General features: G+C 44.9%; 2 protein-coding genes across 2 annotated transcripts in view; both read left to right on the top strand.

Moving 5' to 3' along the window:
• The first annotated feature begins 39,546 nt into the window (after window positions 1-39,546).
• On the top strand, window positions 39,547-110,896 carry LOC106605741 (glutamate receptor ionotropic, NMDA 2D). The gene is given in 16 exon segments (XM_045717749.1): window positions 39,547-39,843; window positions 44,562-44,768; window positions 54,592-54,858; window positions 58,721-59,049; window positions 62,039-62,153; window positions 71,510-71,715; window positions 72,518-72,683; window positions 76,544-76,697; window positions 79,820-79,945; window positions 81,696-81,925; window positions 82,511-82,671; window positions 83,983-84,052; window positions 84,294-84,411; window positions 107,034-107,269; window positions 107,671-109,166; window positions 109,168-110,896. Coding segments are annotated over 16 exon segments (5,895 nt in total). The 5' UTR covers window positions 39,547-39,558.
• Window positions 110,897-133,851: 22,955 nt separating this feature from the next.
• Window positions 133,852-144,179, top strand: part of LOC106593604 (protein kinase C alpha type) — a 94,498-nt gene continuing 84,170 nt past the window's right edge. The window contains exons 1-8 of the mRNA XM_045718792.1: window positions 133,852-134,229; window positions 135,313-135,553; window positions 139,614-139,645; window positions 140,033-140,112; window positions 141,600-141,711; window positions 142,115-142,243; window positions 143,607-143,763; window positions 144,056-144,179. The exon at window positions 144,056-144,179 is cut by the window's right edge and continues 72 nt beyond it. Of these exons, the coding sequence (XP_045574748.1) occupies window positions 135,318-135,553; window positions 139,614-139,645; window positions 140,033-140,112; window positions 141,600-141,711; window positions 142,115-142,243; window positions 143,607-143,763; window positions 144,056-144,179 (870 nt within the window). The 5' untranslated portion in view covers window positions 133,852-134,229; window positions 135,313-135,317. The remainder of the gene's footprint in view (window positions 134,230-135,312; window positions 135,554-139,613; window positions 139,646-140,032; window positions 140,113-141,599; window positions 141,712-142,114; window positions 142,244-143,606; window positions 143,764-144,055) is intronic.

The raw sequence follows: 144,179 nt of genomic DNA, 5'->3' as shown, positions 1-144,179 counted from the left end.
ACCTGAGCTCAATTTCAAGTTTCATAGCAAATGGTCTGAAAACGTATGTAAATAAGGTTTGTCATTTTTAATACATTTGCTAAAAAAATAGCTGAGGATTTGTTTTATTTAATCCATTTTAGAATAAGGATGTAATGTAACAAAATGAAGAAAAAATCTAGGGGTCTGAATACTTTCCGAAGGCACTGTATGTTGACACTGCCATGTTGATCTGAGCCTTGCTGTTGAAAAACCACTACAGTGTCCGACTTTTGGCTGTCGCCGATGCACTTCTCCGACTTCACTCGTTGACTTTTGTCTACAGTCGGCCTCGTTAGCCTTACTATTCGAACACACCCAATGAGATGAGCGTGATGCAAGACTGCTCTCACACAGTCACACAGAGTGTCTGTGCATGTGCACAGGTTTCTTCCTGCTGCGACATCTTTGTAGCTACAGGACCAAAACAGCGGAGAAGTTTAGCCTTGCCCTATAACGCGCCTGGTTGTTGTGGAAATTACAATAACAGGGAGGTTAGCATTTTTGGGGGGGTTATAATGTTTATGCCTCTGTAACTTTCTCCCTCATCATTATTTAAGAGTAATTCAGGCCTATCCATAATCATGGTAGCATCCACATGAATGTAGAAGTGTTAGAAACATATTCTATTCTTATTTACAATAAAAGTGACTCCAAAATTGACACAATACATTATTTCTCATAAATTTCTATTGGGCACCAAAAAAAATAATCTGAAACACAACCAAAACAAACCACAAATGCATCCAACAAGTTTGTACAGTTACAAGCCTGATGTAATCATTGAATGCTAGGAATATGGGACCAAATACTAAACTTTTGACTACTTTAATACACATAAGTTAATTTGTCCCAAGACTTTTGGTCCCCTAAAATGGGAGGACTATGTACAAAACGGTTCACCCGATATGGATGAAAATACCCTCTAATTAAATCTGACAGTCTGCACTTTAACCTCATAGTCATTGTTTCATTTCAAATCCAAATTGACGGCGTACAGAGCCAAAACAACAAAAAATATGTCACTTTTTTGGAGCCCAATGTAAATAATATAACAAAGAAATATATGAAATATATGTTTTTATAAAACTTAAACTAAATAAAAACTAGTAAATCAGATCTGAAAACTAACTGAAACGAAACAAAAATTAATATAAATACAAACTCATATAAACACACAAAACTATAATAACCTTTGTGTGTGTGTGTGTGTGTGTGTGTGTGTGTGTGTGGAGAGGAGTGAGCCGGATAGGATCCATATTAAAATGAGAAGGCAGTTTTAGATAATTAAACAGTGGGCAGGATGCCAGCAGCATCATACCACCTCTTAAATGTCATGTGCCGGGGTCACAGGTCAGGAAAGTGTCCACTCAGAGGAGGTAAATGATGGACCCGTCCTAGCCCACTCTCTAGTTTTTACCATGTTTTGAAGCTATACCGTGTTTGTTTACAATTACATTGTTCACAAACAGTGGAGTAAAACAAGCTTATATTTTGGGTCCTGGTGTGGTTACAGTTAAACTAAGCTCATGAGGCATTTCCAAGTAATATTCTTTAAGAATCGATAGCTATATATCATTAATTTACAAGTCCCAAAACAGATATAGCAATTGCAGATTGCTCCTTTAAGTTTGGCTTGGGTTAGCATTTGTGTTAACAGGTTAAGTTCAGGGTGAAAGTTACAGTGAGATCATGATTCGCGTTTGAAAAGTGCATTTGTGTTTTGAAAGCACAGCACCCCCTTCGTCCTCTCTACCATGGCCAGATAGATAGTGTTGACCCTCCTCCTCCTCTTCCCTTCCCCATTTCGCCCCACCACCCCACTGGACTCCTCTGATCTAACGTTCAGTCCAATCATCAGAAAACCTGAAGGATTTGGGTCACACCTCCACCTAGCTTGGAGAAAACACGGAAAGTAATAGTCAGGGATTTTAGACTTAAACTTTCTCCTCCATCAAGGATTTATTTTTCTCACACAGTCTCACAGCAGCACAACAGCTGTCAGAAGTCATTGCAATACATAAAGAGCTACATGGTTATTTAGCCTGCAACAAGGTGTATGTATGTCTCTGTGTGTCTGTCTATGAATAAAGCGGGGAGAGAGGCTCCTGTGGGTTGTGATGGGAGGGAGGTTTAGGCAGGGTAATCTGGTGTAGGGGAGGATCACAGACTGATGGGATGGGGAGACACTGAGTCATTGATTAGACCTGCTTTCTTATTGATATCACCAGAGGACTGCTGTCAGGGGTGTAGTGGCAGGAGGGAGGGAGACAGGGAGGGAGGGGGAGTGTGTGTGTGGTTGTATGTGTGTGTCTTTGTGTGCATACTCGAGTGAGTGTGCGTATTACTCTGTGTGTGTGTGTGTGTGTGTTTGTGTGAGTAGGGGGATGTGAATTCCCCAGTGAGCTGGATGAAACAGAGCGCTCACTTCTCCTTATGGAATCCTGATCCCCCGTTGTCAGGCAGTATTCCCTCAGGAGACACATTCTCCAGCGAGACATCGTTAGGCGCTCTGGATGGCGTTGCAGACCGCGCCAGCCACTGCAGAAGGAACAAGACTATTAGACTCAAACTCAACATGAGGGCTGTGATTTGGTCCAAGCAGAGACAGAACAGTCTTGATTGGTTCAAGCAGAGACAGAACAGTCTTGATTGGTCCAAGCAGAGACAGAACAGTCTTGATTGGTCCAAGCAGAGACAGAACAGTCTTGATTAGTCCAAGCAGAGACAGAAGAGTCTTGATTGGTCCAAGCAGAGACAGAACAGTCTTGATTGGTCCAAGCAGAGACAGAACGGTCTTGATTGGTCCAAGCAGAGACAGAACGGTCTTGATTGGTCCAAGCAGAGACAGAACAGTCTTGATTGGTCCAAGCAGAGACAGAACAGTCTTGATTGGTTCAAGCAGAGACAGAACAGTCTTGATTGGTCCAAGCAGAGACAGAACAGTCTTGATTGGTTCAAGCAGAGACAGAACAGTCTTGATTGGTCCAAGCAGAGACAGAACAGTCTCGATTGGTCCAAGCAGAGACAGAACAGTTTTGATTGGTTCCCAGGACACAGGTAGGGATAACGGAATCTTAAACACACACACACACACACGTTTGCAGGCATGCACTCAAACACAACGTGCGCAGATGCAACATAGGCACTTCACACACGCGCGTACACACACACACACACACACACACACACACATACACTCCCTCTCTCTCTCTCCCTCTCTCGCTCTCTCATTATCAAGTCCTGAGATTCTCTCGTTTCCTCATAATAAAGAATTATTCATTTGCAGGTTTTACATATTCATGAGCTAAGATGATATAAAGTGCATTTCATTACATTGTTGTTCTTCTGTTCCCAGATAAATAATACATGGGCTTTTAAATTGTTCAATGTTCTTTAATGTCATTATTAATCTGAACATGTTTCAGGCTTTCATCCACAAAGTAGTGTGTGTTTTACAGAGAAAGAGATCAACATCTAGACTGTTGGCTATTCTATTCCTGTTTGAGCCAATGTCTACTTCAGCCAGTGAGTGAGAGAGAGAGAGTGTGTGTGTGTGTGTGTGTGTGTGTGTGTGTGTGTGTGTGTGTGTGTGTGTGTGTGTGTGTGTGTGAAGATGTTCCCGAGGGTGTGAGTTCTACACATTCATCAGGGTTCTCCAGGGGGATAAAAGTTGAGCCTCACAACGGCCAGAAAAAAAACAACTAATTTATTCAAGAAGAGCAATGGAGGGGATTTGCACACAGTAACACGAGGACTGGATGGCCACTGAAATGGATTAGAGTTCCTTTCAGCACAGCAGGTCATTGGGAGCTACGGCACTATAGCACAGAGGAGCAGGATATTTCCTCTTTCACATTCCACAGAGGGAAATGAAATTGCCTCTTCTCTCTGCCGTGTGTGTGTGTGTGTGTGTGTGTGTGTGTGTGTGTGTGTGTGTGTGTGTGTGTGTGTGTGTGTGTGAAGTCAGCGTCGGTTGGAGATAGGTTTGAATATGCTTCCCACACGTTCTCCTTAGCCCTCTGTCTAACTATGCCAAGACCCCATGGCCCTATCATCCTCTCTCTTTCTTCTCTCTCTCTCTCTCTCTCTTCCTCCCTTGCTCACATTCATATTCCTCATGCCATGACCCCACGGTCCTCTCTAGATCACCCATTCACAGCCCTTCTTTTCTCCCTTCCTCTGTACCTTCCTCTTCTCTCCCTCTCTCAATCACTTCCTGCCTCCTCTATCCTCCCTCCCTCTTTCTCTCTCCCCCTCCCACCCACCCTCTTTCTCTCTCCCCCTCCATGCCAATCCCCATGGTCCTCTCTAGATCACTCATTGCCCTCCTTTCTCCCTTCCTCTTCTCTCCCTCTCTCAGCCCCCCTCACCCTATTTCCCTCTCTCTCTCCCCCCTCCCTCCATGCCAAGTCCCAATGGTCTTCTCTAGATTACTCACTCACTCCCTCCTTTTTCTCTCTTTCTCTATAACCCTTCCACTTTCTCTCTCTCTCTCTCTCTCTCTCTCTCTGTGCCAGGGCCCCATGCCTTCAGTTAATGCCAGACAGGCTAGTCAGGCTCAGAGAATCATCCGGAGGGCTTGTGTCTTTAACACCACTCCACTGAGGACCAACTATCCATTTCCCTCTCTCCAACATCTCTGTCTCTCTGTCTTTCTCTCACTGTAAAGAAACCTATTCCGGAAGACCCTCCTGACATTGCAAGGACCCAGTCAAGCACACAAATCTGAAATGATGAACCATCTCTCTCTCACTACAGCTATGTAATTAACTGACTTTTAAATGATTGTTTTCCGAAGAAAAAGAAACTGGTTATATCAAAATCTAATCAAATCTGGTTGATGTGTGTGTGTGTGTGTGTGTGTGTGTGTGTGTGTGTAGCCTGGTGTTTGATTATTAGCTCAGAGCTAAACAGATGCGTAAACAGAGATGGGGGGAACCCAGTCACATCAGATTAGGACAGACACCAAAGATCTACCCCACAACACACACACACACACACACACACACACACACACACACACACACACACACACACACACACACACACACACACACACACACACACACACACTCATTTTTGCAAGGCAAAATAATGTACAGTATGTGTATTGTGCACATGCAAACATAATCCTGTCACAAATACACACCCACACAACCCTGCATAGGAACACATATGGTACTTCTCCAGATTAACATTCATATTGTACTTATAGCCTATACTGTACAATACACAAAAGGCAATACTACACATGCTGCCACAAATAATAAATGGTAGAATGCATACCATCACATGCCTCATAACCCTATATTACCATATAAACATCTCAGAGGGCATGAGAGAGAGAGAGAGAGAGAGAGAGAGAGAGAGAGAGAGAGAGAGAGAGAGAGAGAGAGTGAGAGAGAGAGAGAGGTTCATAAGATAACAGGAGGAATGTGACAAGTTCTCTGGTTGAGGAGGTTCATAAGATAGCAGGAGGAATGTGACAAGTTCTCTGGTTGAGGAGGTTCATAAGATAACAGGAGGAATGTGACAAGTTCTCTGGTTGAGGAGGTTCATAAGATAACAGGAGGAATGTGACAAGTTCTCTGGTTGAGGAGGTTCATAAGATAACAGGAGGAATGTGACAAGTTCTCTGGTTGAGGAGGTTCATAAGATAACAGGAGGAATGTGACAAGTTCTCTGGTTGAGGAGGTTCATAAGATAACAGGAGGAATGTGACAAGTTCTCTGGTTGAGGAGGTTCATAAGATAACAGGAGGAATGTGACAAGTTCTCTGGTTGAGGAGGTTCATAAGATAACAGGAGGAATGTGACAAGTTATCTGGATGAGGAGGTTCATAAGATAACAGGAGGAATGTGACAAGTTCTCTGGTTGAGGAGGTTCACCTGTACTGTATGAGAGAAACCAGGGGCTGATATGTATCTGGCCTATTATTAATACCACTATAGTAGCACTGTCTCGCAACACACCACTGAGCCTGATATGGATCCTTATCCCACATCATATACCTCAGAAACAATGGGTCCTCGCTGTCTATCCGTCTCTGCCATCTGGGGAACAATGACTGCACAGATCTAGGATCAGCTTGCCATAAACTTATCGTAACATTTAACCATTAGGGAAGGAAATGTACGACAGACCATATACCAGTGTATAGGGGTGACTTTATCATCCTGTTAATGACTGGGATGTGAGCTGCCTGTAGGCACAGATCTAGGATTAGTTTACCATTCCAAATCCTAACCATATGGCACTAGGGAGGGTAAATGCAACTGAGCTTAGATCAGTGTCTAGGGGTGACTTTCTCCTACAGTCCTGGCTGGGATTGGTACAGGAGAGAAAAATTACTTCCACTAGTTGCCCTAAGGTCTGCTGTGTGTCCACCGCTAACGGTTACACACACACACAAACACACACACACAGATATTGATGAATGTTAAATGAGATAGAACAGAGACATCTACATGTCCATCAAACCTTCACATTGACACATTTCCACTAATACAGTAATGTCCCTTGGGGAGTTGGTTTCCTGTGTGTGTGTGTGTGTGTGTGTGTGTGTGTGTGTGTGTGTGTGTGTGTGTGTGTGTGAGATCTCACGTTCTCACTTCAGTATTCAACGTTTATCCGGGGGGGATAAACGTCACATTTTAACAGTTAAGTTTACGCATTAATTATGGCTGATTAACACTAGAACCACTCAAACAGTCATTTGGACTCCTCTTGAATTTAAAAAAAGTATTACTCTTCTGTTTTTTAAAGTCCTGCCCCTCCGTCCTTGACTTTTCCTAAATAAGTCTATATAACACTGTTGTTATTAGGATCTTATTAATGTCACAAACAGAACTGGAGATATAACCAGTTTTAGGAGTGCATGTCATTTTTTTGAATGGTTTCCCCCCCCATTGCCCCTCCTTCTCCCGACAGTAGGGCATGCTCCCCTCCTTCTCCCGACAGTAGGGCCTGCTCCCCTCCTTCTCCCGACAGTAGGGCCTGCTCCCCTCCTTCTCCCGACAGTAGGGCCTGCTCCCCTCCTTCTCCCGACAGTAGGGCCTGCTCCCTTACAGTGGAAGGTGCCGTGCCCAATTGATAATCACCCAGATAATTGCTTTGAAACTGAGCCTAAACTATACTGGCCATTCTATTGTATTGATCTACTCTAATTATAATCTCAAAATGGTATGTACCCTATTTCAGTCCACCGAATCCAAGCAGTCTTATCAGTCTTCTCTGACCTAGTACACAGTGAGAGCGTGCGTAATTTACTATGGTAAGAAGACCAAAACGAATCGATGCACACGCTACGTTAGCGTTGCTACAAAATCTGAGTGGAAATGACTCAGATGGTGTGGAAAAAATGAATCTACTGATTCTGAGCCTCAGCCTGAAACTACATCCCTGAGGCCTAAGTGCAAAAAAGCCAGATCTGTGCGCAGTGAGCAGGTGCCCGTGCAGCCACCAAATGAAACAATGAGAGAGGAGAGAGGAAGGGAAGGCAACATCTGGATAAAACAAGCCGGTGACAATGCTACGGGCCGATTATAAGCACAAAATGTCATCACTGAGAGAGCGGGTCCTACATCTCTAGCAGAAACAACATCACACTCAGCAGCTTTTGTTGTTTATGTGACATGGACCTGCTCCAGTTGATGCCATTGTGTGAAGACACTCACCATGTAAGCACGAGCTGACAATAATCTATATTTTTGACTGCTGACATATCAACACATATTCATTATAATGCCACTATTGCTTTTGTGCTGATCGTCACTATTTATCCAGCACACTTTGTGCTTATGATGTTTAGGCTACTGTTGTTTTCATCATTTGACCGTGCGTCTTGCTGACCGTGCGTCTTGCTGGTTGGGGTATATATAGATTTTTTGTCGTTCTAAAAAGAAGCCATTACCGCATTCTGTTTCCTAGTTGTCATAACAAAGGCACTCCACAGATAACATTTATTGAACACTTGAATTTTTGTGTTTTCAGTGTTTGATTTTTTTTAACAAATAGCCTACAGTAACATAAACGAATGAAAATGCAATTGTGTTAGTTGAAATATATACTTTTTTGTATTCTAATGTAACCTTAATAAACACAACCAAATGATTATTTTTGCGATAGCATATATGAAATTCATTAATTACACTGTTGTTGCTGTCAGAATGACTGCTCATCAGCTCAAAGGGGCGGGTCCCTCGAGGACCAGCTGTTCCAGAGTTAAGGTAAGGGTTAACGTTTGTGATAGGGTTAAAACTGAAAAAATAAAAACAAGTGCATAGAACTGGGATTGAACCCGCAATCCTCGAAGCCAGAGCACACGGTTTAAGCCCATCCTCTATCCCCATCCACAACACCCTAGCAAGTTGCTAGCTAGATTCTAGTAGGCGCTCACGTTGCTCCTAGTGGACGGTGTTGAATGGACAACGTCCGGGCTGGGGTACCCAGTAGAAAGACCAGTCTGGTCGATGTCCGGGCTGGGGTACCCAGTAGAAAGACCAGTCTGGTTGGTGTCCGGGCTGGGGTACCCAGTAGAAAGACCAGTCTGGTCGGTGTCCGGGCTGGGGTACCCAGTAGAAAGACCAGTCTGGTCGGTGTCCGGGCTGGGGTACCCAGTAGAAAGACCAGTCTGGTTGGTGTCCGGGCTGGGGTACCCAGTAGAAAGACCAGTCTGGTCGGTGTCCGGGCTGGGGTACCCAGTAGAAAGACCAGTCTGGTCGGTGTCCGGGCTGGGGTACCCAGTAGAAAGACCAGTCTGGTCGATGTCCGGGCTGGGGTACCCAGTAGAAAGACCAGTCTGGTCGATGTCCGGGCTGGGGTACCCAGTAGAAAGACCAGTCTGGTTGGTGTCCGGGCACCCAGTAGAAAGACCAGTCTGGTTGGTGTCCGGGCTGGGGTACCCAGTAGAAAGACCAGTCTGGTTGGTGTCCGGGCACCCAGTAGAAAGACCAGTCTGGTCGGTGTCCGGGCTGGGGTACCCAGTAGAAAGACCAGTCTGGTTGGTGTCCGGGCTGGGGTACCCAGTAGAAAGACCAGTCTGGTTGGTGTCCGGGCTGGGGTACCCAGTAGAAAGACCAGTCTGGTCGGTGTCCGGGCTGGGGTACCCAGTAGAAAGACCAGTCTGGTCGGTGTCCGGGCTGGGGTACCCAGTAGAAAGACCAGTCTGGTCGGGTGTCCGGGCTGGGGTACCCAGTAGAAAGACCAGTCTGGTCGATGTCCGGGCTGGGGTACCCAGTAGAAAGACCAGTCTGGTCGATGTCCGGGCTGGGGTACCCAGTAGAAAGACCAGTCTGGTTGGTGTCCGGGCACCCAGTAGAAAGACCAGTCTGGTCGGTGTCCGGGCTGGGGTACCCAGTAGAAAGACCAGTCTGGTCGGTGTCCGGGCTGGGGTACCCAGTAGAAAGACCAGTCTGGTCGGTGTCCGGGCTGGGGTACCCAGTAGAAAGACCAGTCTGGTCGGTCTCCGGGCTGGGGTACCCAGTAGAAAGACCAGTCTGGTCGGTGTCCGGGCTGGGGTACCCAGTAGAAAGACCAGTCTGGTCGGTGTCCGGGCTGGGGTATCCAGTAGAAAGACCAGTCTGGTCGTTGTCCGGGCTGGGGTATCCAGTAGAAAGACCAGTCTGGTCGGTGTCCGGGCTGGGGTATCCAGTAGAAAGACCAGTCTGGTCGGTGTCCGGGCTGGGGTATCCAGTAGAAAGACCAGTCTGGTCGGTGTCCGGGCTGGGGTATCCAGTAGAAAGACCAGTCTGGTCGGTGTCCGGGCTGGGGTATAAAACCCTCACAAACTTTTACAGATGCACAATTGAGAGCATCCTGTCGAGCTCTATCACCGCCTGGTACGGCAACGGCAACTGCACCGCCCACAACCACAGGGGTCTCCAGAGGGTGGTGCGGTCTGCACAATGCATCACTGGGGGCAAACTACTTGCCCTCCAGGACACCTACAGCACCCGATGTCACAAGAAGGCCAAAAAGATCATCAAGGACAACAACCACCAAAGCCACTGCCTGTTCACCCCGCTACCATCCAGAAGGTGAGGTCAGTACAGGTGCATCAAAGCTGGGACCGAGAGACTAAAAAACAGCTTCTATCTCAAGGACATCAGACTGTTAAACAGCCATCACTAACACAGAGAGGCTGCTGCCTACATACAGACTTGAAATCATTGGCTACTCTAACAAATGGATCACTAGTCACTTTATTAATGCCACTTTAATAATGATGTTTACATATCTTGCATTACTCATCCCATATGTATATACTGTATTTTATAATATCTATTGCATCTTGCCGATGCCGCTCGGTCATTGCTCATCCATATATTTATATGTACATATTCTTATTGCATCCCTTTACTTAGATTTGTGTGTATTAGGTAGTTCTTGTGGAATTGTTTGATTACTTATTAATATTGCTGCACTGTCGGAACTAGAAGCACAAGAATTTCGCTACACTCACAATAACATCTGCTAACCATGTGTATGTGACCAATACAATTTGATTTGATTTTAGACTAGATGTAACATAGTGAACGAAAATCCGGGACACTCAAATTAGTACAGCATATGCTTCGTTTGGCATGGTTACAGTACATAAAATGGAAGATTACAAAATGCAAAAACAAAAGGAGGGTGGTTGGTCAGGGTGGATGGGTCTAGCAAGCCAAATGTTGTGTTTTACTCTCACCACAGACAACTTTAGCATTTTAGCTAATTAACAACTTTGCAACTAATTACTACTTTTTCACTACTTTGCAACTACTTAGCATGTTAGTTAACCCTTCCTCTAACCTTAACTCCTAACCCCTAATCCCTAGCCAAGCTAATGTTAGCCACTTAGCTAACGTTAACATTAGCGTTAGCCACCTACGTAGCTAACATATCCTATGAATTGTAATTCATAACATATCATTCATTATGGTTGATGGACATACCAAACAAAACATGTCATACTAATTTGAGTGATTTTTGTTGACCTGTCTTTCATCCACAGGAGGTTGGCGGAACCTTAATTGGGGAGGACGGGCTTGTGGAAATGGCTGAAGGTGAATAGGTGGGGCGGCATGGTAGCCTAGTGGGACTAGTAACCGAAAGGTTGCAAATTGAAATTCCCGAGCTGACAAGGTACAAATCTGTCGTTCTGCCCCTGAACAGGCTGTTAACCCACTGTTCCTAGGCCGTCATTGAAAATAAGAATTTGTTCCTAACTGACTTGCCTTGTTGAATAAAGGTATAAAAATTAACAACATTAAACAAAAGGTTACCATGTGTTTGATTCCATTATTACTAGCCTCAGCAGCCTCCACTGTTTCCATCTACCCCTGAGTCCAGGGTGCAAACTGATTCACTATGCTATCCTATCGTCTCACACGTAGACAATGCACATTCGTCCAAATTACAAGGCAAGATTGCATACGATCATACACAGTAAGCACACATGCCCCCCTCTCTCTCAAACACCACACATTCATGTCAGGTCTTTCCAGCCACTCACATGTGCTCCGCAGACAGTGGCGAGGTGCGCCTCCGTTTTGCTTGGAGAAGCAGAAAGCGATAGGAGCCAGGAGAATGGCAGGACTGGAGGGGAGGAGAGAGGGGGGAGAAATGCGGTTGGAGGGGGTGCATGGAGGGTTGAGTGGTTCTAGTAAATATTTATATTGCATTATGATAGCCAAAGCGTGAGAGTGAAAGAGAGAGAGCGAGGCAGAGAGAGGGAGAGTTATAGAGCGACCACCCCTTTATTCATATTATTCCACACCGCTAAGTTTAGCATTCAACACGTGTCGCCAGTGATGGAAAGAGAGGGTGAGGGAGGGATAGAGAGAGAGGTTGATGGTTGCTAGGTGACCGGGCGCATATACTGAATTTTAACAAAAGAACAGGGAAAGGGGGAGAGAGGGAGGAGAGAGGGAGGGAGAGAGGTAGAGAGAGATCGAAAAATTGAATACATGTAGAATATATATTTAGATATATATTTTCAGGGGGGAAAACACGCAAACGGATACCTCAAAAGGGAAGGATGTGAAAAGAATGGAGGGACGAAGGGAGCGAGGGGGGAAAGGCTCATGAAAAACAGTAAGTGCATGTATTTTTATGAATTCGAGGTGCGGAGGTATTTTGTTCGTTTTTTTCTGTCTCCTAGTTAGATTCACTGTGGTTAGGGGAGCGAAAGCCTGCTACGCGTCATTGAGACGGGGATAGGGGGTGCGGGTGTCGGCATCTGTAGAGCCGCTCATGATGGAAAGATGGATGGAGGTGGAAACGGCCGGCGCGCGGAGCTTTGACCCCTCTGTCATTGCTGCGCGTGAACACTCACGAGCTCTTATACCCCTCAACGCATAGGCAATCTTGCATATTCGTAGGTTATATAGATACCATATGAAAAACCTCCACATTCGGACACACGCACACACACACACACACTTGTTCAGCAGTTTTCTGGTACTTGCATGAATGCCTGCGGATTTATCAATTGATGTTGTCATATCTATTGATGTTCATTTTGCAGGGTATGCTTGGGCTACTGTGTGTGTTTGTGTGTTTGCATCTCTCACTCTCTCTGTGTGTGTGTGTGTGTGTGTGTGTGTGTTTGCATCTCTCTCTCTGTGTGTGTGTGTGTGTGTGTGTGTGTGTGTGTGTGTGTGTGTGTGTGTGTGTGTGTGTGTGTGTGTGTGCCCACCGTCTTGATCTTAGCTACAGCTTTCAGTAAGATTGTCGATCAATCTTCACTCGATCTATTTATATCTCTGCACGGCACGCTAGGATGGGGAATTCGTTAAGACCACTGCATGCCGAGGTATAGTAGTGGTACAACTACTGTCATTCTCCTTATTTTCACCAATGTATTTGCACTCAAACACTGTTACTTGACTAAATTACTAACGGCAGTGGAAATATTATGTTATTTTAGCTGAGAGTGCGAGCTCAGTTGTTGTCTTGGTAGATTTCTAAATTTACATCCTAGTGTTTCTATCCTTTTTGGTCCATAAATAACTTTTGTTCCTAGCATGACTTTATTAGTGGACTATAGCTAAGGTAAACAGAAATGAAGGCCCAAATGTAAGGCCAGAACTGGAAACTAGAGCCTGAGCTCTGTAGCCAGAGTGGAGAGAGAGTATCTGACCTGTATGAGAGATGGTGTTGCATATCACAGATGTGCTGCAGTGTTTCTGGTTGCCATATCAAACTCAAACTCATTGGGATGCGCTGTTCAAGTGTTGCATTATGTTGATGGAAAACAGCGTTTTCACTATAGGCCTACATTCACATGTGTGTATTTGTAGTAGTCTAGATGTTGGTTCTGATAAGAGCAGTTTCCACTTGTTTAGATCGTCAAGCTGGTATCCATTCCCATGGACTATGTTATCATTATTCCTTTATGTTATGTTTGTGCAACTTAAACTTGGCGTACATGCTCATCTGCATAACACACACACACACACACACACACACACACACACACACACACACACACACACACACACACACACACACACACACACAGAGGAAAGAGCCCAATCCCCCCCCTCCACACACACAACCATGCACAGACACACTGCAGCAGCAGAGGAATGCATGTGTTGTGGTAAAGCGTTGCCTTCAGTGTCAATACATCCCCCTCTCTACCGATCTGTCATACTGTCGCCCACAGAGAGCGCTACTGTACCAGCTGTGAACATGGGAACAGGGGGAGGAGGAGAGAGGGAGAGAGAATTGGAGAAGAGAGGTGAAGTGAGGAGAGAGAGAGACAGAAGGTGTAAATAAAGGTGGAGGTGAAGATGGGAAAAGACAGCAGAGAGAGGGAGAGGGGAAGAGAAGGTAGAGGAGGCGAGTCAGAGGGAGAGGGGAAGAGAAGGTAGAGAAGGTAGAGGAGGAGAGTCAGAGGGAGAGGGGAAGAGAAGGTAGAGGACGAGAGTCAGAGGGAGAGGGGAAGAGAAGGTAGAGGAGGAGAGTCAGAGGGAGAGGGGAAGGGAAGGTAGAGGACGAGAGTGAGAGGGAGAGGGGAAGAGAAGGTAGAGGAGGAGAGTCAGAGGGAGAGGGGAAGAGAAGGTAGAGGAGGAGAGTCAGAGGGAGAGGGGAAGAGAAGGTAGAGGAGGAGAGTCAGAGGGAGAGGGGAAGAGAAGGTAGAGGAGGAGAGTCAGAGGGAGAGGGGAAGAGAAGGTAGAGGAGGAGAGTCAGAGGGAGAGGGGAAGAGAAGGTAGAGGAGGAGAGTGAGAGGGAGAGGGGAAGAGAAGGTAGAGGAGGAGAGTCAGAGGGAGAGGGGAAGAGAAGGTAGAGGAGGAGAGTCAGAGGGAGAGGGGAAGAGAAGGTAGAGGAGGAGAGTGAGAGGGAGAGGGGAAGAGAAGGTAGAGGAGGAGAGTGAGAGGGAGAGGGGAAGAGAAGGTAGAGGACGAGAGTCAGAGGGGGAGGGGAAGGGAAGGTAGAGGACGAGAGTCAGAGGGAGAGGGGAAGAGAAGGTAGAGGAGGAGAGTCAGAGGGAGAGGGGAAGAGAAGGTAGAGGAGGAGAGTCAGAGGGAGAGGGGAAGAGAAGGTAGAGAAGGTAGAGGAGGAGAGTGAGAGGGAGAGGGGAAGAGAAGGTAGAGGAGAGTCAGAGGGGGAGGGGTCAGCTGGAATTGAATATCCTAGAGGGGACATAGTTGGAGGGGGCGAGAGGAGAGATGAGAGGAATCGAGTCAACGTTTGTCTGCTTTTTTCTCCCTCTCCGCTCTTCATCAATTTCACCTCATTGATTCTCCTACTTCTTCACAGAACACCTTAAAGCTCTTCTCTATCCTTCCCTTTGCGTCTCTCTTTTCTCCCTCCAATCCCTTCCATTTCTTCTTCCTCACCCCAGCAACCTGTCTCCCTCCTCTAATCCCACATCACACCTTCCCCTCTTTCTCCTTTCCTTTCATCCATCCCTTTTATACAATATTAAAGAGACTAACCCAAATCCCACCCACCCAAACCACCCAACATTCCACTCCCTGTTCTTTTTAATACCATTAATTAAGGTAAAGCTCGTTAACATAGAACATCAGTTAGTCTTTAACGAGATCAGAGACTGGTGTTTTGGAGCAATTGCAGTACTCGCCTCTCCCCATGCTCTCTTGTGGATTGGCTTGGCCGCTATTGATAAACAGCATGCTAATTGACATTAGCCCACAGTGGTAGGTCTGGGCCAGGGATAGCACACAGGGAGAAGGAGGCTATACTGTACTCTACTGTATTGTACTGTACTGTAGTACACGGCTGGGCTGGCTGCACGGTTCATACACACTAACAGATACATGCAAGGACAAACAAGGAGCCAGGATGGATGGACACCACATACACAATACAGACAGACAGACAGACAGACAGACAGACAGACAGACAGACAGACAGACAGACAGACAGACAGACAGACAGACAGACAGACAGACAGATCTTCAGGTGCAGTCAGACAGACAGACAAACAGACACAAACACACACAGATACTGTACATATGGACATACAGACATCAATGTACGAGAGAGAAGGACACACGGAACAAACACACTCACACAGTCCACACTTATGTTGGGGATACAAGGGGCCACTAGCTAGCACACAGCTGCACAAGGCTAAACAGAGATGCACGCACGCACGCACGCACGCACGCACACACACACACACACACACACACACACACACACACACACACACACACACACAGGACCCAGCAGGTGTGTTTTGGTGTTGAGAGTTGGCCTCAAGCATGGCTGCACATGACTGCATGTTTTGTGCAGTGCAGCATTTTGCAGCAGTGTGGTGTGGTCCCTCATGATGATGGATGGGGCAGGAAATGACAGCATAAGTGGTTATTAAAAAGAGGAAATGGAGGCATTTCTAAAAGCGATGTTACACTGTGTCTGCAGCCCGTGCCGTGTGTCACCCTCCACTGTGTCATTGCTCCAGCTCAGACACACTCCCAGGGCCAGGATCTGTGGCCACTTTCACTAACCCCTCACTACTGGCGCCGTGCCTCGGGGCTTGACAATGGAAATGCACTGGACTGAGTGGCAGCAATCTTTGTGATCAACCCCATATTCAGATTCAGTGAAGCTAGAACCAGGGGCCAGCGGGAATATTCACTGTCATTTATCAGTCTTGTGGAAAGATTTGCTCAGTATTTGAACCAGTTGTAAAGTTTGTAACCCAGATTGAAAGGGGGATAAAACACCAACAAACAAAGGAAAAAATGATATTTTCATCATTCCATCTTCCTTTACTCTTACCCTGATGACCTCATCCTTCTCAGAACCTCTTGGTTCTAACGACCCTGTTTAATTCTCTCTGTCACAAACAAATGCTTAATAAACCAAATCCATACATACTATAGTGTTATTATCCCCAGAACAGAGCACCTTTTCCAGAATGAATGAAAGACAAAAGGAAGAAGAAAAGGCAGAGTAAAGAAGGAGAAGAAAAGGCAGAGTAAAGAAGGAGAAGAAAAAGCAGAGTAAAGACAGTGGGAAGGATGATGGCTGAAGGCAAAGTGTTGATCAGGACACTGTCATGTTATTAGCTTTGTGTTTCCTCTGGTCCCCTCCCTATCAAAGGGACTGTGGCAAACTTTGTCAAGGTGGAAACAACATTTAAATCTACCCCCCCCCCCCAAAGACAGTTAATGACACTATGTCCTCCTGCTTCTAACGTCACACAATCACACACTGATGAGAGTGTACAGTAGCAGTAGCTAACTCTCATCACATTGATGGGGTGTGAGAAATGCACAGCAGGACGGTCCAGTCAAGTCCAAGACAGTTCCTTCAGCAACCAGCAGACCTGGAGCCCCTGAGAACACAGAGGAGGGTGGATCTCACCTCAGCTCTATCTCCTGCTGGCTGCTCTGACATACTCCACTGGACCTCATGAAGGCCAGTCATCACCTCTTGGACGTTGGCTGTGAGAAATAGACGTATGTGTATGTGCGTTTGTATGTGTTATCCTGTAGGGCTGGGAATTACCAGGGACCTCACGATACAATATTATCACGATACTTATTGTCAAAACAATACGATATATCGTCCAAAAATAATATCCCTACATGTAAGTATCAATGTTTTCCCTCATCACTATTAGTCAGTGTGAGAGTGTCCTTTTGTTGAAGGCAGGTCATCATCACTTGGACTTTCGGCGTGAGAAATACACGTGTATGTGTGTTAGTCTGTGTGTGTGAGAGTGTGTACATACGCTGAAGGAGTGACTGGATCAAGAGATTCATCACTTGTGTGTGTGTGTTAGTCAGTGTGTGTGAATCTTTGTGGAAGGTGGTCATCACTTTTGGGTGTTAGAAATGATACACAACAGCAACATGACTGAACAGGGGAAAAGCCATTCTCACCATCAGCTCTCAGCTCTGTACATGTATCATCAGAGCCTGAAAAGCAGAGAGAAAGATGGAGAATTTCACAGCTGTCTTCCCGTGTAACAAACTTCACAGGTTCATCAGCCTCCACCTCTAGTGTTCAGATCGTAGATTTTACAGTGTGAAAAACACAATGGGGTTCTGACGTTCCTCTCTCAGCTCCTACATCTCAGATTTAATCAGTCCCCCCAAACTGTCTCTGTCTCTCACTTCCTCCAGGTCTTCTCCCGTTGGTGGGGCTCTGCCTGCTTATTTAAATGTTTTTATTTTACCTTTATTTGAACAAGGAGTCATGCATACACATCAATACACATCACTATACACATCAATACACATCACTATACACATCAATATTCACACCAATACACATCACTATATGCTATACACATCACTATACACATCAATATTCATATCAATACATGAGAGGCAAAACAAAATCATAGAAAACAAACACATTCTTCAGTAAAAATGTCCTCAATCAGCTTTTTGACTTGACCTAGAGGCACAAATTCATCCAACTTCAGAGACCCTTAAAGTTGCAAAAGAACTAAAAGCAGATTTAACTAACTCAGTGGAGATTGACATGATCTCCAGAGTTAGCCATCCCTGAGAGGTGCGTTTGTCACGACTTCCGCCGAAGTCGGTCCCTCTCCTTGTTCGGGCGGCGTTCGGAGGTCGACGTCATCGGCCTTCTAGCCATCGCCGATCCACTTTTCATTTTCCATTTGTTTTGTCTTTGTTTTACACACCTGGTTTCAATTCCCCAATTACATGTTCATTATTTAACCCTCTGTTTTCCCCATGGTTTTTGTGCGTGATTGTTTTATGTATGTTCGGTCCGTTATCGTGGGCTCGGTATTACGACATGTTATTGGAATATTTGAGTAAAGTTACTTGTGTTTCTCGTCTCTGCTGTCCTGCGCCTGACTCCTCTGCACCAGCTACACCCAGACCACTACAGCGTTTCCCCAGCCAAGGTGTTCTGCAGCCGTTTGTAGGCAGTCAGGGGTGTTTCCGGCACCCCCAGTAGTGAGCGGAGGCAGAGCCAGATATGGTGTGAACGCAGCCCTAGTCTCGTCGCGAACCAGGCTTCCCTAAAACGGGAGGCGTGACAACAATGTGATTTTGGAAGTATGGCGACGCGAGACTAACGCAGCCCCAACCTGATCCACACGTTATTATGCAGCGTTAGATTCTCTGTATCCCCAGCTGTAGAGGGAATAGGCATCCTACCTTACACACAGTACAGGCCACTCCTGAGGAGTGACACCTCTATTACAGTGCATTGCGCCGTGCAGTTCCAAAGCAGATACATGTACACCCTGTCCTGTTTATAATGCTGTGTGTTCTCTCCACAAATGCATGGCAGTTCCAAGACAAAATATATCAACAAGAGAGTCAACTGTATAGTGTTCTAGAATCAAATGAGGATGCCAGATAGTACTCGTATCATTCAACGTGATGATGTTGTCTGCATGTCATACAGTATACGTATGGATGCCAATTACCAACCACAAGGGATGTTAGGTCACCCGTGTTACAAGTCACTATTCAACGTCCGTCCATGTCCGAGGACGTTGGGAGAAGACGTAGGAAACCAGCCGCTAGGGGCAACAGTGAAGCAGGTTTGGGATTTGCTAGGGCGTTGTGGACAGGGATGGTGGCTGGATGAAAGCATCTGTCTCTGATTCGAATCCAGCGACAGAAAGTTGTTTTTACATTTTTGTTTCGAACCTATCCCAAACCTTAAACCTTAACTTAACCATTTGGAGTTAATGCCTCACCTTAAGATTTCAGAGTTAATGCCTGAACTTAACCTTACACACTTTGAAATTTGACGTTTGCAACAACTTCGAAATTTGACGTTTAATAAACATGGATGAAAGTCTAATTCTGACGGGAGACTGTGAGAGCTGGTTGATTACATCTACAACCTAGCAGTGTTCCTTTCCACTGTTCCAAACTGCAAAATAAAGTTCTGAAACAGTTCGAAACCCTCAAAAAGTACCGGTTTATATAGTCCCTTTCTCTTCCCTTTTAAACCTCTGAAATTCATTTTCTTTTCATCAGCTCGTCATTCGATTACTTAACCAATCAGTGCGGATAGGGCAGCTTGCTATGGGGCAGGCAAACTATAGTTGTTTTAGCCTAGACACTATCGACTGCCTACGCTATCGGCTGCCTAGGCTATAGTATACATGCACGATGGACAGACAAGTGTGCGAGATGCGACAAAAATTTTGCAGGTGGGGAGAGAGCGAGAAAGGGCGGACCAGAGCTAGCTAGCTAACTAGCTAACAAGTGTGTGTGTGCAGAGCAGCAGCAGAATAAAAATCACGTGTTACCTCTTCGTAGTTAATAAATCCAATGTGGAAAGTGAAAACTATAGTATCCGTAACTAGCATTGAAAAAAATCTATTCTCTAATAAAAAAATCTCTCCCTAATTTTTGAATCAGTAGGCTACAGTAGCCTATGTTTCGGAGGGGAAGGGGCAGGTTACCTACACACATTGGTAAAGGTTTTTAGCTGGCAGGCACTTACTGGAACACGTTTCTGAGTGACAGTGTGAGGGCTTTGCATAGGAGCCTTGTTGCGTTTTTTTGTGGGACTGAAAAAAATGCCCCGAACGTAAAAGAACAGTACAGATCACTTTCGTTCGCAGTTCTGATTATTTTCCTCTAAAAATGTCTTTATTTTCTGGTTTTCAGTTCTGTTCCCTGAACCGTTTTGAACCCCTGCAAACCAGTAATATACATTTCTGTGATTATCAACACCAGCTATGTATCAACATGTTGTGTTAGGTGGAATTGCATTCAATTTAGGAGCTGATTTAGTTTTTTGTCATTTAAATCCTCTCCCGCAGGCATGCTCTATTTCCTGTGAGTTGCATTTGTGTGTGTGTTTGTGTGTGTGTGTGTGCAAGTTTGTGTTTGTGTGTGTGTACGGTAATGTCTGCCTGTTAGAAATGTGTCAAATTAGAAGGGTTGATGTTTCTCTGTTCCAGTTCATTTAACAATGATCAATAAATGTGTGTTTGTTTGGGGGGAGGTGGGTGTGTGTGTATGCTTCCTTAACATATAGTAAATCAGTGTGTCCTTGTTATTTCTAAGGACAGATAACAGTGTGACTCTGTGTTACATAGTGTGTTTAACATCAGACGTTCCTTTACCATTAGCTGGTTGTGATGTTGAGTGTTTTAGCTCAGGGATGTCAGACCCCATTCCTCAGGGGCTTTACAGCATCTGCCGCTGCTTCTGCTTTTCATTCCAGCCTTTTAATTAGTGGCTGATGTCGACCTGGCTAGGAGAGTGAACTGTCTAGCCAATCAATGCCTTTAATTGATGATGTAAGTGCTAGTGAGAAAAGGGAAGCAGCAGAAACGGTGGCCCCTGAGGTTGACCCCCGGTATAGTTGCTCTGGATCACAGTGTTTCTAGACCTCATACGAACCTGGAACTGACAAGCTAGGCTCGGTTTCCCTCTACGACAGCTGAAATGACAATTAGCATTTGAGAACAGACTAAATTGGTGTCAGCTGACCATTCGAGGGAGCTGTCAGTAACGGTTGAGAAACGCTGGTGTAATAAATCCACTATAACCACTAATAGTGATGTGAAGGTCTGTGCCTCAAGCTTCCCCTCCTCTGTCTGCAGGGTTCCTGTCCATCCTCTCTCTCAATTCAATTCAAGGGGCTTTATTGGCATGGGAAACATGTGTTTACATTGCCAAATCATGTGAAAAAGATAATAAACAAAAGTGAAATAAACAATAAAAATGAGCAGTTAACATTATACTCAGAGAAGTTCCAAAGGAATAGAGACATTTCAAATGTCATATTATGTCTATATACAGTGTTGTAACGAAGTGCAAATAGTTAAAGTACCAAAGGGAAAATGAATATTATTTACATATTTATTTACAATGGTGTTTGTTCTTCACTGGTTACCCTTTTCTTGTGTCAACAGGTCACAAATATTTCTGCTGTGATGGCACTCTCTCTCTCTCTCTCTCAATATTTAATTGATCTATCACAGTAACAGACTATGATGCAGATGTCTACAGTCATTAAATGGGGATTTTGGAGATGGTGGAATTGTTGATAAGTTTATTTTTCCATAATAATTTATTAACAGAAATCTCTTAAATTTCCATTTTACTTCCTCTCTAGTTCTAAAGTGTCGTAACTCTGTTCCACTTTATTCCCCCTCAATTTAACTCCTGGATCTCTGATCAATGGAAGGATCAATGGAAGGTGTCTATTCACATAAATAGTGAGCAGAGTTCTAGAGGGCCATTCAAGCTCACTGGTGATGAAGGCTAAATGAAGCCAAAACACATTTGTTTTACTGATGAGAGAAACACCTTTGTATCGGCCTTCTATTGTCCTCCAAAGATAACCAGAATGTCTTTCTTATATCCAGTTCATTCTTCATTTCATGCCCAGTGGGTGGGCTGCCAGGTGCAGTAAACACAGTATGCTAGACATTTGTTGCGCTGGATGGACATTTATAGATATTATGTAAAGAATACACATTAAGTTTCACGCATTTGGTTCTATTGTAGTGAATAGGCAGTGTTGGGTATTGAATGTGTCCCTGCAACAAACGCCAGCCCTCCCTTCCCAGTCCCTCCAGCTCAGCTCAGAACCTGAAGCATTGGAGGGGGTCAGGGAGGGAAAATGACTTCCTTTAAAACACACGTAGTAAGATAATCCAGCAGGTCGTATGTTATAAGGACATCTTGACAGAGGGATTTCAACCAAAAAACGCTATATATGTAAATCCAGTAAATGATGTGGCATTATAGTCAACTTGGGAAGGAATGGATGGTGGGGAGAGTGGAGGGACGGGCTGTGTGCATTGCAGTGGTAGTCAGTCTCGTGCCTCTCTACTGTATTGTATGTCTGAGCTCTGGAGAATAATATATACTACTGTACTCTACCAGCCTCCCTTACAGCCGGCAGTGATAGTGACCCTGGTATTGGCAGAGTGTACCCCCACTTTTACAGTCATCTTTACATGTCCTGGTGGAATACAATGTTGTTTGTCACAGCATATTGTTGTATATTGAAAGTGATTTACATTTGTATCCATATACAAACAGTGTTATTATCCAGGAAGTGGCAGAGAGAACAAGGGAGCGAGAGAGAGATAGAGAGCAGCAACGTACTAGGCTTCTTATACAGCCCATTATAATAAACCTCATATCCAGATGGTAGTAGGAGGTAAAGCCATACTTATTATAAAAATACAGCAAATAATACATCATGGAATGATAGAAATCCCCAGTTTGTCTAGTACACTGGTTCTTATTGAAATAATACAGCGTATTGTATTGTGTATTGTGTTGTATTGTGTGGAAGTGTGAGCTGCAGGATCCCCTGGGACTGTTCTTTCTACATGAAGGTGGTTGACCTTACTCTTATTTATGACTGAACTCTCTGGGGGCTTGTAAAGCATTTGTAGCTGGCTGATGTTTTGTGAATGGTGTGATGATGATATGTGTGTGCGTGTGTGTGTGTGTGTGTGTGTGTGTGCATGTGTGTGTGTGTGTGCATGTGTGTATTGCAGCATATAGATGTGCTTATTGAGTGTATTTTGGTGAGTGTTAATATGAATCACATGAGAATATGCAGGAGTTTATTTCTGAGACGTGGGTGCGTGTGTGCATGTGCGCATGTGCACGTGCTTGTGCGTGTATGCGTGCGAGTGGGTGACTACGTGTGTGTACTGTGAAGGCTGCTGAGTCCTAGGTATTAAATGAAAGGCAGTAGTACAATGTCAGAGTGAGATTACACATTGAGCCGTATGATAACACAGTGTGTCTCTGATCACAGGTGACTGGGTGAGCTCAGACACACACACACACACACACACACACACACACACACACACACACACACACACACACACACACACACACACACACACACACACACACACACACACACACACACACGCGCGCACACGCACACACAGAGAGAGAGAGAGAACCTGCATAAAGAGTAGACAGATGCCACAGAGAGGCTTTTTAATTTAGATGAGTGGAATCAATCAATATATATGAAGCCTTTTTTACATCAGCAGTTGTCCCAAAGAGCTTTACAGATACCCAGCCTAAAACCCCAAAGTGCTTTACAGATACCCAGCCTAAAACCCCAAAGAGCTTTACAGATACCCAGCCTAAAACCCCAAAGAGCTTTACAGATACCCAGCCTAAACCCCAAAGAGCTTTACAGATACCCAGCCTAACACCCCAAAGAGCTTTACAGATACCCAGCCTAAAACCCCAAAGAGCTTTACAGATTCCCAGCCTAAAACCCCAAAGAGCTTTACAGATACCCAGCCTAAAACCCCAAAGAGCTTTACAGATACCCAGCCTAAAACCTCAGAGCTTTACAGATACCCAGCCTAAAACCTGAAAGAGCTTTACAGATACCCAGCCTAAAACCCCAAAGAGCAAGCAATGTGGAAGCAGAAGCACATTGGCTTCGTGTGTGGTGTGTGTGGTGTGTGTGGTGTGCGTACACCCATGTGTGTGTATCTTTGTGTGTCCTTTAGTGTAGTTACATGTATACTATAAAAAAGAAGCATAGGTTTACCATCTACTGTAAAGTACCAGTCAAAAGTTTGGATACACCTAATCATTAAAATAATAGTGAAGAATAACAGTGACGATGTCAAAACCATGAAATAACATACATTTATTTTGTATCTTTATTTAACTAGGCAAGTCAGTTAAGAACAAATTCTTATTTTCAATGACAGCCTAGGAACAGGAACTGACTTGTTCAGGGGCAGAACAACAGATTTTTAACTTGTCAGCTCGGGGATTCGATCTTGCAACCTTTCAGTTACTAGTCCAACTTTCTAACCACTAGGCTACCTGCCACCGTGTGTGTGTGTGTGTGTGTGTGTGTGTGTGTGTGTGTGTGTGCGTGTGCGTGTGCGTGTGCGTGTGCGTGTGCGTGCGTGTGATGTGACAATCTCTTATTAAATCATGTAGTAACCAAAAAAGTGTTAAACAAATCAAAATATAGTTTATACAAGAGATTCTTCAAAGTAGCCACCCTTTGCCTTGATGACAGCTTTGCACACTCTTGGCATTCTCTCAACCAGCTTCATGATGTAGTCACCTGGAATTAATTTCAATTAGCAGGTGTGCCTTGTTAAGGGTTAATTTGTGGAATTTCTTCTTAATGCGTTTGAGCCAATCAGTTGTGTTGTGACAAGGTAGGGGTGGTATACAGAAGATAGCCCTATTTGGTAAAAGCCAAAGTCCATATTATGGCAAGAACAGCTCAAATAAGCAAAGAGAATTGCCAGTCCATCATTACTTTGAGACATGAAGGTCCATTATCAGAATGTAGGTTCATTAACATTTCTGCACAGTTTTGATTTGGTTTTAGTCATTTGAAAGTATATTGAGGTGACCCCACCCCCCAGGAAAGAAATATCACCCGTGGGTCATATTGGACCCCGTATGTTTGACACCCCTGGGTTAGACAGCACTACCGTATATTTCCTAGATTCATTGATGTTAAAGTTATGACATAGGCCTCATTGATGTTAAAGATATGACATAGGCCTGTGTATGTGGAAATGCAAGGTTCAGAAATGTTGATGTAATGCCTTCAGAAAAGTATTCAGACCCCTTGACTTTTTCCACATTTTGATATACGTTACAGCCTTATTCTAAAATTGATTGAATAAAAAAGAATCCATAGCAATCTACACACAATACCCCATAATGACAAAGCTAAAACAGGTTGTTAGAAATTAAAAATCAGAAATACCTTATTTACATAAATATTCAGACCCTTTGCTATGAGACTCTAAATTGAGCTCAGGTGCATCCTGTTTCAATTGATCATCCTTGAGATGTTTCTACAACTTGATTGGAGGCCACCTGTGGTAAATTCAATTGATTGGACTTGATTTGGAAAGGCTCACACCTGTCTATATAAGATCCCACAGTTGACAGTGCATGTCAGAGCAAAAACCAAACCAAAGGAATTGTCCGTAGAGCTCCGAGATAGGATTGTGTCGAGGCACAGATCTGGGGAAGGGTACCAAACAATGTCTGCAGCATTGAAGGTTCCCAAGAACACAGTGGCCATCATTCTTAAATGGAAGAAGTTTGGAACCAAGACCCTTCCTAGAGCTGGCCGCCTGGCCAAATTGAGCAAACAAGGGAGAAGGGCCTTGGTCAGGGAGGTGACCAAGAACCGGATGGTCGTCTGCCAGAGCTCTAGAGTTCCTGTGTAGAGATGTGAGAACTTTCCAGAAGGGACAACCATCTCTGCAGCACTCCATCAATCAGTTCTTTATGGTAGAGTGGCCAGACGGAAGCCACTCCTCAGTAAAAGGCACATCACAGCCCGCTTGGAGTTTGCCAAAAGGAACCTAAAAACTCTCAGACCATGAGAAACTTGATTCCCTGGTCTGATGAAACCAAGATTGAACAATTTGGCCTGAATTCCACACGTCACATCTGGAGGAAACCTGGCACAATCCCTACGGTGAAGCATGGTGGTGGCAGCATCATGTTTGGATGTTTTTCAGCGGCAGGGACTGGGAGACTAGTCAGGATCGAGGCAAAGATGAACAGAGCAAAGTACAGAGAGATCCTTGATGAAAACCTGCTCCAGAGCGCTCAGGACCTCAGACTGGGGCGAAGGTTCACCTTCCAACAGGACAACTACCCTAAGCTCACAGCCAAGACAACGCAGGAGTGGCTTCGGGTCAAGTCAACCCAATCCAACCTGACAGAGCTTGAGAGGATCTGCAAAGAATGGGAGAAACTCCCCAAATACAGGTGTGCCAAGCTTGTAGCGTCATAACCAAGAAGACTCGAGGCTGTAATCGCTGCCAAAGGTGCTTCAACAAAGTACTGAGTAAAGGGTCTGAATACTTATGTAAACGTGTTATTTCCGTTTTTTTCTCAAAACCTGTTTTTGCTTCGTCATTATGGGGTATTGTGTGTTGATTGATGAGGGGGAAAAACGGTTTAATCAATTTTAGAAAAACAAAATGTGGAAAAAGTCAAAGGGTCTGAATACTTTCTGAATGCCCTGTATACTCAGACTACTGAAAAGATCAAAGTTAAGATATGTTGAATTGGGACAGTGTTCTTTTGTTCTCCAGGGTTGAAGGTTACAGCATGTTGAAAACCTGAGGCTGAGGAATAGCCACTAGAAACAGGTGCTCGTATAAACATATACAGTGCCGGGAAAAGTATTTGACCCCTTTCTGATTTTCTCTATTTTTTGATATTTTTGATGCTGAATGTTATCACATCTTCAATTACAAGCAAAATGGATACTTGCTCATTTTTTACATTCAGATAGCTAGGTTCATTAGCCACGTTTTATATTGTTGGATGTGTTATATTGTTTCATTAACAAAGTTATGCAACACCCAATTCCCCTGTGTGAAAAAGTTATACTCAATAAACATATACAGTATTTTTGCTTGTTAAAGGTTCTGAAATGCTGGTGTGAGCGAGACAAGTGTGGAGAGATAAACTATGGAGGGGTGGAGCTACGATATTAAGTTTTATCAGTGAAATGGTGAAACAGCTTAAAACCTATATTATATTATTCATCTGTTTGTTGTCAGATTAAGATCCATACACCCCAATCTAAAGTGTTTCACATAAACAAGTACCATCACATTGATGTGACTGTCTTAATCTGGTATTTAGCCCACGTTTAATTTACAAATGTAGTGTATTGTATTTCCCTGAGAGGGCCTGGTGTCAGCGCAGGTTGATGGATGGCTACGTCGTTTGTCACTTGAATAGCTTGTGATGGCCATGGGGTCTGTGGCACAGCACAGAGCCGAGCAACACAGCTCTTTACCATAACTGTTTACAGCCGTGCAGTAAAAACAACACTACGGTGTACAGTAGTTCTCCACCAGGAGTACAGACTGATCAGGGTGGACATTATGTATAATGTGAAAGCAGCCTCTTGCTGGTACTGCTCTTACATGACAGAGATAGATAGGAGAGTGAGTGTGTGTGTGTGTGTGTGTGTGTGTGTGTGTGTGTGTGTGTGTGTGTGTGTGTGTGTGTGTGAGTGAGGAGTGAGTGAGTGAGTGAGTGAGTGAGTGAGTGAGTGAGTGAGTGAGTGAGTGAGGAGAGAGAGAGAGAGAGAGAGAGAGAGAGAGAGAGGATCTGTTCCATCAGAGAGGACACACTCCAGTGACTGTGATTGAAGTATGGGCCAATTAATATGAGGAGCATTGAGCTGCAGCTGTACTTTACTGTTCACTCCACTGCTGCTGCTGGACGTGGTTATTACCCCACATGACACTATCGTCTACCGGGATTACTGTAGACTATACAGTGCATTCAGAAAGTATTCACATCCCTTGATTTTTCCCACATTTTATTGTGTTATAAAAGTGGGATTAAAATGGATTTAATTGTGCTTTTTGGCCAACGATCTACACAAAATACTCGAGTGTCAAAGAGGAAGAAAAATTCTAACATTTTGTAAAAAATGCACGAGAAATAAAACACTAATATATCTTGAATAGATAAGTATTCACCCCTGTGTTTAGCTGTATTCTGTTTCTTTTTATCCTAAAAAGTCCCTAGTCCTTGCCGATGACAAGCATACTCATAACATGATGCTGCCACCACCATGCTTGAAAATATGAAGAGTGATACACAGTGATGTGTTGTGTTGGATTTTCCCTGAACATAACACTTTGTATTCTGGACAAAAAGTTCATTTCTTGCCACATTTTTTTGCAGTATTACTTACGTGCCTTGTTCCAAACATATGCATGTTTTGGAATATTATTTTTCTGTACAGGCTTCCTTCTTTTCACTCTTCCATTTAGGTTAGTATTGTGGAGTAACTACAATCTTGTTGATCCATCATTCTCATATCACAACCGTTAAACTCTGTAAATGTTTAAAACCAGCATTGGCCTCCTGGTGAAATCCCAGAGTAGTTTCCTTCCTCTCCGGCAACTGAGTTAGGAAGGACAATTTGTAGTGACTGGGTGTATTGATACACCATCCAAAGCCTAGTAAATAACTTCAACATGCTCAAAGGGATATTCAGCATCTGCTTTTTATTTTATTTTATACATCTACCAATCGGTTCAAAAACCTGCCTGGTCTTTGTGGTTGAATCTGTGCTCGATTGAGGGACCTTACAGATAATTGTATGTGTGCGGTATCGAGATGGGGTGGTCATTCAAAAATCATGTTAACTACTATTATTGAACGAGTGAGTCCATGCAACTTATTATGTGATTTGTTAAGCACATTGTTACTCCTGAACTTATTTAGGCTTGCCATAACAAATGGGTTGAATACTTAGTGACTCAAGACATTTCAGCTTTTAATTGTTCATTCATTTCGAAAGTGTTCGACAAACAAAATTCCCCTTTGACATTATGGTGCATTGTGTGTAGATCAGTGACACAAAATCTAAATTTAAATTCAGGCAGTAACACAACAAAATGTGAAACAATTAAAGGGGTGTGAATACTTTATGAAGGCACTTTACTACACCTAGACTGCACATACAGGGGAACATACAATTATTGGCACCGTTGATAAAAATGACAAAAAAACACTGTAGAAAACAAATAATACAAATACTGAGCTATATTATATGTTCAAACAACTTGTGTAAGTTATATTATATTAATGCAATTGCTCAGAGAAATAGATTTTTTTTGAACAAGTAAAACAAATTATCTAAAAAGATAGGGGTCAAAAATAAAATTCACCTGTGTTTTCAATTTTTATGTGTGCTTGGGGTTATTGTCTTGCTGGAAGATTCACTTGCGGCCAAGTTTCAGCCTCCTGGCAGAGGCAATCAGGGTTTTTGGCTAAAATGGCCTGGTACTGTGTAAAGTTCATGATGTTGGACCAGTGGAAGCAAAATAGCCCCATAACATCAAAGATCCACCAACATAGTTTACAGCAGGTATGGGGTTATTTTCTTTCAATTCCCACCACTGGTGTGCTTGGCCAAAGAGCTCTATTTTCATGTCATCTGACCATAGCTCCTTTTCCATTCCAAGTGCCAATGCCGTTAAGCAAACTCCAGGCGTTTACATTTGTTGGATGACATGAAAATAGAGCTCTTTAGCCATGCACAGTTTGACGACACAACGGTGGTAGGCCTGATCACAGACGGCGATGAGACAGCCTATAGGGAGGAGGTCAGAGACATGGCACTGTGGTGTCTATTTTGTTGTGTGTGGACAACAACTTCTCCCTCAGTGTCAGCAAGATAAAGGAGCTTATCGTGGACTACAGGAAACGCCCCCATTCACATCGACAGGGCTGTAGTGGAGCAGGTCTAGAGCTTCAAGTTCCTCGGTGTCCACATCTGTCACAATCTTCTTCGTCAGATGATAAAGAAAAATCATTGTCGGACCAAAACGCAGCGGGGTTATGTGCACTCATCTTGTTTTATTGAATTGGCAAAGAAGGAAAAACCAAAATAAACACAAAACACAATGACGAATGACAGGCCGGTAACGCATTAAGGCTATACCTAGCACAATCTCCCACAAACTACCAACACAAACACATACCTATATATAGGACTCTCAATCAGAGGCAACTAGGAAACACCTGCCTCCAATTGAGAGTCCAACACCCAATGACCTAAACAAAGAAATACTAATACTAGAATGCACATAGAAATACAAAACATAACATAGCCCAAAACCCGGAAATAATAAATCAAACACCCTTCTAAACAACCAACCACCCCGAACCACATAAAACAAATACCCCCTGCCACGTCCTGACCAAACTACAATACAAATAACCCCTATTACTGGTCAGGACGTGACAACATCGCTAAGGATCTATCATTGTCCACACACACCAAAATAGTTGTGAAGAGGGCACGACAATGCCTCTTCCCCTCAGGAGGCTGAAAAGATTTGGCATTGGCCCTCAGATCCTCAGAAAGTTCTACAGCTGCACCATTGAGAGCATCCTGACTGGCTGCATCATCGCTTGGTATGGCAACTGCTTGGCATCTGACCTCAAGGCGCTACAGAGGGTAGTGCTTACAGCCCAGTACATCACTGGGGCCGAGCTCTCTGCCATCCAGGACCTCTATATCAGGCGGTGTCAGCGGAAGGCCCTAAAAATTGTCAAATACTCCAGCCACCCAAGTCATAGACTGTTCTCGCACGGCAAGCGGTACCGATGCACCTGGAACCAACAGGACCCTGAACAGCTTCTACCCCCAAGCCATAAGACTAAATAGTTAGTTAAATAGTTAAACAAATAGCTTCCCAGACTAGCTGCATTTACCCTTTTTGCATAAATGTTTTTGACTCATCACATACACTGCTGCTACTGGTTATTATCTATCCTGTTGCCTAGTCACTTTATTCCTAGTTATATTTACTTTTCTATTATCTCTCTATTTTCTTTCTCTCTGCATTGTTGGGAAGGGCCCGTAAGTAAACATTTCACTGTTAGTCTACACCTGTTGTTTACCAAGCAAGTGACAAATAACATTTGATTTGATTTGGGTTTGGCATCGAAGGACTGCATACCTACTGTAAAATATGGTGGTGTATATCTGATGTTATGGGGCTACTTTGCTTCCACTGCTCCTGGGGCCCTTGTTAAGGTCAACGGCATCATGAACTTTACCCAGTACCAGGACATTTTAACCAAAAACCTGATTGCCTCTGCCAGGCACACATCAAAGTCCATAAAGAAATGGTTAATTGACCACAAAATCAACATTTTGCAGTGGCCATCTCAGTCTCCGAACTTGAACAAACCTGTGGTTTGAATTGAAGAGGGCAGTCCATGAGCGCAGACAAATTATATCAATGATCTGGAAATATTCTGTATAGAGGAATGTAGTGATGGGGGACAGTAACATATCGCAATATTATTTTTGGGTTATATTATCTTGTTATTTCCCTCCAAGTATCGATTTATTTTTTGAGTTAGCTAGTGCTAGTCGGCTCTTTTTGATAGTGAGCCAACATGTTTTAAGTACTTTTATTTCCCTGACTGATCAAAACTCATTTTCTCATGCTCTCTCTTATCTCTCTGCAGCAGACATAGAGTGAGCAATATGTTTGTAACATCAAATCGCAATAGAATCGCAGTATCAAATCACAATACAGAATTGTGAGAATTGTATCGGCACCTAAGAAATGATAATATTGTATGGTGAGGTCCCTGGTACCTGCCAGCCCTAGAGGAATAGTCTAAGATCCCTCCCAGTGGGATCTCCAATCTCATAAAACATTTTAGAAAAAGGCTCAGTGCCGTTATCCTCACAAGGTGAGGTATAGAACAGTATTGAAAACAGGGGTGCCAATCATTTTGAGCCGTATCTTTTTGAGAAAGAAAAGTATTTATTTTTAAACAAAATCTCTTTCTTTAACATTTGTACTAGTATAAATAATATCATTTTCTCATTTTTTTGCGTACAATAAAGCTCAGTATTTGTATTATTGGGGCGGCAGGTAGCCTAGTGGTTAGAGCATTGGGCCAGTAACCGAAAGGTTGCTAGATCAAATCCCTGAGCTGATAAGGTAAAAATCTGTTGTTCTGCCCCCAAACAAAGCAGTTAACCCACTGTTCCTAGGCTGTCATTGTAAATAAGAATTTGATTTTAACTGACTTGCCTAGATAAATAAATAATTTATTTTATACAGTGTTTTTTGTCATCTTTATCAAGGGTGCCAATAATTTTGGACCTGACAGTATGTCAATGCGTTTTCGCAAATACAACCAAAAATCCTTGGATGTTGATATGTCAGTATGGAAATATGACAACATGTAAAATTGATAGAACACTGATTCACATTGTGTTTTTGCCTCGTGGGACAGTACAACTAATATTATACTTCAGTCCCCTAATCCTCTGGAGTGCAATATTATATTACCCTACTCTGCATGACACTCAGAGGACAAAATATTATGCTACATTACTGCTATATTAATCTATAGGAAATAGTGTTATTATTAATGATGACACAGAGGGAACTTAAAGTAATCAGCATTCCTCCTCCTACAGCTCTGTGGAACAGGTCATGATACTCTGTATGACAGAGTGATGGCAATACTACATATACTGTACTTCACTGCAGCACACAGGGTTCCAGTGGGATATTTCTACTATGCAGCATCACAGTATCTACTGTAGCTATGCTGTGGGATTTGAGCTACGCTATATAGAGACATGGAATTCTACAGCATTACTGCAGTCCTTTTGGAAAACAAAACACTATTACGAGAGACTACTGTACTTACTGGTGGAGGTTTTCTCATCAAAACCTCTACAGTGATGACAGGCATTTAATCAATTAAAAGTGTTTTGTTAGATTGTAGTCCATTGATTCTTAAATGTCTGGGTTCTTGGGGAAATTCAACCTCTGAAGATCTTGACTGGTCCTTGTGATGAGGAATACACATTCTAAATATTCTAGGCAATGAATGAATGAATAAATGAAGGAATGAAGAATGAATGAATGAATGAATGAATGAATGAATGTATGAATGGCTCAACAGCAGTTAGGATATTACTGTTCATGACAGTGAATGGAATGGAATAGAATTCTACTAGCGCTTTGTGGACTACAATAGTAGTTCATCACTCCAACCAGCCTCCAACAAGCCCATTCACTAACACACTACCAGATCTGATGGTTCTCCAACCAGCCTCCAACAAGCCCATTCACTAACACACTACCAGATCTGATGGTTCTCCAACCAGCCTCCAACAAGCCCATTCACTAACACACTACCAGATCTGATGGTTCTCCAACCAGCCTCCAACAAGCCCATTCACTAACACACTACCAGATCTGATGGTTCTCCAACCAGCCTCCAACAAGCCCATTCACTAACACACTACCAGATCTGATGGTTCTCCAACCAGCCTCCAACAAGCCCATTCACTAACACACTACCAGATCTGATGGTTCTCCAACCAGGCTCCAACAAGCCCATTCACTAACACACTACCAGATATGATGCAGCATTCTGCTGGCATGTTGCCTGCCGCCATCCCAGTTCAGTGTGAAAGCGGTTGGAGAGGTGTGAATGCCAGGAATTCACCTCCAGCAGTTTACCCATTGTGGACTGTACTGTGATATAGGAGAAGACAGGAAATTAGTTTAGCCATTGTAAACTGTACTGTGGTATAAGAGAAGACAGGAAATGACTTAACCCATTGTAAACTGTGCTGTAGTCTAGGAGAAGACAGGAAATTAGTTTACCCATTGGAAACTGTACTGTGGTATAAGAGAAGACAGGAAATGAGTTTACCCATTGTAAACTGTACTGTAGCCTAGGAGAAGACAGGAAATTAGTTTAGCCATTGTAAACTGTACTGTGGTATAAGAGAAGACAGGAAATTAGTTAACCCATTGTAAACTGTACTGTAGTCTAGGAGAAGACAGGAAATTAGTTTACCCATTATAAACTGTACTGTAGTCTAGGAGAAGACAGGAAATTAGTTTACCCATTATAAACTGTACTGTAGTCTAGGAGAAGACAGGAACGGATTTTTCCCATTGTAAACTGTACTATGCTGGTAGTCTAGGAGAAGACATGGAATCTGGGGTGTATTTCTCTGAATTGAGCTCGCTACTTTACAGATAATCAAATAACACATTTAATTTATACAGAGATTTACAGTGATTAACAGAAACCTGGTCCTAAATTCCCAAACTACAAGCATTGGCGCCAGATAGACGGTACACTACTGCTACTCTGTGAAATATTGACCAAACTTACAGTGAAGCAGACTTAGACTACACAGTAGTGTATCTTTCTATCAGTACACTACAACAACCTAATCAACATATAGAGTAGTACATTGAGTACCCTCTACAAGCAAGGACACTAGGTGCACTAGAGGAATAGTGTAGGCTATAGGAATAGCAGCAGAGCAGAGCATAAACACCTTAGTGGAATGAATTATGATGACAGGCCTAACAGTAATGGCTAAAGGCTCAGCACTGTAGAATATGTCTTGGCCAAGTAGTGATATGTGATCTACAGTATACCCACTTCTCTCCTTCTGCGTCTCTCTCTCTCTCTCCCTCTGTCTCCCTCTCTCCATCTCTCTTCCCATCCCTATCCCTCTCTCTGTCACACACACAGCACGGTTCCTCTCTTTTTCTATTACCCTCTCCCTCTCTCTCTGACTAGGACAGTCTCTCTCCCTCTCTCTCTGACTAGGACAGTCTCTCTCCCTCTCTCTCTGACTAGGACAGTCTCTCTCCCTCTCTCTCTGACTAGGACAGTCTCTCTCCCTCTCTCTCTGACTAGGACAGTCTCTCTCCCTCTTTCTCTGACTAGGACAGTCTCTCTCCATGTCTCTCTCCCTCCATCTTCCTCCCTCTCTCTTCATTAGTGCTGAGCAATTTGTGCTTTTTGAGGTTGGTTCGGTTTCGGTTCGATTATTAAGAAATAATCACGGTTTTCGATTTCGGTTTTGATAATTTTTTAAAACATGAAATGTATTATGAAATAATGACGTTACAATGATTTTAGAGCTTTTTAATGGAAATCCCAAAGCCCAAAATAGTAAACATTAAATTGCCAAAACATTGAAAATATTCCATTGTCTCTGTCAGGTCCACATAACGTAGACATCAATAGAAAAATAGGTGTACATTCCTCTCTCATGCGGTCTATGTGGACTGTGTGTACCACAGGAGGCTGGTGGTACATTAATTGGGGAGAACGGGCTTGTGGTATTGACTGGAGCGGAATAGGTGGAATGGTATCATATATATCAAACACATGGTTTGCAGCCTCCTGTGGTGTGTATCTAACCTAACGTAGCAGGTGTTAAAGTGTACCAGAGATCTATATACAATGACGAGATGCTCATGTCTATGCCCTAACAATGGGAGTCGTTGTCCCAAAAGTGGGAAGGCAGACGACAAGCTTAGGACCAAAATAAGGCCATAGAAAGGCATAGGGCTTATTTTGGACAGCTTTTGGAGAGAGTAAAACCTCTCAGTCCGCCTCTTCCTCTCTGATCCGTCTCTGAGCCGTAAAAAACTGGCTCAATGGATTATGGTCATTGAGGTTAATTACCACGTTTCTGGCTGAACTAGATTGAATATTTGCTTAATGAAAACTACAACTCCCTTCAGCCCAGCGTCCCACATAGTTCTTGACTTGATTTCTCAGATTTCTCTCGTGAATTATTAGATTTCTATCTACAGTGATTGAACTGATGTCAGTCAATTAGTTGTTTAATAACCCCCCACCAAAAAAAGAAATGACGGTTAGTCGTTCACAACCACTCTTTCATTCTCTCTCATCTCTCATCTCTCATCTCTCATCTCATCTCATCTCTCATCTCTCTCATCTCTCATCTCATCTCTCTCATCTCATCTCTCTCATCTTTCATCTCATCTCTCATCTCATCTCTCTCATCTCATCTCATCTCTCATCTCATCTCTCATCTCATCTCTCTCATCTCATCTCTCATCTCATCTCTCTCATCTCTCATCTCTCATCTAATCTCATATCTCTCATCTCATCTCTCTCATCTCTCATCTCATCTCTCTCTCTCATCTCATCTCTCTCATCTCTCATCTCATCGCTCATCTCATCTCTCATCTCATCTCTCATCTCTCTCATCTCATCTCTCATCTCATCTCTCTCATCTCTCATCTCATCTCTCTCATCTCATCTTTCATCTCTCATCTCATCTCTCTCATCTCTCATCTCTCATCTCTCATCTCATCTCTCATCTCTCTCATCTCATCTCTCATCTCATCTCTCTCATCTCTCATCTCATCTCTCTCATCTCATCTTTCATCTCTCATCTCATCTCTCTCATCTCTCATCTCATCTCTCTCATCTCTCATCTCATCTCGCTCATCTCTCTCATCTCTCATCTCTCATCTCTCTCATCTCATCTCTCATCTCATCTCTCTCATCTCATCTCTCTCATCTCTCATCTCATCTCTCTCATCTGGTCATGGCTCACATCAACACCATTATCCCAGAAACCCTACACCCACTCCAATTTGCGTACCGCCCTAACAGATCCACAGATGATACAATCTCTATTGCACTCCACACTGCCCTTTCCCACCTGGACAAAAGGAACACCTATGTGAGAATACTATTCATTGACTACAGCTCAGCATTCACCACTATAGTGCCCTCAAAGCTCATCACTAAGCTAAGGACCCTGGGACTAAACACCTGCCTCTGCAACTGGATCCTGGACTTCCTGACGAGCCGCCCCCAGGTGGTAAGAGTAGGTAACAACACATTTGCCACACTGCTCCTCAACACAGGGGCCCCTCAGGGGTGCGGGCTCAGTCCCCTGCTGTACTCCCTGTTCACTCATGACTAAACGGCCAGGCATGACTCCAACACCATCATTAAGTTTACCGATGACACAACAGTGGTAGGCCTGAACACCGACAACGATGAGACACCCTATATGGAGGAGGTCAGAGACCTGGCCGTGTGGTGCCAGGACAACAACCTCTCCCTCAACGTGATCAAGACAAAGGAGATGATTGTGGACTACAGGAAAAGGAGGACCAAGCACGCCTCCATTCTCATCGACGGGGCTGTAGAGGAGCAGGTTGAGAGCTTCAAGTTCCTTGGTGTCTACATCACCAACAAACTAACATGGTCCAAGCACACCAAGACAGTAGTGAAGAGGGCACGACAAAACCTATTCCCCCTCAGGAGACTGAAAAGATTTGGCATGGGTCCTCAGATCCTCAAAAAGTTCTACAGCTGCACCATCGAGAGCATCCTGACTGGTTGCATCACTGCCTGGTATGGCAACTGCTCGGCCTCCGACCGCAAGGCACTACAGAGGGTAGTGCATACGGCCCAGTACAGCACTGGGGCCAAGCTGCCTGCCATCCAGGACCTCTAGGCGTTGTTAGAAGAAGGCCCTAAAAACTGTCAAAGACTCCAGCCAACCAGGTCTTAGACTGTTCTCTCTGCTACAGCACGGCAAGAGGTACCGGAGCGCCAAGTCTAGGTCCAGAGGCTTCTAAACAGCTTCTACCCGCAAGCCATAAGACTTCTGAAAATGTAATAAAATGGCTACCCAGACTATTTGCATTGCCCCCCCTTTCTTTTACACTGCTGCATCTCTCTGTTATTATCTATGCATAGTCACTACATGTACATATTACCTCGACTAACCGGTGCCCCCGCACATTGACTCTGTACCGGTACCCCCTGTATATAGTCTCACTATTGTTATTTTTCTGCTGCTCTTTAACTAATTGTTACATTTATTTCTTATTCTTTTTAAACTGCGTTGTTGGTAAGGGGCTTGTAAGTAAGCATTTCACTGTATTGTTGTATTCGGCGATGTGACTAATCACATTTGATTTGATTTGATCTCTCTCTTACACACACATGTGCTTGCACACCATGTATACACACACACACACACACACACACACACACACACACACACACACACACACACACACACACACACACACACACACACACACACACACACACACACACACACACACCCTGTCAGTCAAGACCTCAGATTTGACAGTGTGCTTGTTTAGGCCAAACACGTATACACATCATGGTAATCAATATTTCTCTCTTTCCTGCTCTCCCCCATATTTTATCCCTCCGCTCCTCTCCCCCCTTCATTCCCTCTTTAGTCCCCTGTTTCCTCTCCTCTACCCGTCCTCCTCTCACTCACCCCAGTTCCCTCTATTTACCTTCTATCAACAGACGGCATTTCTACCCGTCTCTCTCTCTCTCTTTCTTTCTCTGTCTGTCTTTCATTCCTCCAGTCCCTTCCTCTTCTCCTCTTTTTTTCACCTTCCCTATTTGTTCCAAAGGACTCGTCAGGGTCAAAGAACAGGCAGACTGTGAAACGGAGGGAGAGAAAGGGAGGGGATGGAGGGAGCGAAAGAGAGGGGATGGAGGGAGAGAAAGGGAGGGGATGGAGGGAGAGAAAGGGATGGGATGGAGGGAGAGAAAGGGAGGATATGGAGAGAGAAAGGGAGAAAGGGAGAATATCATGTCAGCAAGCCCTGTTAATCAAAGAAATTGTGTTAGCACCTGAATTCATGAAAAACTGAGTGAGAGAGAGAGAAAGAGAGCGAGAGAGAGAGAGGAGGTGATGGGGTGAGAGAGAGAAGTGAGGGGGAGGTTGAAGCAGAGAGGGGAAGGGAGGGAGGTTGGCACAGAAAGTAAATTGAAAATTATTTGCTATCTCTCATGCAATCATTATCTTCTTGCGTGATTGTTTGTGTATATCATTGTGTGTAGACTGCATTAACCCCTATAGCTCTCTCTGTGTGTGTGTGTGTGTGTGTGTGTGTGTGTGTGTGTGTGTGTGTGTGTGTGTGTGTGTGTGTGTGTGTGTGTGTGTGTGTGTGTGTGTGTGTGTGTGCGTGTGTGTGTGCGTATGTGTGTGTGCGCATGCGCGCGTGTGTGTGTGTGCGTGTTTTGCAGTGATCTTAATTGTTGTTATCATTCATGCAGTACAATAACCACCTCCACCCCTATCTTTGTCTCTGTCTGCTATTTACACTCTCCCTCCCTCCCTCCCTCCCTCCCTCCCTCCCTCCCTCCCTCCCTCCCTTCCTCCTTTCTATTTCCCTTCTTGCTCATATTGTTTCTTCTCAGCCTGTAGCCTAAATAGCACCTATTTCATCTTCCCTCTCCCTCTGCCCCCACCCTCCATCTTTTCCTCATCTTTCTCTCTCCATTGTTTGTTCCCCTTCTCTATACCGTATTGCTGTTCCAGTATTGCTCCAGCAAAAGCTAACTTATATTACCCCATGATTGGATTCAGAATCCATTACACTCTCTCTCTCCTCCTCTCCCTCTCGTTCTCCCTCCCCCGTCTTTCTCCATCCCTCTCGGTCTCTTTGCTTTGCACCCTCTGTGTAGGCCATTCCTGATGTGAACAAACTTACAATTCTGGGAGAATGTTGCAAGAACATCTTAGTCTTCTAAACTCCTCTCTTTCTTTCTCTCTCTCTTTCTCGCTCTTGTTCTGTCTCTCTCGTTCTCTCTCTGTCTCTCTGTCTCTCTCGTTCTCTCTCTCTGTCTCTTTCTCTCTCATAGGCACCCTCTCTCAGTGCGCTTTACAGCTTTGCCCCCCCCCTCCGCCCCCTCCCCCTCCACGGTTGGTTGATCTATTGCAATGGTCGCCATACCCACCCTCTCTCTCCTATTGGCCCTGGCGGAGTGGGCAGGACCGGTCACGCCCTCCCCACACCTCTTGCTCCGCCCCCGGGAGCGGGAGAGAGACCCGGGGACTATAATGAACTTCAACATCGCTGTGATCCACGCGGGGGCCAGCGTGCAGGTAGAGGCGGCGGCCGGGCCCGGGGGAAGGGTGCTCTACCCTGGGTTTGGCCGGGCACACAGCTCCCTGGGGGAGAGCGTGATCACCCAGTGGGGCTCTGCTAACGTCATCTGGCTCCAGGTGAGACAAGACTGTGCTGTTCTGGGGGTAATAGTAGTAATGGGGATAATGGATCCATTCATTACAGCCTGAACCTTAACCTGACGCTAATGGGTTGGGCCAAATATAAGTACCATGTATTATGATTATTATAAGGGGAAAATGTAGGGGTGGTGTGGTGGTGGTGGGGGGGTCCAGGGAACACAGTGAGGGTGGAATAGGAAGGAAGACAGTGAGGGATTCAAGGGTCAGAGCTGGCTTGTTTAGGGTTTAGAGTCATCATAGTAATGGAATAATGGATTACATTCATCTAGGGCCCAATCCTTATCTGAGACACATGTTATATAGCCAACTCTATGTCATACTGTCAGTACTATAGATCTAGGACTATAGGAGCCACAGTGCTAACCTGTATTAAGGTGAAGAGACGTCATGCTGTTGCTGTTGTGTCTAAATAAGAGTAACTGAAAGTGTTTCCTTAATTCACCTGCTCTTCTACCATTGCATGAACTCTATCTAACTGATAGCCTTGTCATTAAACTCTATGTAACCGATAGCCTTGTCATTAAACTCTATGTAACCGATAGCCTTGTCATTAAACTCTATGTAACCGATAGCCTTGTCATTAAACTCTATGTAACCGATAGCCTTGTCATTAAACTCTATGTAACCGATAGCCTTGTCATTAAACTCTATCTAACCGATAGCCTTGTCATTAAACTCTATGTAACTGATAGCCTTGTCATTAAACGCTATGTAACCGATAGCCTTGTCATTAAACTCTATGTAACCGATAGCCTTGTCATTAAACTTTATCTAACCGATAGCCTTGTCATTAAACTTTATCTAACCGATAGCCTTGTCATTAAACTCTATCTAACCGATAGCCTTTTCATTAAACTCTATGTAACCGATAGCCTTGTCATTAAACTCTATCTAACCGATAGCCTTGTCATTAAACTTTATCTAACCGATAGCCTTGTCATTAAACTCTATGTAACCGATAGCCTTGTCATTAAACTCTATGTAACCGATAGCCTTGTCATTAAACTCTATGTAACCGATAGCCTTGTCATTAAACTCTATGTAACCAATAGCCTTGTCATTAAACTCTATCTAACCGATAGCCTTGTCATTAAACTCAATCTAACCGATAGCCTTGTCATTAAACTCTATATAACCGATAGCCTTGTCATTAAACTCTATGTAACCGATAGCCTTGTCATTAAACTCTATATAACCGATAGCCTTGTCATTAAACTCTATGTAACTGGTAGCCTTGTCATTAAACTCTATGTAACCGATAGCCTTGTCATTAAACTCTATGTAACCGATAGCCTTGTCATTAAACTCTATCTAACCGATAGCCTTGTCATTAAACTCTATGTAACCGATAGCCTTGTCATTAAACTCTATCTAACCGATAGCCTTGTCATTAAACTCTATGTAACCGATAGCCTTGTCATTAAACTCTATGTAACCGATAGCCTTGTCATTAAACTCTGTGTAACCGATAGCCTTGTCATTAAACTCTATGTAACCGGTAGCCTTGTCATTAAACTCAATGTAACCGGTAGCCTTGTCATTACTTCACCCCAGGTAAGAGAGGGACACTTCAGGCCTCAGACCCTGTCTGTCTGTTTCCCTGCTTCCTGTGTCTTATCCTTCTACTCTTTGTGTGTGTTTTTGTGATTTCACACACTGGCGGTGTCTGAATACCCAGACTTGCATCCTAAATAGCAGGCCGTTTGAGTATGTGAAAAAAGCCTTGTCATTAAACTCTATATAACCGATAGCCTTGTCATTAAACTCAATGTAACCGATAGCCTTGTCATTAAACTCTATGTAACCGATAGCCTTGTCATTAAACTCTATCTAACTGATAGCCTTGTCATTAAACTCTATCTAACTGATAGCCTTGTCATTAAACTCTATTTAACCGATAGCCTTGTCATTAAACTCTATGTAACCGATAGCCTTGTCATTAAACTCTATGTAACCGATAGCCTTGTCATTAAACTCTATGTAACCGATAGCCTTGTCATTAAACTCTATCTAACCGATAGCCTTTTCATTAAACTCTATGTAACCGATAGCCTTGTCATTAAACTCTATCTAACCGATAGCCTTGTCATTAAACTCTATGTAACCGATAGCCTTGTCATTAAACTCTATGTAACCGATAGCCTTGTCATTAAACTCTATCTAACTGATAGCCTTGTCATTAAACTCTATCTAACTGATAGCCTTGTCATTAAACTCTGTGTAACCGATAGCCTTGTCATTAAACTCTATGTAACCGGTAGCCTTGTCATTACTTCACCCCAGGTAAGAGAGGGACACTTCAGGCCTCAGACCCTGTCTGTCTGTTTCCCTGCTTCCTGTGTCTTATCCTTCTACTCTTTGTGTGTGTTTTTGTGATTTCACACACTGGCGGTGTCTGAATACCCAGACTTGCATCCTAAATAGCAGGCCGTTTGAGTATGTGAAAAAAGCCTTGTCATTAAACTCTATATAACCGATAGCCTTGTCATTAAACTCAATGTAACCGATAGCCTTGTCATTAAACTCTATGTAACCGATAGCCTTGTCATTAAACTCTATCTAACCGATAGCCTTGCCATTAAACTCTATCTAACTGATAGCCTTGTCATTAAACTCAATGTAACCGATAGCCTTGTCATTAAACTCTATGTAACCGATAGCCTTGTCATTAAACTCAATGTAACCGATAGCCTTGTCATTAAACTCTATGTAACCGATAGCCTTGTCATTAAACTCTATCTAACCGATAGCCTTGCCATTAAACTCTATCTAACTGATAGCCTTGTCATTAAACTCTATGTAACTGGTAGCCTTGTCATTAAACTCTATGTAACCGATAGCCTTGTCATTAAACTCTATGTAACCGGTAGCCTTGTCATTACTTCACCCCAGGTAAGAGAGGGACACTTCAGGCCTCAGACCCTGTCTGTCTGTTTCCCTGCTTCCTGTGTCTTATCCTTCTACTCTTTGTGTGTGTTTTTGTGATTTCACACACGGGTGGTGTCTGAATACCCAGACTTGCATCCTAAATAGCAGGCCGTTTGAGTATGTGAAGAAATTCAGTTTAATAGTGTGCGACATTTCGAATATCGAGTATACTTTAAATGCCCGGATGTCATACTCATTTCACCTTTAACAGCTGATCAATTAGAAATGGGGATGTGCAACAGAAATCAACATATAGCGGGAAACAGCTCAATCAAGTATTTGAAAATAAAACGTTTAATAGTATGCAACATTTGAAAATTGAGTATGGTTTAAATGCCAGGATGTTATACTCATTTCGGCTCTTCATCTACTAGAATTCTCTGCACACTTTTCCAACAATGCACTGGAAGAGGAGGGCTGCGATTAATAGGCCCTAGTTCTCTTCAAGTAGCCAAACAACCACACTAGGCTACTTCATTGGGAAGATGCCCGAAGCTTCTGCGGTGGTGTTTAAATGTAAGATAAGTCATTTTTGTTCTCCTTAAAATGATCACGAGCATTGCATCAAGTCTTTTTTTCCCCCCTTTTTTTCCCCAAAGTGCATTTCTGTTTTCTCATTGAAAAGTGTTTCTTGTTCTCTTGGCCTTCGTAAGAGCTTTTAACTACTAAACCATCTTTTGATTTGTGAATGTGTAGGCACCAGGGACTTGGGATGTGGCTGCGTTATTGATGCCATATTAATCAGGCCTTTTGATTTGAACATATGGATTGTTTTAGTGTTGTAGGCTAGTCTACCTATTTAATGATTTAATTAATGGATCAGGCCTTCATCTCGTTCTCAATGATCAGTACTTTAGTTTATTATGTTGCTGTCCAGCAGTTCTGAATTTGCATGCACCCGATTGTCCACATTTTTATGTGCAATAGGCCTTTGATTTGAACATTTTAAACGTTTGGGTGCACTACTAGGCTGTTTGATTTCATTATTATATGCTACAACACTTTGGTTTCACTAATAACTATGTTGAAACGGAACCAAATCTGTTTCTGTCTTCAGTCCTTTTTAAACAGGATAGATGAGCTATATGGTCCACTACGGTGTAGGTCTAATGTGATAGTCTTCCTATAACCAGCCTGAGTAGGCCTATAACTCCATTCCAATTCAGAGTTTAGAGAAATGAATCGAATTGGAAATGAACTATTATCAGGCTGGTTAATGTAATGCATGTCTGTTGAATTTGGAAAAAATCCACCCACACTCTACCCCGCCCCACCTACTCAGCCAATCAGGAGCCGCTACTGAGTTCCAGCTGTGGCATACCGCATACTTTTTACTAAACGGTACATGCAAAATAGAATGCAACGGTGAGTGAATAGCATGGAGTTTAAGTATGTAGTACGCTAGTATGGGTATAATCAACACCGCCAATGTGTTCACCATACATTGTAACGTAACCTTACTCATCATGGCTCCGTGTCCAGATGAATGACAGTAGTCCATCTGTACACCTGTCTGTCTCTGTTTTCTGTTCTATCACTCTCTTTCATTTCTCTCTCGTTGATAGTAGTGGTAAGACACTGTACTGTCCCTTACTGTTGTTTATCTGCTTTCTCACAAAAAGTTTCACAAAGTCTTTCTCTAAATATGTATTGTTGTTACCATGTGTTCATGTGTCCTCTGTAGGTGAATGCCTGTAGTCCTCAGATCATGTTGTAGTCCGTGTGTAATGCAAGCTGACCTACCCCTGTCATGACTTCCTCTTCAGGTGAATGACAGTAGTCCTAAGACTCTGCTGTCCCAGCTGTGTGACCTGCTGGCAGCGAGGCCCCTACAGGGCCTGGTCTACGAGGAGGAGAGGCCACCACCCACCGCCTGGGGACCCCTGGCCCCCATGTTAGAGTTTGTCTCTGCCCAGACTGGACTACCCATAGTGGCTGTAGGAGGAGGAGCAGGGCTGGGGAGGATGCAACAGGTATGGATGTGGGGGAGGGATGAGAGAGAGAGAGAGAGAGAGAGAGAGAGAGAGAGAGAGAGAGATAGAGAGAGACCCATCATGACTGTAGGATGGTGAGCAGGGGTGGGGAGGAAGCTACAAGTATAGACGTGAGAAGAGAATGTGTGTTTGTGTGTGCGAGCCTGCGTGAACTTTTGAGGATTGAGGTCAGTCATTCACTGTTTCAGCCCAGTCAGAGCATTGTAGACAGCAAGAAGTGGGTGGTACAGAAATAGAGGGAGTCAAGGGTAGGAAGTGAGAGAAACTGTTGGGGGTAGAGAGAAAAGGGGGAGAGAGAGTGAGGTTTGAGAGAAAAGGGGGGAGCGAGATGATGGTACTGAGAGAGAGAGAGAGATTCAGGGTAAGAGAGAGAAAGAGAGAGTGAGAGATCCAGGGTTAGAGAGAGAGAGAGAGAGATGCAGGGTTAGAGAGAGAGAGAGAGAGATGCAGGGTTAGAGAGAGAGAGATCCAGGGTTAGAGAGAGAGAGAGAGAGAGAGAGATGCAGGGTTAGAGAGAGAGATTCAGGGTTAGAGAGAGAGATTCAGGTTTAGAGAGAGAGATTCAGGGTTAGAGAGAGAGAGATTCAGGGTTAGAAAGAGAGATTCAGGGTTATAGAGAGAGATTCAGGGTTATAGAGAGAGATCCAGGGTTATAGAGAGAGATCCAGGGTTATAGAGAGAGATCCAGGGTTTGAGCAAGAGATCCAGGGTAAGAGAGAGAGATTCAGGGTTAGAGAGAAAAAGAGATTCAGGTTTATAGAGAGAGATTCAGGGTTAGAAAGAGAGATTCAGAGTTAGAGAGAGAGATTCAGGGTTACAGAAAGAGATTCAGGGTTAGAGAAAGAGATTCAGAGTTAGAGAGAGTAAGAGATTCAGGGTTATAGAGAGAGATTCAGGGTTAGAAAGAGAGATTCAGGGTTAGAGAGAGAGATTCAGGGTTAGAGAGAGTAAGAGATTCAGGGTTATAGAGAGAGATTCAGGGTTAGAAAGAGAGATTCAGGGTTAGAGAGAGAGAGATTCAGGGTTATAGAGAGATTCAGGGTTAGAAAGAGAGATTCAGGTTTAGAAAGAGATTCAGGATTAGAGATGAAAAGATTCAGGGTTATAGAGAGAGATCAAGGGTTATATATAGAGAGAGAGATCAAGGGTTATAGAGAGAGAGAGAGATTCAGGGTTATAGAGAGAGATCAAGGGTTATAGAGAGAGAGAGAGAGAGATTCAGGGTTATAGAGAGAGATTCAGGGTTGTAGAGAGAGATTCAGGGTTACAGAAAGAGATTCAGGGTTATAGAGAGAGATTCAGGGTTATATAGAGAGATTCAGGGTTAGAAAGAGAGATTCAGGGTTTGAAAGAGAGATTCAGGGTTAGAGAGAAAGAGATTCAGGGTTAGAGAGAGAAAGATTCAGGGTTAGAAAGAGAGATTCACGGTTGTAGAGAGCGATTTAGGGTTAGAGAGAGAAAGATATTCAGGGTTAGAGAGAAAGATTCAGGGTTAGAAAGAGAGATTCATGCTTCTACACCTGCATTGCTTGCTGTTTGGGGTTTTAGGCTGGGTTTCTGTGCAGCACTTTGAGATATCAGCTGATGTAAGAAGGGCTATATAAATACATTTGATTTGAATTTGATTTGATTCAGGGTTGTAGAGAGAGAATCAGGGTTAGAGAGAGAGATTCAGGGTTAGAGAGAGAGATGCAGGGTTAGAGAGAGAGATTCAGGGTTTGAGAGAGATCCAGGGTAAGAGAGAGAGATTCGGGGTTAGATAAAGAAAGAGATTCAGGGTTATAGAGAGAGATTCAGGGTTTGAGAGAGAGATTCAGGGTTATAGAGAGAGATTCAGGGTTTGAGAGAGAGATTCAAGGTTGTGAAAGAGAGATCCAGGGTTAGAGAGAGATTCAGGGTTAGAGTGAGAAAGATTCAGGGTTAGAGAGTCAGATTCGGGGTTGTAGAGAGAGATTCAGGGTAGAAAGAGAGATTCAGGGTTATAGAGAGAGATTCAGGGTTAGAGAGAGAAAGAGATTCAGGGTTAGAGAGAGAGAGATTCAGGGTTATAGAGAGAGATTCAGGGTTGTAGAGAGAGATTCAGGGTTAGAGAGAGAAAGAGATTCAGGGTTAGAGAGAGAGATTCAGGGTTGTAGAGAGAGATCAAGGGTTATATATAGAGAGAGAGATCAAGGGTTATAGAGAGAGAGAGATTCAGGGTTATAGAGAGAGATCAAGGGTTATAGAGAGAGAGAGAGAGATTCAGGGTTATAGAGAGAGATTCAGGGTTGTAGAGAGAGATTCAGGGTTACAGAAAGAGATTCAGGGTTATAGAGAGAGATTCAGGGTTATATAGAGAGATTCAGGGTTAGAAAGAGAGATTCAGGGTTTGAAAGAGAGATTCAGGGTTAGAGAGAAAGAGATTCAGGGTTAGAGAGAGAAAGATTCAGGGTTAGAAAGAGAGATTCACGGTTGTAGAGAGCGATTTAGGGTTAGAGAGAGAAAGATATTCAGGGTTAGAGAGAAAGATTCAGGGTTAGAAAGAGAGATTCATGCTTCTACACCTGCATTGCTTGCTGTTTGGGGTTTTAGGCTGGGTTTCTGTGCAGCACTTTGAGATATCAGCTGATGTAAGAAGGGCTATATAAATACATTTGATTTGAATTTGATTTGATTCAGGGTTGTAGAGAGAGAATCAGGGTTAGAGAGAGAGATTCAGGGTTAGAGAGAGAGATGCAGGGTTAGAGAGAGAGATTCAGGGTTTGAGAGAGATCCAGGGTAAGAGAGAGAGATTCGGGGTTAGATAAAGAAAGAGATTCAGGGTTATAGAGAGAGATTCAGGGTTTGAGAGAGAGATTCAGGGTTATAGAGAGAGATTCAGGGTTTGAGAGAGAGATTCAAGGTTGTGAAAGAGAGATCCAGGGTTAGAGAGAGATTCAGGGTTAGAGTGAGAAAGATTCAGGGTTAGAGAGTCAGATTCGGGGTTGTAGAGAGAGATTCAGGGTAGAAAGAGAGATTCAGGGTTATAGAGAGAGATTCAGGGTTAGAGAGAGAAAGAGATTCAGGGTTAGAGAGAGAGAGATTCAGGGTTATAGAGAGAGATTCAGGGTTGTAGAGAGAGATTCAGGGTTAGAGAGAGAAAGAGATTCAGGGTTAGAGAGAGAGATTCAGGGTTGTAGAGAGAGATTCAGGGTTAGAAAGAGAGATTCAGGGTTATAGAGAGAGATTCTGGGTTATAGAGAGATTCAGGGTTAGAAAGAGAGATTCAGGTTTAGAAAGAGATTCAGGATTAGAGATAAAAAGATTCAGGGTTATAGAGAGAGATCAAGGGTTATATAGAGAGAGAGAGATTCAGGGTTATAGAGAGAGATCAAGGGTTATAGAGAGAGAGAGAGAGAGAGATTCAGGGTTATAGAGAGAGATTCAGGGTTAGAGAGAAAGATGCAGGGTTAGAGAGAGAAAGATTCAGGGTTAGAAAGAGAGATTCACGGTTGTAGAGAGCGATTTAGGGTTAGAGAGAGAAAGATATTCAGGGTTAGAGAGAAAGATTCAGGGTTAGAAAGAGAGATTCACGGTTGTAGAGAGAGATTTAGGGTTAGAGAGAGAAAGATATTCAGGGTTAGAGAGAAAGATTCAGGGTTAGAAAGAGAGATTCATGCTTCTACACCTGCATTGCTTGCTGTTTGGGGTTTTAGGCTGGGTTTCTGTGCAGCACTTTGAGATATCAGCTGATGTAAGAAGGGCTATATAAATACATTTGATTTGAATTTGATTTGATTCAGGGTTGTAGAGAGAGATTCAGGGTTAGAGAGAGAGATTCAGGGTTAGAGAGAGAGATGCAGGGTTAGAGAGAGAGATTCAGGGTTTGAGAGAGATCCAGGGTAAGAGAGAGAGATTCAGGGTTAGATAAAGAAAGAGATTCAGGGTTATAGAGAGAGATGCAGGGTTAGAGAGAGAGATTCAGGGTTATAGAGAGAGATTCAGGGTTGGAGAGAGAGATTCAGGGTTAGATAAAGAAAGAGATTCAGGGTTATAGAGAGAGATTCAGGGTTTGAGAGAGAGATTCAAGGTTGTGAAAGAGAGATCCAGGGTTGGAGAGAGATTCAGGGTTAGAGAGAGAAAGATTCAGGGTTAGAGAGTGAGATTCGGGGTTGTAGAGAGAGATTCAGGGTAGAAAGAGAGATTCAGGGTTATAGAGAGAGATTCAGGGTTAGAGAGAGAAAGAGATTCAGGGTTAGAGAGAGAGATTCAGGGTTGTAGAGAGAGATTCAGGGTTAGAAAGAGAGATTCAGGGTTGTAGAGAGAGATTCAGGGTTAGAAAGAGAGATTCAGGGTTAGAGAGAGAAAGAGATTCAGGGTTGTATTGAGAGATTCAGGGTTAGAGAGAGAAAGAGATTCAGGGTTAGAGTGAGAAAGATTCAGGGTTAGAGAGAGAGATTCAGGGTTGTAGAGAGAGATTCAGGGTTAGAGAGAGATATCCAGGGTTAGAAAGAGAGATTCAGAGTTAGCGAGAGAAAGATTCAGGGTTAGAAAGAGAGATTCAGGGTTGTAGAGAGAGATTCAGGGTTAGAGAGAGAAAGAGATTCAGAGTTAGAGAGAGAAAGATTCAGGGTTAGAAAGAGAGATTCAGGGTTGTAGAGAGAGATTCAGGGTTAGAGAGAGAGAGAGTGATAGAATCAGGGTTAGAGTGAGAAATCTCTGGTAGGATTAAGTGGATGATCCTGCCACCTGGTCTCACTCAGCAAGCTTCACAGACCTTATACCCGTGTCCCCCATCTCTCTCTCTCTCTCTCTCTCTCTCTCTCTCTCTCTCTCTCTCTCTCTCTCTCTCTCTCTCTCTCTCTCTCTTTCTCTCTCTCCCCTCCATCTCTATCTCCCCTCCATCTCTCTCTCCCCTCCATCTCACTCTCCCCTCCATCACTCTCTCCCCTCCATCTCTCTCTCCCTCATAACTCTCTACCCACATATTTATCTCCCCTCCATCTCTCTCTCCCCTCCATCTCTCTCTCCCCATCTCTTTCTCCCCACCATCTCTTTCTCCCCTCCATCTTTCTCTCCCCTCCATCTCTCTCTCCCTCCATCTCTCTCTCCCCCATCTCTCTCTCCCCTCCATCTCTCTCTCCCCCATCTCTCTCTCCCCTCCATCTCTCATTTAGACTGGTTAGAACTGGATGGATGGGGAGGTTAAATAATCAATTTCAATTCAGTCAATTCATGAAGTACTTGAACAATATTCCAGAACTGTATTTCAATTTATCTCTTGAAGTGACTGAGAATTGACCATAATCCTGGGATGGATACGGGGATGAGGAATGCTCAGAATCCTGATTGGTAGCTGCTGGAGGACGGACGGGGGTCTGGGCTAGGATAGGGATTAGGTATGGGTGTGGGGGATGGGTTGGGGAATAGGGGTTGGGTTGGTGTTGGAGTATACACTCTCAGAAAAAAAGGTGCTATCTAGAACCTATAAGGGGTTTTCAGCAGTCCCCATTGGAGAACACTTTGAAGAACCCTTTTGGTTCCAGGTAGAACCCTTTTGAGTTCAATGTAGAACCCTTTCCTCAGAGGGAACCCAAAAGAGTTCTACCTGGAACCAAAAATATTTCTACCTGGAACCAAAAAGGGTTATTCTATGGGGTCAGCCAAAGAACCCTTTCTTCTAAGAGTTGGGTATGGATATAGGGGTTGGGGTTAGGTTGAGGTATAGGGTTGGTGTTTGTGTTGAGGTATACGGTTGGTGTTGGGGTATTGGGGTATATGGTTGGTGTTGGGGTATAGGGGTTGAGGTATAGGGTTGGTGTAGTGATATAGGGTTGGTGTTTGGATATAGGGTTGTTGTTTTTTTACCTTTGTTTAACAAGGCAAGTCAGTTAAGAACAAATTCTTATTTTCAATGACGGCCTAGGAACAGTGAGTTAACTGCCTTGTTTAGGGGCAGAACGACAGATGTGTACCTTGTCAGCTCGGGGATTCAAACTTGCAACCTTTCGGTTACTAGCCCAACGCTCTAACCAGTAGGCTACCCTGCTGCCCCAGCTGGGGTATAGCGGTTGGGGTATAGGGGTATAATTGTTGGGGTATAGGGTTGGTGTTGGGGTATAGTGGTTGGGGTATAGGGGTTGGGGTATAGTGGTTGGTGTTGGGGTAAGGGGTTGGGGTATAGGTTTGGTGTATATACCAAAAATATTTCTACCTGGAACCAAAAAGGGTTATTCTATGGGGTCAGCCGAAGAACCCTTTCTTCTAAGAGTTGGGTATGGATATAGGGGTTGGGGTTAGGTTGATGTATAGGGTTGGTGTTTGTGTTGAGGTATACGGTTGGTGTTGGGGTATTGGGGTATAGGGTTGGGGTTGGGGTATAGGGGTTGGGGTAATTGGGTTGGTGTTGGGGTATAGGGGTTGTCGTAATTGGGTTGGGGTATAGTGGTTGGGGTATAGAGTTGGGGTAAAGGTTTGGTGTTGGGGTATAGTGGTTTGGGTATAGGGTTGGTGTTGGGGTATAGTGGTTGGGGTATCAGGTTGGTGTTGGGGTATAGTGGTTGGGGTATAGGGTTGGTGTTGGGGTATAGGGGTTGGGGTATAGTGGTTGGAGTATAGGGTTGGTGTTGGGGTATAGTGGTTGGGGTATAGTGTTTGGGGTATAGTGGTTGATGTTGGGGTATAGTGGTTGGGGTATAGGGTTGGTGTTGGGGTATAGTGGTTTGGGTATAGCGTTGGTGTTGGGTATAGGGATTGGGGTATAGGGTTGTTGTTGGGGTATAGTGGTTGAGGTATAGGGGTTTGGGTATAGTGGTTGGGGTATAGGGGTTGGGGTATAAGGTTGGGGTATAGGGTTGGTGTTGGGGTATAGTGGTTGGGGTATAGGGGTTGGGGTATAGGGTTGATGTTGGGGTATAAGTGTTGGGGTAAGGGGTTGGGGTATAGGTTTGGTGTATAGGGGTTGGGGTATAGGGGTTGGGGTATAGGGTTGGGGTATATGGGTTGGGGTATAGGGGTTGATGTTGGAGTATAGGGGTTGGGGTAATTGGGTTGGTGTTGGGGTATAGGGGTTGTCGTAATTGGGTTGGTGTTGGGGTATAGTGGTTGGGGTATAGGGGTTGGGGTATAGGTTTGGTGTTGGTGTTGGGGTATAGTGGTTGGGGTATAGGGTTGGTGTTGGGGTATAGTGGTTGAGGTATAGGGTTGGTGTTGGGGTACAGTGGTTGGGGTATAGGGTTGGTGTTGGGGTATAGTGGTTGGGGTATAGGGCTGGTGTTGGGGTATAGTGGTTTGGGTATAGGGTTGGTGTTGGGGTATAGTGGTTGGGGTTTCGGGTTGGTGTTGGGGTATAGTGGTTTAGGTGTAGGGTTGGTGTTGGGGTATAGGGGTTGGGGTATAGTGGTTGGAGTATAGGATTGGTGTTGGGGTATAGTGGTTGGGGTATAGTGTTTGGGGTATAGTGGTTGATGTTGGGGTATAGTGGTTGGTGTATAGGTTTGATATTGGGGTGTAAGTTTGGGGTATAGGGGTTGGGGTATAGTGTTGGTGTTGGGGTATAGTGGTTGGGGTATAGGGGTTTGGATAAAGTAGTTGGGGTATAAGGTTGGGGTATAGTGGTTGGGGTATAGAGTTGATGTTGGGGTATAAGGGTTGGGGTATAGGGGTTGAGGTATAGGGGTTTGGGCATAGGGGTTGGGGTATAAGGTTGGAGTATAGTGGTTGGGGTATAGGATTGATGTTGGGGTATAGGGGTTGGGGTATAGGAGTTGGGGTATAAGGTTGGGGTATAGTGGTTGGGGTATAGAGTTGATGTTGGGGTATAAGGGTTGGGGTGTAGGGGTTGGGGTATAGAGTTGATGTTGGGGTATAAGGGTTGGGGTGTAGGGGTTGGGGTATAGGGGTTGGTGTTGGGGACAGTGTGCTATAAGAAGCGGAGTCAGACATCCTGAGACACTGCTGTGTTTTATCTGTAAATGGCACCAAACTGGGCTGTTACTACAGCTGTCCTTCTGATGTGTCAACACTCTAAGTGTGTGTGTGTGTGGATGGGGAGAGAGAGAGAGAGAGAGAGAGAGAGAGAGAGAGAACATATAGTACAACCCATATTCATGTTGATTTATTTTTCCCTTTTGTACTTTAACTATTTGCACTGTACTGTATATAACCATAATATGGCATACGAAATGTCATTATTCCTCTGAAACTTCTGTGAGTGTAATGTTAACTGTTCATTTTATAACGTTTTTTTCACTTTTGTTTATTATCTTTTTCACTTGATTTGGCAATGTAAACATATGTTTCCCATGCCAATAAAGCTTTTTGAATTGAGAGAAAGAGAGAAAGAGAGAGAGGGAGAGAGAGAGAGAGAGAGAGATTATTTACAGTGTATGTGTGTAAATTAAAACGTTTCAGACATGCATCCTGCCTAGTAGCTAGAAAAAACAACACCAATACATTTGTTTTTACAAATAACTGTTTTACTCCTGAGGAATGCATTCAAACCTCTTTGATGAGCTTCCTTTGAAGACCAACACACACACACACACACACACACACACGCACACACACACACACACACACACACACACACACACACACACACACACACACACACACACACACACACACACACACACACACACACACACACACACACACACACACACTCATCTAAATGTAATCCAAATCTGTGGAAAAGACTAGTTCCAGCGGTCATTGGAGACTTCACTCAACAATCATCTTCTGTGTTTTAGCCTGCTGTAACACTACCACTGCAGCCGTCCCATGAAAACTTCAACCCCCAGTATGCCTCCTCACCCTGAACACACAGGATAGTCATGGGAGTTGTAGTTTTTTGTAGAGATGGGCTGCTCTCTTTAACTGCTCTCTAAACTCCGGATAGAAGTTGCCCATAGGAATACAGTGCATTCGGAAAGTATTCAGACCCCTTGAGGTTTTCCACATTTTGACACGTTAAAATTGATTAAATAGTTTTTTTTCCCTCATCGATCTACACACAATACCACATAATGACAAAGCAATTTCGACTCTCATAGCAAAGGGTCTGAATACTTATGTAAATACGTTATTTCTGTTTTAATTTTTTTATAAATGTGTAAAATTCTAAAAACCTGTTTTTGTTTTGTCATTATGGGGTATTGTGTGTAGATTGATGAGGTGCATTTTTTATTTCATCCATTTTAGAAAAAAGCTGTAATGTAACAAAATGTGGAAAATGTCAAGGGGTCTGAATATTTGAGAAGGCAGTGTAGATCTAGGATCAGCTTACTGTCTCTAAATCCTTAAAGACATCATCCCCTGCTAGATCTGGATTGATGAATGTTTAGAATTCTTCAAAAATAGTTAGTGGGTTAGGGATTGCGATAATATTGCTTGTTAACATATTTGCTATTCATATATTAATTGGGATCAATTTACCAGTGAGGCTTATTCTAAACACCTTTGGGCTGCATTCTGGCTCTGGGCAGAGTTTACCCATAGACACATATCTACACTGTGGGATCATTTTACCCAGCCCAAATCCTAACCATAATCCTAACCAAATCAGCACCCCAGAAAACCCCTTCATCCCCAATGCTGGGTTGTGTTCAGAAGGTGTAAAACGGGAGAAAACGTTGTGTAACGGAGGTATTACAGGGGTCCCGTTCAGTGATAAAAAAACACCAGCAATGTGTTGAACTGTTTTGAAGTGGAGAAGGTGCTCTACTGAACGTGACCCTGACCTCCTGGAGGAAAGCTGATGTTGTGCTTCCTGTTTGGCAGCATTCTGTCCCGTGTGCCTGCCTATGTCTATAGAACTTTAAGGTGTGCTCCCCTACTGCAGGAGTCAGGCTCCATCTTCCTCCAGTTCAGCTCAGCCACCAGCCTCCAGCTGGAGGTCATCTTCAAAATACTAGAGGAGTACGACTGGACCACCTTCTCAGTGGTGTCCACCCGTCACCATGGCTACCAGGACTTCCTGTCGGTGGTGGACGGCCTGACGGACGGCTCGTTCATCGGCTGGGAGAAGAAGAGCGTGGTCATGCTGAACGTGACGGACGACCCGGGAGGGGCGCGCACACGCAGGCTGCTCAAGGAGAACGAGGCGCAGGTGAGACAGAGGGGAGGGAGGGGGAGGGAGGTGGAGAAAGGGGGAGGAAGTGTTACTGAGTGGCCATGAGACTCCATGTGGCGGGTTGGCCGGGTTCCTCCTTCTTCCTCTCTCCCTCTGTCCCTGTGGCTCTCTCTCCTCTCTCTCCTCTATCCCTCTGTTCTTCTCATCACTCCCTCCCTTCATGACTAGCGTGTGCCCTTTCTTTCTCTCTCCCTTCGCTCCTTCATTCTATTTTCCTTTCTCTTCAAAACTGTCTCTCAAGCTGAATCCGTCCCTCCCTCCTTCATTCTCCCTCTCTCCGCAGCATGTCTCTTTGCCTGTAGACGTACTGAACTGCTCTCTGTTGGGTTGGTTCAGTCTGGGTCTCAATGTCTCAAATGTCTCAGCATGGCCACTGCAGCTCTGTCTCCGTGTGTGTGTGTGTGTGTGTGTGTGTGTGTGTGTGTGTGTGTGTGTGTGTGTGTGTGTGTGTGTGTGCGTGTGTGTATTGGATTCCTTAGGCTCCTCTCGGCTGGTGTCACTGTTAATATAACATAGTGCCCGCAGCGGGCTGCCTATGCGCAATGCATTAACCCTAACCCTCCCTTTTTCTCTGCTTCTCTCTCTCCCCTCCCTTATTGCTCTCTCTCATCCCTCCTCTGCCTTCCCCTCTCGCTTCACCCACTCTCTCTCATTTTCTCACTCTCTTTCTCCTCTCTTTATCGCTCTCCCTGTGATAATCAGTGCTTGTGTCTGTCTGCTCAGTGACAGTGTGTGTTTGCATTAAAGACTCTATCTGCTTTTGTCCCACTTTTTTCCTTTTCTCTCTCAATGTGTATTCAACAGTGTGTGGGGCTAACGCAGGTGCACAGGGTCCATTTCCACTTAAATAGCTCTCTCTTTCTCCCCCTCTCTTTCAGCTTCTGCCTCTGCTTATTTGTCTTTATATCCATTTCACTCTCTCTCTTCCTCTCCATTTCTCTCTCTCGCTCTCTCTTTCTTTCCCTCTCTCTCTATCTCCCTCTCTCTCTTTACCTCTCCCTCCTCTCCAATTCACTGGAGGTTTATTGGCATCCGGGCTGGATTGTTTTGCCAAGCCATTACAGTTCAAAATTCAATGAAGGCACAATTCTCAAAATTCTCAATTCTCTGTCTCCTCCACTCCCTTCCTCCCTGCCTCTCTCGAAAACTCTTTTTCCTTCCTCTGTCCTTATCTATTCTACCCTATACTAAACCCCCTCCCCCTTCTCCCATTCTGCTTGTCCCCCTCTCCCCTTTTTCTCCCTGTATCTGTCAGCATTTCACTTAACCCTGTTTCCCCTATCTCACCCCCTTAAAACCTTCTCCACCCTGTTTCTCCCTTCCTCAGCAATTGTGGCATTGTTGGAGTGATCTACTGTGCTCTCTTCCTCCCTCTCTCCATCCATCCCTCCCTATCTCTCTCTCTTTCTCTCCTTCTCTCTCTCTCCCTACACCCCTGCTGTTACTATATCTCTTATCTCCCCAGGCCCTGATTTTATCAAAATATGTCTGCCTCCCCCATCCCCCATCCCTTCCCTCTCTCCCCTATCCCCATCACGTCTCTCGCTCCTCCCCCATTTTCTCCCACGAGTGACTAATCTGCTTGATACTTCCCTTCTCAATACTGTACTCCATTCTCTCTCTTTCTGTCCCTCCCGCTCTCCCTCTCTCTCCCTCTCTCCCCCATCGCCCAAGAATCTGCTGCTTTTAATAACATATGTCAGCGTTTAATCTCTCCCATTTTCCCTCAGGTGTGTTTGCTCTTTAGACCCCCTCCCTTCTCTCATTCTCTCCATCCCCCACTGTCATATTGTCTCCCCCCTTCGTCATGCTCAAACTCATTAACATATATGTGTCATCTCCCACTGTCTGTCATTAGTACGCTCATAAACACAGCAGTAACATCAGCTCTTACTTCTCTCCTTACTCTTCCTGTCTTCTCCCCCTCCTCCTTACTCCTCCTGTCTTCTCCCCTTCTTCCTGTCTTCCCCATCCTCCTTACCCCTCCTGTCTTCCCCCTCCTCCTTACTCCTCCTGTCTTCCCCCTCCTCCTTACTCCTCCTGTCTTCCCCCTCCTCCTTACTCCTCCTGTCTTCCCCCTCCTCCTTACTCCTCCTGCCTTCTCTCCCTCCTCCTTACTCCTCCTGTCTTCTCCCCCTCCTCCTTACTCCTCCTGTCTTCTCCCCCTCCTCCTTACTCCTCCTGTCTTCTGCCCCTCCTCCTTACTCCTCCTGTCTTCCCCCTCCTCCTTACTCCTCGTCTTCCCCCTCCTCCTTACTCCTCCTGACTTCTCCCCCCCTTACTCCTCCTGTCTTCCCACTCCTCCTTACTCCTCCTGTCTTCCCCCTCCTCCTTACTCCTCCTGACTTCTCCCCCCTCCTTACTCCTCCTGTCTTCCCCCTCCTCCTTACTCCTCCTGTCTTCCCCCTCCTCCTTACACCTCTGGTCTTCCCCCTCCTCCTTACTCCTCCTGTCTTCCCCCTCCTCCTTACTCCTCCTGACTTCTCCCCCCTCCTTTACTCCTCCTGTCTTCCCCCTCCCCCTTACTCCTCCTGCCTTCTCTCCCTCCTGTCCTCCTTCAGCTTCTATCCTTTAACCTTCACCTCACTAGTTAGTATAGCTTTGTCTTTCCCCTATAGGAGAGTCTTGTTGCTCTCTCTCTCTCTGCCTCCCTCCATATCCCATGGCCATAATCTCACTACATAACCTGTATATCTCTCCTCTCCTCTTCCCCTCCTCTAGTAACCTCTGTCTCTCTATCTCTCCCTCCCCTTCCCCCTATCTGTCTCCCTTGACCCTTGGCCTTTACGTATATCACTATTGTCTATGTCGGTCTCCCCCTCCTCCCCTGTATTCCCCTCCACCAGGTATGTCTGCTGTACTGCCCCTCTCCCACTCTCTCTCCCTGTCTCCCCTTATCTCACTATGTACCATGTATCTCCCCTCTCCTCCTCCCCTGTATTCCCCTCCACCAGGTATGTCTGCTGTACTGCCCCTCTCCCACTCTCTCTCCCTGTCTCCCCTTATCTCACTATGTACCATGTATCTCCCCTCTCCTCCTCCCCTGTATTCCCCTCCACCAGGTATGTCTGCTGTACTGCCCCTCTCCCACTCTCTCTCCCTGTCTCCCCTTATCTCACTATGTACCATGTATCTCCCCTCTCCTCCTCCCCTGTATTCCCCTCCACCAGGTATGTCTGCTGTACTGCCCCTCTCCCACTCTCTCTCCCTGTCTCCCCTTATCTCACTATGTACCATGTATCTCCCCTCTCCTCCTCCCCTGTATTCCCCTCCACCAGGTATGTCTGCTGTACTGCCCCCCTCCCACTCTCTCTCCCTGTCTCCCCTTATCTCACTATGTACCATGTATCTCCCCTCTCCTCCTCCCCTGTATTCCCCTCCACCAGGTATGTCTGCTGTACTGCCCCCTCCCACTCTCTCTCCCTGTCTCCCCTTATCTCACTATGTACCATGTATCTCCCCTCTCCTCCTCCCCTGTATTCCCCTCCACCAGGTATGTCTGCTGTACTGCCCCCCTCCCACTCTCTCTCCCTGTCTCCCCTTATCTCACTATGTACCATGTATCTCCCCTCTCCTCCTCCCCTGTATTCCCCTCCACCAGGTATGTCTGCTGTACTGCCCCCCTCCCACTCTCTCTCCCTGTCTCCCCTTATCTCACTATGTACCATGTATCTCCCCTCTCCTCCTCCCCTGTATTCCCCTCCACCAGGTATGTCTGCTGTACTGCCCCTCTCCCACTCTCTCTCTAGCCTTTTGTCTCTCTCTCTCCCTGTCTCCTCTTATCTCACTATGTACCCATCTATCTCCTCTCCTCCTCCCCTGTATTCCCCTCCACCAGGTACGTCTGCTCTACTGTTCCCAGGAGGAGGCTGAGCTGGTGTTTAAAGCAGCCTGGGCCGCAGGTCAGGCTGGACCCTCTCACATGTGGTTCGCTGTAGGGCCAGCCCTGTCCGGCCTTGGCATGGAGGGTCTCCCCAGGGCCCTGTTCGCCGTGCGTCCGCAGGGCTGGAAGGACAAGCCCCGCATGAGGATCGCCCGGGGCGTGTCCATACTGACCCACGGGGCGGTGGCACTGCGCCGTGACTATGGGGCCTCTGGAGGGCCAAACTTTGTCACCAACTGCATGACGGAATCCAATCAAACACACAGGGTGCGGGGGAGGATGAGGTGAGGGGGAGGAGGGATGGATGTAGAGGGGAAAAGAGGGAGCATGGGAGGTGGTTGGGGTGAGGGTAAAGAGGACAAGCCCTGCATAGGGGAGCAAGTAGCCTAGTGGTTAAGAACATTGGGTCGGTAACCAAAAGCTCGCTGGTTTAAATCCCTGAGCCAACTAGGTGAAAAATCTGTGCCCTTGAACAAGGCACTTAAACCTAATTGCTCCTGTAAATCACTCTGAATAAGAGTGTCTGCTAAATGACATAGATTTTTTAAAGAGGATTAGGTATGCAAATAGAAGATATAGCCAAATGGTTCCAAAAGGAGAAGATAAAGAACAGGAAAAGCAACCGATGACAGATAGCACCTTACGTACTGCTGCCTGCTGTTCACTGGCTGGAACTGCATCCTACTAGGATTCTCTCTGATGATCTATTTTCATATGAGCTAAATACACTGGGATGACATGATGATGCAACGGTCATAAAAACTGCCTTGTCTTATTAACAAAATAAGTTGAGATTGCGCAAGGCCCCCAGGGATACAGGTGTGTCACTTCAAAGATCCACACTGACCACTCTGATGTTTGGTAATGTCTGACAAATTGTGGTCTGGCAGTAATATTTGCTTAATATCTGCAGACCTTTACATGGCCCAGCAGGGGTGTCATGTACCCCAAAAATTGGAGGGGGCACAAAGTACTAACGGATGGCTGGGGGGTGGTCCGGAGGGGGGCTAGGCCCATCGTCCTGAAGTTGGAGAATTTAGAATTTTTCAAATACCTGAAAAAGTTTTTTCCTGCAATCCAGAGCCAAAGTTCTATGTAATCTCTCTCTCTCTCTCTCTCTCTCTCTCTATATATATATATATATATATATATAATATATAACATACAGTTGAAGTCGGAAGTTTCATACAGTTAGGTTGGAGTCATTAAAACTCGTTTTTCAACCATTCCACAAATTTCTTGTTAACAAACAATAGTTTTGGCAAGTCGATAAGGACATCTACTTTGTGCATGACACAAGTAATTTTTCCAACATTTGTTTACAGACATATTATTTCCCTTATAATTCACTGTATCACAATTCCAGTGGGTCAGAAGTTTACATACGCTAAGTTGACTGTGCCTTTAAACAGCTTGGGAAATTCCAGAAAATGATGTCATGGCTTTAGAAGCTTCTGATAGGCTAATTTACATAATTTGAGTCAATTGGAGGTGTACCTGTGGATGTATTTCAAGGCCTACCTTCAAACTCAGTGCCTCTTTGCTTGACATCATGGGAAAATCAAAAGAAATCAGCCAAGACCTCAGAAAAAAAATTGTAGACTCCACAAGTCTGGTTCATCCTTGGGAGCAATTTCCAAATGCCTGAAGGTACCACGTTCATCTGTACAAACAATAGTACGCAAGTTTAAACACCATGGGACCACGCAGCCGTTATACCACTCAGGAAGGAGACGCGTTATGTCTCCTAGAGATGAACGTACTGTGGTGTGAAAAGTGCAAATCAATCCCAGAACAACAGCATAGGACCTTGTGAAGATGCTGGAGGAAACAGGTATAAAAGTATCTATATCCACAGTAAAACGAGTCCTATATCGACATAACCTGAAAGGCCGTTCAGCATGGAAGAAGCCACTGCTCAAAAGCCAGACTACGGTTTGCATCTGCACATGGGGACAAAGATCATCATTTTTGGAGAAATGTCCTCTGGTCTGATGAAACAAAAATAGAACTGTTTGGCCATAATGACCATTGTTATGTTTGGAGGAAAAGGGGGAGGCTTGCAAGCCGCAGAACACCATCCCAACCGTGAAGCACAGGGGTGGCAGCATCATGTTGTGGGGGTGCTTTGCTGCAGGAGGGGCTGGTGCACTTCACAAAATATATGGCATCATGAGGTAGGAAAATTATGTGGATATATTGAAGCAACATCTCAAGACATCGGTCAGGAAGTTAAAGCTTGGTCGCAAATGGGTCTTCCAAATGGACAATGACGCCAATCATACTTCCAAAGTTGTGGCAAAATGGCTTAAGGACAACAAAGTCAAGGTATTGGAGTGGCCATCACAAACCCTGACCTCAATCCTATAGAAAATTTGTGGGCAGAACTGAAAAAGAGTGTGTGAGCAAGGAGGCCTACAAACCTGACTCAGTTACACCAGCTCTGTCAGGAGGAATGGGCCAAAATTCACCCAACTGTGGGAAACTTGTGGAAGGCTACCCGAAATGTTTGACCCAAGTTAAACAATTTAAATGCAATGCTGCCAAATACTAATTGAGCGTATGTAAACTTCTGGCCCACTGGGAATGTGATGAAAGAAATAAAAGCTGAAATAAATCATTCTCTCTACTATTATTCTGACATTTCACATTCTTAAAATAAAGTGGTAATCCTAACTGACCTAAAACAGGGAATTTTTACTAGGATTAAATGTCAGGAATTGTGAAAAAGTTTAAATGTATTTGGCTTAGGTGTATGTAAACTTCTGACTTCAACTGTATATATTTATGCATACAGTATCTAAGCATACCTCTTGAGCTGTCTGTATCCTCCTGAATGGTGTTTTAAAAAAAAACCTAAATATGCTTATATGCATCTTTGCTTAAATCGAAAGGAATGTGAGGGTTATTCAGTACATTTAGTAATTGCTTGCTTTTGTAAAGTCTATCAACCTTGCCAGCTGGCGTGCCAGCTAAGATAGTTAGATAAGCTATCTTAACTTGATGAACAGCCTGAAATGGCTTATTGGGAGCTAGTTATGAGATTGGGAGCCAATCTGGGCTAGCTAAAGCCAATTTCATAAAATGTCTAGGTGGCTAGTAGAAGTACAGAGAAAAAAACATAAAAAAATGTAACTTTCATATTTTATTTAATATGAGAAATCTGAGGGGGCAGTTCATCTGTGGCCCAGAAGTCTCACTCACTGCACCGTCTGACTCTCTTTCTCCCTCTCTCCCTCCCCCCTCACCCCGCCCCCTGTCTCCCAATGTCAGGTATTTCAACAACATCACGTTGGGTGGCAGAGACTACTCTTTCGACAGTGACGGTTACCTGGCCAACCCCGTCCTAGAAGTCATCTCCTATACACCTGGCAAAGGCTGGGAGGATGTAAGTACCTTACATCACATCCTGTTGTTGTGACGGACAGGCATCACTTCCTGTTGTTGTGCTGTGACTGGCATGGCTCCATTTAGGGCCATTTGGTTGCAGATTTGCAGATATTATCTTTTCAATTTCCTGTTGTTTTGATGTCCAGGTGATTAGTACAATGGAAAATCATTTAGAGTGTCTTGAACTGGCCAAACCTTGTCAACAAGCATAATATGAACTTAACAGCAAGCAAGGGCAGGTCACAGAGGTTTGTGTTCATGTAAAGTTCACTGTGGTTATCCGTGCCTGAGGAGGGGAAGAGACTGACCACTGACCGTTTGGCCTCTTTCTTTCTTCCTGCTGCGTGTGTTGACTTTCTCTTGTCTCCTTGAGTTTTAGCATCTCCTCGCTGACGTTCAATATAGCCAAAACGCAAGCGCATACGCACACACACACACACACACACACACACACACACACACACACACACACACACACACACACACACACACACACACACTATCCATGGTTGTTATTTTCTTCTAGTTTCAGTTTTCACTACTTCTTTTGTCTGAACTTCTCCCTTTATTCTCAAACAATGACATCCGATTTCTCCATAAGCACTGTACAATCTCCATACATTAGTTGGCAGTCAGTCTCCCTTTATATCTGTTTGTGTCCTCTGGTATGCTGCAGTGTGCTTGGATGATGGTCTTTGGTTGGTAAAAACTTCAAACGCAGGCTTTACAGTAGGAGCTGCTCTGTTCTGGTTGTTGGGTCATTGGGTCGTTGTTTATTCTCATTTAAATGGCAGCAGATTCCAGCTCCTGGAGTCTGTCTGTCTGTCTGTCTGTCTGTCTGTCTGTCTGTCTGTCTGTCTGTCTGTCTGTCTGTCTGTCTGTCTGTCTGTCTGTCTGTCTGTCTGTCTGTCGCTGCTTGCCTCAGTGCCTGCTAATAGACAAGTATGTTCAGTTGGTAATTAGTGTGAGTGTGTAGCACACCTCAACCTGTATTAGAGGTGTTAGCCATAACAGGATTCCATAGATACATCTAGCCTCACCCTATATTAGAGGTGTTAGCCATGACAGGTTTCCATAGGTACATCTAGCCTCAACCTGTATTAGAGGTGTTAGCCATGACAGGTTTCCATAGGTACATCTAGCCTCAACCTGTATTAGAGGTGTTAGCCATGACAGGATTCCATAGGTACATCTAGCCTCAACCTGTATTAGAGGTGTTAGCCATAACAGGATTCCATAGGTACATCTAGCCTCAACCTGTATTAGAGGTGTTAGCCATGACAGGTTTCCATAGGTACATCTAGCCTCAACCTGTATTAGAGGTGTTAGCCATGACAGGTTTCCATAGGTACATCTAGCCTCAACCTGTATTAGAGGTGTTAGCCATAACAGGTTTCCATAGATACATCTAGCCTCAACCTGTATTAGAGGTGTTAGCCTTGACAGGATTCCATAGGTACATCTAGCCTCAACCTGTATTAGAGGTGTTAGCCATGACAGGTTTCCATAGGTACATCTAGCCTCAACCTGTATTAGAGGTGTTAGCCATGACAGGTTTCCATAGGTACATCTAGCCTCAACCTGTATTAGAGGTGTTAGCCATGACAGGATTCCATAGGTACATCTAGCCTCAACCTATATTAGAGGTGTTAGCCATAACAGGATTCCATAGGTACATCTAGCCTCAACCTGTATTAGAGGTGTTAGCCTTGACAGCTTTCCATAGGTACATCTAGCCTCAACCTGTATTAGAGGTGTTAGCCATGACAGGTTTCCATAGGTACATCTAGCCTCAACCTGTATTAGAGGTGTTAGCCATGACAGGATTCCATAGGTACATCTAGCCTCAACCTGTATTAGAGGTGTTAGCCATAACAGGTTTCCATAGGTACATCTAGCCTCAACCTGTATTAGAGGTGTTAGCCATGACAGGTTTCCATAGCTACATCTAGCCTCAACCTGTATTAGAGGTGTTAGCCATGACAGGTTTCCATAGGTACATCTAGCCTCAACCTGTATTAGAGGTGTTAGCCATGACAGGTTTCCATAGGTACATCTAGCCGCAACCTGTATTAGAGGTGTTAGCCATAACAGGTTTCCATAGATACATCTAGCCTCAACCTGTATTAGAGGTGTTAGCCTTGACAGGAGTCCATAGATACATCTAGCCTCAACCTGTATTAGAGGTGTTAGCCATGACAGGATTCCATAGGTACATCTAGCCTCAAATCAAAGTTTATTTGTCACGTGCGCCAAATACAACAGGTGTAGACCTTACAGTGAAATTATTACTTACAGGCTCTAACCAATAGTGCAAAAAAGGTATTAAGTGAACAATAGGTAAGTAAAAAAAATAAAAACAACAGGAGAAAGACAGTGAAAAACAGTAGCGAGGCTATATACAGTAGCGAGGCTATAAAAGTAGGGAGGCTACTTACAGACACCGGTTAGTCAGGCTGATTGAGGTAGTATGTACATGTAGGTATGGTTAAAGTGGCTATGCATATATGATGAACAGAGAGTAGCAGTAGCGTAAAGAGGGGTTGGCGGGTGATGGGTGGCGGGACACAATGCAGATAGCCCGGTTAGCAAATGTGCGGGAGCACTGGTTGGTCGGCCCAATTGAGGTAGTATGTACATATGTACATGTATGTATAGTTAAAGTGACTGTGCATATATGATAAACAGAGAGTAGCAGCAACGTAAAAGAGGGGTGGGGGGGTGGGGGGGGCACACAATGCAAATAGTCCGGGGAGCCATTTGATTACCTGTTCAGGAGTTTTATGGCTTGGGGGTAAAAACTGTTTGGAAGCCTTTTTGTCCTAGACTTGGCACTCCGGTACCGCTTGCCATGCAGTAGTAGAGAGAACAGTCTATGACTGGGGTGGCTGGGGTCTTTGACAATTTTTAGGGCCTTCCTCTGACACCGCCTGGTGTAGAGGTCCTGGATGGCAGGCAGCTTAGCCCCAGTGATGTATTGGGCTGTACGCACAACCCTCTCTAGTGCCTTGCGGTCGCAGGCCGAGCAATTGCCGTAACAGGCAGTGATGCAACCAGTCAGGATGCTCTCGATGTTGCAGCTGTAGAACCTTTTGAGGATCTGAGGACCCATACCAAATCTTTTTAGTTTCCTGAGGGGGAATAGGCTTTGTCGTGCCCTCTTCACGACTGTCTTAGTGTGTTTGGACCATTCTAGTTTGTTGGTGATGTGGACACCAAGGAACTTGCAGCTCTCAACCTGCTCCACTACAGCCCCGTCGATGAGAATGGGGGCGTACTCCGTCCTCCTTTTCCTGTAGTCCACAATCATCTCCTTAGTCTTGGTTACGCTGGGGGATAGGTTGTTATTCTGGCACCACCCGGCCAGGTCTCTGACCTCCTCCCTATCGGCTGTCTCATCGTTGTCGGTGATCAGGCCTACCATTGTTGTGTCGTCTGCAAACTTAATGATGGTGTTGGAGTCATGCCTGGCCATGCAGTCGTGGGTGAACAGGGAGTACAGGAGGGGACTGAGCACGCACCCCTGGGGGGCTCCAGTGTTGAGGATCAGCGTGGCAGATGTGTTGCTACCTACCCGTCAGGAAGTCCAGGATCCAGTTGCAGAGGGAGGTGTTTAGTCCCAGGATCCTTAGCTTAGTGATGAGCTTTGAGGGTACTATGGTGTTGAATGCTGAGCTGTAGTCAATGAATAGCATTCTCACATAAGTGTTCCTTTTGTTCAGGTGGGAAAGGGCAGTGTGGAGTGCAATAGAGATTGCATCATCTGTTGATCTGTTTGGGCGGTATGCAAATTGGAGTGGGTCTAGGATTTCTTGGATAAGGGTGTTGATGTGAGCCATTACCAGCCTTTCAAAGCACTTCATGGCTATGGACGGGAGTGCTACGGGTCTGAAGTCATTTAAGCAGGTTGCCTTTGTGTTCTTGGGCACAGGGACTATGGTGGTCTGCTTGAAACATGTTGGTATTACAGACTCAATCAGGGACATGTTGAAAATGTCAGTGAAGACACCTGCCAGTTGGTCAGCACATGCCCGGAGCACACGTCCTGGTAATCCGTCTGTCCCCGCAGCCTTGTGTATGTTGACCTGTTTAAAGGTCTTACTCACGTCGGCTACGGAGAGCGTGATCACACAGTCGTCCGGAACAGCTGATGCTCTCATGCATGCCTCAGTGTTGCTTGCCTCGAAGCGAGCATAGAAGTGATTTAGCTCGTCTGGTAGGCTAGTGTCACTGGGCAGCTCTCGGCTGTGCTTCCCTTTGTAGTCTGTAATAGTTTGCAAGCCCTGCCACATAGGACGAGCGTCGGAGCCGGTGTAGTATGATTCAATCTTAGCCCTATATTGACGCTTTGCCTGTTTAATGGTTCGTCGCAGGGCATAGCAGGATTTCTTGTAAGCCTCCGGGTTAGAGTCCCGCACCTTGAAAGCGGCAGCTCTGCCCTTTAGCTCAGTGCGAATGTTGCCTGTAATCCATGGCTTCTGGTTGGGGTATGTACGTACAGTCACTGTGGGGACGACGTCCTCGATGCACTTATTGATAAAGCCAGTGACTGATGTGGTGTACTCCTCAATGCCATCAGAAGAATCCTGGAACATGTTCCAGTCTGTGATAGCAACCTACCTATATTAGAGGTGTTAGCCATGGCAGGATTCCATAGGTACGTTTAGCCTCAACCTATATTAGAGGTGTTAGCCTTGACAGGATTCCATAGGTACATCTAGCCTCAACCTATATTAGAGGTGTTAGCCTTGACAGGATTCCATAGGTACGTTTAGCCTCAACCTATATTAGAGGTGTTAGCCATGACAGGATTCCATAGGTACATCTAGCCTCAACCTATATTAGAGGTGTTAGCCATGACAGGATTCCATAGGTACGTTTAGCCTCAACCTATATTAGAGGTGTTAGCCATGACAGGATTCCATAGGTACATCTAGCCTCAACCTATATTAGAGGTGTTAGCCATGACAGGATTCCATAGGTACGTTTAGCCTCAACCTATATTAGAGGTGTTAGCCATGACAGGATTCCATAGATACATCTAGCTTCCTGCTGCTCAGCAGACAGGAGCTAAATAACAATGTAGTCTACATGTAATGATGCAAACCTACAGTACATCTGTCCTACAGCCTCTCTGTTCTCCTTCCTGGTTGGTTGGTTGGATGGTTGATTGGTTGGTTGGTAGGTTGGGCTGGTTTAAAGGGCAGACAACAGCGTGTTGAGCCGTGGCCTGTGTGTGGTGTTAGAAGGAAAACACCTGAGCAGGACGTGAGAGAACATAAAAGACAACTAGCCTGACATGACACTTACTGCTTTGCCTCATTAGCATCTGCCTCCTGGAGCTAGCGTAGCTGCGCTGTGCTCTGGGGTGTGTGTGTGTGTGTGTGTGTGCGCCTGCGTAGCCCACTACATCGCTCCTGACATGTCATGCATATTTTATAAAGCTGTGTTTTGTTCAGAAACCCATAATACCAGCCCCTGTCACCTGTTGGAGATGTGCTGTTTGCCTTTTTCTGTTTAATACTGCAGGGTTTTACCGCTGTCACTATCAGTGTAGATGGAGACGCTCAGAATGCTCTTTGTTAAACACACACACCTCCTTCCATCCATCCCACACATCTACATTCCACCACACACACACACACACACACACACACACACACACACACACACACACACACACACACACACACACACACACACACACACACACACACACACACACACACACACACACACACACACACACACACACACACACACACACACACACACACACACACACACAGACACACACACACACACACACACACACACACACACACACACACACACACACACACACACACACACACACACACACACACACACACACACACACACACACACACAGACAAACAGACACACACACACAGACACACACACACGCACACGCACAGTGGTGGATCTCAGCCTCCTGCTGATTGTAACAGTCCACCAGAGTCCAGGTTCAGCGTGTTGTAACATGCTGACTTCTGCCATTTCCTTTGAAACCCTTTCAATTAGGAGCTCTGCACTGCCCCTCAGTCTTAGAGCAAACCCAGGATAAGACACACACATACACACACACAGACACACACACATACATACACACACACAGACAGACCCACATACAGACCCACACACACACACACACACACATTTTCCTATGTTCCTACATACTGTATACATATACACTTATAGTACGCACACACACACACCACACACACACACACCACACACACACACACACCCACACATACACACACCACGCACATATACACACACCACACATACACACATATACACGCATATATTCCTACATACATACACACTTTAAGGATGCACACACACGCATGCACACACACGTACATACACACACAAAGCGGATAAGACACCTCTATATGCCTATTCTGCACATCCACGCTGTTGGCTCTCACTGAATATTTAATGTTCTCTTTACAATAACTGCACCATTACCTAGAACCCGGGAGGGGAGCGCCCAGCTCCGGCTTAGAACACAGAAACACTGCAGAACACTGCTAAACATTACCCAGCACTAACACTGCTCTCCTGTCCTCTGTGGGAGCAACACTGCTAAACATTACCCAGCACTAACACTGCTCTCCTGTCCTCTGTGGGAGCAACACTGCTAAACATTACCCAGCACTAACACTGCTCTCCTGTCCTCTGTGGGAGCAACACTGCTAAACATTACCCAGCACTAACACTGCTCTCCTGTCCTCTGTGGGAGCAACACTGCTAAACATTACCCAGCACTAACACTGCTCTCCTGTCCTCTGTGGGAGCAACACTGCTAAACATTACCCAGCACTAACACTGCTCTCCTGTCCTCTGTGGGAGCAACACTGCTAAACATTACCCAGCACTAACACTGCTCTCCTGTCCTCTGTGGGAGCAACACTGCTAAACATTACCCAGCACTAACACTGCTCTCCTGTCCTCTGTGGGAGCAACACTGCTAGGCTAGCACAGAAGCATTCACTATGGTACTGAACGTTGTTTAACATTATCAACAAACAAAAAAGCGCTGACACAGCTTGTTTCTACTAAAGAAACACTGCACAAGGGGTTTTGAACGTTGCTGAACATCGTTGAGCTCTTTTTTCCTTCAGAATCGTATTTTATTTTAGACAGGATCTTTGGTTTGAATGTTTTCTTTATGTACACCTTCACAGAACAGTTTTTCTTGGGAGCGTATAGGTTTTGTGGACGTTTAATTGTTTTCTCCTATTGAACTCAACCTTAATCTTTATATATCTGTACTGCAGCTGATCTAGTGGCTGGTTTATGTAGTTAAAGTTATTCAGTCAGAACATCAGCTTGGTACGCTATATTCAATCCCAGGCTACAGTACTCCTTTTCCAGATCACTGGACTCAATAGTGGCAAGACAAAGACTTTAGATCTGTTGAAAGACCTCCGTCTGAAGGGAACACTGTTGTTCAGTTCTAGTGTGAAGTCTTCTTTATGTGTCTCTCATTGCTTAAATTTAAATAACTCTTTATGGCTCTTTCTGTGTGGATTACCGCTATTCCAATACCCCTGGTTTGGCTGCTGTGTGTGTGTGTGTGTGTGTGTGTGTGTGTGTGTGTGTGTGTGTGTGTGTGTGTGTGTGTGTGTGTGTGTGTGTGTGTGTGTGTGTGTGTGTGTGTGTGTGTGTGTGTGGTTGAGAGAATCCTGGGTCTGAATGTTCTCTTCCTGTCTGTTGACTGGCTGTTGACTGGCTGTTTCGTCTGAGGGGGATGTGGTTGAAACGCTGTCAGATCTGTTGTTTCTCTACTCACTGGTTCACATACAGTACTGTACAATATAATAAACTGGATGGCACACTCAGTGGCGATTTTAGCATGTAAATGTTGGTGGGGGGAAAAATGTAATGTGGAATGTATGCCAGTAAAGCCACTACACAACACAACACTAAACAATACATGAATTGCCCTATAATGGTGACAATCGGTGCCCACAAACTGTTAGGGCCTACATAAAGCTGTTCCAACAGCAGAGTCCAAACACCTTACCACTGCTACACCTGGCTTTCAGCGGAGCCTTGTCTGGCAGCAAAACAGTTCATTCAGCCTCATTTACTGCCTTTTAAAAAAACATAGCTGATATGGCTGACTTGCTTAAACAAATGTGGTTTCTACTGACAATTGAGATGTACAGTACAAGCTATGGCATAAGGGGATGACAAGCGGATAAGAGGCAATGCGTAATTTCGGTTATGACATTAAAGAGAAAGCTAGGATAGACATAGTCAATATAACTATTTGTTCAGCACTTTTGAAATGTACAGCATCAGAATTCAGAACATGGGCCGTTCTTACAGCGTTCTCCCTGTACACCAAGTCAGAACCGTAGGATAACTCTTACAATATTCAATGATTATATTTCTCAAAAACAAGTTATAGGCTAAATATACACCACCAAGTCAGAACAGTAGGTGAAATTAATAGGTGAAAATAGACCAAATTATTAGGGTGAGGCACATGGGCTACTAACAGCTTACTACACAACATACACTTAGTATTACTTTCTTAGCTACAGTATACATATCTCCCTGGCATATTACATAATTTATGCAGCAGCATACAAGACATTTTTGGACTCACCTTGTTGTGCTGTGCTCACTTGAACAGGAAGGTGGCCCCGCGGCCTTTCGTGGGCAAATTTTGTCATCAAACTTTGTCATCAAAGTCTGTCATTCTCTGGATGCTTTCAAAACAACTGGGAACTGGAAGAAAGGATTTGCCAGTAGATTGTCGACGTGATTCATGATGATGACTGCTAGCTAAGATTTTGAAAGTATGATGTTGACATGATCAGTCCAATCAAAGCTACGGTAGATATAATGTGATTTGACGTCATTTTATCTGTGGCCAATGACCTTGAGCCTTCTTGGATGGACACTTCTAATGTAACTCTATGGCAGCACCCAAGGGGCTAAAATTTTCTAGCTCTAGACTTGGTGGTGACGTAGTGTTCCCATGAGTGACGGAACACTGAGCCAATAACGGCGCAATGCTCCGTATTTTCTGCTGTCCCGCCCCACCACCACAGAAAGCACTGAGCTAGGCTGAAACACCTGCATTTTGGAGCTGCCTTACTCATGAAAACAAAAAAGAGACCATGTTTGTATGTGGCTTTATTAACTCATTGATATATTATTTTTAAATTGTTTGCAAACTGATATGTGACACGTATTAATGCCAAAATAACATGCAAACAGGAAAGCTGTGACTGATGTGACAGGGGTTGGTTGATGGGAGTGTGTTTGTGTGTGTCCTGTCTAACCCACTCCCTTCTCTTTTCCCAGGTAGGGATCTGGGAGAACGGTAAGTTGGATTTGGTTTATCCAGCGTGGTCGCGTTACGGTCCGTTCCTCCAACCGCCTGATGGCGCCCAGCACCTGCGCGTGGTCACTCTGGAGGAACGTCCGTTTGTCATCGTGGAGCTGGCTGACGCCGCCTCCAACACCTGCATCAGAGACTCTGTACCCTGCCGACGACCCCTCAACGCCAGGTCAGAAGGCAGGGGTGACGGGTCAAATCAGACAATTATGTTCCTGTCCAATACACAATAAAATACATTCCTTACCCCGGGACACTTCATCAGGGGACTGTCCAGGGTCTTGGAGGACACAGTAAAATACGGGTCATCCCCATGTGACACACATACAGTACAGTGGCAACAAGACCCCCTTGGAGCCAAACACATCAGCAAAATGTAACTGTCGTTTTTCACAGATCGACCTTCATAGTATCATGTGTCTCCAGTGTAATGATCACGTGGTGTCAACAAATGACATAATCACTTTCATGGTGTATTGAACACAAACAAATCACGTATTAACCCTCCACTCTCCACATAACCTCTCATCCTTCTCGATCGTGTAGTGGTGAGTGTGAGCCCAGATGGTATATAGGGTTATATGTGATTCAGTTGAAGATATATGGGGGTTGAATTGGACACGAACACAATAGAGCTGCAATAGAGGTCCACGCCTCACGGTTCACCACCTCTAGGAAGGATGAGAACAATTATCATGTGGCAGGACAATTTGACTCTCACTTAAAGGCATAATCCATAACTGTGATTTCCTGTATGGAGTGTGGCCCTGACTGAGGAAGAGAGACATTCTTTGTCTTAAATATAACAACATCTTTTAAATGTTATATATTTTCTCTCTCTCTCACTTTCTTTCATTCACTCACTCCGTCCTCTTTCTCTTTCTCTTTCTCTTTCTCTTTCTTTTCTCTCTCTCTCTCTCTCTCTCTCTCTTTCCTCTCCTGCACCTTGTATCCCTCTTCCTTCCTCCCTCCAGTATTCCTGTCCAGGATCCCCCAAAGAAACAGTGCTGTAAGGGCTTCTGCATCGACATCCTCAAACGATTGGCCAAGATCGTGGGTTTCACCTATGACCTCTATCTGGTGACCAATGGAAAGCACGGGAAGAAGATTGATGGAGTGTGGAACGGCATGATTGGAGAGGTCAGTAAAACGTGAATGATTGATTAGACATTGATTAGACATTGGTAGGCTACAGTACGTAGTTCTTCTTGACCATAATAGTTGTTGGGAAAAGGTCAAAGCTACTTTCCACAGCAGCTGTCGCCAGAGAGGAGAGGAGCAGTGAGACTTGGCACACTGCCTGCTGCCATTACAAATAACATTTGATTGATTGGATGGCTGATGATTGATGGATTAGTGTGAGGTCACGTGACTGTTCCTCTGGTTCAGAGGTCATGATTTATGGAAGTTAAGGACCTCGTAAGGTGTTTTTTCTCCTTGGTTGGAAGGTCAGGCTTGCTGTTTCTGTGTGTTTCACTGTTGTACGACTATAGCGCTGCATGAGAATGTACGTGTATGTAGCACTGCGCATGTGTTTGTGTTTTTCCTCAGTGTGTCTGTGTAGGTTGCTGTAGCTTAACTTAGTGTGTGTGTGTGTATGTTCAAGCGTTCCCTGGCCTATGCTGCTGCCTCCGGGGCAACCAGTTAAACGCTGGGTGTCACATCAGTCACAGGCAGAGTTATGGGCCCTTAACCACAGCCAGCACTCACAGACATACATTGTTTATTACACACACACACACACACACACACACACACACACACACACACACACACACACACACACACACACACACACACACAGAGAGAGAAGCACACATGCACACACACATACATACTGTACATACACACAGGCACGCACTTACTCACACTTACATTTTATTCATTTTGCAGGCACTCTTATCCAGAGTGACTTAGTGACACACAGAACACAGAACACACAGAAGCACGGATGCACGCACGCAACATTGACAAGCATGTGCACACATGAACACACACAGACATACAAACAATGTTTTTTCTCTTTCGCCCTTTGTCTTCCTCATAGACACAGCCTGACACATGGTCACATGGTCACAGTCACAGACACCCCCTGGGTATTACAGCTCTTTTTCTGGCAGGCCCTCTGAGAGCTAAACAGGGGGCTGTTGTTTCGGGAAAGTGTCCTGCACACACACGCATAGTGAACACACACGCACACACACACGCACACACACACACACACACACACACACACACACACACACACACACACACACACACACACACACACACACACACACACACACACACACACACACACACACATACGTGAACACACACACACACATACCAGCACACACACACACACACACACACACACACACACACACACACACACACACACACACACACACACACACACACACACACACACACACACACACACACACACACACATACGTGAACACACACACACACATACCAGCACACACACACACACACACATACATACATACATACACACACACACACACACACACACACAGGCACATACACACACACACACTGTGAGCGAGTGGAACAGGGGGGAGATTTTTGGTGGAAGTGTCCCGCTGCACCTCCTCAGGTCCCACGGGAACGCTGGTACAGCCTGGTTGTCATGGCAGCAAAAACAATCTCACTCCCTACTTTACTTCTTTATCTGTCATCTTTATGACTTGAACCAGGACCAATGGTGTCTATCCACCTATATTCACATGCAAATGGTGAAGTGCGTTTTACTTTCTCAGGCTAATTTCTGTCTTTTGATCAGATGTTTCAAAGCCTGCCGTTCTTTGATCAGGTAGCAAATCCAGAGACTTGACTGTGTGTGTTGCGTTGCTGCTCGCTCCCCCTTTTCTGCTGATTTACTCTGAAATGAGGAGGTGCCGTGTTTAATGCAGATTAACATTTCACTTATTCAATCAGCCGACACAGCAATTTTCGATTTAGATGGGGGGGGCTAACTCACTTTGTGTGATGAAGAGATGTGTAGGAGGAGACACGTGGCGCTGGTGTTTAAACTGTGTTGTAGCCCATTCAGCAGACTACATAAGGTGCTAACCCATATCTAGGGTCTGACAGGTTATAGGTCAGGGATCATCAACTATATTCAGCCTCGGACCGATTTGTTCTTGAGCGGATGGTCGGGGGGCCGTAACAGAATTACAAATAATTTGTTGACTTGGGGGACCAAATAAAACCACCCGCGGGCCAAATTCAGGCCACGGGCCGCCAGTTGGGGAACCCTGTTATAGGTGTATGGACGAGGCGAAGGAGGATAGGGGTTGTTTTTAGACCTGTGTTATAATCTGTCTGTAGCCTCTATCTCTGCCTGTAGTTTCTCCTATAATAATGTGTAATGAGGCAGTGTACCCCCTCAATCTCTCTGAATGTAGTTTATCCTATAATAATGTATTATACGGCCAGTGTACTCCTCTATCTCTCTGTCTGTAGTTTCTCCTATAATAATGTGTTATGTGGCAGTGTACCCCTCTATCTCTCTGACTGTAGTTTATCCTATAATAATGTGTTGTGAGGCCAGTGTACCCCTCTATCTCTCTGAATGTAGTTTATCCTATAATACTGTGTTATGAGGCCAGTGTACCCCTCTATCTCTCTGACTGTAGTTTATCCTATAATAATGTGTTGTGAGGCCAGTGTACCCCTCTATCTCTCTGACTGTAGTTTCTCCTATAATAATGTGTTATGTGGCAGTGTACCCCTCTATCTCTCTGACTGTAGTTTCTCCTATAATAATGTGTTATGTGGCAGTGTACCCCTCAATCTCTCTGACTGTAGTTTATCCTATAATAATGTGTTGTGAGGCCAGTGTACCCCTCTATCTCTCTGAATGTAGTTTATCCTATAATAATGTGTTATGAGGTAGTGTACCCCTCTATCTCTCTGAATGTAGTTTATCCTATAATAATGTGTTATGAGGCCAGTGTACCTCTCTATCTCTCTGACTGTAGTTTCTCCTATAATAATGTATTATGAGGCCAGTGTACCCTCTATCTCTCTGAATGTAGTTTCTCCTATAATAATGTGTTGTGAGGCCAGTGTACCCCCCTATCTCTCTGAATGTAGTTTCTCCTATAATAATGTGTTATGAGGTCAGTGTACCCCTCTATCTCTCTGACTGTAGTTTCTCCTATAATAATGTATTATACAGCCAGTGTACTCCTCTATCTCTCTGACTGTAGTTTCTCCTATAATAATGTATTATACAGCCAGTGTACTCCTCTATCTCTCTGAATGTAGTTTATCCTATAATAATGTGTTATGAGGCCAGTCTACTCCTCTATCTCTCTGACTGTAGTTTCTCCTATAATAATGTATTATACGGCCAGTGTACCCCTCTATCTCTCTGAATGTAGTTTATCCTATAATAATGTGTTATGAGGCCAGTCTACTCCTCTATCTCTCTGAATGTAGTTTATCCTATAATAATGTGTTATGAGGCCAGTGTACCCCTCTATCTCTCTGACTGTAGTTTCTCCTATAATAATGTGTTATGAGGCCAGTCTACTCCTCTATCTCTCTGAATGTAGTTTATCCTATAATAATGTGTTATGAGGCCAGTCTACTCCTCTATCTCTCTGACTGTAGTTTCTCCTATAATAATGTATTATACGGCCAGTGTACCCCTCTATCTCTCTGAATGTAGTTTATCCTATAATAATGTGTTATGAGGCCAGTGTACCCCTCTATCTCTCTGAATGTAGTTTATCCTATAATAATGTGTTATGAGGCCAGTGTACCCCTCTATCTCTCTGACTGTAGTTTATCCTATAATAATGTGTTGTGAGGCCAGTGTACCCCTCTATCTCTCTGAATGTAGTTTCTCCTATAATAATGTGTTATGAGGCCAGTCTACTCCTCTATCTCTCTGAATGTAGTTTATCCTATAATAATGTGTTATGAGGCCAGTGTACTCCTCTATCTCTCTGAATGTAGTTTCTCCTCCCGTCCATCAGGTGGTGGGACAGCGAGCAGACATGGCCATCGGATCCCTCACCATCAACGAGGAGAGGTCAGAGGTCGTGGACTTCTCCGTCCCCTTCGTGGAGACGGGCATCAGCGTCATGGTCTCCCGGAGCAACGGAACCGTCTCACCCTCTGCCTTCCTGGGTGAGTGAAGGAACTGATGACTGTTGAGGTTGAAGTATATCTGGACATTATTGATGGTCCAGGTAAAAATTAAATTCTCACTTGCACATGACTCTCCACCCCCTCCATATCTAGCTCTGACTTTGCTGATAGCTACTTTATTGAGGAAAAGTGTACTTACAATGACAGTGATGTGTGGTTGTCCCACCTAGCTACTGTATCTTAAGATGAATGCACTAACTGTATGTCACTCTGGATAAGAGAGTCTGCTAAATGACTAAAATGTAAGTGAACCTTATGCACAGATCTAGGATCAGCTTACCCTCTCCCAATTCAAAAGTACTGTGGTTCCGTCAAATGGTTCAATCTTTACTTGCATTTGTTGTTACTTTTACTTTGTCACGTTGTTTCAGCTTATACTTCCAGTCTGTCAGCAGGTGAAATACTTTTTTAGATTGAATTACAGTAAACTGAATGGACTGGAAGACACAGAAACACTGGAGTAGTGGGTTATGCTGTGTTAGCTAGCTGGTTTGTTTGCTCGCGGAGCTCTGTAACTTAGATTGGTTTGGGCTCTGATGGATTCTCTGTCGCCTCTATCAACAAATCAAATCAAATCACATTTTATTAGTCACATGCGCCGAATACAACAGGTGTAGACCTTACAGTGAAAGGTTTACTTACAAGCCCCTAACCAACAATGCAGTTTCCAAAAAATATGATAAGAATAAGAAATAAAAGTAACAAGTAATTAAAGAGCTGTAGTAAAATAACAATAGCGAGACTATATACGGGGGGCACCGGAACAGAGTCAGTGTGTGTGGGTACCGGTACAGAGTCAGTGTGCGGGGGCACCGGTACAGAGTCAGTGTGCGGGGGCACCGGTACAGAGTCAGTGTGCGGGGGCACCGGTACAGAGTCAGTGTGCGGGGGCACCGGTACAGAGTCAGTGTGTGGGGGTACCAGTACAAAGTCAGTGTGTGGGGGTACCAGTACAGAGTCAGTGTGTGGGGGTACCAGTACAGAGTCAGTGTGTGTGGGTACCGGTACAGAGTCAGTGTGTGTGGGTACCAGTACAGAGTCAGTGTGTGTGGGTACCAGTACAGAGTCAGTGTGTGGGGGTACCGGTACAGAGTCAGTGTGTGTGGGTACCGGTACAGAGTCAGTGTGTGTGGGTACCAGTACAGAGTCAGTGTGTGTGGGTACCAGAACAGAGTCAGTGTGTGTGGGTACCGATACAGAGTCAGTGTGTGGGGGTACCAGTACAGAGTCAGTGTGTGGGGGTAACAGTACAGAGTCAGTGTGTGGGGGTACGAGTACAGAGTCAGTGTGTGGGGGTACAGGTACAGAGTCAGTGTGTGGGGGTACAGGTACAGAGTCAGTGTGTGGGGGTACCAGTACAGAGTCAGTGTGTGGGGGTACCAGTACAGAGTCAGTGTGTGGGGGTACAGGTACAGAGTCAGTGTGCGGGGGCACCGGTACAGAGTCAGTGTGCGGGGGCACCGGTACAGAGTCAGTGTGCGGGGGCACCGGTACAGAGTCAGTGTGCGGGGGCACCGGTACAGAGTCAGTGTGCGGGGGTACCAGTACAAAGTCAGTGTGTGGGGGTACCAGTACAGAGTCAGTGTGTGGGGGTACCAGTACAGAGTCAGTGTGTGGGGGTACCAGTACAGAGTCAGTGTGTGTGGGTACCGGTACAGAGTCAGTGTGTGTGGGTACCAGTACAGAGTCAGTGTGTGTGGGTACCAGTACAGAGTCAGTGTGTGTGGGTACCGGTACAGAGTCAGTGTGTGGGGGTACCGGTACAGAGTCAGTGTGTGTGGGTACCAGTACAGAGTCAGTGTGTGTGGGTACCAGAACAGAGTCAGTGTGTGTGGGTACCGGTACAGAGTCAGTGTGTGGGGGTACCAGTACAGAGTCAGTGTGTGGGGGTAACAGTACAGAGTCAGTGTGTGGGGGTACGAGTACAGAGTCAGTGTGTGGGGGTACAGGTACAGAGTCAGTGTGTGGGGGTACAGGTACAGAGTCAGTGTGTGGGGGTACCAGTACAGAGTCAGTGTGTGGGGTACCAGTACAGAGTCAGTGTGTGGGGGTACAGGTACAGAGTCAGTGTGTGGGGGTACCAGTACAGAGTCAGCGTGTGGGGGTACCGGGTACAGAGTCAGTGTGTGGGGGTACAGGTACAGAGTCAGTGTGTGGGGGTACAGGTACAGAGTCAGTGTGTGGGGGTACCCGTACAGAGTCAGTGTGTGGGGGTACCAGTACAGAGTCAGTGTGTGGGGGTACAGGTACAGAGTCAGTGTGTGGGGGTACAGGTACAGAGTCAGTATGTGGGGGTACCGGTACAGAGTCAGTGTGTGGGGGTAGAGGTTAGTTGAGGTAATATGTACATGGAGGTAGAGTTATTAAAGTGTTCTAAGGGGGTACAGGTTAGTTGAGGTAATATGTACATGTAGGTAGAGTTATTAAAGTGTTCTAAGGGGGTACAGGTTAGTTGAGGTAATATGTACATGTAGGTAGAGTTATTAAAGTGTTCTAAGGGGGACAGGTTAGTTGAGGTAATATGTACATGTAGGTAGAGTTATTAAAGTGTTCTAAGGGGGTACAGGTTAGTTGAGGTAATATGTACATGTAGGTAGAGTTATTAAAGTGTTCTAAGGGGGTACAGGTTAGTTGAGGTAATATGTACATGTAGGTAGAGTTATTAAAGTCTTCTAAGGGGGTACAGGTTAGTTGAGGTAATATGTACATGTAGGTAGAGTTATTAAAGTGTTCTAAGGGGGTACAGGTTAGTTGAGGTAATATGTACATGTAGGTAGAGTTATTAAAGTGTTCTAAGGGGGTACAGGTTAGTTGAGGTAATATGTACATGTAGGTAGAGTTATTAAAGTGTTCTAAGGGGGTACAGGTTAGTTGAGGTAATATGTACATGTAGGTAGAGTTATTAAAGTGTTCTAAGGGGGTACTGGTTAGTTGAGGTAATATGTACATGTAGGTAGAGTTATTAAAGTGTTCTAAGTTGTGTTTATACTGAATGTCTTTGTTGATCCTCCTCTCCTCTCCTCTCCTCTCCTCTCCTCTCCTCTCCTCTCCTCTCCTCTCCTCTCCTCTCCTCTCCTCTCCTCTCCTCTCCTCTCCCTCAGAGCCCTACAGTCCAGCAGTGTGGGTAATGATGTTCGTCATGTGCCTGACCGTGGTGGCTGTGACCGTCTTCATATTTGAGTTCTTCAGTCCAGTCGGATACAACCGCAGCCTTTCCAGCGGAAAGAGTAAGTGACAGAGTTCCATTAGAAAGAGGCTATGCTAGGTCCATGTTTGGTAGCCATGTTGTTTCCTAGGTGACTGAATGGATACACAATTCCATACAGTTGTTCTATATGTTCAGTGTCTCATAGGTCAAGTGACAGAACATTCCAGAATACCCTCCCTACACAGTGTTTGGCTGATGTACATGTCCATCACCACAGGACATTTCTATGCCTTGTTTGTGCTGTTGTTGTTGTTGTTGATGTTGGTTGGTCAGTCAATCAAGTATCACTGCAGAAAAATAGATTGGTATCAAAGTGTGTGTATCAGAGGATGGAAACCAATACTTTCTCTCATATGTTGCATTGCAGCCCTATTTGTTTAATATTGAAGCAGACATATATTATTTAGCAGTGCAGTTTGCACCGCTGTCATATTCTGTATGCTTCCCGCCTCTGTCCGATACCTCCGCGCTCTCTCTCCTTCTCTCTCTTTGGTCTCTCTCTCTCTCTCTCTCTCTCTCTCTCTCTCTCTCATTCTCTCTCTCTCTCTCTCTCTCTATTTTCCTCTTTCTCCCTTTCTCTCTCTCTCTATTTCTCTCTCTATTTCTCTCCCTTTCTCTCTCTCTCTCTCTCCCTCTCTCTCTCTCCCTCTCTCTCTCTCCCTCTCTCCAATCTTTTACAGCATGACTGCTGCGCTGTACATATTTTACCTCTGTCCTCCTCTCACACATTCCCTTAATCTCTCTTATCTCTCATCCCTTTTTCCTGTCATTTAAAATAAGTGTTCTAGTGTTTGATCTTGGTGAAGATTGGACCATGAGTGGTGAAATTAAGTGTATGATTACATCTCAGTGTTGAAAGCGGTGGTGTTCAATATTTACTGAAAGTGCTTGAGAGGGAATCCGCAAGGTTTTATCTACTTATATCAAATCAAAGTTTATGTCACGTGCATGGGATACAACAGGTGTAAACAGTACAGTGAAATGCTTACTTTAAAGCTCTTCCTCATCAATGCAGTGTTCAATACCAAAGGTAAAGAAATAGAAAATCCACAATAGGATCTTAAAAAGAGCATGGAATCAATACTATGTCAGATCAAATAAAAACAGGAAATAAAACACAAGAATGTATGCTAAAAACAAGGTCAGTACCAATACCTTATCATAAGGCATGGATCAGTCATTCCAGGGGTTTTGGATATTTAGTTCATCTTGAGTGGAACAATATTGTCCATAACGTTGCTTAGGGTGTTATATACAGTAAAATGGGTTGAAAACACTTGTTGTTGAGTCCTAAACTATAGCACTGGTTTGTCCACTACTGAGTGTATTAAAGGGAGACTGTAATTCGGATTTTGCCAACGACTCCCTTCATCCACTTCCCCAAAGTCAGATTAACTGATGGATACTATTTGTATGTCTCTGTGTCCAGTATGAAGGAAGTTAGAGGTGGTTTCGCGAGCCAATACTAACTAGCGTTAGCGCAATGACTGGAAGTCTATTGGTATCTGCTAGCATGCTGGTATCCCTTTAACACTGCAGGCCTTCATTTAAAGTTCTATTGAGAGGACTATTGCCTGGATGCACTCATACTTTTCCAGTGAGGGACTCTCCTCCTCCTTTTCCCTCACATCCTCCCTCTCTCTCTCTCTCTCTCTCTCTCTCTCTCCCTCATACCCCACCCCACCAAACTCCTTCTCTGCCCCAACCCTGCTCTCCCCCCACCCCACCCCCTCCTCTCCCTCTATCCTTATCTCCCTCTCTCCATCTAGAGGCAGGAGGCTCTACGTTCACCATAGGAAAGTCTGTATGGTTGCTGTGGGCCATTGTGTTCAATAACTCGGTCCCGGTGGAGAACCCCAGAGGAACCACCAGTAAGATCATGGTGCTGATCTGGGCCTTCTTCGCTGTCATCTTCCTGGCTTCCTACACAGCCAACCTGGCTGCCTTCATGATCCAGGAGGAGTACATAGACACTGTCTCTGGACTCTCAGACAAAAAGGTAAACATTGAAGAATGATGGTGTGGTTTTTTTGTAAGGTGGGTAAGGGTTATAGGTAAGGGTTATAGGTAAGGGTTCGATTCTGATGTACCAATCTTTAAAAATATGTTCAGTTTAACATCAATTTCACTCGCAAGCACACTTTGATGTCAAGGCTCCCTCCTCTCTCTCTCTCTCTCTCTCTCTCTCTCTCTCTCTCTCTCTCTCTCTCTCTTTCTCTCTCTCTGCTTTCTGATGTTCAATGTTTTGGTTGAATATGATAGCATGGTATTTTGAGCTTGATGTTGAGTGTACTGTCATGGTCTATTACAGCTCAGTGCTTTATGGTCAATACTTTGTTGTAGTGATACTGCTCAGTGTTATGGTGATTGGACATGGCTACAGATACATTTATTTTACAACTGGATTCATACTGTTTATGTGGTTTGGTCTCTATGGTTCTCTGATGTAGAAAAAAATATACTTCCTTGTACTGTAGCAAAGCACAGGCTTCTCCCCTCTCTATTCAAATATAGGCCCACTGTTTCTACATAAAATAGGGGTGTTTAGCCCAGCTCAAATTCACCTTTCTCACCTCTCTTTCAGTTCCAGCACCCCACAGAGCAGTACCCCCCTCTGAAGTTTGGCACGGTGCCCAACGGGAGTACAGAGAAGAACATCCGCAGTAACTACCCTGGCATGCACCATTACATGGTCAAATATAACCAGAGAGGGGTGGAGGACGCCATTAACAACCTCAAGACTGGGTCTGTCTTTCTTTCTGTCCCCTCTGGGATCTGAACTATGTCTATGTGATGATCCCCTCACTCTCACTCTTTCCCCTAAACTTCACTCTTACAATATCAACCTCTCACCCTAAAACTTCTCACCCTAAAACGTCCTCTCTGTCCCACTCTATATTACAGAAACAGTCAAATACTTCCCCCCTCTCCTCTCCTTCTCTCTCCATCACTCTCCTCTACCCTCTCCTCTCCTTCTCTCTCCATCCCTCTCCTCCACCCTCTCCTCTCCTTCTCTCTCATCCCTCTCTTCTACCCTCTCCTGTCCTTCTCTCTCCATTCCTCTCCTCTACCCTCTCTTCCCCTTCTCTCTCCATCCCTCTCCTCTACCCTCTCCTCCCCTTCTTTTTCCGTCTCTCTCCTCTACCCTCTCCTCTCCTTCTCTTTCCATCTATCTCCTCTACCCTCTCCTTTCCTTCTCCTTCCATCTCTCTCCTCTACCCTCTCCTGTCCTTCTCTCTCATCTCTCATCTCTCTCCTCTACCCTCTCCTCTCCTTCTCTCTCCATCCCTCTCCTCTACCCTCTCCTGTCCTTCTTTCTCCATCCCTCTCCTCTACCCTCTCCTCTCCTTCTTTCTCCATCCCTCTCCTCTACCCTCTCCTCTCCTTCTCTCTGTATCCCTCTCCTCTACCCTCTCCTCGCCTTCTCTCTGCATCCCTCTCCTCTCCTCTACCCTCTCCTTCTCTCTGCATACCTCTCTTCTTTTCCCTCCTTCTCTCTTCCTCTCTTGTTAAATCTGCATCATATGTCTGCTGGGTTGTATAATCCTTACAGTTTACTGTCACTAAGCCCCTGTCATCATCTCTCCCCGATTGCCTCGCCACCCCATTTATAGAACACTGTTAATGTGCTGGGAATGAGATGCTCTCTGTCGCTCCCTCTGTCTTCCTCTCTCACCCCTCTTCTCTCTCTCTCTCTCTCTGGTTATTTCCTCCCCTGTGTGTTCTCTCGGTGTGTTTGTGCTTAAACTTTATAATCCTCATCACTCTCTATCTCTCTCCCCCATGTGTCTTTTGCCCCGGAAGTGTGTAAATCTTCTTTCCCTCGCTCTCTCCTCCCATCTCTTTTCTCACAGTACTGTATAAATCCTTCTCTCTCCACCTTCCATCCCCTCTCTCTTTCACTCTCTTCACGTTTCACTCTCTTTGGCACGTTCTCCCTTTCTCTCCTCCCTCTCTCTCGTTCTAACTTCAGATCTCTCTCACTCTCTCAGCTCTTGCCTTTCTCTTTCTCTACCCCATCCCCCTGTTCTATTAACTCCCCCGCTCTCTCTACAGGAAGTTGGATGCCTTTATCTACGATGCAGCTGTGTTGAACTACATGGCCAGGAAAGACGAGGGTTGTAAGGTGATGACCAGACAAGTTTGACTTGATGTGTTCTATCTATTTACTCCTTTATTGTGTTTTATTGTCAGCTAGATAGCGGATTGCTGTCACTTTGTGAAAATTGCATTTGTGAAAATAGCAATACAAAATGTGATGTATTGCTTGGTTGATTGGTTGGGTGAGTGAGGGAGTGAGGGAGTGATTGAGTGAGTGAGTAGTTGCTTGCTTGATTGATTGATTGATTGATGTTTGCTTGTCAAAGGTGATGACCATAGGCTCTGGGAAGGTATTTGCCACCACAGGCTACGGTATCGCCCTGCACAAGAACTCCCGCTGGAAACGCCCCCTCGACCTGGCCCTGCTACAGCTGGTGGGAGACGGTGAGGACAGGGGAGGAGGGGAGGAGGAAGGAGGGAGGGAGATGGTGAGGACAAGGGAGGACGGGGGGAGGAAGGAGGGAGGGAAACGTTGAGGACAAGGGAAGGAGGGAGGAGGAAGGAGGGAAACGGTGAGGACAAGGGAGGATGAGAGGAGGAAGGAGGGAGACGGTGAGGACAGGGAAGGAGGGGAGGAGGAAGGAGGGCGGGAGATGGTGAGGACAGGGGAGGAGGAAGGAAGGAAGGAGGAAGGGGAAGGATGTAGAGAGTGAGGGGAGACTTGGGGAAGGTTTAAGGTGTGGTAGGGGATAAAAAGGAGAGGGGAGGAGAAAGGGGGAGATGGAGGTCAAAGGGCAAAGGGTAAGGCAAGACGCTCCCTACACCTACCCCTTGGTCCTAACCATTTGATGTTTGCAGATCTGTAAGGTCTGGATAGGTATCAGCAGTTCTATGGTAGAGCTTCCACCATATTGCTTCCACCTTACAGATCTGCAAATACTAGAGGGTTAGGGCCAAGGGGAAGGGGGAGGGAATGAATTGGGACTGGCTGAGGGAATATGGTGGGGTACTGTTGGGGGGAGATGGTGATGACTTGTTGGGTCATGATGGGAACGGGGGCAAATGCTATGCTGAGATGAACTGGGGATCATAGGAGTGAGGGACCCTGGACAGGGGATGAGGCCTGAGGAATGAGGGATCTTGAACAGGGGATGAGGCCTGAGGAATGAGGGATCTTGAACAGGGGATGAGGCCTGAGGAATGAGGGATGTTGAACAGGGGATGAGGCCTGAGGAATGAGGGATGTTGAACAGGGGATGAGGCCTGAGGAATGAGGGGTGTTGAACAGGGGATGAGGCCTGAGGAATGAGGGGTGTTGAACAGGGGATGAGGCCTGTGGAATGAGGGATGTTGAACAGGGGATGAGGCCTGAGGAATGAGGGATGTTGAACAGGGGATGAGGCCTGAGGAATGAGGGATCTTGAACAGGGGACGAGGCCTGAGGAATGAGGGATGTTGAACAGGGGATAAGGCCTGAGGAATGAGGGATGTTGAACAGGGGATGAGGCCTGAGGAATGAGGGATGTTGAACAGGGGATGAGGCCTGAGGAATGAGGGATGTTGAACAGGGGATGAGGCCTGAGGAATGAGGGATGTTGAACAGGGGATGAGGCCTGAGGAATGAGGGATGTTGAACAGGGGATGAGGCCTGAGGAATGAGGGATGTTGAACAGGGGATAAGGCCTGAGGAATGAGGGATGCTGAACAGGGGATGAGGCCTGAGGAATGAGGGATGTTGAACAGGGGATAAGGCCTGAGGAATGAGGGATGCTGAACAGGGGATGAGGCCTGAGGAATGAGGGATGCTGAACTATAGCTTTCAGGCATTAGTAGCAGCACTTTACTATTCTTGAGAATCTCTTTTTATATACCTTCCTCTCTTCCTCTCTCCTTTTTCTCTCTGTCTTCCATCTGATGAAAGGAAATATGTAGTTTGTGTGTGTCAGTGTTGTTTGGAGGGATCATCACAACTTGTGCTGCGACAGTTTTATAGTCATTACAGATAAACTGAGGACCAGAGAGAGAGACAGAGAGGCACAAAGAGACAGAGGGAGAGAAGGACAGAAACGGACTAAAACTAAAGGAATAGTAGAGACACATATAGACATTTCAGTAGAAATAGAGATGACGGTGAGCCAGATAATTCAATAATTGAATTCTGATAGGGTGTTATTATAGCACTGTATTTGTCCATTGTCCATTTCCATGTCGGGGATTAGAGAGAAAGAGAGATTTAGCCTGTAATAGTGAGAAAGGCTGTTTTTAGCAGAGGCTGTCAAAACACTAATGCTTAATTGTCATTTTTACAGTCTGCACGCACGCACGCACGCACGCACGCACACACACACACACACACACACACACACACACACAAAAGCACTGTATTGTCTCAATAGGATGCTCCTTGTTTGGCTTGACTCGTTTTTTAATCGGCTTTGCTCGTGGCATGGCGGACAAAGCCCTTTAGCTGCCTACACACTGATAATGCCAATTTGGTGCCAGAATCTATGAAACAACATCCTGGGTAAGAGTTAAACACCCGGACCACGTGGGAAACTCTCCATGCATGGGAAACGGAGCGTTCAGACGTGCACTCACAGGTTCTATTTGTTGTTGCTTTTATTTATGTTATTTGTTGCGTTTAGCATGCCCTTGCTCTTACCTCTGTGTACCCCAGGCTGAACAATGGTGCAGTATGGTGGAGGGCTCTAGTAACAGGAGGTGTTAAGTGAGGATGGATCTGGTAATAGGAAGGTATTATACTGTATGTGGGGATTACTAAAGAATAGGATTCATTCCTAGAGGATAGGAGATGTTTCTCACATTCACCTTTCCTTAAGGGCCACTTCTCAACATCCATTCTGACGTCCTCTTCTATTCCATTATTCCGTTATTCCTCTTATGTCAGTTTATATTATGTCATGTTGTTATGTCTTGTCATAACTGCATTCAGGAGGAGAGATACTGACCGATGATTTGATGAACTGTAATAGTTGTGTCGTTACACACTGCCTCATGTGAGATCTATAGCATCTATCACCATTTTCTCTGGATAATGATTGCACAATGTGTGACTGAGATCTTATTGATCTCTCCACAACCAGCACCTCTGCAGTGCACAAAGGTTTCCTTTCTCCTTTTGAGATCTAAAGTAGTTTGCATAGGGTTTGATACAAGCAGTAGTTTGTATGTGATTTGAGAAGCAGTTGGTTGTTTTGTCTAGGGCTTGATAGAAACAGGGGATTATATATACTTTGCCGCCCAGGCAGCTACCATGTACCCACACGTCTGTGAACATGTCTGGCAGGATGTCATGGGTGGTAGTTTGACAGAATTGCCCCTACCCCCTACTGCCCATGTTTTCCCTAAAACCGAACATGCCAGCTGTGTGGTGGCAGCGCCAGCTCTACCTGACCTCACCTGCCAAGTAGGTCAGAGGTGCTGTGTGGATTTGACACACCTGCCAGATTTGGCAGGCGGGAGCTGGTTGGAGCTGGCTGGAGCTGGCTGGAGGTGCAAAGAGAGAAGGCTGCCATCAAAACAAAAACCGTCTACAGCTATGGTCTGAAGGGCTATGGTCTGAAGGAGAGAGAGAGAGAGAGAGAGAGAGAGACAGAGAGAGAGAGAGAGAGAGAGAGAGAGAGAGAGAGAGAGAGCGAGAGAGAGAGAGAGAGAGAGAGAGAGAGAGAGAGAGCACAGTCAAGTGGAGAGATAGCCCCAGGGATGAGACAGAGCTTAGTAAAAGGTTTTTGTTTGGAGGAACGTGTGTGTGTGTGTGTGTGTGTGTGTGTGTGTGTGTGTGTGTGTGTGTGTGTGTGTGTGTGTGTGTGTGTGTGTGTGTGTGTGTGTGTGTGTGTGTGTGTGTGTGTGTGTGTGTGTGTGTGTGTGTGTGTGTGTGTGTGTGTGTGTGTGTGTGTGTATGCTTGTCCTATTCTGTGTCATTGTGTTTCAATATGGCAGTTATCCATATCAATTTGTCATTGGTGAAGGTCAAGACTGAAGAGACACTCAAAGTCAAGTGGAAAAAAGGCACAGAAAGTGCATTGGAGTGGCGATTCTTCTAAAGATTGTCGTCTTCTCTTTGAGAAGGCAGCTTTATACAGGTACCTCAGTCTGTTGTTGCGTTCCAATATGCCCTGGTCCATCTGTTGCTGTAGCTGTGGAGTCTGGCTAAACAGCTAATGATGTTCAACAGAAGTCCCATTAGTCAAATCACACGGCTGACTGGGCCGGCATGATTTAAGCAACGACAACATAGGAGGTAGTAGAGAGGTCAGTAGAGTAGCAGGGTTTGGGTCAGCTCCATTTCAATTCAGTCAGACAATAAATACTATGAGGACTTTTCAACTCCATGGCGTGAATTTAAATTCATATCCTGAAGTGATGCAATTAAAATAGACTTGGCACTATAACCCTGGACAGTGGTAGTAGTAGTATTAGTAGTGTTATAGTGTGGACACTATATAAATACTTACATTGAATATTGTACTTACCTGCAGTATAGTATGATTACTATTCATGGTATTCATGGTTCATGGTTGTTATTGGCATTGGCCTTGACCGTGACTTTTCCCCTTTGATGATCACCCAGAGTTGTACCTGTTCAATGCGACTCTACCACAGGTTGAGTGGGCTGTATCACTTTGCTGTATTTGTACCATTTATACATGGTTGTATACCTTTTATTTATTAGGTTGAAAGTAAAGGAAAGTAAGATTGAATTGCGTGTGGGCATTCCTTGTCAAGTTACTACAAGAAGAATTAGCAGTATTAGTATTAGTAGTAGTAGTAGTAGTAGTAGTAATAGTAGCTGCTGTAGCAGAACTGGTGGTTGTTATGACAGTAGAGCAGTTGTAGTAGTCATTGTTGTGATAGTAGAGCAGTAGTAGGGGTTGTTATTATGATAGTAGAGCATTAGTAGTAGTGGTTATGATAGGAGAGCAGTAGAAGTAATGCATGTTATGATAATAGAGCAGTAGTAGTGGTTGCTATGATAGTAGAGCAGCAGTAGTAGTTGCTATGATAGTAGAGCAGTAGTAGTAGTTGTTATGATAGTAGAGCAGCAGTAGTAGTTGTTGTTATGATAGTAGAGCAGCAGTAGTGGTTGTTATGATAGTAGAGCAGTAGTAGTAGTTGCTATAATAGTAGAGCAGTAGTAGTAGTTGTTATGATAGTAGAGTAGCAGTAGCAGTGATGGTTATGATAGTAGAGCAGTAGTAGAAGTGGTGTTTGTGATAGTAGAGCAGTAGTAGTAGTGGTGTTTGTGATAGTAGAGCAGTGGTAGTGGTGGTGTTTGTGATAGTATAGCAGCAGTAGCAGTGGTGTTTGTGATAGTATAGCAGTAGTAGTAGTGGTGGTTGTGATAGAAGAGGAGTAGCTGTGGTTGTTATGATAGTAGGGCAGTAGTAGTGCTGGTTGTTATGACAATAGAGAAGTAGTAGCAGTGGTGGTTATGATAGTAGAACAGTAGTAGTGCAGGTTGCTATGAAATTAGAGCAGTAGTAGTGGTGGTTATGATAGTAGAGCAGTTGTAGTAGTGGTTGTTACGATAGCAGAGCAGTAATAGTGCTGGTTGTCATGATAGGAGAGTAGTAGTGGTTGTTATGACAGTAGAGCAGTAGTAGTGGTTGTTATGACAGTAGAGCAGTAGTAGTGGTGGTTATGATAGTAGAGCAGTAGTAGTAGTGGTTGTTATGATAGTAGAGCTGTAGTAGTGGTTGATATAATAGTAGAGCAGTAGTGGTAATGGTTGTTATGATAGTAGAGCAGTAGTAGTGATGGTTGTTATGATAGTAGAGCAGTAGTGGTAACGGTTGTTATGATAGTAGAGCAGTAGTAGTGATGGTTGTTATGATACTGGAGCAGTAGTAGTGGTTGTTATGATAGTAGAGCGGCAGTAGTAGTGGTTGTTATGATAGTAGAGCAGTAGTAGTGATTTTTATGGTAGTACAGCAGTAGTAGTAGTGGTTGTTATGACGGTAGAGCAGTAGTAGTGCTGGTTGCTATGATAGTAGAGCAGTAGTAGTGGTGGTTATGATAGTAGAGCAGTAGTAGTGATAGTTGCTATGATAGTAGAGCAGTAGTAGTGGTTGTTATCATAGTAGAGTAGTAATAGTGGTTGTTATGGTAGTAGAGCAATAGTAGTACTGGTTGTCATGATAGGAGAGCAGTAGAAGTAGTGGTTGTTATGATGGTAGAGCAGTAGTAGTAGTGGTTGTTATGATAGTAGAGCAGTAGTAGTGGTTGTTATGATAGTAGAACAGTAGTAGTGGTTGTTATGATAGTAAAGCAGTAGTAGTGCTGGTTGTTATGATAGTAGAGCAGTAATGGTAGTGGTTGTTATGATGGTAGAGCTGTAGTGGTAGTGGTTGTTATGATAGTAGAGCAGTAGTAGTTGTTGTTGTTATGATAGTAGAGCAGTAGAAGTAGTGGTTGTTCTGATAGTAGAGCAGTAGTAGTGCTGGTTGTTATGATAGTAGAGCAGTAGTTGTAGTGGTTGTTATGATAGTAGAGCAGTAGTAGTGCTGGTTGTTATGATAGTAGAGCAGTAGTTGTAGTGGTTGTTGTGATAGATGAGCAGTAGTAGTGGTTGTTATGATAGTAAAGCAGTAGTTAGTGCTGGTTGGTATGATAGTAGAGCAGTTGTAGCAGTGGTGGTTATGATAGTAGAGCGGTAATAGTAGTGGTTTTTATGATAGTAGAGCAGTAGAAGTAGTGGTTGTTATGATAGTAGAGCAGTAGTAGTAGTGGTTGTTATGATAGTAGAGCAGTAGTAGTGCTGGTCGCTATCATAGTAGAGCAGTAGTAATGGTGGCTAGGATAGTAGAGCAGTAGTAGTAGTGGTTGTTTTGCTAGTAGAGCGGTTGTACTGATTGTTATGATAGTAGAGCAGTTGTAGTGCTGGTTGTTATGACAGTAGAGCAGTAGTAGTAGTGGTTGTTATGACAGTAGAGCAGTAGTACTGATTGTTATGATAGTAGAGCAGTAGTACTGATTGTTATAATAGTAGAGCAGTAGTAGTAGTGGTTGTTATGATAGTAAAGCAGTTGTAGTGCTGGTTGTTATGTCAGTAGGGCAGTAGTAGCAGTGGTTGTTATGATAGTAGAGTGGTAATAGTAGTGGTTGTTATGATAGAAGAGCAGTAGTAGTAGAAGTTGTTGTGATAGTAGAGCAGTGGTGGTAGCGGTTGTTTTCATAGTAGAGCAGTAGTAGTAGTGATAGTTGCTATGATAGTAGAGCAGTAGTAGTGGTTGTTATGATAGTGGAGCAGTAGTTGTGTTGTTGGCTATGATAGTAGAGTAGTAGTAGTGGTTGTTATGATAGTGAAGCAGTAGTAGTAGTGGGGGTTGTGATAGAAGAGCAGTAGTTGTGGTTGTTAATATAGTAGAGAAGTAGTAGCACTGGTTGTTATTGTAACGGTTGTCGTCGGGAATGGAGGACCAAAACGCAGCAGGAATGTGGATGCTCATCTTGAATTATATTTTAAATAAAGAGAACACCAAAATAACAAACAAAGAACACACGAACAACAAAACAGTCTTGTCATGCTCACACAGGCAAAACAAGAAACAATCTCCCACAACACCAAACCAAACAATTACCCATATATAGGACTCTCAATCAGAGGCAACGAGAAAGCACCTGCCTCCAATTGAGAGTCCAACCCCAATAAACTAGACATAGAAATACAAAAGACTAGAGACCACATAGAAATACAAAACATAGAACATAGACCAAAACCCGGAAATAATAAATCAAACACCCTACTACAAAAATCACCACCCCGAACCGCATAAACAAAATACCCTCTGCCACGTCCTGACCAAACTACAATAACAAATAACCCTTATACTGGTCAGGACGTGACAGTTATGATAGTAGAGCAGTATAAGTAGTGGTTGTGGTTGTTATTATAGTAGAGCAGTAGTAGCAGTGGTGGTGGTTTTGATAGTAGAGCAGTTGTAGTACTGGTGGTTGCTACAATAGTAGAGCAGTAGTAGTGGTGGCTATGGTAGTAGAGCAGTAGTACTGATTGTTATGATAGTAGAGCAGTAGCAGTGATGGTGGTTGTGATAGAAGAGCAGTAGTAGTGGTTGTTATGACTGTAAAGCAGTAGCAGTCCTGGTTGTTGTGATAGTAGAGCAGTAGTAGTTGTTGTTATGATAGTAGAGCAGTGGTGGTAGCGGTTGTTATGATAGTAGAGCAGTAGTAGTGGTTGTTCTGACAGTAAAGTAGTAGTTGTAGTGGTTGTTATGATAGTAGAGCAGTAGTCGTGGTTGTTATTATGGTAGAGCAGTAGCGGTTATGATAGTAGAGCAGTAGTCGTGGTTGTTATAATGGTAGAGCAGTAGTGGTTGTTATGATAGTAGACCAGTAGTAGTAGTGGTGGTTATGATAGTAGAGCAGGAGTAGTGGTTGTTCTGACAGTAAAGTAGTAGTTGTAGTGGTTGTTATTTTAGTAGAGCAGTAGTAGTGGTTGTTATGATAGTAGAGCAGTAGTCGTGGTTGTTATTATGGTAGAGCAGTAGAAGTGGTTGTTATGATAGTAGATCAGTAGTCGTGGTTGTTATGATAGTTGAGCAGCAGTAGTGGTTGTTATAATAGTAGAGCAGCAGTAGTAGTAGTTGTTGTGATAGTAGAGCAGTAGTAGTTATTTTTATGATAGTAGAGCAGCAGTAGTAGTTGTTGTGATAGTAGAGCAGTAGTAGTGGTTGTTATGACAGTAGAGTAGTTGTAGTAGTGGTTGTTATGATAGTGAAGCAGTAGTAGTAGTGGTTGCTTGTATAGTAGAGCAGTAGTAGTGCTGGTTGTTAAGACAGTAGAGCACTAGCAGCAGTGTTGGTTATGATAGTAGAGCAGTATAAGTAGTGGTTGTTTTGATAGTAGAGCAGTTGTAGTAGCGGTTGTTATGATGGTAGAGCAGTAGTAGTTCTTGTTGTTATGATAGTAGAGCAGTAGTAGTGGTTGTTATGATAGTAGAGCAGTAGTAGTGCTGGTTGTTATGATAGTAGAGCAGAAGTAGTGCTGGTTGTTATGACAGTAGAGTGGTAGTAGCTGTGGTGATTATGATGGTAGAGCAGTAGTAGTAGTGGTTGTTATGATAGTAGAGCTGTAGTTGTAATGGTGGTTATTATAGAAGAGCAGTAGTATTGTTTTTTATGATAGTAAAGCAGTAGTAGTCGTGGTTGTTTTTATGGTAGAGCAGTAGTAGTGGTTGTTATGAGAGTAGAGCAGTAGTAGTGGTGGTGGTTGTGATAGAAGAGCAATAGTAGTATTTGTTATGATAGTACAGCAGTAGTTGTGGTGGTGGTTATGATCAAAGAGCAGTAGTAGTTGTTGTTATGATAGTACAGCAGTAATAGTGGTTGTCATGATAGTAGAGTAGTAGTAGTAGTGGTTGTTATTATGGTAGAGCAGTAGTGGTAGTGGTTGTTATTATGGTAGAGTAGTAGTAGTAGTGGTTGTTATGATAGTAGAGCAGTATAAGTAGTGGTTGTTATGATATTAGAGCAGTAGTTGTGCTTGTTGTTATGACAGTAGACCACTAGTAGCAGTGGGGGTTATGATAGTAGAGCAGTAGAAAAGTGGTTGTTATGATGGTAGCGCAGTAGTAGTGCTGGTTGCTATGATAGTAGAGCAGCAGTAGTAGTTGTTGTGATAGTAGAGCAGTAGTAGTGGTTGTTATGATAGTGAAGCAGGAGTAGTAGTGGTTGCTAGTATAGTAGAGCAGTAGTAGTGCTGGTTGTTAAGACAGTAGAGCACTAGCAGCAGTGTTGGTTATGATAGTAGAGCAGTATAAGTAGTGGTTGTTATGATAGTAGAGCAGTAGTAGTGCTGGTTGTTATGTCAGTAGAGCAGTTGTAGTAGCGGTTGTTATGATGGTAGAGCAGTAGTAGTTGTTGTTGTTATGATAGTAGAGCAGTAGTAGTGGTTGTTATGATAGTAGAGCGGTAGTAGTGCTGGTTGTTATGATAGTAGAGCAGTAGTAGTGCTGGTTGTTAAGACAGTAGAGTGGTAGTAGCTGTGGTGATTATGATGGTAGAGCAGTAGTAGCAGTGGAGGATATGATAGTAGAGCAGTAGATGTAGTGGTTGTTTTGATAGTAGAGCAGTTGTAGTAGTGGTGTTATGATAGTAGAGCAGTAGTAGTTGTTGTTGTTATGATAGTAGAGCAGTAGTAGTGGTTGCTACGATAGTAGAGCAGTAGTAGTGGTTGTTATGATAGTAGAGCAGTAGTAGTGCTGGTTGTTATGACAGTAGAGTGGTAGTAGCTGTGGTGATTATGATGGTAGAGCAGTAGTAGTAGTGGTTGTTATGATAGTAGAGCAGAAGTTGTAATGGTGGTTATGATAGAAGAGCAGTAGAAGTAGTGGTTGTTATGATATTAGAGCAGTAGTTGTGCTTGTTGTTATGACAGTAGACCACTAGTAGCAGTGGGGGTTATGATAGTCGAGCAGTAGAAAAGTGGTTGTTATGATGATAGAGCAGTAGTAGTGCTGGTTGTTATGATAGTAGAGCAGTAGAAGTAGTGGTTGTTATGATAGTAGTGCAGTAGTAGTGGTTGTTATTATAGTGGAGCAGTAGTAGTAGTGGTTGTTATGATAGTAGAGCAGGTGTAGTGCTGGTTGTTATGACAGTAGAGCACTAGTAGCAGTGGTGGTTATGATAGTAGAGCAGTAGAAGTAGTGGTTGTTATGACAGTAGAGCAGTAGTAGTGCTGGTGGTTGTGATAGAAGAGCAATAGTAGTGGTTGATATGATAGTAAAGCAGTGGCAGTGCTGGTTGTTACAATAGTAGAGCAGTGGTATTGCTGGTTGTTATGATAGTAGAGCAGTAGTAGTGCTGGTTGTTTTGACAGTATAGCAGTAGTAGCAGTGGTGGTTATGACATTAGAGTAGTGGTAGCGATGGTGGTTATGAGAGTAGAGCAGTAGTAGTAGTGGTTGTTATGATAGTGGAGCTGTAGTAGTGCTGGTTGTTATGACAGTAGAGCAGCAGTAGTAGTAGGTGTTGTTATGATAGTAGAGCAGTGTTAGTTGTTGTTATGAAAGTAGAGCAGTAGTAGCAGTGGTGGTTATGATAGTAGAGCAGTAGTAGTAGTGGTTGTTATGATAGGTGGGCAGTAGTACTGATTGTTATGATATTAGAGCAGTGGTAGTGGTGGTGGTTGTGATAGAAGAGCAGTAGTAGTGGTTGGTATGATAGTAAAGCAGTAGTAGTGCTGGTTGTTTTCATAGTAGAGCAGTTGAAGTAGTGGTTGTTATGACCGTAGAGTTGTAGTAGTGCTGGCGGTTGTCATAGAAGAGCAATTATAGTGGTTGTTATGATAGTAGAGCATTAGTAGTGCTGGTTGTTTTGACAGTATAGCAGTAGTTGCAGTGGTGGTTATGATAGTAAAGCAGTAGTAGTAGTGGTTGTTATGACAGTAGAGCACTAGCAGCAGTGGTGGTTATGATAGTAGAGCAGTAGAAATAGTGGTTGTTATGACAGTAGAGCAGTAGTTGTGCAGGTTGTTGTGATAGAAGAGCAATAGTAGTGGTTGTTATGATAGTAAAGCAGAGGTAGTGCTGGTTGTTACGATAGTAGAGCAGTAGTATTGCTGGTTGTTATGATAGTAGAGCAGTAGTAGTGCTGGTTGTTTGACAGTAGAGCAGTATTAGCAGTGGTGGTTATGACAGTAGAGCAGTAGAAGTAGTGGTTGTTATGACAGTAGAGCAGTAGTATTGCTGGTGGTTGTGATAGAAGAGCCATTGTAGTGGTTGTTATGATAGTAAAGCAGTGGTAGTGCCTGTTGTTACGATTGTAGAGCAGTAGTATTGCTGGTTGTTATGATAGTAGAGCAGTAGTAGTGCTGGTTGTTTTGACAGTATAGCAGTAGTAGCAGTGGTGGTTATGATAGTAGAGCAGTAGTAGTAGTGGTCGTTATGATAGTAGGGCAGTAGTTCTGAGTGTTACCATAGTAGAGCAGTAGTAGTGGTGGTGGTTGTGATAGAAGAGCAATGGTAGTGGTTGTTATGATAGTAGAGTAGTAGTAGTGCTGGTTGTTATGATAGTAGAGCAGTAGTAGTGGTTGTTATGATAGTAGAGCAGTAGTAGTGCTGGTTGTTATGACAGTAGAGCACTAGTAGCAGTGGTGGTTATGATAGTAGAGCAGTAGAAGTAGTGGTTGTTATGACAGTAGAGCAGTACTAGCGGTGGTGGTTATGATAGTAGAGCAGTAGTAGCGGTGGTTGTTATGATAGTAGAGCTGTAGTAGCAGTGGTGGTTATGACAGTAGAGCAGTAGTAGTAGTAGGTGTTGTTATGATAGTAGAGCAGTGGTAGTTGTTGTTATGATAGTAGAGCAGTAGGAGTGGTTGTTATGATAGTAGGGCAGTACTACTGATTGTTATGATAGTAAAGCAGTAGTGGTACTGGTTGTTATGATAGCAGAGCAGTAGTAGTGCTGGTTGTTATGACAGTATAGCAGTATTTGCAGTGGTGGTTATGATAGTAGAGCAGTATTAGCAGTGGTGGTTATGATAGTAGAGCAGTAGAAGTAGTGGTTGTTATGACAGTAGAGCAGTAGTAGTGCTGGTTGTTTTGACAGTATAGCAGTATTTGCAGTGGTGGTTATGATAGTAGAGCAGTAGTAGTAGTGGTTGTTATGATAGTAGGGCAGTAGTACTGATTGTTATGATGGTACAGCAGTAGTAGTGGTGGTGGTTGTTATAGAAGAGCAATGGTAGTGCTTGTTATGATTGTAGAGCAGTAGTAGTGCTGGTTGTTATGATAGTAGAGCAGTAGTAGTGCTGGTTGTTATGATAGTAGAACAGTAGTAGTGCTGGTTGTTATGACAGTAGAGCAGTAGTAGCAGTGGGGGTTATGACAGTAGAGCAGTAGTAGCGGTGGTGGTTATGATAGTAGAGCTGTAGTAGTAGTGGTTGTTATGATAGTAGAGCAGTGGTGGTAGCAGTTGTTATGATAGTAGAGCAGTAGTAGAGCTGGTTGTTTGGATAGTAGAGCAGTAGTAGTAGTGGTTGTTATGATAGTAGAGCAGTTGTAGTGGTTGTTATTATGGTAGAGCAGTAGTAGTAGTGGTTGTAATGGTAGTAGAGCAGTAGTAGTGGTTGTTATGGTAGTAGAGCAGTAGTAGTGGTTGTTATGATAGTAGAGCATTATTAGTGGTTGTTATGATAGTAGAGCATTAGCAGTGGTGGTTGTTATGATAGTAGAGCAGTAGCAGTGCTGGTTGTTATGATAGTAGAGCAGTAGTAGTGGTTGTTATGATAGTAGAGCAGTAGTAGTGCTGGTTGTTATGTTAGTAGAACAGTAGTAGTGCTGGTTGTTATGACAGTAGAGCAGTAGTAGCAGTGGGGGTTATGACAGTAGAGCAGTAGTAGCGGTGGTGGTTATGATAGTAGAGCTGTAGTAGTAGTGGTTGTTATGATAGTAGAGCAGTGGTGGTAGCAGTTGTTATGATAGTAGAGCAGTAGTAGAGCTGGTTGTTTGGATAGTAGAGCAGTAGTAGTAGCGGTTGTTATGATAGTAGAGCAGTAGTACTGATTGTTATGATAGAAGAGCAGTAGTAGTGGTTGTTATGATTGTAGAGCAGTAGTAGTAGTGGTTGTTATGATAGTAAGTTAGTAGTAGTGCTGGTTGTTATGATAGTAGAGCAGTCGTAGTGCTGGTTTTTATGATAGTAGGGCAGTTGTAGTGCTGGTATGTATGACAGTAGAGCAGTAGTAGCAGTGGTGGTTATGATGGTAGAGTAGTAGTATTAGTGGTTGAAATGACAGTAGAGCAGTAGTACAGATTGTTATGATAGTTGAGCAGTAGTACTGATTGATATGATAGTAGAGCAGTAGAAGTAGTGGTTGTTATTAAGATAGCAGAGCAGTAGTTGTTCTGGTTGGTTTGATAGTAGAGCAGTAGTAGTAGTTGTGGTTATAATGGTAGAGCTGTAGTTGTGATTGTTATGATAGTAGAGCACTAGTAGGAGTGGTTATGATAGTAGAGCAGTAGTGGTGGTTGGTATGACAGTAGAGCAGTAGAAGTGGTGGTGGTTGTGATAGTAGAGCAGAAGTAGAGGTTGTTCTGATAATAGAGCAGTAGTAGTGGTTGTTATGATAGTAGAGCAGTTGTAGTGGTTGTTATTATGGTAGAGCAGTAGTAGTAGTGGTTGTTATGGTAGTAGAGCAGTAGTAGTGGTTGTTATGGTAGTAGAGCAGTAGTAGTGGTTGTTATGATAGTAGAGCATTATTAGTGGTTGTTATGATAGTAGAGCATTAGCAGTGGTGGTTGTTATGATAGTAGAGCAGTAGCAGTGCTGGTTGTTATGATAGTAGAGCAGTAGTAGTGGTTGTTATGATAGTAGAGCAGTAGAAGTAGTGGTTGTTATGACAGTAGAGCAGTACTAGTGGTGGTGGTTGTGATTGAAGAGCAATAGTAGTGGTTGTTATGATGGTAAAGCAGTGGCAGTGCTGGTTGTTACAATAGTAGAGCAGTGGTATTGCTGGTTGTTATGATAGTAGAGCAGTAGTAGTGCTGGTTGTTTTGACAGTATAGCAGTAGTAGCAGTGGTCGTTATGACAGTAGAGCAGTGGTAGCGGTGATGGTTATGATATTAGAGCAGTAGTAGCGGTGGTTGTTATGATAGTAGAGCTGTAGTAGCAGTGGTGGTTATGACAGTAGAGCAGTAGTAGTAGTAGGTGTTGTTATGATAGTAGAGCAGTGGTAGTTGTTGTGATGATAGTAGAGCAGTAGTAGTGGTTGTTATGATAGTAGGGCAGTAGTACTGATTGTTATGATAGTAAAGCAGTAGTGGTACTGGTTGTTATGATAGTAGAGAAGTAGTAGTGCTGGTTGTTATAATAGCAGAGCAGTAGTAGTGCTGGTTGTTATGACAGTAGAGCAGTATACGTAGTGGTTGTTATGACAGTAGAGCAGTAGTAGTGCTGGTGGTTGTGATAGAAGAGCAGTAGTAGTTGTTGTTATGATGGTACAGCAGTAGTAGTTGTGGCGGTTGTTATCGAAGAGCAATGGTAGTGGTTAATATGATTGTAGAGCAGTAGTAGTGCTGGTTGTTATGATAGTAGAGCAGTGGTGGTGCTGGTTGTTAAGATAGCAGAACAGTAGTAGTGCTGGTTGTTATGACAGTAGAGCAGTAGTAGCAGTGGGTGTTATGACAGTAGAGCAGTAGTAGCGGTGGTGGTTGTGATAGTAGAGCAGTAGTAGTAGTGGTTGTTATGATTATAGAGCAGTAGTAGTGGTTGTTATGATAGTAGAGCAGTGGTGGTAGCGGTTGTTATGATAGTAGAGCAGTAGTAGTGCTGGTTGTTATGATAGTAGAGCAGTAGTAGTGATGGTTGTTATGATAGTAGAGCAGTAGTAGTGCTGGTTGTTATGATAGTAGAGCAGTGGTGGTGCTGGTTGTTATGATAGTAGAGCAGTAGTAGTGCTGGTTGTTATGATAGTAGAATAGTAGTAGTGCTGGTTGTTATGACAGTAGAGCAGTAGTAGCAGTGGGGGTTATGACAGTAGAGCAGTCGTAGTGCTGGTTTTTATGATAGTAGAGCAGTTGTATTGCTGGTATTTATGACAGTAGAGCAGTAGTAGCAGTGGTGGTTATGACAGTAGAGCAGTAGTACTGATTTTTATGATAGTTGAGCAGTAGTACTGATTGATATGATAGTAGAACAGTAGAAGTAGAGTTTGTTATTAAGATAGTAGAGCAGTAGTTGTTCTGGTTGGTTTGATAGTAGAGCAGTAGTAGTAGTCGTGGTTATAATGGTAGAGCAGTTGTTGTGATTGTTATGATAGTAGAGTACTAGTAGGAGTGGTTATGATAGTAGAGCAGTTGTTGTGATTGTTATGATAGTAAAGCACTAGTAGGAGTGGTTATGATAGTAGAGCAGTTGTTGTGATTGTTATGATAGTAGAGCACTAGTAGGAGTGGTTATGATAGTAGAGTACTAGTAGGAGTGGTTATGATAGTAGAGCAGTTGTTGTGATTGTTATGATAGTAGAGCACTAGTAGGAGTGGTTATGATAGTAGAGTACTAGTAGGAGTGGTTATGATAGTAGAGCAGTTGTTGTGATTGTTATGATAGTTGAGCACTAGTAGGAGTGGTTATGATAGTAGAGCAGTAGTGGTGGTTGGTATGATAGTAGAGCAGTAGAAGTGGTGGTTGTTGTGATAGTAGAGCAGAAGTAGAGGTTGTTCTGATAATAGAGCAGTAGTAGTGGTTGTTATGATAGTAGAGCAGTAGTAGTGGTTGTTATGATAGTAGAGAAGTAGTATTGGTTGTTATGATAGTAGAGCATTAGCAGTGGTGGTTGTTATGATAGTAGAGCAGTAGTAGTGGTTGTTATGATAGTAGAGCAGTGGTAGTAGTGTTTGTTATGATAGTAGAGGAGTAGTAGTTGTTGTTATCATAGTAGAGCAGAAGTTGTTGTGGTTGTTATGATAGTAGAGCATTAGTTTTAGTGGTTGTTATGATAGTATAGCAGTAGTATAAGAAAGTAGTCTGTGGTAAGATGAAGCAGATGCTAAACTACAGGACTGTTTTGCTATCACAGACTGGAACATGTTCTGGTATTCTTCTGATGGCATTGAGGAGTACACCACATCAGTCACTGGCTTTAGCAATAAGTGCATCGAGGACGTCGTCCCCACAGTCACTGTACGGACATACACCAACCAGAAGCCATAGATTACAGGCAACATTCGCACTGAGCAAAAGGGCAGAGCTGCCGCTTTCAAGGAGCGGGACTCTAACCCGGACGCTTACAAGAAATCCCGCTATGCCCTGCGACGAACCATCAAACAGGCAAAGCGTCAATACAGGGCTAAGATTGAATCATACTACACCGGCTCCGAGGCTCATCTTATGTGGCAGGCCTTGCAAACTATTACAGACTACAAAGGGAAGCACAGCCGCGAGCTGGCCAGTGACACGAGCGTACCAGACAAGCTAAATCCCTTCTATGCTCGCTTCGAGGCAAGCAACACTGAGGCATGCATGAGAGCATCAGCTGTTCCGGACGACTGTGTGATCACGCTCTCCGTAGCCGATGTGAGTTAAACCTTTAAACAGGTCAACATACACAAGGCTGCGGGGCCAGACGGATTACCAGGACGTGTGCTCCGGGAATGTGCTGACCAACTGGCAGGTGTCTTCACTAACATTTTCAACATGTCCCTGATTGAGTCTGGGACAAGCAGACCACCATAGTCCCTGTGCCCAAGAACAGAAAGGCAACCTGCCTTAATGACTACAGACCCGTAGCCCTCAAGTCCGTAGCCATGAAGTGCTTTGAAAGGCTGGTAATGGCTCACATCAACACCATTATCCCAGAAACCCTAGACCCACTCCAATTTGCATACCGCCCAAACAGATCCACAGATGATGCAATCTCTATTGCACTCCACACTGCCCTTTCCCACCTGGACAAAAGGAACACTTATGTGAGAATGCTATTCATTGACTACAGCTCAGCGTTCAACACCATAGTACCCTCGAAGCTCATCACTAAGCTAAGGATCCTGGGACTAAACACCTCCCTCTGCAACTGGATCCTGGACTTCCTGAAGGCCGCCCCCAGGTGGTAAGGGTAGGTAACAACACATCCGCCACGCTGATACTCAACACTGGAACCCGTGTGTGCTTAGTCCCCTCCTGTACTCCCTGTTCACCCAGGACAGCATGGCCAGGCACGACTCCAACACCATCATTAAGTTTGCAGACGACACAACAGTGGTAGGCCTAATCACCGACAACGACGAGACAGCCTATAGGGAGGAGGTCAGAGACCTGGCCGGGTGGTGCCAGAATAACAACCTATCTATCCCTCAACGTAACCAAGACTAAGGAGATGATTGTGGACTACAGGAAAAGGAGGATGGAGTACGCCCCCATTCTCATCAACAGGGCTGTAGTGGTGCAGGTTGAGAGCTTCAAGTTCCTTGGTGTCCACATCACCAAGAAACTAGAATGGTCCAAACACACCAAGACAGTCGTGAAGAGGGCACGACAAAGCCTATTCCCCCTCAGGAAACTAAAAAGATGTGGCTTGGGTCCTCAGATCCTGTTAGTAGTGGTGGTTATGATAGTAGAGCAGTAGTAGTGGTTGTTATGATAGTAGAGCAGTAGTAGTAGTGGTTGTTATGATAGTAGAGCAGTAGTAGTGGTTGTTGTGATAGTAAAGCAGTAGTTGTAGTGGTTGTGTCGTGGAAAATTGCAAGATTATGTTATAATGCTTGTATTGTATTATAATGGCTGTTTTATTCGACAGAATAGAGTATTCTGTTAACTATTGTGTGTGTGTTTTACTGAGGATGGGCCTCTATGAGATAACACTGACAGAGGAGATTTACGATGTCTTTGGGTAATAAAGCCTAAAGAGCATTCCAGATGACATGAGCTAATGGTTCTGTTCTATACCGTACCAGGGAGAGACGGTTCCAGTTTGGAGTATGAGGACCAGACACTGGTCTATACAATGAAAACTGTTGACACAGCAGTTGCTGTCTGCTATGTTTTATAGATATCTTTCATACAAATCTTAACCTTGTGACCATTCTATGTATCTGTTGTTCGTCATGTACGTTGAGAGGGGTGTATCTTAGCTATAAAAGATCTTTGTACTTTTGTGTTGTCACTTTTTTTCAATGGCGCATCATTGAAAGTCAAGTGCTATTGCAAAGCTCTTATTATTAAAGATGTAGTTTAAGTATAACTCTGACTGGTGTGTGAAGTTTGTAACTCTCCTCATTTGGTAATGCAGAAATTAGTCACCACAGTTGTTATGATAGCAGAGCAGTAATAGTGGTGGTTATGATAGTAGAGCAGTTGTAGTGATTGTTATGATAGTAGAGCAGTAGTAGTGGTTGTTATGATAGTAGAGCAGTAGTAGTGGTTGTTATGATAGTAGAGCAGTAATAGTGGTGGTTATGATAGTAGAGCAGTTGTAGTGATTGTTATGATAGTAGAGCAGTAGTAGTGGTTGCTATGATAGTAGAGCAGTAGTAGTGGTTGTTATGATAGTAGAGCAGTAATAGTGGTGGTTATGATAGTAGAGCAGTTGTAGTGGTTGTTATGATAGTAGAGCAGCAGTAGTAGTGGTTGTTATGATAGTAGAGCAGCAGTAGTATTGGTTGTTATGATAGTAGAGTAGTTGTAGTGGTTGTTATGATAGTAGAGCAGTTGTAGTGGTTATTATGATAGTAGAGCAGCAGTAGTGGTTGTTATGATAGTAGAGCAGCAGTAGTAGTGGTTGTTATGATAGTAGAGCAGTAGTAGTGGTTGTTATGATAGTAGAGCAGTAGTAGTAGTGGTTGTTAGGATAGTAGAGCAGCAGTGGTAGTGGTTGTTATGATAGTAGAGCAGTAATAGTGGTGGTTATGATAGTAGAGCAGTTGTAGTGATTGTTATGATAGTAGAGCAGTAGTAGTGGTTGCTATGATAGTAGAGCAGTTGTAGTGGTTGTTATGATAGTAGAGCAGCAGTAGTGGTTGTTATGATAGTAGAGCAGCAGTAGTAGTGGTTGTTATGATAGTAGAGCAGTAGTAGTGGTTGTTATGATAGTAGAGCAGTAGTAGTAGTGGTTGTTATGATAGTAGAGCAGTAGTAGTAGTGGTTGTTATGATAGTAGAGCAGCAGTAGTAGTGGTTGTTATGATAGTAGAGCTGTAGTAGTGGTTGTTATGATAGTAGAGCAGCAGTAGTAGTGATTGGTGTGATAGTAGAGCAGTAGTAGTAATGGTTGTTATGATTATAGAGCAGTAGTAGTGATTGTTATGATAGTAGAGCAGTAGTTGTAGTGGTTGTTATGATTGTAGAGCAGTAGTAGTAGTGGTTATTATGATTGTAGAGCAGTAGTAGTGGTTGTTATGATAGTAGAGCAGTAGTAGTAGTGGTTGTTATGATAGTAGAGCAGTAGTAGTAGTGGTTGTTATGATAGTAGAGCAGCAGCAGTAGTGGTTGTTATGATAGTAGAGCTGTAGTAGTGGTTGTTATGATAGTAGAGCAGCAGTAGTAGTGATTGTTGTGATAGTAGAGCAGTAGTAGTAATGTTTGTTATGATAATAGAGCAGTAGTAGTGATTGTTGTGATAGTAGAGCAGTAGTTGTAGTGGTTGTTATGATTGTAGAGCAGTAGTAGTAGTGGTTATTATGATTGTAGAGCAGTAGTAGTGATTGTTGTGATAGTAGAGCAGTAGTAGTGGTTATTATGACAGTGGAGTGGTAGTAGTGGTTATTATAACAGTAGAGCAGTAGTTGTAGTGGTTGTTATGATAGTAGAGCAGTAGTAGTGGTTGTTATGATAGTAGAGCAGTAGTAGTGGTTGTTATGATAGTAGAGCAGTAATAGTGGTTGTTGTGATAGTAGTTTTATTGCATTCCTCTCTGCTAAATTATTTTTTAATCCCTCAATGAATCATACATCTGTTACCTGTCTGTCCATCACTATGGTTACACAAGCAGTCTCCCTATCAACCAATCAGAGAGGGTGTAGGGCCCCCTGTGCTTGTGGGTAGGCCAGTTTTCATTAATGAGAAAGACAAATATGTTGGCTCCCCTGTAGGTAAGCAGATGAGAATCCCCTCACCCACCTGAGCCTACCACCATGATATAGATTCTGGCCGTCCTTCCACCACATTTAAATTATTCTAATCTCCAAGCTCTCTTCTTCTGTCTCTCCTTCTCCCTGTCTGTTATTCTTCTCCTTCGCTTCTCTCTGATGTGTCACATTTACCCCTTTTTCTCTCCTCTCATCCTCTTCAAACTGAAGAGTGTACCTGCTGTTTGTCATAATGACACAATCTCTGCCTCTCGTCCTCCGTCTCTTTCTCCCTCGTTCCCTCGCTCCTCTCTTTCCCCTGGCACACTGTGGTCGTGGACAGAGAAAGATTTCCTCTCTCCTTCTCTTTCCCTCTCTCCCACTATATATAACTCTACCTCTGCTTCTCTCCCTCATTCCTTCTTTCATCCCTCTCTTTCTCTTTACTTATTTTTATCCACTCTCTCCCTCTTTTCTTCCTCCTTCCTGTCTCTTTCTCTCCTCTCTTTATTTTCTCTCAGTTCTAGGGTTATAATGTTTTCAGGCTTATTTTACTTCTATTTTATTTGTTATTGTTCAGCCCCTCCTCTTCTACCCCCCTCTCTTTCTTTCTTTACCTCTCTCTCCTCCTCCTTCTCTTCTCATTTTGCCGTACTGTTGAAGCTTGACAAAAACAGGCCTTTACAATTGTTGACCACTGACCTTGAGGAGTCACCTGGAATGAGGAGCAAACAGAGGGCCTGAGGACCTCCCTTTAGTGCTAATGAAACACACACACACACACACAGACACACACACACACACACACACACACACACACACACACACACACACACACACACACACACACACACACACACACACACACACACACACACACACACACACACACACACACACACACACACACACACACACACACACACACACACACACACACACACACAGCTAACACTAACCCTCCTCTCCTGTCCTCCTCTCTTCTCCTCCTCCTCCTCCTCCAACCTCCCCCTACTCCCTAACCCTCCACTCCTGTCCTCCTCTCTCCTCCACTTCCAACCTCTCCCTACTCCCTAACCCTCCACTCATGTTCTCCTCTCTACTCCAACCTCTCCCTACTCCCTAACCCTCCACTCATGTTCTCCTCTCTACTCCTCCTCCTCCAACCTCCCCCTACTCCCTAACCCTCCTCTCATGTTCTCCTCTATCCTCGTCCTCCAACCTCCCCTTACTCCTTAATCCTCCACTCATGTTCTCCTCTCTACTCCTCCTCCTCCACCAACCTCCCCCTACTCCCTAACCCTCCACTCCACTCCTGTCCTCCTCTCTTCTCCTCCTCCAACCTCCCCCTACTCCCTAATCCTAACTCTTCCTCCTTCACCTTCCTTTCCCCTTCCCTCCCCAATTCTCTCCTTTGTATGAATCCCTTTCTGCCTGCCTCCTCTTTACCTCCTTTTGCACCCTCTCTTCATCTCTCTCTGTCCCTCTCCCTATCCCCAATCTCTCTCTTGCCCGCTCCCAATCCCCCATCTCTCTCTGTCCGTCTCCCTATCCCCCATATCTCTCTGTTCACCTCTATATCCCCATCTCTCTCTGTCCCTCTCCCTATCCCCAATCTCTCTCTTGCCCTCTCCCAATCCCCCATCTTTCTCTGTCCCTCTCGCTATCCCCCCATCTCTCTGTCCCTCTCCCTACTCCATATCTCTCTCTGTCCCTCTCCCTATCCCACATCTCTCTCTGTCTCTCTCCCTATCCCCCATCTCTCTGTCCCTCTCGCTATCCCCCCATCTCTCTCTGTCCCTCTCCCTATCCCCCATCTCTCTGTCCCTCTCCCTATCCCCCATCTCTCTCTGTCCCTCTCCCTATCCCCCATCTCTCTGTCCCTCTCCCTATCCCCCATCTCTCTCTGTCCCTCTCCCTATCCCCCATCTCTCTGTCCCTCTCCCTATCCCCCATCTCTCTCTGTCCCTCTCCCTATCCCCCATCTCTCTCTGTCCCTCTCCCTATCCCCATCTCTCTCTGTCCCTCTCCCTATCCCCCATCTCTCTGTCCCTCTCCCTATCCCCCATCTCTCTCTGTCCCTCTTCCTATCCCCCATCTATCTGTCCCTCTCCCTATCCCCCATCTCTCTCTGTCCCTCTCCCTATCCCCCATCTCTCTGTCCCTCTCCCTATCCCCCCATCTCTCTGTCCCTCTCCCTATCCCCCATCTCTCTCTGTCCCTCTCCCTATCCCCCATCTCTCTCTGTCCCTCTCCCTATCCCCCATCTCTCTCTGTCCCTCTCCCTGTCCCCCATCTCTCTCTGTCCCTCTCCCTATCCCCCATCTCTCTGTCCCTCTCCCTATCCCCATCTATCTCTGTCCCTCTCCCTATCCCCCATCTCTCTGTCCCTCTCCCTATCCCCCATCTCTCTCTGTCTCTCTTCCTATCCCACATCTCTCTCTGTCCCTCTCCCTATCCCCCATCTCTCTCTGTCCCTACCCCTATTCCCCTTCTCCCTGTTTCACTCCCCTCTCCCCCCTCCCCAGATGAGATTGAGATGCTGGAGCGTCTGTGGCTGTCTGGTATCTGTCACAATGATAAGATTGAGGTGATGAGCAGTAAGCTGGACATAGACAACATGGCGGGTGTCTTCTACATGCTGCTGGTGGCTATGGGGCTCAGTCTGCTGGTATTTGCCTGGGAGCACCTGGTCTACTGGAGGCTCAGACACTGCATGGCTACCAGCTCCGGGAGACTGGACTTCCTACTGGCCATCAGTAGGGTGAGTTTGTGTGGTGGGAAATGGTGTGTGTGTTTGGGGGGGGCAAGAGATAGAGGTATCTTATGTGTGTGTGTCGGTGTGTTTGTGTGTGTTTGTCTGTGTGCGTGTGCATGTGCATGTGTCCGTGCGTGTGTGATGTGTGTGTGTGTGTGACCTGTATGTTGAGGTCAATTCCATTTCCACTCAGTCAATTCACAGGATTAATTGGAATTCAATTCCTCTCACACTCAGGATGTATGGTAACCTTGACAATGACCTTGATGGAAACAAACATATATTATGCATACAGCTTGACTGACAACCTCTCGTCCCTCAGTCACATAGGGCATGTTTGATTTGATTCTATTAATACATGATTGAATGTTCATTACCATTGTTCTCTATCTCTCCCTCTCTACCAGGGCATGTACAGTTGTTGTAGCTTTGAGGATGAAACCACGCCGGGCAGGGCCAAATCCTCCATGGCTATGCTCCCCCACCATCATGGCACCATGGCAACAGTCCCGCCCCCGCCACACTTGGTCAGTGCGTCATCAACCAACCCGGCCCTGACCATGGCGCAGCAGCAACAGCAGCAACAGTCACAGCCCGTCTACAAAACACAGCTACCTGGATCCCCTCCCACCGTGGTGCATTCTGGGACGGCGCTGGGGCCCTCCAACACTCCCATGCTGGGGGCGCCACTGCCCTGCTCCACATTCCTCCCCCGGCCCGATCGCAGACTGGCCGTGGTGGACCGCTGGAGGCTGCCCAAGGCCGGGACCGCCACCAACCCCATGGCCGTCCGCGGGGCCATCGCAGACATGGGACCCTTCCCCCAGAAAGTGGCTCCGACCTGGGGCACGACAGCTGGAGGAGTGGGGGTTGGTGGTGGTGGTGGTGGGGGGCTGGATGGATATAAACGCTACTATGGACCCATCGACCCTGAGGGTCTGGGGCCCTGTATGGACCAGCCGGCAGGGTCCCAGACCCCCAAAACAGCCCCCAGGAGCCACCCGCAACCCCCTCCCGCCACGGTGGCCTTCTACTCAGAGAAAGGTCCTGACCAGGGGGTGGGGAAGAGGGTGGTGGGAGGTGGTGGTGCTGGGTGTCAGGGGAAGGGAGGGGTCAAACCTTTGGGGACGCCTCGGCTGCCTCCTAAAAGCCAAGCCGTGGGCGTGACCCCAGTCCCTCTGCCCACTAACCCCCCGCTGCCACAACCCTCCCCTCCTCTCCCCTCATCCTTTTGGAGGAAGCGCCGGCCCAAGAAGCCCAAAGAGCCAGGCGGGCCTCTGTATGAGAACATCCTACCACTGGGGCGCAGGGGAGGAGGAAGGGATGGAGTGAGGGATGGTGGAGGGAGGAGGGGACGCCCCCTCTCTCCTCCTCTCCCGCTTCCCGTAACCGTGCCCATGTCCCCCACCTACACTCCCCCTTCCCCCTCCACCTCACTCCCCTACACCAGCTCAACTTCCTCCTCTTCCTCTAACACATCGTCCACCTCTTCCTCTACCTCCTCCTCTCGCTCCTCCTCTCCTTCCTCCTCCTCCTTGACCTCTCAGAGCACGCGGGAAGGTTTGGACGCAGAGGAGGATGATGAGGATGAGGAGCTGACCGAGGAGTCCAGTCTTCTCCTGGGGAGGGGGAGGGACAGACAGCGTTCAATTATCTCCTCTCGCTCCCTCAGTCACGGGCGCCAGCCACCACCTATACCACCCCGAAAACCACGCCCTGCCCGAGGGGAGAGAGACAGGGAGAGAGAGAGGGAGAGAGGAGGTAGCCAGTTGGCCCAGTTACAGGAGTGGTGGGCGGGCTGGGGTGAGAGAGAGAGGGATCGCAGTGGAGGAGGAGGAAATGACGAGAGGAAACGAGAGAAGAAGAGGAGGAAAGATAAAGAGAAGAAGAAAAGAAGAAGAAGAGGAAAAGAGGGAGGAGAGGGAACGAGAGAGAGACAAAGAGAGGAAGAGACGGAAGGTGAAAAAGAAGCGGAAGAAGAAGGCGCTGAAGACGAAGAAGAGGAAGAAATCGACTGGGCGTTCCGAGCAAGAAGAGGGGGATGTGGAGGCAGATAGGGAGGGAGAGGGGGATGGAGGGAGAGAAGGAGGGATGCCAGACTACTCTTCCTTTCCAACCCAGTATCGTAGTACGTTTGGGGAGAAAGGGAGAGATTCAGCATGGGCAGGAGAGAGGGAGCGAGGAAGGAGGGAGGGAGAAGGGGAAGAGGTGGGTGATAGAGAGGAGGATAGCAGCAGGAGCAGGGAGAGGCGGCCCAAATCATCCCGTTCCCACTCCAGACATCGACCCCCCAGTAAGCGCTACCCCAAACTCCCCGCCTCGGTCAAGTTCTGGGTGAGCGGAGGAAACGGGGAAGGGGGGGACCCCAACTCTGGAACACCCCCCTCCTCCCTCCCTCCCCTCATCCCACTCTCCAAGAGGCGGAGGAGTGGAGGGGTGGAGAGAAGGGAGGGAGGGAGAGAAGGAGAGAAGAAGCCTCTGTTGATGCACTATGAGAAAGGCAGGGCTAACACCCAGGAGGGGCTCTCCTTCCATGAGTGGGACTCTGAGGAGGATGATGAGGAAGATGTGGAGGAGGAGAGGCAGAGAGACAGAGCGAGGGAACGGGTGGAGGAGAGGGTGAGGAGGGCGGGTGGGAGAGGTGCTGTGTCAGAGTCAGAAAGAGACAGGGAGAGAGCAGAGGAGAGTTACTCTGATGAGGGCTCATCAGGGGAGTTTGGGCGATTTGAGAGGTACTGGGAGGGGAGGGAGGGGAGGGAGGGGAGTGGGGGGGCTGGAGGACCAGGGAGTAGTGGGATAGGGGGGATAGGGGGAGGGAGCTGGTTTTTCGGCACATACCCCGCCAGAGAGAAAGGGGGCAGCATCAACAGCAGAGACGACTCTATACTAGGGCGAGTGGAGGGCTGGGGGGGGGCGGGGGGAGATTCTTGGGGTTCAGGGCCAGGAGTAGGGTGGGCGTCAGGGGGAGGGAGTGGAGGTCTGGGGTCCCAGTGGCCCCCCCCTCCAGCAAACCTCCCACCCCCCCGACGGTACTGGTCTGTGGACAAACTCCCAATGAAGGGAGAGAAGAAGTGGAAAAGGGGAGGAAGGGGGAAGGGCAAGGGACGCGCACGAGACAGAAACCAGGGGTCTGGGGTGTCATGTTCATGTAGCCAGTACCCCCACCCCCATGTACACCCGCACCCCCAAGGGCGGTCACACGGCCATGGGAAGAGAGGAAGCACGGCCCTGTCCCGCAGCCAGGAGGAGCTGCTCCCCCACTGCCACAGCTTCAGCGGGGGCTCACGGCCCAAACCCCCTCCCAAACCAGACCAGGGCCAGGCCAAGTCAGGCAGCCAGGCCAGCCTCAGCACACAGCAGCCAGGAGGGTTAGTGGACCACCCCCCTCAGCCCTCCCTCTCGCCCCCTCAACCCCTACCTAGTGCCCCTTCCTCATCCTCCTCCCTGCCGGTGCCCATCCCTCCTCCTCCCTCCTCGTCCTCTGCCTCAGCCAGTGCTAAGCTCCTGTACCAGAGACTACGGTCAGTACCTCAGCCCGGACGCTTCTATTCCCCCCACCTGCCACTCAAGGCCAAGAGCATATGCTCCCGACGAGGCTCCGCCCATTTCTCCAGCCTGGAGAGCGAGGTATGACAGGGGGAGACGAGAGAGGGAGACACTCGAGCCGACACCGGTGCCGCTGAAACCACTGACGCCATGGCAACTGTTACCAACGGCGGTGCCATGGCAACGGGGGATGCCATGGCAACTGAGACTACTGTTATGGCGACTACAGATGACCATCAGCTAGTGACCATCGCTACAGGAACAACTAGGGATGACTGTACCATGGCTGTCTCCGCTGTGGGTGAAAGCGGAACCATAGTAACCCGGTCCCTGGTGCGTGTTCTGGTGAGGGCCACGGTGAGGCGCCACACCAGGGTCACCTACATCCGCCTGGAGGGGTCCCATGACACCGAGAGTGAGGGCGAGGCCATGTCGTCTGGGGCGATAGCAGCTCCACAACTCCTCCTCCGGTCGGAACTGAGCTTTGTGATGTCATCGTCGGTCCTCTTCTCTTCCCCCAGTCAGAACAATGGATAAGACAAGTCTCCAAACTGTGAGTAATGATGTCATGTTTACACACACACACACACACACACACACACACACGCTCGTCTCCCTCCCTCTGGCTCTGACTGAACACACCTCGTTGGTAGCGGAGAGACCGGCCTGCTCCTGTAAGGATCCAACGACTGGTTAACACTCCCACAGACTCTAGCTCTCCTGCCCCCATTGGCTGAGGGACATGTCACATCATCCCCTTTTGAATTGGATTGGTAGGCTGCATCCTCACGTTGGAGAGACCCCCCCTTCATCTCTCTCCCCTTTTGTAAGTTGGTTGATATAAAAGCAATGCAGTCGCCTCTCTCTTACACACGCTCTGTCTGGCTTCCCATCTCTCATTGGCCAGTGAGGACAGTGACATCACTTTGACCTCATGACATCTTCATGCCATCTAACGCGACCGAAGCCCCCCGGAAGGGAAGGATACCAACCCCCGTGATGTCATGTTTACTACAAACCCTTTTATCCAATTAGATTTTACAGGAGACTTTCTCCGCCACCTCATTGGAGCCTGTCCTTTCTCCTCTGGTCCGATCAGAACTCAGATCAGAGACTCTTGTCATTCTGCTGACGAGCACGATGACATCACTGTGTTCCAGACACAAACGGAACATTCAGAAGAAAAAAAGACATGTAGCGAGATCTTTCTTTCCAGTCTGTCTTTTCGTTTCTTTCTTCTCCTGATAGCTTCTTTGTTATTCTATCTATCTATGTGTTGTTCTGTTAGTATTTCAAGCAGCAGGGAGGTCGGCTGGGGCTGAACTTGGACGTGAGAAACGTTTAAAAAGCAGTGCCAAATTTCTACTCCACAGCTTTTAAGCCAAATTGGTTTCCAGTCATCTGTTTTCATGAGTATATCCCTAGAGTATTTCACACGTGAGCAATACAGCATTCTCTATTAGGAGAGAGGATGGAGGACATGATTGGTTGCAATATCTACAGTTGGCACTAGATGGCTGCATAATATTCAAATAAGCTTGAGAGGACTGAGTGAGAAAATCTCTGAGCTGAGTCGATTTGACATTACATTGAAGATGTAAAACATTACGTTATTATGTGGCGGAATCAGGACAGCTTAGCTTTAGTCATTTGGAGTAATGGGTCATTGAAACCCTGAGCAGTGCATTTTAAAATAGTTCTCATGGCCTTTCATTCCCTCCTGCTTGGAAGACACACTCACCAGTGTGAAGGAGATGCATCTTATGAAGCACAATTGGTCATCACATAAGCCATCCACGTGCCGTCATTACAGCACACAATAGTTATTATACCATGGTGAAGAACAATACTGTGCCAATACCCGTCTACTGTCATTATTAGAAATGTAGTTTCACAGCAAGACAGATGTAGTATTACCACTATGAGGGGAATACTATGTGGGAGTGGAGTCTACTATGTGGGACATAGAGATTTAACTGTGTTCTGTCATTAAGAAAGACTGGAATAAGTCATCAATAGCAATATTGCCCTCTTTAATGTGATGATAATACAATGGCAGACTGATAGTACTTGGAGTGCTGAGTCGTGTGACAACCTGTAGGCCTGTTGGTTTGTTCCCCGGAGTGGGCCTAGGCCAGGCACTGCTCAGATCCACTCATCTCTACACAGTAAGGATCTGTGAAGAACTAGTGTGTAAGTGCAGGTGATTTACAGATCAGGTCATCTGAACAGTACCATGCTCAGGCTACACCTTATGAACAACTCAACAGGTGTCAAACAGAGAATAAACAGACAGCGCATTAAAGTGCTAAAATACATTGTTAAACCAAAACGATAGTCCGTACCATGCTTTGGTGTTTCTGTGTGTGGGTCATCTAAAAGAGCTGTGTCATGCAGCGTCATGCTCTCCATGGGTATGACCTATTCACCTCAGCTCTCTACTCCACTCTGAGACCAGCCCACAGCCGAACCCCCAGCTTCTCCTAGTTGAATGTAGCTTTGACATGATGTAGAACTTTTAGACTTTGTAACCTTTTTTGGGATGCTGTTGATCCTGGCTGGAATGGAGGGCTTGATGGGGCTTGATCCTGCTATGTGAGGGACTATGTCGTCGACTTGGGTTTGTGCATGTCGTCACAGATCAAAAGTTGGACGGTCTTTTGAGTCCAGCCCCCCCCCCCCAAAAGCACCTTCCACTTCTGAACAAAGACAGGCTGTCATTTTACTTTTCTCTACTGCACATACTGCTTTGTCAAGGGGCCATATTTTGGTAACAATTTATCATAGTTATAGAGAGATGCTTTTGTCGTCCCCATGATCCTTCTGCCCCCCTACACCTTGGAAAAGCCCAGAAATCATTGCATGTTTAGAAGATTGAAATCCCAGAGGCTTGCAGTGGAGGGGTTTGTGTAGTTGTACTCTAGCTAAAGCTTAGGACCCAGGGCGGCCATCTTTCCTTGAGGTAGCTCGCTCGTCCCAGCGCCCCAACAGTGGAAACCGTGGAAACAGTTGTACTGTTTGGAATGAGGTCATTTTAAACCAATCAGGAGTGCTGAACCCTGTTGTGTCATCGAGCATCATTGAGTTGTATCAAGGCGCTAATACTTAAGTCTGTGACTGCATGAACAGAAGTGACTTTTAAAACCCTGTAGCTACATTTTTTTGCTGAGAATTAAAGAATATATTAATATATACTATGTTTTTGAGAATGTACCATGTTATACTGTGATTTAACTTCGATATTTTATTGACTATTGTATTCAATTTTATCTTTTAAAAATTCTATCATTTATCTATACAGAAATATATATGTACAAATAAATATATACATATATATATATACATACAGGTATATATATATATATATATATATATATATGAGTTAAGTTTGGTACACTTGGAGGAAGTGTTAGATGATTAGTTTTAAATGTTTTAGCTTTGTAGCAATTCTAGACACTGAAATCATTTTGAATTTGGATACCTCCTATATGACTGTGAAGACATTAGTGCCTGTGACAAAAAAAGATGAGAAAAAAGTCTAATCTCTTTATCATCTACCTGTATCTAATATATCTATCAGTCTGTCACTCTAACTGTTGTACTACCTAACATTATATATTTATTTAGTTATTTTTATTCATAATTTTTTCTCTCTCTCTCTCTCTCTCTCTCTCTCTCTCTCTCTCTCTCTCCCTCTCTCTCTCCCTCTCTCTCTCCCCCCTCTCTCTCTCTCTCTCTCTCTCTCTCTCTCTCTCTCTCTCTCTTTCTCTCTCCATCTATCCATCCATTATTTTAGCGGTTTGTTCCACACTAGTCTTTTCACCTCTAAATCATATCTGTCATTTAGTTAACTCTTACATTTTCCTTTAGTTTAGTTTATTTGATCATCTTTCTTTTTCAATTTGTCTATCCCTCCATCTGTCTCTCACTTAGCAAAAAAACCCAGAGACCAGTAGATACTGTGTTCTTGCTCCTTTTGACTGATTGTTGAAGATGATGATCAATTAATTGATTGATTAATGAATTAATTAATTAACAGTGTTATTAACGATGTGATTGAAGTGTGTATCTGACGACCATGCCACTGTAGCAAGTCTGGGCTGTACCAAATTGCCGGGCAGCAACATAGACCTTAGTTGCTATGTTGCAGTGGTGTTGCCATGGCGTTTCCATGGCGTTGCCATGGCGTCTGGTACACCACCCCCACCTGGTGCTTTCTGGGTAATGTAATGTAGCATAATGTCCTTCATGTTGCCCTCAAGCGCTGGTCTAGGATCTGCTCTCCCACAACCAGTCCTAACCATAATCATTGGGGATTGAACAATTAAACCTGACCTTGGAACAGTGCTTGAAGGTTAACTTGGTGGTGTTGCACTGCATGTGTGTGCTCTCTATTACTTACATCTTAAACTGGACTGAACTGGACTGATGACTGGCTGACTATGGAAATGTGACGTGCTATCAATTATTTTGTTAAGAAAAAATGTACATGTGAATGGCTTAGACTTTTGTTGGGCTATGTTTTGATTGTGAAATACAGTTTGTTGTGTTCTAGTGTTGTGGCTGTGAGAGGTGTATGTGTGTGCATACTGAAAACACACGGTTTGAACTGTGCTGTTCTGCATGGTGTGATATTGTACAGCATAGTGGATAACACTGGGATGGTGTTGTATAGTGACTGGTAGCGATACTGCCTGGCTGGCGCTCTACTCTCCGAGGAACATTATGTTTTCTAATCAGAAATATCTGGAGGTCATTGGGAATGTGTGTGCATGTTTGTGTGTATACGACTGTGATTTTGTTTGAAAGTATTGGGCTGCACAGTCATGTGTGTATGTACATTTTAGTATGTGTGTGTGTGTGTGTGTTATTGAATGTATGTAGCCCCACTGCGGCATGATTCTGTATAATACCACGCACGCACACACAAACACATGCGCGCAGACACACACACGCCCCCTTGCACACACACTCTTACACACATACACACACACAGTGCTCTGCATGCATATTTAATACACACAAATACATCACTCAGCCAATGGACCTCATCGTTCCTCGTTCCTGGAGCTCCCACTGAGCAACACTCTGTAGCAACGCGCCAATAATTCCTCCATCACACACACACACGCACACACACTCACACGCTCTGAATGATTGGATCATCAAGGTTAACATCTTACTCATCTTACTATACCTTATCAGTCTCATGTCTGTGCAGATTAAGGTTGTGCTGTTCAATTATGTTGGATAGAAAAAGAAATATATACATTTTAGATCATCTTGGCTGCAGAACTTCTTTGCATAATTGTTTTGAGTTGTCTGTTTATAAGATATGTGGTAAGTTATGTAATAAGAAATGTGATAAGATATGTGATGAGATATATGATAAGATATGTGATAAGATATGTGATAAGATATGTGAAAAGATATGTGATAAGACATGTGAAAAGATATGTGATAAGATATGTAATAAGATATGTGATAAGATATGTGATAAGATATGTGAGGGAGAACTGTGTTTCACTGGTCTGTATAATACCTTTCAGTGCTGCTCTGTTTACATTTGTCAAATGCTATTTTTGTTTCTTACAGTCTGATGTCCATGTCTTCAGTCCACTCTAAGATCAAATTAGACCACGAGTTCTGATCAGTCATTGGTCCATGGTCATGATTCATACATACGTTTCAGTTTTCTGTCACCTTTGACCCGGGAAGTAAAATGCATGGCACTCCCGAGTTCAAACAGGGTCCTCATCGGCGTTTCGCCATGAAACAATTTCAAGGAAAAATAGGAGTGGTATGTGTTGCACTCACCAGGCCTTGTGACATAAGAGCTACATCTAAACATGATGCTAGGTTACGTCATTACACAGCTCATTCACTGTGGTCCATACAGCTATCATAGGACCACCACTTTCAGTCATCCAGACTCAAATGGAATTCAGTGTCATTGATCCACCCAACAGTGTTTTAGCCTGGTGGCTGTCCTCCATCTGTTTCTGCGTTCCAAAATCTAGTGGCACTATTATATAATAGTGTTGAGATACGTTTGCTAAAGCAGAAAGAGACTGGCAACCAGGCTATCATTGCTGTGCTCTTGGAACAGCACCCAGAAACCATCATGATTGTGTAGTGTACCTCTGTATACCTGTATACTTGTGGGTGGCTATGGCGGGTTGCTAAGGTGGGTTGCTAAGGCAGGTTGCTAAGGCGGTTGGTAGTGTACAGCCCAGACTGGTCTGGTCCATACCCTGATCTAAATGAGTTAGTTTGTTTTGACATGGTCTGTCTGGGGGTGGGGCTGGCGGGTCAGTGCTGCACTTACTTCCTGAGAATTGCTTCATAAAAATATGATTCTCTTTAAATAACCGCAGGGTGTCTCTGTGTTTCTTAACAACCCCTCTCTGTGTCTTTGTCTTTAATGGTGTTTATGTTGCTAACATATCTGTGGTTTGGGAGTTTGTGCGTCTATGTGTATCCCTATGCGTCTGTGTATCTATCTGTGTCGGGGTGTGTGTCGTGGTGTGTGTGTGTGCGTGTGGGCCTGATTTTTCCCCCATTCGACTACAGTATATGCCACATCCGGTCATAGACTCTTCAACAGGTGTCAAAGATAATTCTGAGAGAGAGAGAGAGAGAGAGAGAGAGAGAGAGAGAGAGAGAGAGAGAGAGAGAGAGAGAGAGAGGTTCTTTGACAGGCTCTGCATTGATCTGGCCAGGACTGACCTCACATAATCCAGCTCTTCTTCCTCTCAGAAGGGCTAACAGTACACATCACACACCCTGCCTCAACTCTCAACCCAACTCCAGTCACACATCACACACCCTGCCTCAAATCTGAACTCTCAACCCAGCTAGAGTCACACATCACACACCCTGCCTCAACTCTCAACCAAACTACAGACACACATCACACACCCTGCCTCAACTCTCAACCAAACTACAGACACACATCACACACCCTGCCTCAACTCTCAATCCAGCTACAGAACACATCACACACCCTGCCTCAACTCTCAACCCAGCTACAGAACACATCACACACCCTGCCTCAACTCTCAACCCAACTCCAGTCACACATCACACACCCTGCCTCAACTCTCAACCCAACTACAGTCACACATCACACACCCTGCCTCAACTCTCAACCCAACTACAGAACACATCACACACCCTGCCTCAACTCTCAACCCAACTCCAGTCACACATCACACACCCTGCCTCAACTCTCAACCCAACTACAGAACACATCACACACCCTGCCTCAACTCTCAACCCAGCTACAGTACACATCACACACCCTGCCTCAACTCTCAACCCAACTATAGTCACACATCACACACCCTGCCTCAACTCTCAACCCAACTACAGTCACACATCACACACCCTGCCTCAACTCTCAACCCAACTCCAGTCACACATCACACACCCTGCCTCAACTCTCAACCCAACTACAGAACACATCACACACCCTGCCTCAACTCTCAACCCAGCTACAGTACACATCACACACCCTGCCTCAACTCTCAACCCAGCTACAGAACACATCACACACCCTGCCTCAACTCTCAACCCAACTACAGTCACACATCACACACCCTGCCTCAACTCTCAACCAAACTACAGAACACATCACACACCCTGCCTCAACTCTCAACCAAACTACAGACACACATCACACACCCTGCCTCAACTCTCAACCCAACTACAGAACACATCACACACCCTGCCTCAACTCTCAACCCAACTACAGTACACATCACACACCCTGCCTCAACTCTCAACCCAACTACAGAACACATCACACACCCTGCCTCAACTCTCAACCCAGCTACAGTTACACATCACACACCCTGCCTCAACTCTCAACCCAACTACAGTACACATCACACACCCTGCCTCAACTCTCAACCCAACTACAGAACACATCACACACCCTGCCTCAACTCTCAACCCAACTACAGTCACACATCACACACCCTGCCTCAACTCTCAACCCAACTACAGAACACATCACACACCCTGCCTCAACTCTCAACCCAACTACAGTAACACATCACACACCCTGCCTCAACTCTCAACCCAACTACAGTAACACATCACACACCCTGCCTCAACTCTCAACCCAACTACAGTAACACATCACACACCCTGCCTCAACTCTCAACCCAGCTACAGTCACACATCACACACCCTGCCTCAACTCTCAACCCAACTACAGTCACACATCACACACCCTGCCTCAACTCTCAACCCAACTACAGACACACATCACACACCCTGCCTCAACTCTCAACCCAACTACAGAACACATCACACACCCTGCCTCAACTCTCAACCCAACTACAGTACACATCACACACCCTGCCTCAACTCTCAACCCAACTACAGTCACACATCACACACCCTGCCTCAACTCTCAACCCAACTACAGTCACACATCACACACCCTGCCTCAACTCTCAACCCAGCTACAGTACACATCACACACCCTGCCTCAACTCTCAACCCAACTACAGAACACATCACACACCCTGCCTCAACTCTCAACCCAACTACAGAACACATCACACACCCTGCCTCAACTCTCAACCCAGCTACAGTACACATCACACACCCTGCCTCAACTCTCAACCCAACTACAGTCACACATCACACACCCTGCCTCAACTCTCAACCCAACTACAGTAACACATCACACACCCTGCCTCAACTCTCAACCCAGCTACAGAACACATCACACACCCTGCCTCAACTCTCAACCCAACTACAGAACACATCACACACCCTGCCTCAACTCTCAACCCAACTACAGTACACATCACACACCCTGCCTCAACTCTCAACCCAGCTACAGAACACATCACACACCCTGCCTCAACTCTCAACCCAACTACAGAACACATCACACACCCTGCCTCAACTCTCAACCCAACTACAGTCACACATCACACACCCTGCCTCAACTCTCAACCCAGCTACAGTACACATCACACACCCTGCCTCAACTCTCAACCCAACTACAGTCACACATCACACACCCTGCCTCAACTCTCAACCCAACTACAGTCACACATCACACACCCTGCCTCAACTCTCAACCCAACTACAGTCACACATCACACACCCTGCCTCAACTCTCAACCCAACTACAGTCACACATCACACACCCTGCCTCAACTCTCAACCCAACTACAGAACACATCACACACCCTGCCTCAACTCTCAACCCAACTACAGTCACACATCACACACCCTGCCTCAACTCTCAACCCAACTACAGTCACACATCACACACCCTGCCTCAACTCTCAACCCAACTACAGTACACATCACACACCCTGCCTCAACTCTCAACCCAGCTACAGTACACATCACACACCCTGCCTCAACTCTCAACCCAACTACAGAACACATCACACACCCTGCCTCAACTCTCAACCCAACTACAGTAACACATCACACACCCTGCCTCAACTCTCAACCCAACTACAGAACACATCACACACCCTGCCTCAACTCTCAACCCAACTACAGTCACACATCACACACCCTGCCTCAACTCTCAGCCCAAGTACAGAACACATCACACACCCTGCCTCAACTCTCAACCCAGCTACAGTACACATCACACACCCTGCCTCAACTCTCAACCCAACTACAGAACACATCACACACCCTGCCTCAACTCTCAGCCCAACTACAGAACACATCACACACCCTGCCTCAACTCTCAACCCAACTACAGTCACACATCACACACCCTGCCTCAACTCTCAACCCAACTACAGAACACATCACACACCCTGCCTCAACTCTCAACCCAGCTACAGTACACATCACACACCCTGCCTCAACTCTCAACCCAGCTACAGTACACATCACACACCCTGCCTCAACTCTCAGCCCAACTACAGAACACATCACACACCCTGCCTCAACTCTCAACCCAACTACAGTCACACATCACACACCCTGCCTCAACTCTCAACCCAACTACAGAACACATCACACACCCTGCCTCAACTCTCAACCCAGCTACAGAACACATCACACACCCTGCCTCAACTCTCAACCCAACTACAGAACACATCACACACCCTGCCTCAACTCTCAACCCAACTACAGAACACATCACACACCCTGCCTCAACTCTCAACCCAACTACAGAACACATCACACACCCTGCCTCAACTCTCAACCCAGCTACAGTACACATCACACACCCTGCCTCAACTCTCAACCCAGCTACAGTACACATCACACACCCTGCCTCAACTCTCAACCCAACTACAGAACACATCACACACCCTGCCTCAACTCTCAATCCAACTACAGTACACATCACACACCCTGCCTCAACTCTCAACCCAACTACAGTCACACATCACACACCCTGCCTCAACTCTCAGCCCAACTACAGAACACATCACACACCCTGCCTCAACTCTCAACCCAACTACAGTACACATCACACACCCTGCCTCAACTCTTAACCCAACTACAGAACACATCACACACCCTGCCTCAACTCTCAACCCAGCTACAGTACACATCACACACCCTGCCTCAACTCTCAACCCAGCTACAGAACACATCACACACCCTGCCTCAACTCTCAACCCAACTACAGAACACATCACACACCCTGCCTCAACTCTCAACCCAGCTACAGAACACATCACACACCCTGCCTCAACTCTCAACCCAGCTACAGAACACATCACACACCCTGCCTCAACTCTCAACCCAGCTACAGAACACATCACACACCCTGCCTCAACTCTCAACCCAGCTACACTCAACCAAGGCCTTCTGCTGTCATCCCCAATTGGACTCAACTGTGCCAAACATAACACTCGGACGAAATATTTGATTTCCTAATCACTTGAAATACATATAAAGCCTTATTTTGCTTTATAACCATATTCATAGCAGCTTATAGATGCTGTCATAGACCATTACAAAACTATCTATGGATAAATTCCATTCCATTTCAGGAGGCGGATCCAAAAGTGGCGGTTATTCTTCAATTAGACTTTCAAGTCCCTCCCTGAATTAGCTGAGTCTAAATGGAGTCGACCCCAACCCTGGTTTAAGGCCTCCTCGTTATTCCTAGTACCACAATGGGAATACCCTGCTCGTTGACGCATAGGAAGCGATCTCGTCCCCACACAACCTGACACAGAATATTATCTGACAGCGGTGATGGGGTTTTAAAGGCGTGTTATTACAGGCATGCTCGTCCCCGTGAGCTTTCTATCTGCTAATTAGACCTGCTTTGTCTATTTGATTGGCTAATGGCTAATTGCATTCTGGTGCTTCTGTGTACATGCTGTAATGACTTCATGCTCTAATAAGATTGGCTAACAGGCAGGAAGAGGAGGAAGACGCCCATATACTGATCAAGAGTCCATTAACAGTTTTCCACAAATTTGGTTGTGCATCAGCAGTTTTTCTCTTGTTATGGTTTTTCTCTTGTTATGTCAGTCACTGATAGTCACTCAATTAGCCATGTCAGCTAACATTTTTTACATTAGTAAGTTAGTCTAGCCAGCTATCTAAACTTTTAGTAATCATGGTCGAATTATGGGGTCCCCAATTGACTTTGTAAGTCACTCTCACTCAGATATCATATTAACATGGCATAAGGCAGGGCAAAATGTGTAGAAGTGCAAGAAATTAGCTTAAAAACTTCAAACATTTCTCTGCACCCTATGGCAACAAAATGTTGCTTAGGGACCCCAAAAGGCTGGGGCCTGCATGTGTGGTTATGGATGTGGGTATGCAGACCGGTGAGGCATTACATCTTTTATTTAACCAGGCAAGTCAGTTAAAAACAAATTGTTATTTACAATGACGGCCTACCCCGGCCAAACACGGACGACGCTGGGCCAATTGTGCGCCACTCTATGGGACTCCCAATCACAGCCGGATGTGATGCAGCCTGAATTCGAAGCAGGTACTGCAGTAACGCCTCTTACACTGAGATGTAGTGTCTTAGACCACTGCGCCAGTCAGGAGCGGACCCTCATGATGAGATCAGATTTTTTGGCGCCCCCCACCCCTATCAAAGTTGTCCATCCCAGGTGTAGCTAATCCAAGATCTGTACCTAAGGGCAATTTGTACCCAGTCCCAGAACCAGGCTTTTGAGTTTGAGCTTGACATACCCAACCCCAACTTACCACTACCCCCTACCCTCTACCCCAGTGTTTCCCAAACTCGGTCCTCTAGACCCCAAAGAGGGCACACTTTGTTTTTTGCACTAACACAGCTGAGTCAAATGATCAAAACTTGATGATTAGTTGATTATTTGAATCAGCTGTGTAGTGATAGGGCAAAACACTAAACGTGCCCTCCTCGGGGTCCTGAGGACCCAGTTTGGGAAACGCTGCTCTACCATGTTGACACCTAAGTAGATCCCTGAGGATTGGATAGGTGTAAAGGCTTCAGTTCGGCTGGCGCCTACAACCGAATGAGTGTGCTCCCATACTCCCTTAAAAGACATTCGCTTGAAAAAGAAGAAAAAAGCAGCAGTAGTTCTGTTTGTTCATTTTGAGACGCCGTAGCCAGTCAGAAATGTGTCATTAATTTTGATGTTTTTGCCGAGGATTGACTGATTTTCATGTCTTAAAGTAATGATCGATTGTCATTTGTCTTTGATAATTTGAGCTGTTCTTGCCATAATATGGACTTGGGCTTTTACCAAATAGGGCTATCTTCTGTATACCACCCCTACCTTGTCACAACACAACTGATTGGCTCAAACGCATTAGATGGAAAGAAATTGCACAAATTAACTTTTAACAAGACACACCTGTTAATTGAAATGCATTCCAGGTGACTACCTTATGAAGCTGGTTGAGAGAATGCCAAGAGTGTGCAAAGCTGTCATCAAGGCAAAGGGTGGCTACTTTGAATAATCTCAAATATAAAATATATTTTTATTTGTTTAACACTTTTTTGCTTACTACATGATTCCATATGTGTTATTTCATAGTTTTGATGTCTTCACTATTATTCTACAATGTAGAAAATAGTAAAAATATAGAACAACCCTTGAATGAGTAGGTGTGTCCAAACTTTTGACTGGTACTGTATCTACAAATTCTTCCGAACTGTTTCGGCTGGGAAGCATGTGGACGCCTAAAGGCAGGCAAAATTAATCAGAATGATCAGAAGCCAAGGTTGAGGTATTATCATGCTACTAACACATTTTCAATCCTGTCAGACCTCCACTGATGCCTGGGGGTTAAGGGTGGATGTGTGTTGGTACCTTCCCAGGACCCTGAGCTGAATGTCATTAAGACCTCTCACACCAGTTGTTTTAGCTCTATCCCTCCCTTCCTCTCTTTCCCACTTCTCTCCATCTCTCTATTTCCCCCTCTCTAACGTTCACTCTCTTCCCCTTTCTCACACTCTCTCTGTCTTCAGTCACATACACATTCACACTACTGGGTCACATGGACACGTGCACACACACACACACCCACACACTCACTAACTCAGGTCCCTGCTGTGGCGGAGTGGATTGATCATGTACTGATCAGAGAGCAGCACCTGGGAGGATTTGAAACACCTGCCTGTGGTGCAGAGCTTAACAGCCCTCCCCTTTATACCTCCCTCCTTCCATCTCCTCTATACCTCCCTCCTTCCCTCTCTCCTCTATACCTCTCTCTTTTTCTCTCTCTCTTTCTCACACGTGGGTAAAGGAGGAGGATGCTGCTGTCTCTCTTTCATTGACACACAGGATACACCGCAGGGTTCTAGAACCTCTCGGCTTGATCTCTAAACCCCTCAAAAACACCTCAGCATCCTTTCTCCGTTTAATCTTTGTCTCCTTTTCAGCCACTCAGCCGTCCTCACATCAGCCACGTCGGTGCGCAGGGACAAATGAGCTAAACAAGCTAGAGCTGATCACACCTTAAAACACCACACACTCTCTATCTCTCTGTGCGTGTGTGTGTGTGCGTGTGTGTGTGTGTGTGTGTGAGTGTGAGTGTGAGTGTGAGTGTGAGTGTGTGAGTGTGAGTGTGAGTGTGTGAGTGTGTGTGTGTGTGTGTGTGTCATAATCTCTGACGAAAGCATTTGTAACAGTTGTATTTTGTTTGACGCTTTCAACAGTGAAGAAGGGGTGAGAGTTGAGAGAATTAGTTATGTGAATATGATTATGCCCGAGTGTTTCCTGTGTTTTGATCCAGGTGCAGAAGCAGACACTCTGCAGGTTATCTGTCTGGATCTCAGCTCAACTCAGCACAATACAACACAGTAAGATCAGCAAAATGAGTGTGGTTGTTATGTGAAGTAAAACACATGCTGGCCGAACCAGACAGCTCTCCAACCTTATTGATCTGAAACGATTATTATTCGCAATGCTTTCCTGTGTGTGTGTGTGTGTGTGTGTGTGTGTGTGTGTGTGTGTGTGTGTGTGTGTGTGTGTGTGTGTGTGTGTGTGTGTGTGTGTGTGTGTGTGTGTGTGTGTGTGTGTGTGTGTGTGTGTGTGTGTGTGTGTGGAATGCTGTGTGTTAGCGCAATGAAGATTAGCATATCTTGCAACTTCCCCCTGTCATCTACGATGGATGATCATCTGCCAAAGTTTGATCTCACTAGCATGGATATCTTTCTGTCTCTCTCTCTCTCTCTGTCTCTCTCTCTCTCTCTCTCTCTCTCTGTATTCTCTCTCTCTCTCTCTCTCTCTCTCTCTGTATCTCTCTCTCTGTATCTCCCTGTCTATCTATCTATCTCTCTGTCTCTTTCACTCGCTGCATCCCTCCCTCACTTTCCCCCTCTCTCTCCTTCTCCCCCCCTCTCTGTCTCTATCTCTCTCTTCTTACTCTCTCTCATGCACAAAGGGCTCTGTTCGTTAAAACCCAAATAGAAACACAGCAACAGGAAGCTAATACAAGCAAACGGACCAGATTGGTTTTGAACTGGCAAATGTCATTCGATCAGATGCAGGGAAAACACTGCATTTCCTACAATTCCACAAATAATATTTTTGCAACTCAATTTGACCTGATTTCATTGGAGGATGCTAGAAATAATGCAGGTCTAGACTCAGTATGTGTTGCCCATTAGTTGGTAAAGGATGTGTGTAATTGGTGAAGTGCTGATTGCTCCCAAAAAGGATTCTAACAGAGGATAATTTTCTGTTTCATTAAGCCGTGGTCAGAAATAATAGGATAGCCATCTAGAGAGAGAGAGAGAGAGAGAGATCCATTTTCAACATTATATTATAACATTATACGTAACACTGATTTTGATTATAGTTTCAATGGTCATATGGTCAATTGTGAAGATGATGATGATGACAACTCACAACCACTCACCTCTCATTCATTATAAATCCTCTTCCAATTCCGTCTTTCTATTTCCAGCCTTTTTATTTGACACGTATTTCATTCCATCTGATGTTTACTTGCGTCTCTGCTTTACGGTGTTGTCTTTCTGTTCTGTATCAAGCAGTAGTTCTATATCTGTGTGTTTGTCATACTGCACTGTGTGTCTGTCTCCCAGGTTTATGACCATAATGCATCACTGCCTGGTCTCTCTTTTATAGCCCGGGACTCATGACTGTAAAGCATGCTCAGAGGTCCACGTTGAGTTACCAGTGAGTATAAACTCTGAGGTCCATGTTGAGTTACCAGTAAGTATAAACTCTGAGGTCCACGTTGAGTTACCAGTGAGTATAAACTCTGAGGTCCACGTTGAGTTACCAGTGAGTTTAAACTCTGAGGTCCATGTTGAGTTACCAGTGAGTATAAACTCTGAGGTCCATGTTGAGTTACCAGTGAGTTTAAACTCTGAGGTCCATGTTGAGTTACCAGTGAGTTTAAACACATAATACAGTATAGCTTAAAAAACATAAAGGAACAGATTTATGAAACGTTAGTAAATGTTATACTAAATGTTATAGTAAACGTTATAGTGAATGTTATTGTAAATGTTATAGTGAATGCTATTGTAAATGTTATAGTGAATGGTACAGTGAATGTCATAGTAAATGTCAGAGTGAATGGTATAGTAAATGTTAGTGAATGTTAGTAAATGTTAGTGAATGTTATAGTAAATGGTATAGTAAATGGTATAGTAAATGTTAGTGAATGTTAGTGAATGTTATAGTAAATGGGATAGTAAATGTTAGTGAATGTTAAGTCAATGTTATAGTAAATGTCAGTAAATATTATAGTAAATGTTCAAATTACATGTATCATGTGGAGATCACACACACGCACACACACACACACACACACACACACACACACACACACACACACACACGCACACACACACGCACACACACACGCACACACACACGACACACACACACACACACACACACATAGTGTGGTATAGTGAATGTTAGTAAAGGTTATAGTAAATGGTATAGTAAATGTTAGTGAATGTTATAGTAAATGGTATAGTAAATGTTAGTGAATGTTATAGTAAATGTTATAGTAAATGTTATAGTAAATGGTACAGTAAATGTTAGTGAATGTTATAGTAAATGGTATAGTAAATGTTATAGTAAATGGTATAGTAAATGTTATAGTAAATGGTATAGTAAATGGTATAGTAAATGTTAGTGAATGTTAGTGAATGTTAAGTCAATGTTATAGTAAATGTCAGTAAATATTATAGTAAATGTTAGTAAATGTTACAGTGAATGTCATAGTAAATGTTACAGTAAATGTTATAGTGAATGTTATAGTGAGTGTTAGTGAATGTTATAGTGATTGTTATTATGAATGGCATAGTGAATGTTATAGTGAATGTTAAGTCACGTCCTGACAATAGAAAGCTTTTATTTTCTATGGTAGAGTAGGTCAGGGCGTGACAGGGTTTTTTTCTAGTTGTTATTTTCTATGTGGGGTTCTAGTTTAGTTTTTCTATGTTTAGGTGATTGGTGTGATTCCCAATTAGAGGCAGCTGGTAATCGTTATCTCTAATTGGGGATCATACTTAAGTAGCTTGTTTTTCACTAGGGGTTATGTGATATTGTTTATGTATAGTTGTATTATAGTCACGGTTCGTCTATTCTTTATTTGTTTTGTATTTGCATTACGCTTCACTTTATAATAAATTATGTGGAACGCTACTCACGCTGCGCCTTGGTCCGATCATTTTCATGACGAACGTGACAGAATATCCCATCTGACCAGGACCAAGCAGCGTGACCAGGTGAAGGAGTCCTGGACTTGGGAGGAGATTCTGGATGGGAAGGGATCCTGGACTTGGGAAGAAATCCTGGCAGGACAGGATCGCCTTCCATGGTGGGAGACGCAAGCGGTGAAGGAAGGACAGTGATGACGACAGGGTTCGCGGCCACGACACAAGCCCAAGAAGCAACCTCAAAATATTTTTTGGGGGGGACACATGGGTTGGTCGGCGAGGCCGAGGGGCGAGTCGGAGAGCGAAGAGGAATATTGGGGTGAGTCAGAGTCTGTTGAGGAGTTATTGGATAAATTGGAGGAGAGTGAACAGAGGGGAGATTTAGAGACTTTTGAGGAATTGTTGGATAAATTGGAGGAGAGTGAAGAGAGAGAGCTGTTGGTTTGGCATAGTATGCACGGCATTCGCCCTGAGGAGCGTGTTAGTCGTCCAATGCCACCTGTGTCAGCTCCCCGTACTCGTCCTGAGAAGTGTGTTAAAGTTCCGGTACCATTGAGGCCGGCTATACACACCAGGTCTCCAGTGCACCTTCACAGCCCAGTAAGTCCTGTGTCACCTCCTTGTACTCCCCCTGACGTTCGTGTCCCTAGTCCGATGCGTCCTGTGCCTGCTCCTCGCACTCGCCCTGAAGTGAGTGTTCCCAGTCAGGTATGTCCTGTGCCTCCTCCTCGCACTCTCCCTGAGGTGCGTGTCACTAGTCCGGTGCCACCTGTACAGGTCTCACGCATCAGGCCTCTAGTGCGCCTCCCCAGTCTAGTACGTCCTGTGCCTGCTCCTCACACTCGCCCTGAAGTGCGTGTCACCAGTCTGGTGCCACCTGTCCTGGCTCCACGCACCTCCAGTGCACCTGCCCAGTCCGGCGACAGTCCCCAGTCCAGAGCTTCCGGCGACAGTCCCCAGTCCAGAGCTTCTGGCGACGATCCCCAGTCCAGAGCTTCCGGCGACAATCCCCAGTCCAGAGCTTCCGGGGACAATCCCCAGTCCAGAGCTTCCGGCGACAGTTCCCAGTCCAGAGCTTCCGGCGACAGTTCCCAGTCCAGAGCTTCCGGTGACGGTTCCCAGTCCAGAGCTTCCGGCGACGGTCCACAGTCCGGAACCTCCTGAGACGGCCCACAGTCCGGAACCTCCTGAGACGGCCCACAGTCCGGAAACCTCCTGAGACGGCCCACAGTCCGGAAACCTCCTGAGACGGCCCACAGTCCGTAACCTCCTGAGACGGCCCACAGTCCGGAACCTCCTGAGACGGCCCACAGTCCAGAACCTCCTGAGACGGCCCACAGTCCGGAACCTCCTGAGATGGCCCACAGTCTGGAACCTCGGTCCGGAGTCTCCAGCGACGGTCTGCGGTCCAGAGTCTCCAGCGATGATTGGCGGTCCAGAGCTTCCACCGATGATGGCGGATTCGCAGGATGAGAGGGTTCGTCGTCCTGCACCAGAGCCGCCTCCTATGCTGGCGGATAAGCAGGATGAGAGGGTTCTTCATCCCGCACCAGAACCACCTTCGATGCAGGGGGATCCGCGGGATGAGAAGGTTCTTCGTCCTGCACCAGAGCCGCATCCTATGCTGGCGGATCCACAGGAGGAGAGGGTTCTTCGTCCTGCACCAGAGCCGCCACCGACACTAGACACCCACCCTAACCCTCCCTTTTTTTTGTTGTTTCAGGTTTTGCGTTCGGAGTCCGCAACTTTGGGGGAAGGGGTACTGTCACGTCCTGACCATAGAAAGATTTTATTTTCTATGGTAGAGTAGGTCAGGGCGTGACAGGGTTTTTTTCTAGTTGTTATTTTCTATGTGGGGTTCTAGTTTAGTTTTTCTATGTTTAGGTGATTGGTGTGATTCCCAATTAGAGGCAGCTGGTAATCGTTGTCTCTAATTGGGGATCATACTTAAGTAGCTTGTTTTTCACTGGGGGTTATGTGATATTGTTTATAGTCACGGTTCGTCTATTCTTTATTTGTTTTGTATTTGCATTACGCTTCACTTTATAATAAATTATGTGGAACGCTACTCACGCTGCGCCTTGGTCCGATCATTTTCATGACGAACGTGACATGTTATTATGAATGGCATAGTGAATGTTATAGTGAATGTTATTATGAATGGCAGTAAATATTATAGTAAATGTTTTAGTGAATGTTAGTGAATGTTATAGTAAATGTTATTATGAATGGCATAGTGAATGGTATAGTGAATGGTATAGTGAATGGTATAGTGAATGGTATAGTGAATGGTATAGTACATGTTATAGTGAATGTTATAGTAAACGTTATAGTAAATGTAATAGTTCATTTTATAGTTAATGTCAGTAAATGTCATTGTGAATGGTATAGTGAATGGTATAGTGAATGTTATATTACATTTTTGTAAATGTTATAGTGAATGTTATAGTGAATGTTGTAGTGAATGTTGTAGTGAATGTTGTGGTGAATGTTATGGTGAATGTTGTGGTGAATGTTGTAGTGAATGTTGTGGTGAATGTTGTAGTGAATGTTGTAGTGAATGTTGTGGTGAATGTTGTAGTGAATGTTGTAGTGAATGTTGTGAGGGAATAAAACAGAGAAGCCAGAACGAACAGGGAAGTAATGTTTTTGATTTAATCTGGTTTTAGCTTTGGTTTGATCATCATCTTTTATTCATTTTTATAAATAACAGGAGAAGATGTTGCAAGCATAAGACCTTATTCAGGGGATCTGTCAGTCTGGCTCTGAAGGAGAGCTGTGATCACCTGATTGTTAGTGGTGAAGTCATACAATGACAAATCATTATCTTCCTGTAGCCCAGTGACTGAGTCAGTGTGTGATGGGACAGAGTGACAGGAAGCAATTTCAATTCAAACAGACTGTGAGAATGTAACAACGTGACTGAAAGGAAGGCCAGATCACTCCCTGTCTGCTGCTAGCTGGAAGGCTAATGTTCAAATGACATGTATCATGTGGAGATATAGTTTCCCAGAACTACTGGTACACACACACACACACACACACACACACACACACACACACACACACACACACACACACACACACACACACACACACACACACACACACACACAAACCACACTCTTATCTTGCTCGCTGACACCATTTTGCTCTCTAACAATCTTGCTAATTATAATAGTTAATTAATTCTGTGGCGGTGTCTTCATCAGGAGACTAACAACCTACATTTTCATTAATTAGACCTTCAACCCTTCGATCCCTCTCTCCATCTCTCCGTCCCTCTCCATCAGCCCATTTCTCTCTCTCTCATCACCTCATCCCCTGTCTGTACAGTATAGCTCCATCTCGACCGCTCTCTCTCTTTTTTCTCTCTCACGCCGTCCATCCTTCTCCCTCTCTCTGTTCAATGTCAGTGCTAACATGGTGTATTTTTACTACTGTCTCATATGAGGTCGTAAACCTTCTGTGTGTGTGTCTGCTTGTATTCCATTAAAACCCTTTCTCACCATGTGAGTAGTGTCTAAATAACACCAGATGCCCCTCTCTGAGAAACTGCATTACCCATGAGCCTCAGTGTGACCTGGATTGAGGTACAGAGGGACTACAGTATTGAGGCGATGGTTCACTTCCTCCACCACTTGCCACCAGAGATGACTAATGATAACCACCACTGGCTGTACATAGACCCATGTTCCCTATCTCAATTCCACAGGAATAACAGTACTGTTCCCTATCTCAATTCCACTGGAATAACAGTACTGTTCCCTATCTCAATTCCACAGGAATAACAGTACTGTTCCCTATCTCAATTCCACTGGAGTAACAGTACTGTTCCCTATCTCCATTCCACTGGAATAACAGTAATGTTCCCTATCTCCATTCCACTGGAATAACAGTACTGTTCCCTATCTCAATTCCACTGGAATAACAGTACTGTTCCCTATCTCCATTCCACTGGAATAACAGTAATGTTCCCTATCTCAATTCCACTGGAATAACAGTACTGTTCCCTATCTCAATTCCACTGGAATAACTGTAATGTTCCCTATCTCAATTCCACTGGAATAACAGTACTGTTCCCTATCTCCATTCCACTGGAATAACAGTACTGTTCCCTATCTCCATTCCACTGGAATAACAGTAATGTTCCCTATCTCAATTCCACTGGAATAACAGTACTGTTCCCTATCTCAATTTCACTGGAATAACAGTACTGTTCCCTATCTCAATTCCACTGGAATAACAGTACTGTTCCCTATCTCAATTCCACTGGAATAACAGTACTGTTCCCTATCTCAATTCCACTGGAATAACAGTACTGCTCCCTATCTCCATTCCACTGGAATAACAGTACTGTTCCCTATCTCCATTCCACTGGAATAACAGTAATGTTCCCTATCTCCATTCCACTGGAATAACAGTACTGTTCCCTATCTCAATTCCACTGGAATAACAGTACTGTTCCCTATCTCCATTCCACTGGAATAACAGTACTGTTCCCTATCTCAATTCCACTGGAATAACAGTACTGTTCCCTATCTCCATTCCACTGGAATAACAGTACTGTTCCCTATCTCCATTCCACTGGAATAACAGTAATGTTCCCTATCTCCATTCCACTGGAATAACAGTACTGTTCCCTATCTCAATTCCACTGGAATAACAGTACTGTTCCCTATCTCCATTCCACTGGAATAACAGTACTGTTCCCTATCTCAATTCCGCTGGAATAACAGTAATGTTCCCTATCTCCATTCCACTGGAATAACAGTACTGTTCCCTATCTCAATTCCGCTGGAATAACAGTACTGTTCCCTATCTCCATTCCACTGGAATAACAGTACTGTTCCCTATCTCAATTCCACTGGAATAACAGTACTGTTCCCTATCTCAATTCCACTGGAATAACAGTACTGTTCCCTATCTCCATTCCACTGGAATAACAGTGCTGTTCCCTATCTCCATTCCACTGGAATAACAGTACTGTTCCCTATCTCAATTCCACTGGAATAACAGTACTGTTCCCTATCTCCATTCCACTGGAATAACAGTGCTGTTCCCTATCTCAATTCCACTGGAATAACAGTACTGTTCCCTATCTCAATTCCACTGGAATAACAGTACTGTTCCCTATCTCCATTCCACTGGAATAACAGTGCTGTTCCCTATCTCCATTCCACTGGAATAACAGTACTGTTCCCTATCTCCATTCCACTGGAATAACAGTGCTGTTCCCTATCTCAATTCCACTGGAATAACAGTACTGTTCTCTATCTCAATTCCACTGGAATAACAGTACTGTTCCCTATCTCAATTCCACTGGAATAACAGTACTGTTCCCTATCTCAATTCCACTGGAATAACAGTACTGTTCCCTATCTCAATTCCACTGGAATAACAGTACTGTTCCCTATCTCAATTCCACTGGAATAACAGTACTGTTCCCTATCTCCATTCCACTGGAATAATTACCAAGTTATTCACAGCAAATGGGCCTTGATCCTTCCACAGGCTGTTCTGAATACGGTCCAACCATTACTGCCAACACTCCTGTCAGCTAGTTGTAAGGCAACAGATTGTGTACCATGATATTGATGATTAACCCTTGATAGACTGGTGTTGTTTAGAGACACTGATCTATCAAGGGCATCCTTCTGTCTTACTCCTTCCTCTCTATCAGTCTGTCACTGTAGGAAGTGTTAGACTGTTGGTTGGTGTTAGTCCATAGTGATGGTGGCAAAATGGCCCCCCTTCTTCTCCCTCACTTTCTCTCTTGCTTTGTCTCTCTCCAGAGAGATGTAACCCAGATTTCAAAATGAATTGCTGCCTATTCCCCTCCCTCCCTCCCTCCCTCCCTCCCTCCCTCCCTCCCTCCCTCCCTCTTCCTCCCTCTCTCTCTCTCTCTCTCTCCTATCCTGTCTTCCTCTTGGTAAAACAGAATCAATCTTGAAAAGAGAATTCCATCTCTCCATCTCTTCTCCCTCTTCACCCTGTGTGGGTTAACTTACCAGATACATAGCAGTCCACTCCTCCTCTGTCTTCTCTCGTTCCTGGAAAGCTCCAATCTCATCCCTTGTTACTTGCTATTTTTTTGTAGGCAGCTCTTTTTCCCAGCTCTTCCTCCCTGCCACCACTTGCCTTTCTCTCTTTCCTTCACTTTTTCTTTTTTGTCGTGACCAGCGACAGGTTCAGAGCGATAGCAGGCTGCCTATCAAAGGAGGAGAGATAAAGAGAGGGGGAGAGGAAGAGGAGAAGCCTGCTCTTTGATCAAGTCTGTCAGCCCAAACAAACACAAATACAGGTAATGTCTCTCTCTTTCTCTTTGTTTCTCTCTCTCTCTCTTTTCCTCCTTCCACTTCTATGTCCACGCAGCTTTCCACTCTGTTCCTTATGTGTTGAGGATTTCCCTTTTTTCTTGTTTGTTATGTTTCTGTGTTCTTTCAGCCCTCCCTATCTCTGGTATTCACCCATTGGATCGATTTCCTCCATCTTCCGGTGTGCCATAATCATTTCAACAGGTCCTGTTTGCTATGCTGTACGCTCTCGGCTTATTTACTAATTCATTCAATCTCTGTTATGGTTTCATTTATCATTTAGCAGTCTGCTACTCCTCTTCTCTCAGTAATATTTCACATTGCTATAGTTTTTCTTTCCTCACTTTTGACTGATATATGCATGAGAATACATTCCAAACTTTTATGGAGAAATTAATTACCACAATATCAAATCAGGACAAAGAGGAAGGAGACAGAGAGGGTACCAGTTCTAATATTGGATAGGGGGGGGTTACCAGGAGGTGCAGTGGACATGCGATAAGGGGTTTTGGTTGTCAAGGCAACTCAGGGTGTTTGGTTGTCAGGGGAATGTGGGAGGTTGCAGTTGGTGTGGCGTGGCGATGAGGATAGATGGGGTGAGAGAGAGAAAGCGAGCGAGTATGAAGTGGGATCACTAATCGTTCTGTGTCTCTGGGTCTCTGAGGAGAGCTCTGTCTCAATGTGTGAATTAACCTCTCCTTTTTATACATTCCCTCTCCCTCCCTCTCCCTCTGCTCACCCCTCTGTCCCCTGTCTGGGTCCTTTTATACTCTCTCGCTCTCGCTCTCGCTCTCTCTCTCTCTCTCTCTCTCTCTCTCTCTCTCTCTCTCTCTCCCTCTGCTCATCCCTCTCTTCCCTGTTTGTGTCATGTAATATTTTCTCTATCCCTTCACCTCTCCCCTATTCCCTCTTACTACTATCCACCCCTCTCATCTCCACCTGTCCTCTACCCTCCTCTCTCTCTCCCTCTTTCCCTGTCCTTCCTCTGTAACACTCAACCCTCTTTTTCTCCATCCTCCCATCCCTCCTCTCCATCACCTCTCCTTTCCCCTCTCCTCCCATCCCTCCAGGCAGCATGTCTACTCCCGTGTCCCCGTCCCCCTCCCTCTCTCCCCTGACCCTGGCCTCCCCCGTGGTCACCCCTGGGGTCTCTCCCCTGCCCTCCCCCCTTTCCCCCCCTCCCAGGCTGCCAGTGTTCCAGAGGAAGGGGGCGCTGAAACACAAGAGGATCATCGAGGTCAAGGACCACCAGTTCACCGCTCGCTTCTTCAAACAGCCCACCTTCTGCAGCCACTGCACTGACTTCATCTGGTAAATACACACACACACACAGCGGAATACACACACACACAGCGGAATACACACACAGCTAAATACACACACACAGCTAAATACACACACACACACACACAGAGAAATACACACACACACACACACACACACAGCGAAATACACACACACACACACAGCTAAATACACACACAGCGGAATACACACACACACAGTGGAATACACACACAGCTAAATACACACACACAGCTAAATACACACACACACACACACACACACACACACACACACACACAGAGAAATAACACACACACACACACACACAGCGAAATACACACACACACAGCTAAATACACACACAAAGCTAAATACACACACAGCTAATTACACACACACAGCTAAATACACACACAGCTTAATACACACACAGCTAAATACACACACACAGCTAAATACACACACAGCTTAATACACACACAGCTTAATACATACACAGCTAAATACACACACAGCTTAATACACACACAGCTAAATACACACACAGCTTAATGCACACACAGCTAAATACACACACAGCTTAATACATACACAGCTAAATACACACACAGCTTAATACACACACAGCTAAATACACACACAGCTTAATACACACACAGCTAAATACACACACACAGCTTAATACACACACAGCTAAATACACACAGAGCTTAATGCACACACAGCTAAATACACACACACACAGCTAAATACACACACAGCTAAATACACACACACAGCTAAATACACACACACAGCTAAATAACACACACAGCTTAATACACACACAGCTTAATACACACACAGCTAAATACACACACAGCTTAATACACACACAGCTAAATACACACACAGCTTAATGCACACACAGCTAAATACACACACACACACAGCTAAATACTCACACAGCTAAATACACACACACAGCTAAATACACACACAGCTCTATACACACACAGCTAAATACACACACAGCTTAATACACACACAGCTTAATACGCACACAGCGAAATATACACACACAGCTAAATACACACACACAGCTAAATACACACACACAGCTAAATCCACACAGACAGCTAAATATACACACACAGCTAAATACACACACAGCTTAATACACACACAGCTTAATACGCACACAGCGAAATATACACACACAGCTAAATACACACACACAGCTAAATACACACACAGCTTAATACACACACAGCTTAATACACACACAGCGAAATACACACACACAGCTAAATACACACACACAGCTAAATCCACACAGACAGCTAAATATACACACACAGCTAAATACACACACAGCTTAATACACACACAGCTTAATACACACACAGCTAAATACACACACAGCGAAATACACATACACAGTGAAATACACACACAGCTAAATACTCACACAGCTTAATGCACACACAGCTTAATGCACACACAGCTTAATGCACACACAGTGAAATACACACACAGCCAAATACACACACAGCTAAATACACACACAGCTTAATACACACACAGCGAAATACAGACACACAGTGAAATACACACACACACAGCTACATACACACACAGCTTAATACACACACAGCTATATACACACACACAGCTAAATACACACGCAGCTAAATACACACACAGCTAAATACACACAACAGAAAACATGCTTAACTAGTTCCCAGCTTGCCTCTGCAAACATCCCACAAACTGCAGCCCCTGCACAGCCTTCACCTGGTAACCCACACTCACACTCACACACACACACACACACACACACACACACACACACACACACACACACACACACACACACACACACACACACACACACACACACACACACACACACACACACATTATGCATCTGCAGAAACCCACACTTACACAAACACTCGAGGTCTCCATAGTTCACTGGCCACCTCTTCAAACTTCCCACTAACTCTAAAACTGCAGCCACTGCACCAACTTCATCTGGTAAAACACACACACACCACTAGACAGTGCAGTGTGTGTACACAGACACAAAACACACACAGTAACACACGTGTTCATGCTCACACAGTCACCATACATGACCCAAGAATGGTTGGAAGCCCAGTATCATGTACAGTAAGCTCATTCTGGCAGACACAGCCAAAGCAGGCCAGGGTAGAATCTGTGTGTGCTCGTCTCTGTGCGTGGATGTGTGTGTGGACATATGGTGGAGAGGGTAGGCTGAGTGCAGGCCTCTCCTCTAGCCAACAGCCTCTGGGAAGTTTGCAGTACATTTCGGTGAATGACTGTCAAAGTTACAGTATGATTATTTAACAAAGGAGAAAAGATAGATATGGTAGCGCTCTCTTAGATTTAGGTTTGGTCGTTTAAAAATACACATCACAAAAATACCATAGCACTCCAGACAGCAGTCTTACACACGAGTTACAGGCATCTCTCCATCTCTCCCTTTCTCCCTGTGGAGATTCTACTGGTTTCCTACAATAGACACGATAAAAGAGATCAGTACTACACAGTTCAAATCACATCCTCTAGGGGCTGTATGCTATTGACAACAAACACCAGGGGATTGAAAGGAGACTTTCTGTTGTCAATATTCTGCCTGCAGGGCCTTTGTCAAGACTTCACAAGGTCTCCTCTCCATTCCCCTGGTACAGGAATAGATCGCTACACATTCTCATATGACAGCCATATATATGTGGTGGATGTATGGCTGAATAAATAGATATGTATCTTTAATATGATTCAGAGGGGTTCTGTTAAATGTTGAAGACACATTTCAGTTGAATGCATTGAGTTGTACAACTGACTAGGTATCCCCCTTTCCCTACTTTCCTAATATAATAGGATTCTCCAGATAGATGCTTTTGGCTTGTCTTCAGTCCTGTCATTCTATGACCATCAGGTGGTGCTGTTTGGCCTGTCTAATGTAGCTCTGCCTCTCTGACACTCTCTGGTGGACAGTACAAAGAACTGTCATAGTACTGAACCACCTAGAGTGGTTTACACTCCTCGTCTCCTCTCCTTCATCTGTGCTGATATGGAAACACTGCAGAGGTGAAACCAATATGGCGGATGTCATTTCCCCTCCTTCACTAGGTCACAAGCCTGTCGCTGTCAGACAGTGCAGATGAAGGAGAGGAGATGAGAAGAGGAGATGAGAACTCTCTGTGACTATTGAGATGAACCTGGGGGGTACTTCAGTGTGATCCTCAAGGGCTCTCTCTCTGTAGGGTGTTGTTCTCCCGCCTCTCTGCTGCTTACCTTTTAATCAGCAGCTGATTCACAACCAGGAAACTGGCTGAGTGGACTCTTTAGCCAATCAATGGCTTTAATTATTCAATTAAGATCTAAGGAGACAGGAAAGCAGAAGACTGTAACTCTGGAGGAGGAGGAGGAGGAGGAAGAGGAGGAGGAGAAGAAGGAGGGGGAGCGGGAGGAGGAGGAAGAGAAGGGGGAGGGGGGAGGAGGAGAAGGAGGGGGAGGGGGGAGGAGGATGAGGGGGAGGGGGGAGGAGGAAAGGGAGAAGGGGGAGGAGGAGGGGGGTGAGGAGGGGGTGTATGGGTGTTTGGTGTGTGTGTGAGAGAGGCAATAACCCCCCTCCCCCCCTCTCTCTCCTAGTTGACCTGATCAGCACTACAGTAAGTGTAGTAATCTATAGAGATGTCCTGCAGCGAACTCTCAGACATTCTCACTGTATTTCTGCTGTTTTATTCCATAAAAGCCGTCACCAAGACATGTATTTGCCACAACACCCCTGTAATTCTGAGGGTTTCTGCTGACAAAGGCTTTATGGCCGAAGTGTGTCCTTGTTGGCTGCTGTTATTTGATAAAATAAAAGATGGAGCCATATCTATAAGTGCTATAGCCATCTTGATTTGTTAACATTGGATTATTGGTGGGTTACAGCACTGCACCAAATGATGCATGTCTTTCTGTTCAGGCCCATCTGCTTATCTTCCACTGAGCAGGCCAGTCCTTTCAGTTGTGTGGTATGTAAGATCAGTGATGGTTTCTGTGTTGTGTTATGGTTTGTTCCACACAGGGGAATTGGAAAGCAGGGATTTCAATGTCAAGGTAAGGATTATTGGAACATAATTTATCATTAATCAGCCAATCATTACAATTTTTTTTAATTACACATTTTACAAATGCATTTGTCCAAAGATGTTAACAGCAATTATAGGCCTTAACCCCTAAGAGCAAGTCAAGGCAATACTATCATTGTTGAAGGAATATTTTATCTTGGTATTGATTGATGCATTGTGTTTTTGACATTGAACCACTAGTGAATAATCTTGATCACAATTACATTCAGCAGTTTGTTTTTTTATTTGACAAAGACTAGAACACACACATTTTCCACATTATTCTTGGAATCAGATGAGTTTTTTATAAACAGGGACAAATGGATTTGGATGTAGTAATGTGTTGATTGTCTTTCTGCTCTGTGTTTTGTGGCAGTGTGCAGTTTCTCTGTCCACAAGCGATGTCACGAGTATGTAACGTTCACCTGTCCTGGAGCCCCCACTGCTCCTACAGAAGTGAGTCTATCTTCCACCTACTCCCAGCTTTTACACTCACCTTCCTTCCTTCCTTCCTTCCTTCCTTCCTTCCTTCCTTCCTTCCTTCCTTCCTTCCTTCCTTCCTTCCTTCCTTCCTTCCTTCCTTCCTTCCTTCCTTCCTTCCTTCCTTCCTTCCTTCCTTCCTTCCTTCCTTCCTTCCCTCCCTCCTGTATCCATCTATCATTCCACACAGCCACACACACACACACACACACACACACACACACACACACACACACACACACACACACACACACACACACACACACACACCTGTCCCTCTGTCTGTCATTCCTCCACTCCGCCTTTACTGTCATTCATCCTTATATAGATCTTTACATCTCTCCATCCATTCATCCCTCCACTCCACACTTCCCCATTTCAGGCTACTCCCTCACTCCTCCCTTTCTCTCGCCAATCCATCCAGAGAGAGGAAGAGAAAGAGAGAGAATGACAGGGAAGAGATAAAACAAAGAGGAGGGAGGAGGAGTGAGGGATCCAGGTTGAGAGGGGGAGGAAGAGAGAGAGGAAGACTGAGAGACATGAGCAGAGGTAGACAGGGCGAACAGATTGCTCTCTCTCTCTGTCTCTCTTTGAGATTTCAAAGAGGTTTGTCTTTTTTCAGACTTTTATCTGCCAGCTAAATAAACTGGATCAGAAATGAGGTCAAAGAAAGAGAGAGAAAGAGAGAGAGAGAGAGAGAGAGAGAGAGAGGGAGTGTGTGCACAAATGAGTGTATGTGTGTGTGTGTATGCGAGGGAGAACGATTGACAGGGCGGAATTGGGAGGAAGAGCTTGGCTCAGAAACTGCCTGATGGAGAGAGAGCGAGAGTTGGCAGAGAATGAAAGAGGTGGGGGGTGTTCTCAAAGTAAAGCTCAAAGGGTGTGAGATGGGGTTTGGGGAGTAGAGAGGATGAGGAGAGGAAGACAGACAGTTAGAGAGGAAGGGGGATGTGGATGGGGAAGAAACTGATAAGCTGAAAAGCAGATAGAGAGGATTCAGGCTTCCCCAGGAACACATTCCATTAACATATCAAACTCTCTTCCCAGCAGAGAAATGTAATTGGTTTCCATGAATATACCACTCTCAATCTCTCCCTCTCTTCTCCTCTTTTCCCCCCGTTTATCACAACACATAAACATGGGGATGTTCCTCTCTCAATGACTTACTACTCTCATGTCTATCTGTCTTTCTTTCTTTCTTGCTGTCTGTCCCTCTGTATGTCTATCTCTCTGTCTCTCTCTATGTCTGTCTGTCTGTCTATCTCTCTCTCTCTGTCTTGCTATCTCTGTCTGTCTGTCTGTCTGTCTGTCTGTCTGTCTGTCTGTCTGTCTGTCTGTCTGTCTGTCTGTCTGTCTGTCTGTCTGTCTGTCTGTCTGTCTGTCTGTCTGTCTGTCTGTCTGTCTGTCTGTCTGTCTGTCTGTCTGTCTGTCTGTCTGTCTGTCTGTCTCTTTCTCTCTCTCAGGACTTGAAGAGTAAACACAGATTTAGACCTCAGACCTACACTTCTCCAACGTTCTGTGATCACTGTGGTTCTCTGCTCTATGGCCTTATCCAACAGGGCATGAAATGCTCCTGTAAGTAACCAGACGTTCTGTTTCAAGTTTTATTAGCCAAAATGCTCACTTGCAGGTTCCTTCTGGACAATGCAACAACAATAAGACATAATAAAAGATAAGAATACAACATAAAGTAAATGGCTCAGTAGAATAGAATAAACATTTTAGCATAAGTATAGTACAGGAAGGCACAACTTATAGTCCAATATTTACATGTGTTTTGGGGACGGGGGATTGGGGGGAAAGTGTTTAAGTTGTGCAGTATTTGGCAATCATAATAAGAGCAGCAGTTGTGATGTGCGTGTGGCATGAATGTACAGTATATGTGTGTGAGTGTTTTCTTGCCACATGTGTTATTATCTCTATGTGTGTGTGTGTGTGCTTGTGTTGGTGTGTCTATACTTGTTTGCATGTACTACAGGTTGTGAGATGAATGTCCACAAGCGTTGTGAGAGCCTGGTGCCCAGCCTGTGTGGTCAAGATCATACAGAGAAGAGAGGCAGGATCCATCTGACCGTCCGGGGAGAGAACGAGGACATCTTCATCACAGGTCAGAACTAAGTGGCTAGAAGAGTTGTCCTAAGTGGCAGACTCACTAAACAGAGAACATCCCTGGTCATCCTTACTCCCTCTGATCTAGCAGACTCACTAAACAGAGAACATCCCTGGTCATCCCTACTGCCTCTGATCTGGCAGACTCACTAAACAGAGAACATCCCTGGTCATCCTTACTGCCTCTGATCTAGCAGACTCATTAAACAGAGAACATCCCTGGTCATCCCTACTGCCTCTGATCTGGCAGACTCACTAAACAGAGAACATCCCTGGTCATCCCTACTGCCTCGGATCTGGCATACTCACTGAACAGAGAACATCCCTGGACATCCCTACTGCCTCTGATCTGGCAGACTCACTGAACAGAGAACATCCCTGGTCATCCCTACTGCCTCTGATCTGGCAGACTCACTGAACAGAGAACATCCCTGGTCATCCCTACTGCCTCTGATCTGGCAGACTCACTGAACAGAGAACATCCCTGGTCATCCCTACTGCCTCTGATCTGGCAGACTCACTGAACAGAGAACATCCCTGGTCATCCTTACTGCCTCTTATCTGGCAGACTCACTGAACACAAATACTTCATATGTAAATAATGTCTGAGTGTTGGAGTGTGCCCCTGGCTATCTGTAAAAAAATATACATATGAAAATTGTGTCATCTGGTTTGCCTAATATGAGGAATTTGAAATTATGTATACTTTTACTTTTACTTTTGATACATAAGTATATTTTAGCACGTACATTTACTTTTGATACTTAAGTATATTTAATAAACCAAATACTTTTAGACTTTTACTCAAGTAGTATTTTACTTTTACTTGAGTCATTTTCTTTTAAGGTATCTTTACTTTTACTCAAGTATGACAATTGGATACTTTTTCCACCACTGCTGTCACCCTACCATTCACACTGTCAGGTACTGACCAGTAGGCGGAGTGGGGGAGCTGAATACAGGCACACACTCCCACAAGTAATGCTCTCTGTGGTGCATCTACAGATGCCATATCTTAATTTGATCATCCTGTTGTAGCAGGAATTTTCATGCACAGAAGGAATTTGCAAACTTATAGTGTTTTCAAGTTTAAAAAGGCTTCTAAAGTTTGTCATTTCAGACTTGATTTGCCCGAACACAATTTTTATCGTCCCCTACAAAAAAATGTACATTCATCATAATCCACATAATATTCCCATTTCCTGTTGCTGCAGGATTATTTTCCTGCCTTGAGAAACTGGGTCAAATTAAGATATGGCATCTGTATGGCCATCTATGCTATCCATTGTCTGACTCTGTCTCTCTCTTTCTCTCTCTCTCTCTCTCTCTCTCTCTCTCTCTCTCACCCTCTCCCCCCTCAGTGCGGGAGGCTCGTAACCTGATCCCCATGGACCCCAATGGTCTGTCTGACCCCTACGTGAAGCTCAAGCTAATCCCTGACCCCAAGAGCCAGAGCAAACAGAAGACCAAGACTATCCGCTCCACACTCAACCCCGTCTGGAACGAGAGCTTCACCTTGTGAGTGTGTGTGTGTGTGTGTGTGTGTGTGTGTGTGTGTGTGTGTGTGTGTGTGTGTGTGTGTGTGTGTGTGTGTGTGTGTGTGTGTGTGTGTGTGTGTGTGTGTGTGTGTGTGTGTGTGTGTGTGTGTGTGTGTGTGTACCAGTAGTTCTGGGAACTATGCACAGGGAACTAGACATGTGTTAGCCCCAGGAGCTTTATCTCAGTGGACTAACGTGGTCTTGAGGTGTACAGATGACTGGAGGTTGGATAGCTGGTCGGTAACCTCTTTCTCTCCCATCTCTCTCCCCAGCTCGGTGCGCGGGCGGCAGTGGGACCGTCGTCTGTCGGTGGAGGTGTGGGATTGGGATCGTACGTCTCGGAATGACTTCATGGGATCGCTGTCGTTCGGAGTGAGCGAGATATTCCGTCACTCA

Source organism: Salmo salar, chromosome ssa05 (assembly GCF_905237065.1).
Source record: "Salmo salar chromosome ssa05, Ssal_v3.1, whole genome shotgun sequence".
NCBI classification, from domain to species: Eukaryota; Metazoa; Chordata; class Actinopteri; order Salmoniformes; family Salmonidae; genus Salmo; species Salmo salar.
The sequence above is the reverse complement of the archived record's forward strand: the minus strand, read 5'-3'. Positions and strand labels throughout refer to the sequence as shown.